This window comes from Rattus norvegicus, chromosome 10, assembly GCF_036323735.1.
Source record: "Rattus norvegicus strain BN/NHsdMcwi chromosome 10, GRCr8, whole genome shotgun sequence".
NCBI classification, from domain to species: Eukaryota; Metazoa; Chordata; class Mammalia; order Rodentia; family Muridae; genus Rattus; species Rattus norvegicus.
Genome location: NC_086028.1, coordinates 63,695,818 through 63,829,399, shown reverse-complemented (window position 1 = coordinate 63,829,399; position 133,582 = coordinate 63,695,818). Strand labels below are relative to the sequence as shown.

Here is a 133,582-nt window from a genome sequence, read left to right as displayed (position 1 = left end):
GGAAGTGGAGGAAGAAGAGGCAGGGACACTCTCTAAAGGAGTCAAAAGAGAGAGCTGCGGGGCCTGGTCCAGAATGTGTAGACCTGAGAGACTGTCTTCCCTCTCTGATCCCTGGCAGGGAATGAGAAAAGTGGCCTGGCTGTTCTGTAGCCCCCTCCATCAGCAAGATTCTAGAATTCTCCTCCTTCCTTAAGGGCACAGCATAGAGTGTTAAGGGTATCAAGACCAGGGACAGACCCACAGAGGGAAGACACACTGTCCCAGGCACCTCCATGTCCCATACATTACATAAGACGCACACACCGGCCTTCGTTCCTTCTTCTCTTTCTTTTTATTTTTTAAAGATTTATTTTATTTATTATATATAAGTACACTGTCGCTGTCTTCAGACACACCAGAAGAGGGCATCGGATCCCATTACAGATGGCTGTGAGCCACCATGTGGTTGCTGGGAATTGAACTCACGACCTCTGGAAGAGCAGTCAGTGCTCTTAACCACTGAGCCATCTCCCCAGCCCCCTTCTTCTCTTCCTTTCCTTTACTTTCATTGGTACTTTATTCTCATGTAGACTAGGATGCCCTTGAACTCACAACAATCTACTTGCCTCAGCCTCTCTAGTATTGGAACTACCGGTGTGTGAACCACCACACCTAGTTGGGGCATCTTTTTTCTTTAACCATACTGTCTTAATTTCTTGTGATGACTGGGATTGAACTGAGGGCCCGATGTACCATAGGCAAGCACTCTACCATTGACTTATATCTCTTGCCCTGTTTTGACAGCTCCTTGAAGGAAGTAGGTCTCTATGTGTGTGGGGTGGGTGCTGGGTGTATAGGATGGTGGACGAAGGGGGTCCAGTTTGCTTGTCTGCCAGCCACGCACAGTGTGTCTGTCTTGCCTCCGGAGCTGCTCAGACTGTTTCCAAAAGCACTCAACTACAGCACACGCTGCACCTCTAGCAGAGAGGTGAGTCAGATCCCTCCCTGCTCTGCTCCTCAGGCTCTCGCCATCCCATTGGGGACATGCCAGGGACGGATGTAACCACTGAAAGTACAGTTTGTGTCAGAGACCAGAGAGCAGCCTGTATGTCCTAAACAGTCTGGTCAAGATGGGCTAGGACTTCGGACAAGGCTTGCAGCCAACGGTGCGCTCTTTGGAGAGGGGAGAGTTTTCATGGTGGAAAGCGGGCTGGTGATCGATTCTAGAAGCTGGGGCCATGTTCGACCCCATGGTAATAAGCAAGGGAGTCTGAGGGGGACTGGGTCTGGAAGGGATATAGCTATGCAAATGGAAGCTTGAGAAAAAGGGAGCTGGAGGGAGGAGGGACCTACTGTGTGCTGGATGCTCTTCCTGCATCTTCCCACACAGTCAGCACATCTTCTCCAGCACTTTTCTCACGTTCCTAGTACGAACGAGGCTTCTGAGCGAGCCATGCACAGAGCCAGGGTCAGAAGTGGGGCCTTCAGTCCCAGATTTTCTAGCTCAGCCTTGAGTACCTGGAATCTGCTCCTGGGCTGAGAAGACTGAAGGCTTTTCGCAGAAGGACTCAGTGGTTGGAAGACGGCCACTCCTCTGGGCAGCTTTCCAGCCTCTGACCTCACGGAGTGCAGCACTTGCCTGCCTTATCTCTTCCTCCACCCAGGGCAATCTGATCAAGGCCTGCTGTATTAGGAGAAAGTCCCTGTGCACTCTGTATAAACCCTCAAGGTTAGAACATGCAACAGGAGGGAAAGCCTCCTCACTGCCACCTCAGGGAAAGCAGACAGGATTCTGCTTACATTGCTAACGACTTGATGATCTCATAGGGAAATAATTGAATTCCCAGAAAGTAGCAAGGCTTCCCCCCACCCCACCCCCTTTGAGGCAGGGTCTCAGTGCAGAGCTCAAGCTGGCTTCAAACTCACAAACTTCCCACCTCGGTTTTCTGAGCTCTGGGATCATAGATGTGCACCAACTTGCCAGCCCAGCATTTGTTTCTTGATTGTGACATTCAAGAGCCCCCTGAGAAAGCATCCACTTAGTGCTGACCTGAGAAACAGTGTCCAGGCCCAAAAGATCCTTTCCACTGCGTGGCTAGTTCTCCTCCCCCCCCCACCCCCCCCCCCCCCCCCCAGCTAGGGACCGAACCCAGGGCCTTGCGCTTCCTAGGCAAGCGCTCTACCACTGAGCTAAATCCCCAACCCCATGAGCTAAATCCCCAACCCCGCGTGGCTAGTTCTTAACAACAGCCTGGTTGGCCATTTTTAGACCTTTTTGTTTTGTTTTGTTTTGTTTTTCTTTTCTTCCTTTGTGCCATGTTGAGGAGACCTCGGGTGTGGCGGGTCTGAGCACCGCCTCTAACCCTCAGATCCTGCCATTAAACACTGTTGGCCTCTTCACTGCTTTACAGTCAGAGCTGAAACCTGGGAAGGTTGTCTTGTCCGGACCACACATGCTAAGCTATTTGGTGCTGGAACTCTGTTTTCCTCTGGGTGAGTGTGGATGTGTGATGAACGGATGAAGTCAGCCTCAGACCCAAACACCGAAAAGCAGCATTAATCCTATGGGTCCCCCCCCCCCCCCGTTCCACAGGCTATCGCTATAGAAAGCTAGGTGAAGTGAGGTTAAAATGAGGCTCGGAGGTTCAAATGAGAAGAGGCCTCAGGAGAGCAGGGCATGTGCATCTAAGGAGACAATCAGCAGAGTGGGAAGTCACCTACAGAAGAGGAGGGAACGCTGGAGTGTTCATGCACACCTGTAATCCCAACACTCAGAAGGCTGGGGCAGGAGGATGGAGAACTGAGGCTAGCCTGGGCTATGTAGTAAGAAGCTGTCAAAGAAAGGAAGAGGGAGAGGACATATTTGTTTGTCTGAGGAGAGGTTAATATCAATGCTATATGAAGAACCCCTACAATCCAGCATGAGCTACAGAAATCTCTACGTAAGTAACTTCTCGAAGGAAGAGACACAAATGTCCAACAGGTTTGAACGTTGCTCAGCATCACTACTGATGGGAGAAATGGAAAGAAAACCACAATGAAATTCTTTCTCCACGTCCACTAGGCTGGCTGCTTTAAGAAAAGAAAAAGTCAGATGATGGGGTTAGGGTTTGCTGCTTTGCCAGAGGACCCAGTTCAGTTCCCAGGACCCAGGTCAGGTAGTTCCTAACTGCCCGTCACTCTAGCAGCAGGGGATCTGCACGCCTGTGGCACACACATGCTCACAAACACACATAGATAAAAACGTTTAGATCTAAACCTAACAAAAATGTTTTTTTTTTAAATAAAAAAAGATGAAATGACAAAGATGCTGTACTGAGAACGTGGAGATTCTGGAATCCGTGTGTCCTGCCGAAAGGTGTGGTGTCAGGGCCACGGAGAAGCACAGTGCTGCACATCCCCCAAAGTAAACAAACAGCCAGATGCTGGCCTACACCTTTAATCCCAGTACCGGGAAGGCAGAGGCAGGAGGATCTTTGTGAGTTTGAGGTCAGCCTGATCTCCATGGGCCAGCCATGGATATACAGTGAGACCCTGTGTCAGATAAATAGCTGAGTGTTTTTGGCACATTCTTTTATTCACAGCACAAGTGGGCAGAGGCAGGTAGATCTCTCTAAGTTCAAGGCCAGCCTGATCTACAGAGTGAGTTTTAGGCTAACCAAGGCTACATAAGGAGACCCTGTCACAAAACAAAAACAACTCAATGTAAAAATGGGAGCTGGGCGTGGTAGTGCACACTTGTAATTGTAGCATTTAGGAGACGGAGGCAGAAGGATTGCTGTAAGTTTGAAGACAGCTTGAAGTACATAGTGAGTTCTAGGCCATCCAGGGCTATCTAGCAAGTCTAAAAGATAAAATAAAAATTCCTAAAATATCCAGCAGCAGCACTGGGTATTCTTATTAATTACATGTATTGGTTATTTTTCTCATTGCTGTGACCAAATACCTAACAAGCATAACTTAAAGGAAGAAAGTTCAGTCTACTGTGATGAGAAAGGCGTGGAGTTAGGCGTGGCTGGCAGCAGTCTGAGTCTACCCGCTCACATCGCAGTAGAAGAGAAAGCCCAGGGCCCTCAGACATATATCTGCATCTCCTAGCTAGGCACCAGATCCGAAGGCTGTGCGATCTCACCAAACAGTCCTCCCAGCTAGAGAAGAACCATCCAAATGCACGAGCCTGTAAGCGGCATTTCACATCCAAAGCATGACGTTCTGCTCCCGGCCCCTACAGGCTCATCCCCACCCCATTCTGCAAAACTCATCCAGTCCGACTTCAAAACGGCCCCACAGTCTCGTTCCCACACTGTTCCAAAGCCTAAAGTTGAAATTCCCTTCTGAGACTCAAAACAGCCTCCTAACTATGAGTCCCTGCAAAATCGAGCAATAAATGATGTACTTTTAAACAGAAGATTTTCAAGTGAGTTACACCTGGGAGCCTTCAATGTATCTTTCCCGTGAGACACATCTCCAGTTATCTCAAGACAGGCTGAGAGGCTTCTCTTTAACATTTCAGCCCCTCGGGGTTGGGGATTTAGCTCAGCGGAAGAGCGCTTGCCTAGCGAGCGCAAGGCCCTGGGTTCGGTCCCCAGCTCCAAAAAAGAAAAAAGAAAAAAGAAAAAAAAACATTTCAGCCCCTCCCATTCCCTGTCTGTAGGAGGCACAGCCTAAAGAGAGCATCGGAGGAACTGGGCTTGTTGACTACATGGACCTGTTTACTTCGAAGGAAGGAAAATGACTGGTGCCTGGTCACCTGGAGGGCTGGAGCGAACACTGTCTAACATCTGGTGTCTATTTACTGTTCTATGGCGGTGCCTTCCTGAACCCCCGATATCCTGAAGTTTAGTTTCAGTGAACAGATCCCAACCTCAGAGCCCAATATCCTGAAGTTTAGTTTCAGTGAACAGATCCCAACCTCCATGTGCTTTTCATCCAGCAGAAGAACCTATCACAAATCCCTCCTCCCTTGGCCCTTACCCAGAGCTCTTCTTATCAGTTAATGCAGCTCCCTCTTGTCAGGCTTGGTGGCACATGCCTTTAATCCCAGCACTTGGGAGGTAGAGGTAGGCGGATCTCTGTGAGTTCAAGGTCAACCCGGTCTGCAGAGCAAAGTTCCAGGACAGTCAGGGCTACATGGAGAAACCTCATTCTTGTTGTAAAGGTTCCAGGTGCTTTCGTACCTTCTTAGGAAGTCTCTGTATAACTATGCCTAAAGATTTATTGTGGCCATTGTTACATGGAGACCATTTGCCCAAAGTTTTATGCTACTTAAATGTGTAAGAGAAATAACCTGAGATCCAACTCTGGAAGTTTTATGGGCTGACATCCTTTACCAAGTGCGGATCATTTTCCTGCAAGGCTTGTGGGGTCCCTGACACCTGCCTACAACCTTAATCAGGTTAATCGGGTTTCTGCTCCTTTTCTAGATTGTTCCCTTTTTATGTCTTTCTGCTTCCTTTTATTTTGCTTTCTTTTTGGAGACAGGGTCTTACTATGTAGCCCTGGCTGGCCTGGAACTCACAGATATCTGCCTACCTCTGCCTCCCAAGTTCAGGGATTAAAGTCAGGCTCTACTATACTTGGCTTCTTTCTGTTTCCTCCCCTGCCTCGTTCTCTCTCCCCTGTAAATCTGGCTAAACACAGAGAGAAATAACCACTCCACAGCCTTAACATTATAACTTCTAAACAGATGAGTCCATTCCTGTTGGATTTACCCTCACTCTGACTTTTCAGGATACAAGCAGAATGTAGATAGATTCTTTGCAAGAATGTAACAGGAATGGACTCTAGTCTGGGTCCTCGTTAGGGTCCTAGATAGAGTTCTCAGTTACCCTTCTAAAACCTTGTGAGCTGATTCTTCACTCTCTGCATTTCTGTCCATATTCTGGTCTTTCAAAGTTCTATCAGAGTTGCCCACTTCAGTCCTCCTTACAGAATCTTGGATCTTCTCCAGACTCCCCCACATTCCTCCCAAGGCTGAGAAACCACAAAATCAGGTTTCTCACACAACAACTCCACTGTTGGTACCAATTTCCTGAATCAGTTCTTTTTCTCAATATTGCTACCAATTACCTGGCAAGGGGCAATTTAAGAGAGGAAGAATTTATTTGGGGTCATAGTTTGAGGGGATGCAGTCCACCATGATGGCGAAGACACGGTGGCAGGTGACAACTCCATGGTTACAGGAGCACGGGTACCTTAGCCCTATTCTGGTGATTGATAGTTCAGGCAGAAGGCCCTGCTTGAGCAACTCTCAAATCCAGTTCAGGCAACTCTATCTCAAAAAATAATTAAAGGGCTTGGGTATAGCTGTTTTACAGTGCTTATCTGGCATGTACAAGGCCTTGGGTTCCATCTCTAGCAATGTAAACCCTCTGGCCTCACCCTGTACCCTTACATCTATCTGCCAGCTGTGCCCCATGTCTAAAAGGTTCTCCAACCTCCCCAAAAAGCACCACCAGCAGGGAAAGAAGTGTTCAAACACATGCATCTGTAGAGGATACTTTGTATTTAAATAGGGTCAGTTCACAGACTAGTATTGAAAGCAGAAAGAGATGCCTGCATGCTTGTAGTGGTAGCCATATCGTTCAAAACAGCCCAGAGCAGGAAACAGCCGAAGCATGCCTTGGCAGACAAATGGACAAGCAGAGTGTGGTGCAGAACTTTAACAGGGCACTCTTTGACCTTCTGAAGGAAAGGCATCCTGGGGCTTGATACAGCATGGAGGAGCCTGGAGACACCATGCTGAAGCTAAGAAGGTGGTCAGTCAGCCAAAGACTGGATGATTGCATTCCTAGGGCGTATCAAGAGCTGCCAGACTCACAGAGACCAAGTGTGGGATGGCAGTTCCCAGGAACTGAGGAGGAAGAAATGAGAGCTGGTTAATAAGTGTAGAGTGTCGTGTCTGCAAGATGGAAACGCTCTGAAGTCAGTTACACAACAGCCTGAGTGCTCAGCACCTCTGCCCCGTACGCAAAACATGGCCCAAGATAACTTACATTATATTATGCTTATTCTATCACAATTTCAAAAACAGCTGGGCAGAGCAGACCTCGTGGAGCAGAACTCTAACTCCAGATATTCAGGAGGCAGAAGCAGGACGACAGCAAGACAATCCTGGGCAACTTCAGGAGACAAAACAAAACAAACAAACAAAAAAAGCCAATGGTCGAGGACTTGCCTAGGATGTGTAAGGCCTCAGGTTGGATACCCTGAAACCCCAACCACCCCAAGAAAGGGCCGTGCACTGGAGGCTTAGAAAAGGAGGAGCAACTGAAGAGAGGGTTCAATCAGTAAACACTTAACCAAACAAGCATGAAGAGCTGAGTTCAGAGCCCCAGCACCCACAGGAAAAGCTAAGTGTGGTGGCTCAGATGTTGTACTCCAAAGGCTGGGAGGCCAGTTTAGCTAAATCAATGGTTTCCAGGAGTAACCAAGCAGACACCTAACATTTACTTCTGGCCCGTACACAAACACATGAAAAGAAGACAGTTCCTGGCAATGTGGGGAGGTAGTTCTTGAAGTGGTTGCATGTAATGAGCTTCGAGTCCCTTTGAGGCATGAACCAAGGCTCTCTGTGTTGCTTCCATAAATTACTTCCTCCCTCTCCATGAGATCTTTCTTCTTTTTTTTCTTTTCTTTTTTTTTTTTTTTTTCTGGAGCTGAGGACCGAACCCAGGGCCTTGCGCTTGCTAGGCAAGCGTTCTACCACTGAGCTAAATCCCCAACCTCTCCATGAGATCTTAATGAAGGCAAAGAACCATTCACTTCTTTTTCCTGTCGTATGACCAACAACTCCCACATACCCTTCCCAAGCTCCAGAATATGCTAGATAAAGAGGGCCTAGTTCTCCATCTTGAACCTTAAGATTTATCTCGTGGGAATGCTCTCTTGCAGCTGTCATACCCACTAGTTCAGCCAACAGCTATCTGCGGGGTACCAGCTCTAGGTGAAGCAAGCTTAGTCCAGTAGAGGATTCTCAGCGTACAAGAGAATTTGCAGTGTGGTGTGGTGCATACCTTAAGAGAGCTGATCAGGGTTGGGGATTTAGCTCAGTGGTAAAGCGCTTGCCTAGGAAGCGCAAGGCCCTGGGTTCGGTCCCCAGCTCCTGAAAAAAAGAACCAAAAAAAAAAAAAAAAAAAAAAAAAAAAAGAACCAAGCAGGGGGGGCCTCACCCAGTCTGCGCTGACAACTCACAAAGCAAGTTCAGTCTTTACCTGAGTCTTGGATGATTAACAAGACTGAACCAGTAAAGTAGGGAGGAGGAGACACAGACAATGTCTCTAAGCCACCCAACAGCATGGGAACTTCCTGGAGACTAGAACATTCAGAGCCCAATGAGGCATCTGAAAACGGAATCTGGTTTATTGAGTGAGAGGCAAGAATGATGAGGACTGAGCCAAGGAGGAAAGCAAGCAATGAGCCCACAGGCCTTTTTAATCACCTCTAAGCACCTTGTCAGGTGTGTGGGTAGTGGTGGAGACGACTGTCTATAAACTAAGTTATGTGGACCCGGTTGGGGGGGTCAGGTGAAGATGAGAGGATGCTCACGGATTCTCCAAGCTGGAAACAGGACACCATGCGTCTGCTTAATCTCCTACCATCTCAGGGGAAGTTGGTCCCTGGGAAGATGCTTTTGATGAGGAAGTGGTTTTCTTAATGACAGCCCACGTGCCTTCCCAGCCTCCCTGATCTGCAGTCTGTTCTTGGCCCTTGAGAGCACCCTTACCTTCTTCTTCAAAGATGTGATGACTTCATCTGCTCTTTTCTCCTCTGGGATGGACGGTTCCATATCTTACAAGTCACTTCAGGTAGTGGTATATCTAGCCTTCCCAACCATTCTTGGGGCTGCACTAGGGTGTCTGAATGCCTTCCTCCTCATCTGTCCAGGTATGAACTTGCCAAGAGTCACCTTTGCCCGTCCCACAAGCCCAGCTTATCAGACATTTGCTTCTGAGGACAAGCTGGGTCATGCAATCTGTGCATGTCTTCTAACCCCCGAGACTTTTAGCTGTCTCTGATGGCCCTCTCCAGGGTGGTCTACAAAGCACAAGGCAGGAGCTTCCTGGTTCTGACTTTCCTCTGAGATAGGACACAAGGTTATCTCAGGCAAGGCCTCAGCAAAGACTGGTAGAGGGCTGGTCTCCGACTTTTACTGCTCAAAGTCTGTCAGAAGTCATACAGAATATTTACAGAAGGAGGGTATGGGGGAAGGGTTGGGAAGATGAACAAGGCCTTGCAGAGTAGGACACTGGCTTGGTTGCTGGGCAGGGAGTAAGTTCTTGCGATGTGTGTGGCAGCTGGAGGTTTCCCACTAACCTTGGAACACTGACTTTGAAATAATTAATCATGGGGTTGGTTGCCTGTATGCTGCTGATTCAATCATTTGTCCAGCACTGAATTTCAGCATCAGGGATGGGACTGGAGAGATGGCTCAGTCACAGAGAGCGATGGTGGCTCTTGCAGAGGACTGGGGTTCAGTTCACAACCATCCATAACTCCAGGTCCAGGGAAACTGATACCCTCATCTGACCTCCACAAGCACCATGAAAACCCTCACACCTATGAAATAAATAAATCTAACATAAATTTGTTTTTAAAAGAACAGCAGCAGCAAAGCTGGGGAGATGGCTTTGTTGATAAACTGCTTGCCACACAACCATGAGGACCTGAGTTCAATCCTGGCACCATGTAAATCATCATCGTCATCACCACCATCACCGTCACTACCACCACCATCATCACCACCACCACCACCACCACCACCATCACCACCACCACCACCATCATCATCACCACCACCACCATCATCACCACCATCATCATCACCACCATCATCATCACCATTGCCATCATCATCATCATCACCACCAACAACAACATTTGAGTTCAACAGGAGGCATCTGTAACCCCAGTGCCAGTGTTGCAGGAAGAATCAGAAGGATCTCGGGACTAGCCAGCCAGCCAGACTAGCCTAATTGTGAGCTCCAGACTGTCTCTACAAACAAGGTGGACAGCTGCTAAGGAATGACAGGTTGATCACATGTTCACTCACATCTACCTTTACATGTACATATGCACCTGCACCCACATGCATGTACACACACACACACACACACACACACACACATGCATGCAAAGCGAAAGAACATGAGGGGAGTAGGAGAAGAAAGGGGGAGAAGGCAGAGGATCAACCAAGGTCCCCAGAGTCCATGGCACAGAAGAGGACTTTTGGCAGAAGCCAAAAAACAGTAGCCAGCTAGTTTGGAAATGCTAAGTTTTGTCCCAGCTTTGTCAGAGTAGTCCAGAGCAATGGAGATTGAACCAAGGGCAGTGTTGGAAATGAACCTGACCTGACTCCGGGGATTCACATGCTATGACACTAGACCAGCGCCCCGCGCCTGTGCTTCATGCTTTAGGGGTGTAGAGGAGAATTAGAATGCGGTTTACAAGCAGTAAATGTCATTCTTGGGGGAAGAGAACCCAGCCTGGTGCTGCAGTGGCTCCTCCAGAGCCCTGGGCCATGGGAGAGGCTTCCTTCTAGAGAAACTAGAATCGGGGTATTGTCCTGCACATCTGAAACTCTTTGTCTCCCATCTTCCTGCCTCTTGCTCACTTCGGTAGCTCCGTGGGAGTAAACAGGGCTGAGGGCTGCCTGTTGTTTGCATAACTTCCCGTCCTGTCTAGCTCTGCAACCTGGACCCATGCACACGGCTGCAATCATTCTGCAAGGCACGTAGGGTCTCTCACACAGACCCTGACTGGATCTGGGAGTGCATGGGTGGCCCAACACCCTGAAATTGTGAATAGCAGCTGTCAATCCTACCCGGTGAGGTGCAGCTTCCAACACGAAGCTTTTCTGCCCTCAGCTCTACACGTCTTTTCAGACTGAGTTCTCTGGCACCCATGGGTCACACTGTGATAATATCAGAGACACCCATCAAACAGTTGCTGCATTCAGTACAGGGCCAGGAAGGACAAGGGCACCTGAGAGACTGTTTCCAACTAGGTACTCCACACCACAATCTGCACCCTGATGCCCCAGCAGCACTCACCCATCAACCTACCCAACCCCGCCTAGGTCCCACTTTGCCCTTCCCTCTATGTCCTATGTATGCCTCGTCTCCCCCGCCCTATGAGTCCGCTCTGCACCCGGGACACACACAGGCTCTCCCCCAAGCTCCAGGCATCCATGTCCGGGTGTCTCCAGGGCTCTCTCCCCAAGCGTCTACCCTGGGTGGGCATCCACATCAGGGCACTCACAGAACATGTTTGAAGTCTACCTGGCTCTGTGTCTTCAGGCCTCAGTTTCCCCACTTATGAAGTGGGACAGTAACACCTCGTGTTTTGTGCAACTGATGAAACAGTATGCCGTCCAGAATGTCGCAATCCACGTACAGCATTTTAACCTCTGTATCCTTAGCACCAAGTGCTGCCCGTGATTGGTGCCAGAGGTTTTGTTGGGTAGATGGCTGGCATGTGGAACGGCTGAGTATGTAAATAGCATATGAAGCAATATTTGCTGTTTTTCCAGGGCAGTCAAGAGGCAGGAACCAGGAAGATTCTGAGAAAAAAAAAATAATAATCTTTATTGTCTACTAACCACACATCAATTCTCAACAGGAAAAGCTTACGGTAGAATGAGGAAGCGGCCAGTGGCTAGGTCCAGTCAGTGGATCAGTCTTAGAGTATGGAGAACTTGTGACTTTGACAGATTCCCTGATACCTAGTAGAAGGGGGCGTGTTTGCTGGTTGGCTGGCCGGATGTCCCCAGGCCTCCCAGTCCTCATCTTGGGCTTTGAAACTGCAGAGGACAGGATGCCTGGGTAGGCAGGGTAGGGGTAACGCCCAGCTCCAAGGGTCATGTGTCAACTGCTCAGCTGAGAACTTGGCTTTGAGGAATTAAAGGCTAGAGGTGGGCTGGCCGGGAAGAGGGCTCAGCCCCTGCTCTGCAGAGCCCGGACTCAGGGCTTTCCAAGCCCAGTTCCCCCAGCAGCCTCTGTGCCCTGAAGTAGTGAAATCCGGGCTGCTCTCCTCCTGTAACCTGAAGCTTTTATTTCTTTACCCTGCCTGGCCTCAGCTAAGTCTTCCTGGTTGTTACTCCTCCTGCCCGTCCCTCCTCCTTACTCCCACCTCCTGATTCCAAAAACACTCTGATTGCCAGGGTGGGTCAATGGTTAACACTCCTCTGGCTCTATATAAGCTGCCCCAGGCCACCTGCTGTGCACTGTACCTGCAGTCTTTTCCGTGCCTCCTGGACGAGGCTGCTCTGGCAGCCTCAGCCCGGACAGGTTGGTCCACACCATGGCCACCTGCTGGCCGGCACTATGGGCTTATCGCTTCTACCTGATTGTGCTCTGTCTGCCCATTTTCCTGTTGCCTCTGCCACTCATTGTCCAAACTAAGGTAAGGACCCGTGGGTCTTACTCCTCTGCATAAGTAACTCGAGAGGTGACAAGGGAGAGACTGTCGGGGTCAAAGAGGGGCCTCCTTAGGTTTTCCCCCAGAAAGTGAGGCCACCACCTCCCGGTTTTTCTGAGAGCCAAGGGTGGCTTCTGCAGGGTGCTCAGCTGTCAAAGTTCCTGTGCAAACCGCTCTAGTACCTTGGAGACTACCGGTTTGTGATCAGAAAGCCATCTGCATAAAGGAAACACAGGAGCCGACAGATGAGCTTATCTGCCTACTGTGTACCCACTCAGCCCTGAACTCAGTGCCAGCCAGGGACAGGAAGGGCCAAGTGGGTATCTAACTTTTGAGAGGACAAGTAGGAGAGAGCTGGCCTCAGGCAGTTGTGCCCTCCCAGGTAATACTAAAATAAATGACTCACCTGCAGTCTCATGGGTGGCCACTGAGGAGGACCCCTTTCTGTGCACACAGCCAGAGCACAAGGTGCCTGCCTCCTTCCCATCTCAAGAGGTTATAACCCTTATTCGTTTGAACTCCCTCCCCCCTTGCCTGTGACGTGCTTCATCTTATGAGATGGGTCCCACTGTCCCATTTTGCAGATGGGGAAAAGGAAGGTAAGTCAGTTATTCAAAGTCCCAAGACAGAATTTGGTTCTGTAGAGCTTTTGGGTTTCTCTGTAAGAAAATTAAATCTGGGTGTGGTGACACATGCCTTTGAAATCAGAACTCTGAGGTGGCCGAGGCAGACAGTTCTTGAGTTCAAGGCCAGCCTAATCTAAAGAGTTCAAGGACAGCCAGGGCTACATAGACCCTGTCTGGAGTGGGACAGACATTAAATATCAAATTTTAAATTAGCCTGGAGGTCTGGGGATGTAGCTCAAGATTAAGGCTTTTGTCTGCCTTGTGCAAGGCCTGGGGTTTGATCCCCAGTATCATCAAAACTAACAAAGACACAGACAAAAAAAAAAATCCCTAAATTTTAGCTGGGCGGTGGTGGTGCACGACTTCAATCCCAAAATTTAGGAGGCAGAGGCAGGTGAATCCCTGTGAATTCAAGGTCAGCCTGGCCTACAGAATGGATTCCAGGATAGCTAAGGATACACAGAGAAACCTTGTCTCAGAAAAAAAAAATCCCTAAGTTTTAATGAAGGTATCCTAGGGCTTTGGGAAAGGAAGCTCCAAGGCGGCCTTATACCTTAACCTCAAAGCCCAGCTTCCTTTGCCAATGGCATGAATTGGAGGGGGCCGAGCTAGAGGTGTGGCCCTGTCTCCAAAACCGACATTGAATCTTGCCCTTAGAGTGTCTCACACCCCTGGGACTGCCCCATGAGCCACTACTTATTGCTACAGATCAGGAAATCAAAGGAGGCCTTTGGTTTGCGTTATCTATGAGGGAGGAGGCCCAGGATATGGCTCCTAACACTTGACCAGTGATAAGGCTGGACTGATTTTTTGAGATGACCTTCTCAGACAAGTGGCGTCTCTAAGCAGGGGACTGCTCAGATTTCAGACAGGCTGGAACATGTGTGACACCACCACCATCCTGGGAGAGGCACACAATAGCTCAGAAAGATTCATTGTTTTGCCTCAGGGATCATGTGGCAGAGGGGAGCTGGGTTGTTGCGAGAATGCTGTACCTATTGGTAGATGTATGGTGTGTGTGGTAAGAGTGTGAAACTCCGGGGTTTGCTCTGCTGTACCTGGCCCTGCCACCTGCTTCTGCTTGCCCTCTGTTGACTCAACTGTCCTGAGAGGCCAGACCCTCCTCAGAACTTTGGGTTCCCATCCCTCACAGAATTCTATTCCTGTATGGTCTATTTCTCCTCCCCTGCTCGACTGCGCCCGTTGACATATAAACCAGATTTTATGCTTCTCATGTCGAACCGTTGCTCTCTGTGCCCGGCTTCCTTTTCTATGCTCATTCCTAGTAGTGAGCCTCAGAGTATGCCTGCATGCACACATATACATGTGCTGACTCTGCTACCCAGATCCCCGCCAGCTTCCAGGGTCCTAACCCAAGGCCCGTCCTCTCCTTCCCCATCCCTGCAGCAGCATTTGTCCCAGACGGTCATCTGACTTTGGTGATACCTTCTCCGTCAGACTCTATAGGTTTCCCAGCACCCCTCTTGTCCTGCCCCTACCTCAAACCCCTCCCAATTTCTGGCCAGGTAATTGTATGTTGTCTCATAATTTGAAAAGCATCCCTCTAGCCGGGTGTGGTATCACCCACCTTTAATCTCAGCATTTGGGAGGCTGAAATAACACGATTAACTCAAAGCCAACCTGGGCTAAGTGGTCAGAGCTTGCCTCAAAAACAAAACAAGAACCTCCCCACCCCCAAGAATCCCTATGCTCACAAGACCTTAGTCTAGGATACTACTACAAACCTCTACAACTGTGTTAGCCAACTGACTCCGGTATTTGGTCCACACAAACATTTCTCTATAAGCAGCCTATAGACTTCTCCCATTCAAATCAAAGCTCAGCCTGGGATTTAGCTCAGTGGTAGAGCGCTTGCCTAGCAAGCGCAAGGCCCTGGGTTTGGTCCCCAGCTCCGAAAAAAAGAAAAGGAAAAAAAAAAAAAAAAAAAAAAGCTCAGCCTGGCATCTCAGAAGATATTCCTCCATTCCTCCCATAGTCTTACTCGTTTCAATGCCTTTCGATGCTAGTCATGACTCAAGGTCATTCTGGATGGTCCACTTTCCCCCAACTACTAACACACCAGCAGTCGCCCCAACACACTCCAAAAAGTTTCTGGATTGTGATCCTGTAGTGCCAGAGAAGTGTTAGCGAAACCCCCAAAACAGACAGGAGCTGATCTGATGCAACTCACAGCAGGGTCTTTATTTGAGCCAGCTCAGGCCCCCAAGCACACTGGCGGGCAACACACAGGATGGTTTTTGTTGGGGCGAGGAACCCCAAATATCTATCTGGGCAAGTCTTTACAGAAAGCAGCAAGCAGGGGAGTTGGGGGGGGGGTGCGGTTGAGTGTGCAAGCATCTGATTGGAAAGCTGCTATGTATGGCTTTAGCATAATTGGCTGGTGCTGGGAATCAAATCATAAACTTAATCTCTATTTCCATCTGAATTGGTGGTCGTTAGTCAGGAGGTGGGCTTGTAACCTAGGGGTGCAGATCTGTTGGGGTAATAACCTGGAGATGCTGGTCTTGTTGGGGGTGAACCTAGAGACTGGAATTAGGTTCGGGTTTTGTTGGTGGGAGTAACTTAGAACTAATGCTACGTACTAGCTTGTTAATTTTACCTGAGTTCAAACTTAGGTCAGGTTCTTTAAAAATGGAGTCTGGGGGGTTGGGGATTTAGCTCAGTGGTAGAGTGCTTGCCTAGCAAGCACAAGGCCCTGGGTTTAGTCCTCAGCTCCAGAACAAAAAAAAAAAAAAAATGGAGTCTGAACTTAAAAGATTTGGCCTAAATATTTGTAAACTCACTTTAAGTTGAGGCTTTTATAAATGGAAAACATGGGCTGGAGAGATGACTCAGTGGTTAAGAGCAATGACTGCTCTTCCAGAGGTTCTGAGTTCAAATCCCAGCAACTACATGGTGGCTCATAACCATCTGTAATAAGATCTGATGCCCTCTTCTGGTGTGTCTGAAGACACCTACAGTGTACTCGTATATAATAAATAAATAAATCTTTAAAAAAAATAAATGGAAAACACACTGTGCATCCACTAATGCCTACCCACTAACCACAGCCTAATGACACAGTTAGGGAAAGCACAGTTTGTTGATCTTCCTTCCCCTGCTCCGGAGCTCTGGCTCCTTACCTCCGCCAGTATCACCAGAGATGTTCTTACCACAAGTTACCAGCCTGGGGGAAGATCCTAAAATCAGCCAGTCACAGTTGGGACTGTCAGAAGCTGGGGACATTTGTGTTCTGAATGGCATCAGTCCCACCTAGGCAGCCTCTCTACCCTGTCTTTTCTCCCCTGTCCCCTGCCTTCCTGACATTCACCCTGCTATCAGGGGCATTCCCAGGACCTCCTTCCAACTCCAATGGCCTTCCTATTTGACTTAGCAATCAGTATGAACTCACAATGCCCTGGCCCGAGGCTCCGGACCGCAGACCAGTTACCCAGACTCTCCCTGCATCCCATCTCTGCTGCCAGTGACTTCCCTCTGCTTCTGTTTGGTGTCTCCTCTCAGGTACATCCTCCTCCTTCTTTGCAACTTCACCTCGACCTATTTCAGAAGCCCCCTCTGTCACACTAGTCACTCTGGCACTTTATTTACAGGGCGGTCCCCGTTTGAAAGAGTGCGTCTGGGGCTGGGAATGTACCCGTGGGTAGAGAGTGTTTGTCTAACATTCATGAAGCCTTGGGTTTAGTCCCCAGCACTGCAGAAACTGAGCATGGTGGCACAGTCCTGTAATCACAGTAGTTGGGATGTGGAGGCAGGAGGACCAGACGTTCAGGGTCATCCTTAGTTATACTGCGAGTTTGGAGCCAGCCTGGCATATGCGAGGCCCTGTAAGCGTGTGTTTGTTTACTTCCTTCCTAGTCTGGGGGGGAGCAGTTTAACTTCCTCTCTACAGACTCCTCTGGCCCCTAACATGGGAAGGAGAGCCCAAGCCAAGGCTCAGACCGCTGTAACGAAACAGCTGACATTTACTAGATAAGTTTTATGTGCTTGACATTGGGCCAAGCACCATGAAGACTTAATTCACTTGTTTCCTACAGAGGCCTCTTTTCGACCATGATGTTTCTGCTGCTGTCTCCATTTCATAGACCAGCAAACTGAAGCCCAGAGGGGTAATGTAACTTGCTTTCAATGCCATCTGGAAAAAGAAGTTGAGACAGCAATCTGGTATTACAGTCTCTGTCTGAAGCTGTCTGGAGAGGACAGGAGGCCTCCATTACAGCCCCCCTCAAACCTCCTCCTCCATCACCACCCAGTCAAGCCCCCCACTTTCCTCTCGCTAATGCTTGTGATCTCCTGGCTCTTTCCCGGGGTCATAGGACAAAATACAGATGTTCTGTGCTCAATGTAGTTAGGATCCAGAGGAGGAGACAGGTGTCTGTGCCACACAGATATAGCAAGAGGGCTGGAGCACTCGGAGCATGCAGTGGCTCCCTCAAGATAGAGTGAATGGCGGGGGGTGGGGGGGGGACCACAGCTGTGAGAGGTGACAGAGGACAGGCAGTGGGAAGGCCTGCAATAACCATTGTATGAAATGCTGTCCCTTTGGGTAGTGTCAGCTGATACAGTACAGTGTGGCACTTGCACAGCCTTGCAGGCACCAAGGCAGAAACTCATTACCCCCATGGGTGAACCTCGCACTCGGTGCTGTATGGCAGGTACCATGTATTGTTCTGGAGAGAGGATGTGGGGGACTTGTCATTCCTGTGGGGGTAACATAGGGACAGGTACAAAAGAGTGTGGTAACATAGGGACAGGTACAAAAGAGTGTACTGCCCAAGCTTTGAAGCAGTACAGCAACTGTTGACATATATGGACTGGGCCGAGGGGTGGGGGTGGGAATTATTTGAGCCTAAGAGGCCTAGGAGTTCAAGGGCATCTTGAGTAATATAGTGAGACCTTGACCAGGAGAGAGAGAGAGAGAGAGAGAGAGAGAGAGAGAGAGAGAGAGAGAGAGAGAGAGAGAAGGTTCTCGGAGAAAGGCATAGCTGTGTTGAAGATTTTGCCAACTGATTGGTTAAAACTTTGTAATTGTGAAGAGTTGGGGTGTTGCAGATCAAGAATTACTGAATTATCTTTAGGTCACTTAATGGTCACCAACTCTGTATCTGAACTAACATCTCTGTGGTGGCTAGGAAAGGTTGATGGAATGCATTGCTAAACTTAGCAATCCTGGTACCTCTACTAAGCCTGGCACTGAGAAAGCTATCAGCTAGCGTCTACGTGAGGCCCAGAGATGAGATCTTCCAGCTTGGCTGCAACCTCTCGCTGCCAGTCCCTAACAGAGCATTCGGGGAATGCTGCCCTTAGGACAGGGCTCAAGTCAGGCCTCCCAGGGAGTGGACAGTTACCCTAAGACCAGAGTGACAGTGAGAGCCAGCTAGACCCAGCTCTGGGTGAAGAACTGTCCAGGCAGAACCTGCAGCAGGTGCAAAGTGCCAACGCAGGGATGAGCTTGGCGAGCTGACAGGGCGAACAGCAGTGCTGCAGTTGGGGCCCTCGAGATTACAGTTCTGTGCCAGTCAAGTTCAGAAAGAAGGGGAGAGGGCAGCCGATGGCAGCCCTGTGAAGCTGGGGGAGTAGTGGGGACTTCGTGGTTCAGGCAAGAAGGGATAACCAACACATTCGGGTCCCTATAACTATGTCAGTCAAAAAAATGCAATAGCTCTTGGAACCTATGAAGATCATCTGCAAAAATCAGTAATGGTGCCATGTTGTCCGGAGAACAGCTGAGATGACCGTGTTTACATTAAGAACAGAGGAGAGCAGAATTCCTTAACAGTTCCATGCATCCTCCAGACAAGCTATTCCTGCCCCAAAGCGGGGGGCATCTATACAAGGGATTTATTTAGACTCTCTGTCTTCTGAGGCTTCCCATCTCTCCGAGAAGACAGAGAATAGAGGATGACTTTTGGAGCCCGGTAGATGACAGGTAGAGGGTTCTCACCCACTCCAGGCCATTGTCACACATCTGCAGACCTTCTGATCACCAAAGGCCACTCTGAGGGGGAGAGACAACCCCAGCACCAGGGTGTCCCATGCCAGGGCTCCACAAACGCCACACACTCGTCCCATCTGCCCCTGGCTTCTGGAGAACACAGAAGGCTCTGGGCCCTATGTGGATACCACAATTGCCCACAGCTCTTCAGATGAGCTGTCGGCCCCACCAGAGCCTTGGATGCATGGATGCTTCTATGAAATTCAGAGCTGTGTCTTGTCACATAGCCCCAAATGGTGAGTGGGGGTCCCCAGCAGAGAGGGGAAGCTGGGATGGACAGAGATAGGTTTCACCTAGAAGCAAGATTTGAGAGAGTCATCCCCCCTCCCCGTCCCCCAAAGCCAGGAGATCCCTTGCAATGGAGACAGAAAGTACCCTCATGTAGATTTTACCTGCTGATTACTAACTCATGACCTGGCCCATCAGCACCCCATAGGAGCACCATGGGAAAGGAAGGTAGAGTCTTTGGTAAACCCTGATTACAATCTGCATGGAGACCCTGGGCTACTGGGAGGATCTAATTCCCAGCAGGCTGTGGGAATGCCAGTTCATGTCACTCAGCCTGACTGAGTCCACTCTTCAGCAGGCCTACCTCCAGGCACAAACTGTGAAGTCAGGAGTCATCCTCAAAGCTACTTGGTGGACTGAGCCGAGGGATGGAGGTGGGAATTATTTGAGCCTAAGAGGCCTAGGAGTTCAAGGGCATCATGGGTAATAAAGTGAGACCTTGACCAGGAGAGAGACAGAGAGAGGGAGAGAGAGAGAGAGAGAGAGAGAGAGAGAGAGAGAGAGAGAGAGAGAGAAGGTTCTCCGAGAAAGGCATAGCTGTGTTGAGGATTTTGCCAACTGATTAGTTAAAACTTTGTAATTGTGAAGAGTTGGGGTGTTGCAGATCAAGAATTACTGAATTATCTTTAGGTCACTTAATGGCCATTTGGTACCCAACTCTGTATCTGAACTAACATCTCTGTGGTGGCTGGGAAAGGTTGATGGAATGCATTGCTAAACTTAGCAATCCTGGTACCTCTACTAAGCCCGGCACTGAGAAAGCTATCAGCTAGCGTCTACGTGAGCCCCAGAGATGAGTTCTTCCAGCTTGGCTGCAACCTCTTGCTGCCAGTCCCTAACAGAGCATTCGGGGAATGTTTTGGTTTCTGACTTTCTTCCATTCTGAGATCAAAACTGTGCCTGTACCAGGTGGTGGTGGCGGCAGTGCATGCCTTTTGTCCCAGTAGTTGGGAGGCAGAAACAGGAGGAACTCAGAGAGTTGGAGGCCAGTCTGGTCTACAGACAACCAGAGCTATACAGAGAAACACTAAAGGAAAAACAGTGTAAATGGTTTCTCCCAAACTGCCTCTGGGTGCTCACACTTGGACCAACTCTTTTTGTGAAAGAGCTTTGTTTTGGAAGGAAGGAGAGAGAAGGAAGCCTGGGCTGACTCTCCCTTGGTCCTTGGAGATAGTACGGAGCCATTCCTATCAGGAACCAAGCACTCCCCCAAATGAGAACAAACAAAGGCATCAGCCGCCATCACTGTGTTTGGCAGAGCCCCAAAGGCAGGTGGAGGCTCAGGAGGCTTTAGAGTGGACAATGACTTCAAGTGTCCCTGACTGGGGGCTGTTAGCATGAGAAGGCTCTAGAAGAGGGCCACTCAGTACTGTCGCCCAGTGGGGATGATATTTGGTTTCTCTGGCTGGTCGTCACTTGGAAGTAGGAGATGGGAAAGCACACACTCCTGCTGAAAGTTAAAGAAGCTGGTGGTGGGGTGGGGCTCAGGCAATTAACATCTGTCTGTTATTCCTGGGAAAGATCACACACACAGACATACTCACACAGACACACACACACCACATACATACATACATACATACATACATACATACATACACACAGACACATACATACACATACATATATATACACAGACACACATACATAAACATAGTGCACACACACACATAGACACACGCACACCACATGCATACACACACACACACACACACACACACACACACACACACACACAGAGTCTCTCTTCATTTAAGTATGGTAGATTTCCTTCTTCAGGGTCCTGTGCTGTTTTACCTTGTATGTTTTAAAGGTTGGGTCTGAGGAAATGAAGCCTTCTTCAGACAGTGAAGGGGTTCCTGATTCCCAACACAGGATAAGAAACCTCCATCAGAGGTCCCTGTACAAATGTACAAATGCTTTCCCATGCCCACCATGATATCACCTACATGGCCTTCCTTCTCTGCACCATCCTAGCTAGTCCCCCACCCCCCATCTCTCTCTCTCTCTCTCTCTCTCTCTCTCTCTCTCTCTCTCTCTGACACACACACTCTCTCTCTGTATCTCTGTCTCTCTAACTCTGTCTCTCTCTCTCTCTCTCCTCTCTCTCTCTCTCTCTGCCACACACTCTCTCTCTCTGCTTCAACCCTTCAAGGGCTTTCCATTTTCATAGGCCTTTCTTCTAGGGAAGGTTCTAGATCTCTCTCAAGGCAGACAAGATCTTTTCAAGCATACATCTCTTCAGGCTCCTGACCTTTCTGCCTCATTTGCACCCCTCTGGATCTACTCTCCGCTGCTGTCCACCAACTGAACTCCTACACATCCCTCAGCTCCCGCTCAGCATCTCCTTCCTGGAAGTCTTCCACAGTCCAGCAGTTGGGGCTCAGGAAGGGCATCTCCTCTAGGGACCTTCACTCTTCGGGCTTTCCTTTGCTGTGGTGCTTGACAAGTTGCCACCTAAATGTCCTAGTTTACTCAAAACCCTGAGAATGTCCCTGCACTCTGGTGGCAGCATCCCCATTTTCTGGGGCTCAAGGGCAGTGGGGATGACCTGCTGTGAGCCTGTCATCCCCGCCCCAGGTTAACCTTCAATAACCAGAAGGAATGACCTAGGGCACCATTGAGATCATGGGCATTTGCTACCACCACAGAGCTGTGTGCTGTACCTCTGACAGGTAAAGGCCAGGACATCTACAGCCCTTGTCTGCCCTGCTTCTCTGGCCTCGTCATTTCTATGTACGTCTCCTATATCTGCCTGGTTCTCCTTAAGGCCAACACTTACTTCTCTCTCTGATGAACCCCACCTACCATCACCAGGTACAGAACCCACTTCCACACATTCACACCTGTTAGCCCACTTCCTCACTCTCCTATCCCCACCAGGAAAAGCGTTTCTTTTCTTCCCATGAAAGAGACACATCTGTGTATGGCTGGGGAAAAAGCCCTTTCACGTATTTTTAGGGTATAAACAAATCCAAGAAAGGTTAAGGGCTTATCCAAGGAGAGCAGTAAGTGGTTTGTCCAAGGATGCAGCAACTGTGCTGGGCCTGGGCGCTCAGGTTCTGAGCAGATGTATTCTTTCCACAGTGAAATAAACAAGACGGCAGTCTGGGACCTGGAGGCTCCCGTAAGGCTCCTTGTCCACTGCTGGCTTTGCAGCCAGCCCACCTAGCCCACAGAGATTCTGGACTCCTTGACAGCGGAGCCACTCACTCTTTCGTTTGTTCGTTCTTTCAGCAGAAGCAGTCTTGGACAGTCTATGGCTTAATCACGTATTTCATAAAACTGAATGCTGCCAGGCCCGGTGGCACACACATGTAATCCCAACCCTTGGGAGGCAGAGATTCCATCATGAGCTGTAGAGCAAGACTGGGGCTCTAAAAGACGGGGGAGGGACTCCCCTGGCCAAAGAATACCTAGCTAAGATCTAGGAATGAGCGGGCATCCACCGGGCAAAATGGGAGGGCAAAGTCCAAAAGGAGGGACTTTGGTGCAAAGGCCTCTGTGGCCAGAGTGAGGACAGAGGACTTAAGGGAATCGTGGGAGAGAATGTCTGGCCAAACTGGAGCAGAGCCGGCAAGAGTAAAGTGTGCAGTACCCGGCACCCAGGTCCAGTATGGGACTCAGAGAACTTGGGCAGATCATGCCCGCCAGCCGAGCCACCAAACAACAAAGAATTAGTTACTAAGACAAGAATAAGTTGCTTTAGTGTTACAATTCGGACCCAGCGTTGGAGCCCTCCCCTCCAGGTCTGAGGAGGGAGGAGGCAGAAAGAGCTCATTATAAAACTCTCTGCTGTTGCCTGAGCTCTGGGTCCACTAATAATCCTGGCACAGGCTCTGCCCTCCCTCCAAATGGAAACTGTGCCCCTAAGATCTGCGCCACCCAGTGGCCCAGGGGAGCTGCCAGAGGTCAGCATGTAAGCCACTGAGGCTGCACGTCAGGGCTGCCAGCCCACGTTCACAGTTCTCAGCTGTGAGCCAATGAGTCCTAGTGAGGCCTGGAATCCCTGAAATCCCCATCCCTAGAGCTGCGGATGCCGACCTGGAATCGGACATTGTATGGTGCAGAAGGGAAAGACTCCCCAGTGGCCTGCCCTCTGGGGAGACTAACCACAGAACCTCACAGAACCCTGGCAACACCCTAGCTCCAAGCTGGACTCTCCCACCTTCAAAAAGTGGGTCAAGGCATTGCCAGGTCTCCTTTACTCCTTCTCAGAATATTACTTGAAAATGCACAAAACAAACAATGAAGACTGGCAAAGGAAAAGAGTTATGAATCATAGTTTCTAGGAAAACCTCACTGCAGTTTAGAAATAATGTGTCTCCTTGCTGGTGTCACTTTCAAACACTATGCTGAGATGGATCCGGAGGTGACAAGCAGAACTGAGGTGGGCAGGTGTCCAGTATCTGATAGCCACAATCCAATGTTTGTAACACAGCCAGGCCCTGTGGCACATGCCTATTGTCCCAGCTACTTGAAAGGCTGAACTGAGAGGGTCATTTGAGTCCCAGAGTTGGAGGTCAGCATGGAAAACTCACTGAAACCCTGTCTCAAAAACAGAATATCTGTAACAAAGTCACCAACCAATCAGGACAATGGGGAGCTGGGAGGACAGCTCAGTGGGTAAAAAGATTGTTGTGTAACGGTGAGTTAGATTCCCAGTGTCTGAGTTTTAAAAACGAGCACAGTCGGCACACACCTGTGATCCCAGCACCTGTGATTCCCAGCACCTGTGATCCCAGCTGTGTGGCACTGGAGCCAAGAGGATTCCTGGAGCTTAGGGGCTGGCCAGACTAGCCTAGTCAGCAAGATTCAGTGAGAGATCCTATCTCAAAAAAATTAAGGTGGAGAGCAACTGAGAAAGATATCCAATGTCAAATACTCTGTGTGTACACACATGCACACATACACACGCACACACACAAGGACATATGAATAAAAAAAGTGACAGCAGCACAGACGAGCCTGAGCTCCATAACCCTATTTTCAAGTTGAAATTAAATTCTAAATTAAAACAGACAACTTTGCCTCACCTACCTCAAACATGCACAAAGCACATCATCTGTCTACATGGGCACACTTATCCAACACAAAGCCTACATTTTCCGTTGTTGGATTTTTTGAGTTATTTTATATGTATGTGCTTATTTATTGTGTGTATGCACATGTGTGTCATCATACACGTGGAGGTCAGAGGACAACTTATGACAATTGGTTCTCTCTGGGCTCTAGGTTTTGCGCTCACATCGCAGCCTTGATGGCAAGTGCCTTTACCCACTGGACCATCTTTCTGGCCCTGCTTCTTTGGTTGGTTGGTTTTGGTTTTGCTTTGAGTAAAACCAGGCTGGCCTGAAACTCCCTGCGTTGCTGAGCATGTCCTTGAAATCCTGACCCTTCTACCTACCTCCCAAGTGCAAGGCTCACACACGAGCATCACGATGCTACACAGAGCCTACTTTATAATCAAGTGTTGAGTGTCGCTTTTTAGTCACTGAATCCAAAGTGAGGGGCGAAGTATGGTGAGGTATGGGAAGCCGTGGAAGGTGTGGTAAAGTATGGTGAGGTATGGCAAATACGTTAAGGTGTGATGAGGTATGGTAAGGTATGGTAATGTATGATTAGCAAGGTATGGTAAGGTATGGTAATGTGTGGTAGGGTATGGTTTCTGGTGAATGCGTCCCAGTGTAAGCATGAAGTACCAGACTCACAGTGAGCCATCTGTGTGGCAGGGCAGTCTGCACTGACTTCCTTCCTGACTGTGCTCACAACCCTCACTAGACACATCTAAAGGGACAGCATGGTTCGTCCATCGGAGTTCACGCTCCAGCCGAGAACCCCTAATCCAGGAAGGACAAGTGAGCAAGATGCACTAGGCTTCTGCAGACTGCTAGGGAGGTAGACTGTGGACCTGGGACTGAAGCCACTAGGGTCAAGGTGGCTAGATGGGACTTTGAGACACATTAGAGGAGTTAAGAGGAACTATTGAGTGGGTGAGGGCGGGAGCCCCATCCTGGGCATACAGGACCTGTAATCTCTCCAGTGATTATCAACATTATATCACCTTGACAGTGTGATAAGGGGACCTCAAAGCCGAAGCCTGGCTGTGGGTGGCACACGCCAGAAGACTGAGGCAGGAGAGTGGCAGGAGCCCCAGAGTTTGCCTCGGCCTCCTAGTCACAGACATGAGCCACCACACTGCGAACGCTGGAGAACAGTCCCGTTGGTAAAGCTCTTGCCCTACAGGCATAAGTGCACAGATCTGATCCCCAGCACTCACATAAAAATCTGAGTATTGGAGTACATGCTAGCAACCTCCGCGGTGGGGAAGTGGACACAGGCAGATCCCTGGGGTTCACTGGGAAGCCAGCCTCACCTGACAGGTAAGCTGCAGGGTAGAGAGAAGATCTGGCTGACAGCTCCTGAGGAACAACACTTGATGCTGACCCTGGCCTGCACACACACACACACACACACACACACACACACACACACACACACACACACACACTCAGAAATAAATAAAACAAAGCCCCTTAACGAATCTGGGCAGTAGGAAGTGGCAGGCCCTGGGGAGATGGTTGCTTGGCTTCCAGTTCTCTCCCTGTCCAGTCCCAGGGAGCCGGAGCCCCTCGAAAAGGGGAAGAATTAAGCAGAGGAGGGAGGTAAAGGCAGGGCTCAGGAGCCATGTGGCCTGGTTTGCCCACTTACTATTTGTGTGACTTTGACATGTTGACCTAATCAATGCGCACCTTTCTCTTCTTATCTGTGAGTGGGGGACAGCAGTTGGGACCTCAAGGAACAACTGAATATGACTGGAAAGCATTCAAAACCCACAGGCCATGGAGCCTGGCAGGGAGACAGCTTGGGATACCTGGCACAGCTGTCTTCTAGAACCACCTGTGCTGACCTCTGACCTCCTATCTCTGGCCATGCAGTTCTAGGGTTTGGGGCACAAGGGTTCAGAGGGGATGGCCTGCCCTTAGTCCTAGGGGTGGGTAAGCAGTTGTCTGTCCTGCCAGGCAAGTACAGAGGAGCAAAATAAAAACTGGCATCAGCAGAAACCAGCTGACTGAGGAAGCAGGAAGACCTCTGGTCAAGGGTCATAGGGGCCCTACCCCTGAGCTAATGAGTTCAGGCCCATGACTGGGGTAGAGGTTCAGTGTTCAATCAATTCTTGACATCACTAAATTAAATGAGAGCTTGCCTGGAGACAACCAAGAGACTCTGTGAAGCTCTAAGAGTGCCTTCTTATTGATTTCCAAGGGCATGCTCTCTGGAGCACAGGGCCTTACGCAATCCTGTCGCTCAACCAAGTGCCTGTCCTAACTCAGCCACTCCCTAGTTCTCCAAAGACCTTGAACAAGCCTCTTGTTCTCTGGGCACTTCCATAAAGTAAGACCACCACACCCACCTTAATGGCACTTAAGTTTTCAACCCAGAAGTCCTAAAAGTTGTTCAATAACAGCTTCCTCTTCCCTGGGACTTCTCCTCCTCATGCTCTTCATCAGAGTACTAAGGCTGCTGGGTATAAAGAGAAAGCAAACATTAAATGGATCAGGGTCCCAGCCCTCAGCCTACAAAAACCCTGCCTGCTGTTCCTTTCTCAGCAAACAGTCTGGGCAGGTGTCCCTACCCAGAGGCCTCCCTCTAGGTAATCATTCCCTGGCTCTGGGAGAGGCCCTGCCAAGAAGGCTGGACCCCTGAGGTCTTAGGCCCATGTCTGGCCTCTGGCTATTCTAGGCTTAAGGTCAGGATCTGTGGGCCTGAAGAAAGAGAATTTCTGGTACCCAAAAGCTGTGCCTCAGAGTAGCCCCAAATCTCTTATGTATTCAAGGCTGGAAGAAGCTCTCACATAGTCTGTAAAAGTGAACTGTGCCTTGGTTTGTGAGTTGAGTGGCCCAAGAAGAACTCCTGGGGGTTCCTTCCCTCAGACAAGATTAGCTTCAAAACTGAGGGCCCAAAACATAGATCCTGGGCTCCAAGGATCCAGATGCCTCCAAGCTGACTCTGTCCGGGGATAGGACTCAGTGGTAGAAGCCTTACCCAGCATGCATAAAGCCCTGAGTTTCACCCCCACTCTAGAACCACTAAATCTGGAGAGGGTGGGACTCCTGAGCAGGGAAGGCCTTCCTGTGGCAACCCTTCTCTCAGCTGCCTCTCCCGGGGCCCCAGAGTCTTCCTGAGCTAAATGGGGCTTGTTACAGTGTCTTGGCCCCACTGGGCAGTGGTGGCGTATGTCTTTAATCTCAGCACTCAGAAGGCAAAGACGGTAGATCTTTGTGAGTTCAAGGCCAGCCTGGTCTCCAGAGTTCCAGGGCAGCTAGGGTTGTTACACAAAGAAACCCTGTCTCAGAGAAAACAAAACCAAAATTTTTTTAAAAAAAAGTCTTGGCTTCAAGGTCAAAGACAAGAGGAGAACATCTTCTTTAGTTTGGGACAGGGTCTCACTGGTGACACATACCATTAATTCATTAATACCAGCATTTAGGAAGCAGAGGCAGCAGAGGACAATCTGGTCTACATAGTAAGCTACAGGTTAGCCAGGGCTCTGTTTCAAAACAAACAACAAAAAGAAATAAATCAAAACTTAAGATAATGTTCCAGGCATAACCCACGCTGTCCTCAAACATGCTATGTGGTCAAGGATGACTTTGAACTCCTGATTAGCCTGCGTCTACCTCCCAAATGCTGGGTTTACAGGCTGCATGGCTTGGGATTGTCTATGAGGCACTGCCCATGCTAGGATCGCTCTACCAAGTGAGCTGGATCCCAGCTCTTTGTTCCTTTCCATCCTGTGATGGGACCTTGGACTTGGATCAAGTGTCCACAAGCTCTCCTCGTGTGGTACAAATGGCCTGGTATCTCTTGAGGCGGAAGGGATTGTAGCTGTGCTGTCCAACTGTTCTGCTTCTCTCCTCCTGCCCACAGGAAGCCTACTGTGCTTACTCCATCATCCTCATGGCACTGCTGTGGTGTACCGAGGCCCTGCCCTTGGCTGTCACTGCCCTCTTCCCCATCGTCCTCTTCCCCTTGATGGGCATCATGGATGCCTCTGAGGTGAGCACTCCCATCCACAGGAGGAAAGACCACAGGGAAAAGGAAATCTTCCTTAGAGTCTTGGAACCAAAGAAGCCTCATCACAAGGTCATGAAAGGAGGCAGAGGGCATGAGAGAGGATCAGCCAGGAGGCAGAGAGTATCCTAGAAATGTGTGGCTGTTGTGAGAGTTCATTCACAGTAGGAGGGAGGAGCCCTGCCAGAGAGGTGCAAGGCCTGCAACAAGAGGAGGCCTACGACAGCCAATGAAGGAACTCACCCAACACCTGGTCCTGGTAGCACCATCCTTAAGGCTGCACCAAGAGGCTGAGATAGGAGGATATTAAGTTCAAGGCCAACCTGGGCTACGTAGGTAGGTCCTGTCAAAAACAAACAAAAAGATCAAATGTCCTATCCATCCATCCATCCATCCATTCTTCCATTCTCTCTCTGTCTCTCTGTGACTCTCTCTCTGTGTCTCTCTGTCTCTCTGTCTCTCTCTCTCTGTGTCTCTCTCTCTGTCTCTCTCTGTCTCTCTGTCTCTCTCTCTCTGTGTCTCTCTCTCTGTCTCTCTCTGTCTCTGTCTCTCTCTGTCTCTCTCTCTGTCTCTCTCTGTCTCTGTCTCTCTCTCTCTGTCTCTCTCTGTCTCTGTCTCTCTCTCTGTCTCTCTCTGTCTCTCTCTCTCTCTCTGTCTCTCTCTGTCTCTCTCTCTGTCTCTGTCTCTCTCTCTGTCTCTCTCTGTCTCTCTCTCTCTGTCTCTCTCTGTCTCTCTCTCTGTCTCCCTCTCTCTCTCTCTCTCTCTCTCTCTCTCTCTCTCTCTCTCTTTCTCCACAGAGCCAAGGTTTGTTCTAAGACACCCTCTGGATTCCCAGGATGCTTCATTCTCTTACATAAGATGTATAGTGTTTTTAAAGTAAGAGGACACATCTTCCCTGTGATATCTAATGTGAATAGTTTCTATAATGTATCAGAAAATAGGGCTGAGGGCTGGAGAGATGGCTCAGTGGTTAAGAGCACCAAAAGCTTTTCCAGAGGTCCTGAGTTCAAATCCCAGCAACCACATGGTGGCTCACAACCATCTGTAATGAGATCTGATGCCCTCTTCTGGTGTGTCTGAAGACAGCTATAGTGTACTTATAAATAAATAAATCTTATAAATAAACAAATAAATCTTTAAAAAACAGAGAGAGAAAGAAAATAGAGCTGGGAAAGAAAATAGGGATTGAACTCAGGAGATAGAGGTGTTTACTGTCAAGCTTAACATCCTGAGTTCAATCCCTGGGATCCACATAGTAGATCTTCGGACCTCCACAGTCAAGCCATGGTACATGTGTACACACACACACACACACACAACACACACACACACAACACATGCACACACTCACACATGTAAATAAGTGTAAGACTTTACATAATGATGTGCAGGAAAGTCTGTACCCTTCAGAATAGATGCAATTTCTACACAAGGTTACCTCATCCATGAATGCAGATGGCTCACACAAAAATCTATCAGAGGGCTGGCTGTGTATTCTTTTAAAAAGATGTATGTGTTTGATGTGTGTGTTTTGCCTGCATGTGTACATGTATGTGCATCACATTTGTGCCTGCTTCCCTCAGAGATCACAAGAGGGCATTGGGTCCCCTTGTGTTAGAGATAGTTGTGAACCATCATGGGGACACTGAGAACCGAACCCGGGCCCTCTGGAAGAGCAGTAAGTGCTCTTAACTGATGAACCATCTCCCCGGCCCGCAGCTACACTTCTAACACAATGGCTCCTTAATTTGAATCACACGAGAACTACCTGCACTGAGGAGCAAACCGGATAAGGTAGACCGACCTGCGCCTGAACTCAGCCAGATCTAAAGGATTTTCCTCTCCATCTCATCTCTCTTCCTCTTCCCTCCTCTTCTTCCTTCTTTCTCTTCCTCCTCCCTTCCTTCTTCCTTCTCTTATTCCTCTTCCTTCTCCTTCATTTTAACACAGCGTCTTACTGTGTAGCCCAGGCTGGCCTAGAATTCACAGCTTTCCTGCTCCTGGGACTTCAACAGAGCTACCAAGCCCAGCTGAACATTTGACTTGTAACCCGTCTCAGGGATGGTGATGATACTGGCCCACGGACGACACATACTTTCTAGAAAGAGCAGAAAATTGGTTATCTCCCAGTTCTCCACTTGAACCACAGCTGGATTCAGGCTAGAGTCTCCCTGCCTTTGAGAGGAGAAAAGGAGTTTGGGAGGAATAGGGAACCTGGCTCCTGTCAGCGGACAGTGGCCCAAAGGCCATTTTCGTTTGGATCTGAGGTCCCAAGGGAATACCAATTTGTAAGGATCTCATGATGGTTCCCATAAGCTCAGTGGTATAGGAAGAGACCCCAGAGTCTCTGATATATCCCTGCTCTCCTCAGGTCTGCATAGAGTACTTCAAGGACACCAACATATTGTTTGTCGGGGGGCTGATGGTGGCCATTGCTGTAGAACACTGGAACCTGCACAAACGCATTGCCCTCCAAGTGCTTCTTATCATCGGAGTGCGGCCTGCCCTGTGAGTCCACACTAGCCAGGGCGGGAGAAACAAACAGGCGTCCCATGTCTGCAAGAAAGCTGGAGTGGCAGTGTGTCTGTTTGTCTGTCTGTTTGGCTCTAGGCTGCTTCTGGGCTTCATGTTGGTCACAGCCTTCCTCTCCATGTGGATTAGCAACACAGCCACCACAGCCATGATGGTACCCATCGGGCATGCAGTCCTGGAACAGCTGCAGGGCTCCAAAAAGGACGTGGAGGGAGGCAATAATAACCCCACCTTTGAGCTCCAGGAAGAATGTCCCCAGAAGGAGGTGACCAAGCTTGGTAAGAGATACAAAACAGGGGGTTGGGGATTTGGCTCGGTGGTAGAGCGCTTGCCTAGGAAGCGCAAGGTCCTGGGTTCGATCCCCAGCCCCGGGGAAAAAAAAAAAAAAAAGAGATACAAAACAGACCCTGTCCTCAGACCCTCCTTGCTTGGGAAAGATCTAACACGACTACAAAAGTAGTCATCTTGGACCCCATGGGGAGAGAGAGAGAGGGAGGAATGGCCAACCTGTCTAGGTCTTCCTGAGGCTTTCCCAGATTTAAAATGCCAGTGGAGGCAACGAACAGGTCTGAAGACCCGGGTTCCATCCCTGGATCCACATGATAGAAAGAGGGAACTGACTCCTGCAAGTTGTCAGTTGTCTTCTGACTTCCATATGTGCACTGGGGTGTGTGTGTGTGTGTGTGTGTGTGTGTGTGTGTGTGTGTGTATGCATGTGTGTAACAATTATTATTAATAATAACAACAATAATTTTGTTTCCAAAATATTAAATGCCAAGAACCATGGGCTAAAGGTGTAGCTCAAGGGTAGGGCAGTTGCCTAGCAGTGGAGCCCCAGTAATACAGCAACAGTAACAATAATAAACACCACTAACAAAGCTAAGAAGCTAAAGTCTGGGGGCTGGAGAGATGGCTCAGCGGTTAAGAGCATCCAACTGCTCTTCCAGAGGTCCTGAGTTCAATTCCCAGCAACCACATGGTGGCTCACAACCATCTGTAAAGAGATCCGATGCCCTCTTCTGGTGTATCTGAAGACAACTACAGTGTACTTATATATAATAAATGAATAAATCTTTAAAAAAAAAAAAAGAAGCTAAAGTCTGGGAAGTGGGAAGTCTTCTGGACTTTATTCCTCCTGCTCGGTCTAGGTAACCCTCCTTGCATCTCTGGGCCTCAGTTTCCCAAGACTTGTTGAACCAGATTAGGTCTGAGAAGCCCAAAGCTCCAGAGAATGCCGCAATCTGGAGACAGCCTCTGCCCAGCTCAAGTTTGCTGACAGGAGATCCTGGAGGCCTCAGAACCCGTCCAAGACTCCTGTAGTTACTCTTGTCCCTGTTCCCACATGCTTGTCCTTGTTCACAGATAATGGACAACCTGTATCTGCTCCTTCAGAGCCAAGAACACAGAAGACCCAAGAGCATCACCGCTTCAGCCAGGGCCTGAGTCTCTGCATCTGCTACTCAGCCAGCATCGGGGGCATTGCCACCCTGACGGGTACCACGCCCAACCTGGTGCTCCAAGGCCAGGTCAACTCGTGAGTGCCGGGGTTGGGGGCAGCATGACAAAGGGGATTTGCACTCTCACTGAGTGACTAATGGGACCAGGCAGTTTCAGGGACACTGTTACACAACAGCCCATGTCACCTTCATCAGGCTCTTCCCCCAAAATGGCAATGTGGTGAACTTTGCTTCGTGGTTTGGTTTCGCCTTCCCCACCATGATCATCTTGCTGCTGCTGGCTTGGCTATGGCTACAGGTCCTCTTCCTGGGTGTCAAGTAAGTGGTGTCTTAGGTAAGAGAAGCCCAGTTTCCTGCCCGTACCCCCAGGAGCCTCTGTTTCATCCAAACGTGGTGGGAGACCATGCTGCGAAAAGCCTTCTCCCTCTTTAGGTGCTTGTCCTCCCACACGAGAGAATAACTGGGTGCAGAATGCTGCCCCTGTTAGCAGATGGGCAAGATGAGTTTGACAGAATGGTGAATTTTGGAATGGAAAATCCTGCTTCCTCCATGTGTGTGTGTGTGTGTGTGTGTGTGTGTGTGTGTGTGTGTGTGTGTGTGTGTGTGTATGAGTGTATGTATGTGTGTGTAAGAGAGAGAATGTGTGTGTTGAGTGTGTATGACAGTGTGTGAGTCTGAGAGTGTGTGTGTGTATGAGTGTATGTATGTGTGTGTGTGTAAGAGAGAGTATGTGTGTGTGTATGTTGAGTGTGTGAGTATGAGAGTATGTGTGTGTGAGTCTGAGTGTGTGTGTGGGTTGAGTGTATGTATGTGTGTGTGTAAGAGTGAGAGTATGTGTGAGTACGTGTATGTGTGTGTTGTGTGTAAGTGTATTATATATGTATGTTTGTTGAGTGTGTGTGAATGGAATATGTGTGGAGTGTGTGTATATGTGTGTGTATGAGTGTACGTATGTGTGTGGGAGAGACAGTATGTGTGTGTGTGTGTGTGTGCGTGTTGAGTGTTTGAGTATGAGAGTATGTGTGTGTGTGAGTCTGAGTGTGTGTGTGTGTGTGTGTGTGTGTTGTGTGTAAAGGCCAGAGGTTGACATTAGCTGTTTTCCTCAATCATTTTCCCCTTATTTTATTATCTTTATTTATTCACTTTACATCCCAATCACTGCCCCCTTTCCCAGTTCCCTCCTCACAAGTCCCTTCCCCATCCCCTCTCCTCTTCTCCTCTGAGAGGGTGGAGGTCCCCCTGGATATCCCCCACCCTGGCACATCAAGTCTCTGCAAGGCTAGGCTCATCCTCTTCCACTGAGGCCAAACAAGGCAGCCGAGTTAGGGGAACATATTCTAAAGACAGGTGACAGGTTTGGAGACAGCCCCTGCTCCAGTTGAAGCACATCTGTGCATATATGTGGAGGCTTCCCCTTATTATTTAAGGCAAGATAATGAATCTGGAAGTCATCCGGGTTACACTGGCTAGCCAGTGAACCCTAGGGAACCTTTAGTCTCTGCATCCCTACAGCCATTTTTTTTTTATGAGTGCTGGGACTGAACTCAGACCTTGATGCTCACATGGCAAGCACCTTACCAACTAAACCATCTCTCCAGTCCTGAAGACCCCAGCCAGGCACCTTCCCATACTGCTCCACCGTCCTTGGATGAGCAGTTGGGGATTCCTCAAGGAGCACAGTTTGTTAGAGAAGCATTTGAGGTGATTCTTCTGTTTGCCTATCCGTGTCCTAGACACTGGGACTCCCAGTCCTTAGGCCAATCCTCATCCTTGCCATGATGATATGGTGGCAGCCGAGAGAAAGGTGAGCACAGGGAGTGGCCATTCCAGAACGTTCCTGGACATGATATCAATCTCACAGGACTGATAGTCAGCCCAGTATAAAAGTGCAGGATGGCATCCAGGCAGGACAGGCAGGCACAAAGCACAGAGGCCAGAAAGGCCTAGGTGTGTCTGGGAAGCCTGCTTCTCAAGAGCTATAGTACAAAGAGGAAGTTGGGAAAGAACCACAGGGAACTTCGTGTGTCGTTTAGAGTTGGACCCTTGACCTTGAGGTGCCAGGGTGAGGAGGTAGATTTCAACCCTGAGTTAATCCTCATTATACTTTGGAGATCAATGTTGAGATTGATGTAGCCGGATGAGGTAATACATAGCTGTCACCTCTGTACCTGGGGAGCTGAGGCAGGAGGACCATGAGTTTGAGACCAACCTGGGTTACACAGCAAGACTGTGTCTTACAAACATAAAATGGAGTAAAGTAGTCACATGTCCTGCTAAGGTTCATCTGAACTGGAGTCTGTAATCTGTTAGTGATGTCTACTGGACACATGGTGGTCTGAGTGTTACTGGGGTCATAGTTATTCATCCATTCTTTCTAGGCAGAGGGGAGCCACCGCAAGTTGTTAAACCGTACTTTGAACAAATCACTCAGGAAGGTACAAGAAGGCTGGGTTAGGGTTTGAAGCTGCAAGGGGGCAGCTGATGAAGTCAGCACACTGTTGGATACTCTGAGGAGTCACAGATGTGTGAAACACGCTCTTTGCCCTGAGAAACTCACAGACCAGCAAGAGATAAGACTTACTCAAGCGTGAAGTAAAATGCCAGTCCGAGTTAAAGAAACAGCAGGAGGAGGCAGCCAAAGCCTTCTAAACGGCTAAGGACTATGAAGGTACTGCCAAGGACGGTAGGGATCCCCAGGGTGGAGCAGGAACTCCTGGAACACTGACGGAAAGGAGACAGCTTCAGGACCTGAAGTCACTTGGGGTCTGGACCACTCATCCTTCTCATCCTGGACAGGAAGGGCTCCTCAGTACAAGACACTCTCTAGAGGAAGGGACACAGTGAGGAAGACAGGAGAATGTAGCTTTCTTGTTGAAGAAAAGCCACAAGCCCAACCCAAGCATGGTGGTACACACCTATTACCACAGTACTCAGGAGGCAGAGGCAGGAGGATCAAAAAATGGAGAACAGCTTAGGCTAAAAACAAAACAAAACAAAGGCTTAGAAATGTAAATCAGTTAGAGGGGAGCTTATCTAGCATGCATGAAACCCTGGGTTCCTCCCCGGTCAGTCCCACATAGTCTGAGCATATTATTGAACGCCTGGCGTTCAAGGTCAGACTGGGTTATACAAGTCCCTGTCTGAGTGGGGGAGCCGGGCCATGATGCCCTTCTGGGTCTTGGACTCTTTCTAAAGCCAGGACATTAGGGCTTGCCCATTCCTGATGCAGACCCTTTATACACTGTCCCCGTCTCTGCCTGCAGCTTCCGGAAGAACTTTGGCTTTGGGGAAGGGGAAGAGGAACGAAAGCAGGCTGCTTTCCAGGTCATCAAGACCCAGTACAGGCTGCTGGGGCCCATGAGTTTTGCAGAGAAGACTGTCACTGTTCTGTTTGTCCTGCTGGTGGTGCTCTGGTTCACGAGAGAGCCGGGCTTCTTCCCAGGCTGGGGTGACACAGTTTTCGCCAATGAAAAAGGGCAAAGGTGAGACCTGCTAGAGCTGGAGGGGAGAATGGCTGAGCCTCTGCACTGGAGAGCAGGAAGAGGAAGGAAGAAAGAGGGAAGGGGTTTGAGGAAGGGACAGGGTGTCTCTTTCAGGGGCAGGCTGATGGGAGGGACCCTTCTCTGTCCCTACTCAGCTTTCCCTCCCACCCTCCCACAGCATGGCGTCAGATGGGACAGTGGCCATCTTCATCAGCCTGGTTATGTTCATCATACCCTCCAAGATCCCAGGACTAATGCAGGACCCAAGTAAGCACCTGGCCTGGGGCTGGGAAGGGTCTCCGGCAGCCCCTGTCAGCAGGTATATAGCCTTCTACCACATTTGACAGAGCTCCTAGAGGAATTGGGGTGACCTGCCGAAGACACAGGGACTCAGGGACAGAGTCGGAATCCTACAGAGAGGGAAGACTGAGGGGGCTCCCTCCTACCTGCCTTAAGATCTGATAGGAACCCACTTAGGAAGGAGGGGAGGGGAGGCCTATTCACTTCTGGTGACCATGTTTGTCTGCTTGGGGAGTAGAAAAACCAGGGAAGCTGAAGGCTCCTCCTGCCATCCTCACCTGGAAGACAGTGAACGATAAGATGCCCTGGAATATCGTGATCTTGCTGGGTGGGGGCTTTGCCCTGGCCAAAGGCAGTGAGGTGAGAGTCTGTCTGAGGGAGACCCTGGGATAGTCCCACACTACGCTTAGGCACCTTCCCCCACCTCCACCCCCGAGATGGGTTCTTGAAGCTCAAAGGAGAGTAGGCTTCTCTCGGCGATCAGTCCCACCCAACACCAGCCGCGAACTTCTGAAGCCAGTGCAATAAACGAGCCTAAGCACCAAGGATAGCATCATCTTAATACAGTGCCAGGGTAAGCCTCCAGGGGGCGCCAGATAACAGCCTTCCGGGGACCGAAGTGTCTTTCTCGACTCTCCGTCCAAAAAGAACTGAAATTCCGGATACTGCAGCCCTGGACCTCCGGGTCCTAGCAGAGCTGAGCCAAGGGTTGATATAGGAGATTCCTGGGTCTGTGATTAGCGCATCGACAGTCTGTGCCAGGCACTTTGCTTGGTGTGGAGGAGACAGGAACACAGTGCCTGGGCACAGTATTAACAGCACGTCCCACAGCCTGGCATGACACTGGGCAGGGCCAGATGGGCAGCTCTTCCTACCCTGGGACTTGTACATTTTCCCAATAGCCTCTTCCCAGCCTGTTCAAGGCCCTGCTCCCCCTCCCTGTCAGGAGCACGGTCCCTTATGCCCTAATGCTCAGCAGGGAGAGGACTCAGGTGAACCAGGGTCTCCAAGGAGTCAAGTAAGGTGATTACACCCACAAATAGCCAGGTCACCCACTAGAACCTCCCCCCTCCTCATTCCACTGGTCTCAAGGAGCAGCAGGGAGCTCCCTTGGTTCTAGCTGGGTACCAACTTCCTTCAGAGCTGTTTGACTTAAAGGCCACAAAGGTATGGGCAGGGACAGGGTTTCCCAGAGTTCCAGCTGAGAACCTGAGGAACCCAGACAGTTCTGTCTTAGATATCTTGCTTCCTTCTGACTTCAGCAATCAGGTCTGTCTGAATGGCTGGGAGACAAACTGACCCCACTGCAGCACATACCGCCATCAGCCACTGCAGTCATCCTCTGCCTTTTGATCGCCATCTTCACTGAGTGTACCAGTAACGTGGCCACCACTACGCTATTTCTACCCATCCTGGCCTCCATGGTGAGCTGACACTGCAGCTTCCTCCAGGCAGCCCTCCTGTTTGCTCTCTGTCCCCACACCCGTCAGAGTGGCTGGTCTAACCCTCTCCATGGAGAGAATCTCCTAAGTGTCCCCCTTCTTCTCCAGATGTTGAACTCTTAGGTCCTAAGGCCTTCTGGCCCCTGAGTCACCTGTCTCAGGTGACATCACTCTCTGAGTATCCCAGTGGGGCTGACTGGAGGCCTCACCCACCTCCCCACCCAATCCCCTGTTCTGGTCATTCCAGAAGTGATGGGGGTAAAATTGCTCCCTGGAGCGTCCCCAGCCCCTTCCTCCTCAGGCGTGTTCCCACAGCCTTTGATGACACCTCCTGAGCCCCTTTGAGATCAGTTTTATGAGCCCCTCCCATCACTGCACCCCAAAGGGCAGGGCAACACATTCATCTTTTCTGAGAGGTCAAGGGGCCCTCTCCAGGTCACCCAGAGCGCTCTGCCCAGAGACTAGGTTCATGACAGAGAGAAGGCACGGTGAGGCAGGCCCCCAAAAGGGAGAGGCAGGAGAGCTGGGGTCTAGCCTTCCCACTGAGCCTGAACTGGGATGAATTATGTGCACCGCCATCCTCCAGGCACAAGCCATCTGTCTTCACCCGCTCTACGTCATGCTCCCCTGCACCCTGGCTGCCTCCCTGGCTTTCATGCTACCTGTGGCCACTCCACCCAACGCCATTGTATTCTCCTTTGGAGGCCTCAAGGTGTCTGATATGGTGAGTGGCAGGGAAGTGGGAATGTCTCTGCCCTCTACCTGCCTGAGAGTCACTGAAGTTCCCAGAGAAGAGCTGGCACGGACGCGTAGGGTGGGGTAGGGGGGGAGCTCTGACATTTTTGTGTTCTACAGCACCAGACCACAAATAAGGGAGGGGACATTTGGATGTCCAGGGTGGGGGGTGCAGCATGCCCATTTAATGTAATGATCTAAGAGAAAACAAGGCCCAGAACCCCCACAGTATATAAGGAACCCCCACTTTCCCTGTTAGGCTCAGTCAAATAAGAGACAAAGGTTAGACTGCAGGTTAGACTGAAGACAGGACTTCCCAAGGAGGGCTTTGCTGATGAGAGGGGTTCTGAGCACCCCTGATAATTGAGGGGTGTGTCTCTGATTCACATTGGGTTGCCTCATCCTAGGCCCGCGCTGGATTCCTGCTCAATATCATCGGAGTGCTGGCTATCACATTATCCATCAACAGCTGGAGTATCCCCATCTTCAAGCTGGACACATTCCCCTCCTGGGCCCACTCCAACACAAGCCAGTGCCTTCTCAATCCGTCTAATTCCACTGTACCAGGAGGCCTCTAGACTACCTACAACCCAGCTCTGCTCAGGAAAACCCGCCGGTGCCACTCCTTAGAGCCAGGAGAGGGCGCCCCAAACGCCAAGTCCCGGGCCAGAGATGGAGAATAGGCCGGCGCACGCGCAATCGTGTACTCGTGTGTCTGCCTAGATCCTGTGTGCTCTCTCTCCAGTGAAGAGGAAGATGCTCACGCCTCCGTGTGGAGTGCGTGGACGCTTGTGTGTGGTATGGCATGAGGACTTCTCAGTAGTTGTATGCATGGTAACAGCACCTGCACTCTGGCTCCCAGCTAGGCCTCCAGATCTCTTTGCACTGTATTTATTAAAACTCTGGGCAGGAGGCCCCTGGGAGCAGGAACTCCAAGGTGCATTAAAGGCTGTTCATTTTCAGTAGAATCCGGGTGTTTCCCGGTGTTCAGGGCCTGGAAGCAGAGGTCGCGCACCCCTGCCAGACCGTTTGGAGTGGGCGCAGCCACCCAGCAAAGTTGCAGTGACTTCACCAGCGGCTAATTGGGAGTTGCCAGTCCCTGCGTGCCTTTGGGAAAACCGGCCTCCCCGTTCCCAGAGCACTCCCTGGACATTTACATAAAACCCTCTGCCCCTGCCAATTCCTCACCGACCCTTCCTCCAGCTGGAAAAACCGGTCCCACCAGATCAGAGGAGACAGGCTGACCCATGCCGGGTGCTCAGAAAGATGGACCCTCATCCAAAATGGCAGCCCGCAGGAAGCTAGATGAAGGTTAGATACTTAAGAACAGGCTCAAACCTGCCATGGCCTTCAGGGTCCAGAGTCAGACAATATATAGCGATCTACCTCCTTACCTGTCCCACCCCACGCTCTCATAGACCCCAGATACTCGTATATCTGGCAAAGGGGGTGTGGTGACACCACATCACTGTCCATTTGAGCATCAATACCTCTCCTTGGCTCCAAGTCCTAATTCTCTCAGTGGGGATGGTGCCATGTAAACCTGGGATTCATTTGAAGTTTCCTAGAGTCTTACCCAGCTCTGTTCTTCGGCAGAGGGGGAAAAGGGAAATATATCAGCTTTGTGTTCAAATGAAAAGGGGTACTGTCTACGAAGACGGAAAATACTTCATTCTTGTCTCCCAGCTGGGATCAGCATCCTTGCGGAGCTGCATATCCTAGGGGAGAGCAGATGGGAAGAGCATGGTTGTCTCTGAGGGACACGGATCCTGACAGGACATGCCAGGCATCCAGGGGGAGTGAGGTGTGTCAGTAGAGTGGCTCTGCCCCCACACTGCCCCCTGCCGCCCTGCTGGCATTCCTTACACATGAAGCACTGCATAAACCACAAGAAAACACCACCCCCCAAGGCCTCGAGGGATAGTCCCCCATAATGCAGTGGGCTCCCAGGAGAGCAATAGGAAAGATCTTCTCTGCTACATGGGTAACTGAAATCCAGCATTGGGGAAGGCTTCAGAGGACACAAGCAACTTGCCTGTTCATTTATTTGTTTGTGGTTTTGAGACCCGGTTTCCGAATGTAGCTGATGTTAGCCTGGAACTCACTACATAGACTAAGCTGACTTTGAGCTCAAGTTAATCCCCCTGCCTCAGCCTCTTGAGTGCCACCAAATCCAGCTGGTACCAAATCAACTCTACCTTGTTATCCCTGCTCAGAGGGGCAGAAGCAGACTGAGGTCACACTGCCTGTCCTGGGGCTGGCAGTCTTACTGATGCTGTCCTTTTTTTAGGGTAGAGGGACAGCAACCAGACTAGGGCCATAGTTGGACCATACAGGTGCTGTCTCCCCCAAGATGGGTTGAGGAGGGCCAGGCTAAAGGCAGCTCTTGTCAACCTAATCACCATCATTAGCATGGTAATAAAGTACAGGGACCTGGCTGGCCTTTGAGGGAGGGGCATGTCAGCCTGGGTCAGGGCCATAACAACAGCCTGACCACTATAGCCCTCAGCAGGTAGGTCAGGCCTGATAGCCAATAGCCAAGGATGCTGGACTCCTCTGCTAGGCTTGCACGCCCAGCACTGCTGCCTTCAGGGGCAAGGTAGCAAGAGGTTTAGGGTGTCTCATGGTAGCTGGAACTCAAGACATGAACTCCCCAGTGCTGTGGGAAACCAAGAGGCTGGAACACTTCACCATGGTCTACCAGATGGAGCTGTGTCCCTAATTTATTCTTGTGACCTGGTATACAGGGAATGTCATATACAACAATGAGTGTACCAGGAGCACACGAGTTCCTTTTTTTCCCCTAGAGGCCAGCAAGTTCTCAAATCCCTTTTCCAAGTTGGCTTGTGGGCCAAGTTTTGTGACCGTGAGGCAGTGTCTTGACCTCTCTGGCCTAAACTGATTTTAGTCTCAGCAAATAGGCCCACATTTCTGAGCCAAGGCTATGCTTCCCCATTCCTGTGCTCTGAGACCCTGGGTGGGGGGAAATCATGTTTTCTACCCCATCCCCACCCACCCTATCCCCACCAACTAGCAACAGTCTACGTGGGCAGCCATGGCAGCCAGACCACAGAGGCAGCAGCTCCCAAACCTCAGAGACACCTGCAAGACAGAAAAGAACTTAATAAGTAGAACAAGTCCAGGTCACCCCATTGTCATGTCCGTCTCCTGAAGCACCCCAGGGCTCAAGGTCAGCCCCACTCAATTAGACCTCCTGGCGGGGGGGGGGGGGGGTCTTTGTCTCCTAGTCTCTGAGGAAGGGAAGGGCTGGCAGAGGATGGAAAGAGCCAGGTCCTTCAGCAGGGCAGCTGCCGAAGGGGTAGCCTGCAGCCTCAGCTGGCTACAAACAGGAGGCTTAGGAGGAGTCAGCCTCCACCTGAAACACAGGTGTGCTACAAAGGAACGGTGGGGGGAGGGGGTAAGACTGTGGCCCCTTGAGGGTGGGGGACCCCTGTTCTCAGAGCCCTGGACTACACTCACCCACATGCCTGTTCTCACAGTCCCTTCACACCCACAGTCACAGAAAGCCACGGTCACAGACATCTGAACATCATGCTCAGACCCATGAGTCCTTACAAGTGTGCAGAGGCTCACACACGGCTCTGGCCAGCCACACCCAGCCACACATAGTAGTTCCATACCCCACCGTAGCTTTGGGTAAGCCCGAGGAGGGAGAAGGTACCTGTTCATTCTGCAGCAGAAAACCCACTGTTCTTAGAGTCAAGTCTCACCTCCTCTGATCCCAGTGAGGAGGGAACAGGACTGGAGTACAGCACCCATCCAAGGCCTGACAACTCTGCCCTGATCCTCCCCCTCAGACCCTCCCCACCAAGCTTGGAAACTCCCTGCACTTCCCAAGGGTCAGCCAACCAGAACAGGGCGGACCTCCCTGGCCAGATCTCCTGAGGCTCTGGTCCAGTTGTTCTATCAGCTAGCCAAGGAGCCACCGCCCCCCAGCACGTCCACCCTGTGACCAGATCCCTCCAGATCCCTGCAGCCAGCCTGCGGTGAGGCCTGCCTTAACATTTCGTGCTGGGGTAGTCTGTAGAGGGCAGTGTGCTGAGGCCTGAAACCAGGACCTCAAGTGCTTTACCAGAGCCCTGCCCCGGGACCCCTCTGCAGACCTTTCTCAGAGTCTTCCAACAATGGAGTGAGACAGTGTCTGCAGTGGCAGGCTCAGTCTTAGGAACTAACTCGCTTTGAAAAGCAGAGTCCAGCCTACAGGAGCAGAGTTGGGCAGATATGTCAGGCATGGTGAACTGTGCCTATTATCCCGGGCAGAGGAATTGCTGCAAATTCAAGGCCTACACAGAGAGTTACCCAGCCAATCAGGGCCATGAACTAACACCTGTCTAAAATGAAAGAGAGAGAGTGGGGGACTGTCTTAGTCAGGGTTTGTATTCCTGCACAAAACACCATGACCAAGAAGCAGGTTGGGGAGGAAAGGGTTTATTCAGCTTACACTTCCATATCACTGTTCATCACCAAAGGAAGTCAGGACAGGAACTCACACAGGGAAGGAACTTGGAGACAGGAACCGATGCAGAGGTCACGGAGGGGTGCTTTTTACTAGATTGCCCCCCATTGACTTGCCCAGCTTGCTTTCTTATAGAACCCAGGACTTCCAGCCCAGGGACGGTACCACCCACAATGAGCACCTCCCCACCTTGATCACTAATTGAGAAAATGCCTTGAAGCTGGATCTCATGGAGGCATTTCCTCAAGGGAGGCTCCTTTCTCTGTGATGACTCCAGCTTGTGTCAAGTTGTCACACAAAACCAGCCAGTACAAGGACCAAGGATGGAAAGAAGGTTCGGTCATTAAAGGAAGGGCTCATCACACAAACATAAGGACCTGAGTTCACGCCTCAGAACCACACAGAAGCCCAAATGCAGCATCTTGTGGCCTGAACCTGGGAACAGGGAGTCTTTCCAGCTAGTCACTACAGTTAAGGCAGCTTTAGATTCAGTAAGAAACTCTGAAAACGAGGAGAGGAGACAAAAAAGAAGACATCATACGCTGATCTCTGGCCTCCATTTACACACTCAACACACCCACACAAACACAAGCACACACCCTCCCTGGTCCCAACCCCTCCCACACACATGTATAACTTGGCCGAAGATGGCCTGTTCTGATTTAAGGCAATGGTGCCCATGCCTGTTCCATGACACAGGGGCTCTAAGCATGGAAACTGCACCTCCGGCTTCGGTCTCCACAGTCTTTCTCTAGACTGGAACCTGGCAGACCCTGCTGCAGGGATTTTCACACCTGCCCAGCACTGGGCAGCGCTTTGGCAAGCAGGCCACAGCTCTAACCCAGGCCTGTTCAAACAGCAGCTGTGGCCACCGGGACCAACGCCAGCACAGTTCTGTCTGCAGGAGGGTAGGAGTGCTTTCTGAGTCAACACCGTAGATGCTAGAATCGAGGTGAGTGTTAGAATGCGGCTTCAAGACCTAGGAGAGGACACTGAGGGCCTGGTTTGATGAGAGGAGTTAACAGTCCAGTCTGTTATCAGGAGGAAGATCTCACTCAGCCTCTTGATCCAAGGGCAGAGGGAGCAGAGGCAGAGACTGCAATCAAGAGGAAGGGGCTTTTCCAACAGAAAAACATTGGAAGGAGTGGAAATCCTAGCTCTTGGGAAGCTGAGACAGGAGGTTGTAGGTTTGAAGGCAGTCTGGAGTATATTGTGAGTCCCAGGGCAATCCAGACTGCATAAGGATAATTTGTCTTTAAAAGACAAAACAAAAAAATAATAATAACTGAAAGAAGCAGAATCAGGTCCAAAGAGATGGCTCAGCCAGTTAAGGCTCTTGTTACCAAGTCTGAAAACCTGGGTCTGATCTGGGACCCACATAGTGGAGTAGAGAACTGACTCCCATAAGTTGTCCTCTGACCTTAATATAGACACTAAGGCATACACAGGCATGCACACATACAAATTTACATATACATATATAATACAAAATGTGTATCATATCTACATATACATATACATATTTGTATGAGTACTTTTAAAGTCTTAAAAGAAAGAATCTCACTGTGGAGACAGCCACAGTCTCCTGGGATTCCACCAGGGCCTTCCCAGAATCCCTGACTGTTGAATCAACTTCCATTCTCTCAATTTTTTTTTTTTTTTTTTTTTTTGGTCTTTTTTTTCGGAGCTGGGGACCGAACCCAGGGCCTTGTGCTTCCTAGGCAAGCGCTCTACCACTGAGCTAAATCCCCAGCCCCCCCATTCTCTCAATTTTTAATGAAGTTAAAAGTCTTTCATTTGTATTTTGGCCATTGGTAGTTTGTTTGTAAATTCATGTTTATTGTCTATTTTTTTTTTCTGAGAGATGGCCTTTAATTTATTTGTAGGAGTTCTTTATATATTATGGATACTAATCCTTGACCTTACATGTTGCAACAGTTCCTTCTAGCTGTAACTTTTGCCTTTTAACTTTGTTTATATTATATTTTGTTCTAAATAAATTTTGAATTTGTACTTAGTAAAATCTGTCAATATATCCCTGAATGCCTTCCTGATTTGACACCATGCTTCAAGGTGTCTTCCCTACATCATATTTTCATAAAATATTTTCTGTATTTTTATATTGATTTGCGTGGTTTATCCACTTTTTCATCTAGGGGTTTAAGAGGTATGCAATTAGTTTGTTCATTTTCTTTGAATCTTACTCTGTAGCCCAGGCCGACTCACTATGTATTTCACTCTGGCCTTGAACTCATGGCAATCCTCCTGCCTCAGCCTCCCGAGTGCTAGGATTCCAGGTGTGTGCCCCACACCTGTCTTCTGTCACTGTTTTGTTTTGTTCTGTGTTCTTGAGACAGGAGTTTATGCACTCACGAGCTCTTGGCCTTCCTGCCTCCACATCCTTTCACTGTGAACATGGAGTGTGAAGTAGGATTTCACTTTCCTAACTATTTCACCTCTGTTGTCTCAAATCCATTTGTAGTAATTTTTGTGTTTTCCCTGCTTCTTTGTGAACTTATTATCAATGCTCAACCCTCAAAAAATCATCAACTTAATCTTGGACTCTTTTCCATTAATGAATTCACTTATTTATTTTGATGCCAAAACTACATTTAGTTTTTTATTGGAGATAGTTTTTTAATCATTTTTATTTATTTTATCTATGCATTTATTACTGAGAGGGCCTGTGTGGCATGACACACACGTGGTGCTCAGAAGGCAACTCTAAGGAATCAGTTTTATCTAACTTTTTGCGGGTCCTGAGGATCAAACTCAGAGAGCAAGCACATTTATCCCATAAGACATCTCGGCAGGCCAGTGGTGTTTTATTTACTTTTGAGTCAAAGTCTTGCTGTGTAGCCCAGGTTAGCCTCAAACTGAAGCTCCTCCTGAGTGCTTGAATTCTCCACCTGCACCACCATGCCCGGCTCCCAGACTCACCTGGTCTCTCCTGTGAGGCCTCTTTGGGAGTCCTGAAGATTGTCAAGGCAAGTTTTAAAAGCTCTAAGTCATTTGGATATATTTACTCTTCCCCTAGACTTTAGACTCAACTTGTCAAGTTCTAAGAACCAAGGATGTTAGGTTTTGAATTTGATGGACATTCTGTTTGGAGATTATCTGGACAAAAACCCACTTTTGTGCAACATTGCGTTTTTAGTTTTCTCGTTCTGTAATAGGACATATCCTTGTATTTCCCTAGGCCTTATTTTTATGTTGGCTGGTAAAAACCTACTGTTTTCCTGATGTGGATTCTTAGTAAACTTACTGGTGGGCTGCAATGTCATTACTGTGGAGGTGTGGGTCTTCTGTGTCTGTTCTCAATTCCTTTTGTTTTTTTTTTTTGTTGTTGTTGTTGTTGTTTTTTGTTTGTTTGTTTTTTTCGGAGCTGGGGACCGAACCCAGGGCCTTGCGCTTGCTAGGCAAGCGCTCTACCACTGAGCTAAATCCCCAACCCCCTGTTCTCAATTCCTAATACGAGGCATGGCTATGACACCAGGGCTGGTCTTGAATCCAATCCTCCAGTTCCCAGACTGGGGTTACAGGTGTGCAGTTCTGCACATGGCTGGTGTTTCCTAGTTCATTTTCACCTGCATAGAAATTATATTTTGACTCTTACTGACCTAACTGCTATTTGGCTACCCAATGAAATTCACTCATCACCTCTAGCAGTCTTTCCTCTGATTCTCTTTGGTTTTTTTTTTTTTCTCTTTCTTTCTTTTGTTTTGTTTCTTTTTGTGTTTTGTTTTTATTTGACTTTGTTTTTCAAGGCAGGGTTTCTCTGACTCTAGGAGTCCTGACTATCCTGGAACTTGCTCAATAGAGCAGGCTGGCCTCAAAGTCTCAGAGATCTGCCTGCCTCTGCCTCCTGAGTGCTGGGATTAAAGGCCACCACCACCCAACTCTCTCCCATCTCTTAAATATCTGCATCATTTGCAAAATGTGTATCCTTCCTTCTTTTGTTTATACCTGATAAATGATTTCTCTGTCACCAGTGAAATAGCCAATTCAAGACAGATTAGATTAGATTAAATGCAAGTTTATTGAGAAGCTGCTTTTGGGAGAGTTCACTGGTCCCAAGAACTGAGGCCAGGGAAGTCACCATGGGAAGGGGGGGGGGTGGGAAAGAGAAAGAGAGAAATGGTGGGAGAAGGAGAAGAACAGAGGGAGAAAGAGCAGAGAGACCAAAATGTCTGGATTATATATGGAGGAGCCTCTGGGGAAAAGGGCACCCAGCCCCTGGGCTGGAAAGTTCAAGGTTGAAGGCAGGGAATGCCACTTAGGTACTGAAGGATGCTGGACCTGACTGTCCTGGAACTTGCTCAATAGAGCAGGCTGCTTTGATATGTGAAATATGCATCTTAGTTTCTTGTCCTGATCCCAAACCCAACAACACCTTCTCCCTATATCCCTTCTTTCCTTTTTCTTGCCCCTGAGACTGGCTGTACTGGAACTCCCTGTAGACCAGGCTAGCCTCACAGAGATCTGCCTGCCTCTGCCTCCTGCGTACTAAAATCAAAGCGTGTGCCACCTTCGCTTGGTATTTCTCCCCCTTATCTTAACAAAACTCTTTTATTATATGTAGTTATTTATTTGGGGGAGGGAAGGAACCTCAAGTCATGACATATGTGTACAGGTCAGAAGACAACTTGCAGGAGCCAGTCAGCTGCCTGCTTTCACAGCGCAGGTCCCAAGGATTACATGCAAGCAGTTTGGTCTTGGCTGCTGGGGCCTTTATGGACTTTTTTGGGTTTCCTGGTTCTCTGTGCCTAAAATACCCATACAGAAATACTTTTTTTTCTTTTCTTTTTTTCGGAGCTGGGGACCGAACCCAGGGCCTTGTGCTTGCTAGGCAAGCACTCTACCACTGAGCTAAATCCCCAAACCCCAGAAATACTTTTGAGTCTAGAAATGACAATCAGCCCTGGATACATCAAACAAAGCAACAATTCCCAAACACACAAGACAGTCTCAGCCATGCCACATCTCTGTGAAACTCCGTTCAGTATTAGTTGTATGGTACTGGAGCTCCCCTTGAAACAATTCCCCTTAAAGGAAAGACCATTCACCACTCCTAGAGAAAGGTGAATTGACTCGGATTCTCTGGCCTAACCCCAGAAGACCTCTTGCCAAGCTGTGTAAGCATGTCTGCATTGTCCCCCACTCCTCCCAGGGCTTCCTATAGGGAAGGGAGATGCATATTTATTGACCATCAGTTCCCACCGAGGGCTGTGCTGGGAACCATGAACGTAAGCATTATTAGCCTTTCCAACAACTCTGTAGACGATTTCCTGAGACGAGGACCTAGGCCAATGTAGAGGATCACACAGCTAACCATTATGTACAAATAGGTCCATTGAGCCAGATGTGGTGGAGCATGTGCCTGTAACTCTACAGCTCAGGAAGCTGAGGCAGGAGGATTGTAGAGAGTTCTAGACTACAGTGTGGGACTCTGTCTTAAGACCAAGACATCTCGCTTCTTCTTCTTCGGGAAAACACCAAATGGCGGATGACGCCGGTGCAGCGGGAGGGCCCGGAGGACCCGGGGGCCCAGGATTAGGAGGCCGCGGCGGCTTCCGCGGAGGATTCGGCAGCGGCCTTAGGGGCCGCGGTCGTGGCCGAGGCCGTGGCCGCGGTCGAGGCCGCGGGGCTCGTGGAGGTAAAGCTGAAGACAAGGAGTGGATCCCCGTCACCAAGCTGGGCCGCCTGGTTAAGGACATGAAGATCAAGTCCTTGGAGGAGATCTACCTGTTCTCCCTGCCCATTAAGGAGTCTGAGATTATTGACTTTTTCCTGGGTGCATCTCTAAAGGATGAAGTTCTGAAAATCATGCCAGTGCAGAAGCAGACTCGGGCTGGCCAGCGGACCAGTCAAGGCCTTTGTCGCTATTGGGGACTACAATGGCCACGTTGGTCTTGGTGTTAAGTGCTCCAAGGAGGTAGCCACTGCCATCCGAGGGGCCATCATCCTGGCCAAGCTTTCGATCGTCCCAGTGCGGAGAGGCTACTGGGGGAACAAGATTGGCAAGCCCCACACTGTGCCATGCAAGGTGACAGGCCGCTGTGGCTCTGTGCTGGTTCGTCTCATCCCTGCCCCCAGAGGCACTGGCATTGTCTCTGCTCCTGTGCCCAAGAAGCTACTGATGATGGCCGGTATAGATGACTGCTACACTTCAGCCAGGGGCTGCACTGCCACCCTGGGCAACTTTGCCAAGGCCACCTTTGATGCCATCTCCAAGACCTACAGCTACCTGACCCCTGACCTCTGGAAAGAGACTGTGTTCACCAAGTCTCCTTATCAGGAATTCACTGACCATCTTGTGAAAACCCACACCAGAGTCTCTGTTCAGAGGACCCAGGCTCCAGCTGTGGCTACCACATAAGGGTTTTTATACAAGAAAAATAAATGAATTAAGTCTAAAAAAAAAAAAAAAAAAGACCAAGACATCTCCAATGTTCTCTGTCTGTCTGTCTGTCTCTCTCTCTCTCTCTGTGTCTCTGTCTCTGTCTCTGTCTCTCTCTGTCTCTGTCTCTCTCTGTCTCTCTGTCTCTGTGTGTGTATGTGTGTGTGTGTGCATGTGTGTGATGGGTACACTCACCTGTGCATTTGTGTGTGAGGGCCAGAGGTCAATGCTATCAGTCTTCCTCATTCAGTCTCCACCTTACTTTTTGAGGAAGGGTATCTCACTGAACCTAGAACTTGGTGTTTTGGCTAAACCGACTGCCTGGGGACCCTCCATTTTCCCCAGGTTATGGGTGTGTCCTGCCAAGCCTGGCTTTTACTTGGGTTCTGGGGATCCAGGCTCGGTCCTTCTGCCTCCATCTCATCCACTGAGCCATCTCTCTGACCCAAAATGTTCTCAAGTGTTTCCAGCCCACTCCATGCTTGTTCTATAAGATCTGACCCACCCTCCAGCCATGACCCTACTGTGCCTTTAGAGGGAGATTCTGTGAATGGAGAAAGTAGGCCTGCCAAACCTTGGGCCAGAGGCTGTGTACCAGCCACTAGACAGTAGTTTTATCATACCAGTCCTTAGCTCCAGGAAGAGGTAAAGGTAGGTGGAGAGGAGGAAGAAGACAGGAGGAGGGAGAGGGAGGGAGGGAGGGAGGGAGGGAGGGAGAAGATGGGCACACGAGACACTAATGGGACAAAAAGTCTGTGGAGGAGCAAGGACAGGCCTCAGGCTTATTCAGGTAAGACTTATGGTGGCCATTTCCTAGACCCACCAGGCACTGCACTCCAACTGTGAACCCTGGGGGGTTGGGACCCAGTAGCCACTCAGATATTTCCACTCTGTGTGGATGACAGAATGAAGCAGCCTCCACCTCCACCCACACCCATCCATGGGGCAGGATGACCGAGAGCAGAGACGCATGGCTATAAACTCAACGACACACAGCAAGGAGACACAGGCCTGAGTACAGGGACAAAAGCCACAGATGCACAGACATTAGGGAAGATGTAGATGCAAACAGACAATCTCTGGGAGGACCTGCAGCAAAGCAGGCATGGCCACAGACATGGGAGGGAAGTCACGTGGATTTGGGGATACACACTACCTCACACAATGTCGGATAATATGACATGCAGATGAGCCAACCCTGTGGACATTTCCCAGAAAGCAATGGGCCCTTGAGGGGTCTCAATCACTGCTGGTCCACACTCTGCCTGAGAGGACTCAGTGCTGCAACCATGTGCTGCTTCCTGGAACCCCCTTACCAGCTCCATGAACACACATGTGGCGGCTGGGTTCTCCTGACACACAGGTGCATGTCCCGACAGGTCTGGGCCCCACCCATGGGGGCTGACATCTCTGTTCTGGGGTGCAGGTGGGGGCCGCAGAGCCACCCCTTCCCCCGCAAGCCACAGGCCGTGCCCCCTGGCAGGGACTGGGGGCCCAGGCTGGCGCAGGAGGGGAGGGCTGGGGGGCCGGGCGCGGCCAGGGCGGGCACAGGAGCCAGTACCTGTCAAACAAGAGCCAAGGAGCAAACTAGCTTCTTAGTCACCTTTCTCTTCTCCCCGTTTTTGGCAGCAACCCCTCAGGGCAAGGGGAAGCTGATATCATAATTATTGGCTCACCCAGCAGCTGCCTCCCCTCACCTGATGTCAGCGCAGACCCAGGACAATCAGGCTGACGGACTGACAGACCGTCGGAGCTCCTGGCCCCCCAGACCCAGGCCCCCACGCCGACCTGCTTCACTGAGCAGGTAAGAGGAGACCTGGCCCAAGTCAGCCGTGGAGGCCAGCAGGGGAGGGGGCTTGGCTTTTTAATGGACTCCAGGAGGCACTGGGTTCTCCTCAGCGTCTCACTGTCTCTCCAGGGAGCCTCAGGATCAGGGTGAGTGCCTGGAGGCTGAGGGGACCCCTCCTCCATGCTCCTCTCCCTTTCCTGGCCCAGGCCTTCCAACTTTGATCCTTCTTGCTGTAATGTAGGACTCTGTCATGCTGTGAGTGGTGGCTCTATGCGGTAGGTCTGTGAGGTGGCTTTGTGTGGTGGCACCCACCCTGGCTTGGGAGGCAATAATTACTCCAGATGGACAGCTAGAGTTCAAAGATAGACAGGCAGAACCCCAGTCAAGGACTGAGTGACTGGGTGGAACGTCGGGTACCCAACTCTGGCAACTTGTCCCATCTCTCTGGAATACCTGGGCTGGGGTCTGTACAACCCAGATTCCGTGGGAGGCTTGACTTGCTGACAGGAGAATAGTGCACCTTGTGCAGAAGCAGACAGGCGGCAACAGGTGCTACAGCTAGGAGCCGGTGCTCAGGTGCTCAGGCGAGGCACACCTCTCTGAGCACCAGAGAATTTTCTCTTCTTTAAGATCTCTGCAGTAGAGAGGAGTGGCCAGAAGACTGGGACAGGCAGAGGGTTCACAGACCCCCCCCACCAACCCCAACCTAGAATTGGAAAATCTAGCAGCCAGAAGCCCCTTTAGCTACTGAGGCTACCTTCTGCTCTGTACCCAACCAGGCAAAATCCTGGAATTTGCTGTGGAGCCCCCGCGCCGCGCCCCCCAGCCTGCCTTCAGTGTCCAAAGACCGAAGAAGCACGTTGGGTTAAGGCTAGAGTAATAAGTGGGCGTGTTCGCCTCTTCGCTCTGTACCTACAAACTCAGGCGACAAGTCTGGGTATGTGCAGCGGCAGGGTACAGCTGCTCGGCAAGAAAGGACCAGATGGAGAAGATGCTTCCCCTCGGGACACCGTACCTCTGTGCCGGGTAGCTCCCACACCAGACAGAGCTTGGTCCTCTCTGTGTTCTAAACTGTTCAGGAGGAAGTTCAATGGTTTCCCTCATAGGTTTTTTGAAATCATAATTGCGGTAGCGTCCCCCGTCTAGCTTCTCCACTTCCTTCTCTTTCTTCTACTGATGAAGCCCATTTCCCTTGCACTGAGTGACAAACATGGGATAGAGGGGGTGGCAATGAACTTTAGCCCTATCCCCACTGGGCTTGGCAAGAGCTTTTTTCACAGAACGGGACAAGATGCTGGTAGTAGAATGGCATTCCTGCCGATGAAGCACGGTGGCACATTGGCTCTCTCTTGTGGCTCTGTGAGGGGCTAAGACGGAGCTGAGCTGGTTCCAGGGGAAGAACAGAGGGTCCAAGTGCGGCCCTCGGTTGAGAATCCTCAGGGGTGAAGATGCCATGGGGAGGGGCACTTGCCCTCCCAGCTCTCCACCCGGCCCCGCCCGGCCCAGGCAGCCTGTGCGGAGCTCAGCTCCCGGCTGCAAGGCCTGCTGAGGCACGCTGCACCCCCAGGCCTCTCGCTTCACTCCGGGCCAAGAACCTGTTCTCCCGGGAATGCTGGGGAGTTCTCAGAGGACTTTAGTTCCCAGGGGTTTAGGGAGCCCAGAAATCCTCTGGACCAGTGAGTGAGACATGGAAAAGCAAGAAAATGGAAAGACTGGGGGTGGGGGTGGGGTGAGGTCACGAGGGCGGGGGTGGGGTGTTGGGGGGGTGAGGTCACGAGGGCCCATTGCTCTCTTCACCTGTGTCTATCCACACACAGATTCCGCACTTCTCCCAAACTGACAGCTTTTATTGCTCTTCATGAGAAAGAAGCCTTGGGACAGTGAAAGACAAAAGAAAAAGCCCCTCACGGCACATGCCTTCTGCCACATGCCATCCTTTGGTCCCCATGGAAAGTCCCTTCTGCCCTCTAAGAAAATGACAGATCATCATCCCACTTGGGCCCAATAGCTCCCAGCCATGGAGTCTTTTCTACTAACCTTTCCTCTTCTAGCTTGCGTTAAGCCTGGTCTTCATGGACCAGCAGAACCCTCTACTACCTGACCTGAATCTGCATACATAGAGCCTGTGTTCCTCAGTACATAAAAACCCCAGACCTTCTCAGCCTGCGGCTCTGTCATTCTCTCCAGCACCATATTCTGTCGAGATCGGGGCCACCTCTTTGTCTATGTTTTGAGACATGATCTCCCTATCTAGCCCACGCTCCTGTGGAACTTTCAGTCTCCTGCTGCCTTGGCTTTCTGAGTGCTGGAACTAAAGGTGTGCAATACCCCACTCACCTTATGGGTCACTTCTGGTTCCCCATACCAAAGGGACAAAGAGGATAAAAGGCAGAGGCCATCATCCCTGTTGAAACCCACCAAGCTTCTACAATAGGAGATGGTGGCTTCAGGGAGAGAGTTCGGCATTTTAAATTTAGTTCTTGCATGCAGCCCATGTAACCCCAGAAGGCAGTTTCCCGGGGAGGGCAGGCCAGCAGTGATCTGGGATGAATTGTCCCATACTCAGCGCAGGGGACTTTCTGAGCTCTGAGATGCTACATCCCAAAAGCTCCCATCAAGTGACCCTCCAGTAAGTTGCATTCCTATCTCTTCCAGCTGGCCTTGGTCCCTGCCACCTTTTGCATCCCAGCCCCAAACCCATTTCCTTTTCCCAGCCCGCCTTATGTATCCCAGGTTTGACCTGAGCAGGAGCTTCTGCTGTGTGGGTCTCCTGTGTCCTGAGACTACAGGTGCAGCCATGACACTTGGCCCTCCCTTATCTCCCAGTTCAACCCTGTTTCCTTTCTACCTTTAATCCCTATCCTCAGTGTTACCAAAGTCTATACAATCCCCTCTCCCTCCTACTTCCTCTCCCTTTTTCTTACTCAGCTCCCAGGCTCCTCCCTCATAGCCCTGTGATCCCATCGGCACCCCCGTAGGATGGGTAGGCAACCCTGTGTACAATCAGGGAATCTAGAGCCTCTCTTAATGTTCCCTAATTTATTCTCCAAACTAAGAATCCCAGATCCATGTCCCAGGGACAAATGGATTATATGAGATCATCCCTAGAGAAGCTCTCAGCCTCCCGATTACCAAATGAGCCTTAAGAAGCTAGATGTTGGCAAACAGTAAAATGGAGTTCAGCTAGAGTATCGTTTGGTGGGAAATCCTGTGCTCTATAGGCCTGAGGTCCCTGATGCTAACCTCAGACCCCAAAATAAAAATGAAACCATCTGGGTGAGTTCAGATACAAGACAAGTGTCTGATGCTGCCCCTGTGTAGCCAGCAAAGGGGGGAGGGCTGGAGGAATGACTGACTGATGCCATCAGACATGGCTAGGCCAAGGCAGGAAGATGGACAGCACCTGAAGTAAGGCCAGCTGGGTTCCTTAGGATTGACTGCCACTGTCACGAGTATCCCCCAGTCTCTACCCCGCCTCCTGTAGCTCTTGCTTAGTCAGCGTAGATTAATGGGACTGGGGAAAGAATTAGCTGAATCGTGATCTCTCGGGGGAACTAGAACCTGCTGTGAGTCACAGGGAAGGAACCTGAGCTCTCAGGGAGATTCTGGAAGCTTCCTGGGTGTGTGTGGGAGGGTAGGGGGTTATTCCTTGAGACCTCTCTGAGATGCTACCTAGAGACTGCTGGGAGGCACAGCCCTGACTCTCTACCCCAAACTTGCAGAATGATAATGTGGTTAGCCAGTTACCAGCATGCTCTCAAAAACCCTCCAAAGGGCCTTCGGCACTCTCCCAGCCTGAAACCACTATTTGTGACAAACTGCAGCCAGCCTAGCACCAACACATAGTCAGTTTACTTGGCACTGTCACACAGTCAGTATGCACGCAGACACCCAGAACAGGGCGTGGCCCTGGAACCAGATTGCCTGCAGACAGATGGAAGTCTCACATACACTTGTAAATTCCACAGCCATGTCCCAGACTGCAGCAGCCTATCAGGTTCAGCTCCATAGGATGTGAACAAGGATGAACATACACACACACACACACACACACACACACACACACACTCCACTGTGATGTGAAGACCAGTTAGCACACTTGTCAGCTCTCGTCTGCACACAGCCAGAAGAACTACATCGATGTTCAGTCAGTGGTAGGATGTACTCCAACCCTGTATCAAAGGGGTCCTAGAGTCTACCCTGGGCACCTACAGATCAAGTGACTTAGAGAAGTGTCTCCTGTAATCCCAGCAGTGAGCAGAATGAGGCAGGAGGATTGCTGAGTTTGAAGCCAACGTGGGTAGTCCAAGCTATATAGTGATTCTGAAATCAGCCTGGAATTCATGGTGAGACTCTGTCTGAAAAAAAAAAAAAAGAAAAACAAACAAACAAATAAAAAGAACAGCCAGGTAGTGGTGGCACAGGCCTTTAATCCCAGAACTCAGGAAGCAGAAGCAGGTGGATCTCTGTGAGTTCAAGACCAGCCTGGGCTAAAGAGTGAGTTCCAGGACAGACAAGGCTACACAGAGAAACCCTGTCTTGAAAAAAAAAAAAAGCACCAAAAAGAAAAAGAAAGAAGGGAAGGAGAAAAGGGAGAGAACCTGAACTTTGATGGGCCTTTCTATGCTTACACACAATACGCTTAGAGTGTGAGGGGTTGGGAGAAGAAATTTGGGGTTATGGAAAAGCCAGAAGGATGGAGAGAGGGAGTGTCAAGAAGAAAAGGTGGAGGGGTTGGGGATTTGGCTCAGTGGCAGAGCGCTTGCCTAGGAAGCGCAAGGCCCTGGGTTCGGTCCCCAGCTCCCAGCTCCGAAAAAAAGAACCAAAAAAAAAAAAAAGAAGAAGAAAAGGTGGAGCCAAGTAGCCAGAGCAGCTCAGGAAGTCCCTCCGAATCTCACTTCTCCAAGGGCATGCTGGGATCGCAGAGCCAGCTCAACATGACAGCACCTGGAGGAAGGAGGGGCATGTACAGCACACACACCTAGGAAATCATCCCTAGCCTGGCATGGCAGTGCAGGCTTCTAACCCCAGCTACTCAGGAGGCTGAGGCAGGCAGAAAGATGTTCAAGGCAGGTCTGGGATACACAGTGAATTCAACGCCTGCTTAAGCAACTTAGTGACTGCAACCTTGTTTCAATATTTTTTTTTTAAAGAAAAGAGCTGGGGGGGGGGGGTTGGGGATTTAGGTCAATGGTAGAGCGCTTGCCTAGAAAGCGCAAGGCCCTGGGTTCAGGCCTCAGCTCCAGAAAAAAAAAAAAAAAAGAAAGAAAAGAAAAAGTGCTGGGTCTAAAGCTCATTGGTAAAGCACTTGCCTTGGCACAGGCAAGACCTGATGTTCAGTCCTAGCCCCACAAAAACAAACAAAGCCATGTGCCTCCTTGGTTGGCTTCAGTTCTCCTCTCTGTCACACAGACAGGCTTTGGATGGGAGCATCTTTCAATATGCGTCCTCCTCCTTGGCTCGTGCTTTAGGACCAGTGACTGCCCTGCCTGCCGTTTGCTTGGACATAGGACAGGAAGTGCACCAGCATGCGTCCATCTTGTGCTGAATCAGGGTTATTAGCAGTGGTGGCAGAATTAATGCCCCTAATAATAGATTGGTGGTAATGAGCAGTACTGGTAATAATATGTACAGAGAGAGGCCTCTGACCAAGGGACAGTGGCATCCTGGGCCACCTGAGGCCCCTACTAAGGTGAGCAGGCAAAAGGTGACTGATATACCCATACTTCTACAGAGAACATAGTAGGTTCTCTGCAGTGCCATGGCTCCCTAGGATCCCAGGGGAGGAGGCAGAATGTTGGCTCCCTCCTTAGAATGCTTTCTTCCTGCTTCTCACCTGCTCCTAGGGACAGGACAGCAGGACAGAATGAAGTTACTACTTCACGGAGGAGGAAGTAAGCTTCATCCTAGTCACTAGCCCATGCTGATGACAGAGCCAGGAGGTCCTCCCACAGTGCCTAAGAGGGAAAGAGGGGTCCTGTAGGAAGCTGGGAGAATCCAAGCTTGGTGAAGCCTTCAGAACAGAATCCAGGTTAGGAGAGGAGATGACAGAAGTTCCCATCATCCCTGCTAGATTTACAGATCAAATCCTCAGCTGCCAGCTACTGACATAGCCAATTGGCCTGGCACCCAATTTTAGGGGTTGCGGGGAGGAGGCTCAGTTCCAAATGATGTCATTGTGGGGTGGGGTTTCTTGGCCTCTAATGGGCACTCAGAAGCCAGAGGCTTCTTCTGCCCTTCAGCCTGTCCTCCTTCACATCTCTTCAGCACATGTGGCTTGCCTCAGGAAGAAAGATGAGGTGATAAACCCTCCTAGCCCTTCAATCCTTTCCCTCGCCTACTTCTCTCGTCTTTGGTCATGGCTAAGCAGACCGAGAGTTCGAGGGAAATTTCCTCTCTGGAAGCCAGTGTCTAAGGCCCCAGATCCCTGTTCGCTGTAAGGTGCATCCAGAGGTGTCCCACCCAGCTCTCCATTTAGATCTTAATATTTCTTTTTAGATGATGACGACTGTCACTATTGTTTCTCAAGACAGGGTCTCTCTCTGTGTAACCCTGGCTGTACTGGAACTCACTCTGTAGACTAGGTTGACCTCAAACTCAGAGCTCCTCCTGAGTGCTGGGATTAAAGGCCTTCACCACTAACCACTGCCTGTCCTTTACCTTTTTTCCTTGTGTGTGTGTGTGTGTGTGTGTGTGTGCACGTGATATGGGGGTCTCACAAATGCAGCCTAGGCTGACCTTAAATTTGTCATCCTCCTGCCTCTGCCTCCCAGATTACACACTATTAGCTCAACTAGGAAAGAGTTCTGTCTCCAAATTCTTTGTCAGGTCTATCCCCACCACTCAGGGCTTCAAAATTCCCCTCGAAAGGTGGAGTTAGGGGCTTTTCCCTTTCTGGCTATCCAAAGGTGTCATGTTCTTGAATATGAGAATGCCTACTAACCTTGAAGGGGAAGCCACCTTGCTCCTAGAAACAAGATCTGGGGGTAGGCTCTTGGTCTTGGAGCATGGGTGCCAGCAGAAGCAGGTAGGCAGAAGGGAGGAAAAGGCAGATCATAAATGACTCCCAAGAAGAAAAGCAAGCATTACTGTGGATGAGGTCTCGGGTGGACACGAGAGGTCCCTAGAGAGAGATCTCTAAGGAGGGAGAGTACAGGAGGGCCAATTTCTTAAGCTAGGTGTCCATAGCAAGGGAGAAGAGAGGCCTAAAACAATTCTAGGAGTAGAGGGTAGCTTTGAGAACCAGCCTTTCTTTTTTTCTTTCAAATCTCTTTCTGACCATTTACAAGACAGGCATCCATAGGTATGTCAAAGACATCCATCCATCCACCTGTCTATCCATGGCCCATCTATCTGTTCATCTGTAAGTCATTCATCTATCTCTTCATCCATCCTCTGTCTGTCTATCCATCTTCCATCCAACCACCCACCCAACTATCCATCCACCTGTCTAGAGAGGTCAGGGCTACTGGGAAGGGCCTGTGGTCCTGTGGCATTTATGGGGCATGTGACTTGCCTGCTTGGCCCGGGGAGGCAGTCCCACCCCTGCCCTGGGGCAGGGGGCCGGTCCTGACATGTGGGCGTATTTATACCTGGATGGAGGCTCCCCTGAAGCTGAAAGCTGGATGACTCCCCAAAGCCGGGATGGTGTCCTCGGCCCAGAGCCCACTGTAAGTGTTTAGACATGGCTTCATTTGGGGTCAGGACTGGGTGGAAGAAGATGGGGAAGGGCTGGGGTGTGGGAATGCTGCCTACAGGTGGCTAAAGACTATGGAAAGAAAAGAATGCTAGGCAGATGTTTGTGAGAAAAGAGGAGGCTGCCAGAATCAGACATTCTCAGCGAAGCTGGGACCTTCTCTGGAGAAGGAATGGGCTCATTTCCCTTAGTTAGTGGGGAGTGGTCCTTGGTACATAAGGCGGGTGAACAAGATTATAAAAATTAAGGACAAAATCTAAGAAAACTTCCAGGCCCACCGGGGCAGAGAAGGTAGCACAAGTGATTTTTCAGGATGCACATTCTGAAGGATGCTTTCTGAGCAGCCTGCTTGAAGAGGCTTGGGGAATGACAGGTTTCTTTATAAAAGGCCCGACCGAGATGGGAATAACCTGGCTGCAGGTGTGAATGGTTGCTTTTCTTACTACAGTATGTGTGTGTATTTGTGTGTGTATTTGTGTGTGTATGTGTGTGTGTGCGCATGTGTGTGTGTATTTGTGTGTGTGTGTATTTGTATTGTGAGTATATGTGTTTATGTGTGTGTATATTTGTGTGTGTATGTGAGTATGTGCGTGTGTGTATTTGTGAGTGTGTCTTTGTATGTGTGTGTGTGTGTGTGTACACATGCATGCATGCCACGGCAAGAGTGTGGAGGTGTGGAGGCCAGGAAAGATTGCTGTAGTTGGTCCTCTCCAGCCACCATGTGGGTCATAGGAATCAAACTCAGGTTGTCAGGGTTGATGTGGGTACCTTTTCCTGTTAAGCCATCTCACCTGCCTGTGGCTGCTTTTCATCCATCACTCGTTACAAACCCAGGCAGCATCCAGAGCCAGAGAGTCTAGAGGGCTGCCTTCAGGATCCCAGATTAATAGGAAGAAACCTGCTAGAAACCCCATCCTCTTGACACCCCTGGACTCCCAGAATCCTGAGAGGTGTGAGCCTCAGGCATAGTCCTCAGGTCTTTCCCTACCACCCCCAACAAGGGTAATTAGGGACCTGCTCCAGGGAACCCCTCCCAGCAGCCAGGCAGGTGGAGCCTCGGGTGGGGCTGCAGGCGAACACTGGGCACAGCCCCACCCCTCGTAAAACATGCTGCCGCAGCCAGCAACAGAAACCATTAAGGTGGAACTGAGCCGGCTCCGCCTGCTCATAAAGGGCGGGCAGGAGGGCGCCGACAGGTGGGGGGTGTTGCAGAACCCCTTCTATTCTAAGTGTCCTTGGTCAGGCAGAAGTGTGTGACTGGCCTCTATGACTCAACTGCCAGTAGGGGATCCATGGACAGACCCTCCCAGGGAAATCTCCACCTTGCTGAGGTGGGGCTGTGTGGTAGAGTGGTTAAGGAGAGATTAGCTTTGAAGCCTGGGTCTGAATGGGGAGCACAGTTTACTAGCTGGGGGACTTGGGCGAGTCAGGTTAATCTCTCTGAGCCTCAGTTTCCTGATCCATAAAAAGGGGTGACAGTGCACTGCCTCCTTCCTGGGACATAACCAGAACCCCTGGTACAGGCCTGGCAAACCACTCCATAGACTACAAACACATCCATGCGGCCAACATCAGCATCTTAAGATTCGAATGATCCCTGGGTTTCGCTTTGCCTCTAGAAGAGCTGAAATGCAGATGAGGAAATGACTTGTCCAAGGTCACAAATCCAGTAAATTAGGTGTCCCCCAGGACCCACCCTTAAACAACCCCCTCTGACTGAGTTCTGAGCAGACAAGAGTCTCTGGAAGGCAGAAGTACCAATGGCTGGGGTAGTGTGGGACTGAGTGTTATAGGAAGGGTACAAGGTGAGGATGCCAGCATCCAGGGACAGGGCAGCCACACAGCAATGGCTGTCACTGACTCATCCTCCCTCCAGCTCTCAGTGATCTGGAGGGGCTTCCTCCCAACCTCCCTCCTTAGGCCAGAGGGTTATTTCTCAATTCCTTCCATTCAGGGCCCATCAGGTCTATTTTTTTTCTGTTCCCAAACTTTCCTTCCTGTCTCTAAGGATCATGCAAGGAAAGTTTACCCAGGATGCCCAGACCTTGAACATGTCTTGTTAAAGTTGTAGCCCTGGATAAGTGTGTCTGGAGCTCTTGAGGCACAAGAGAGGATTTTTCTTTCTTGACCTCCCCTACCCTCACCCCTGTGAGAAACCGAGTGAATGCTATTGCTTCTCCACCTGCAGTATGCTGATAAATTTTCATCAAACATCAGCTATCAAAAGGGGGAATTCTGGTTTGGTTTTATGTTGGTTCGGTTTTTGGATTTCCGAGGCAGGGTCTCACTATTCAGCCCTAGCTGTCCTAGAACTCACTGTGTAGACCAGGTTGGCCTAGAATTCACCAAGATCGACTTGCTTCTGCTTCCCCAGTGCTGGGATCAAAGGTGTATGTCAACACACCAGGCAGCATTCTGGTTTGTAACGTGTGAAATTTTGCATGGGCACCTACATAGCTATGGCCAATTTGTCTTTATTTTGCTGAATGTGGAATTGGAAGTGGTAGATTCAGTTTGCTCCCTAAAGCACTGGCTCCGGTGCGCTATGCTTGCTGTCCTCTGGGACAGGAAGAAGAGATGAATCGAAGATAAAACGTGCTACTCGGACCTCAAGTGCTGCAATGACGCAGGTCTGTGACGATTATGGTCTTACAGTAGAAGGGAACTTGGACCAACATCTTCCTCCATAGTCTCCCATCCATGAAGGAGACATACGGTAGGCAGAAGTCAGTTCTAAGTGGTGGCTTATGTGCTCTGGACCAGCTCCAAGGCTTCTGGATTTGGGGGAGGAGGAGGAGAAGGGAAAGGAGAAGAGAAGTTGTTTTGCTGATACTGGTGCACGTGCCATTCATTGTAAAACCGGAAGAGGTGGGCTCGAGGTTTGACAACAAAAAGCCCCTTCTAAGTGTATAGGCCACCAGCAGGACACTGGGGCCAGCATGGATGCTTCCTGGGGGCTCCGAAGCAGTAGAGACACCCTATCTGTTTCATTCCAGGACGTCCAAGTTTCTGCAGTCACTGGCTCTACTGCAGGGGAATGAACAAAATGGCCTCAGAGGCCTGAGTCAAGAGGAAGTTCAGTCTGTCGGTGGAGGAAGCTGATGTCAGGGAGATGGATGGGGGTTGCAGGGAGGAGGGGGCAGGAAAGGACAAGAAAGGGGAGTTCCCTCCCCCACACCAGAGCTCATGCCTTAAATTAACTCTGTCCCACTGCTAATTATTAATAATAGCTATCATTTATTGAGTATGTACTGTGTGGTAAGCTATTTACAAGCAATATTTCATCCAATCCTCCAAAGAGGTATGTATTATAAGCTCTATTTTACAGAGGAGGAAACTGAGGCCCAGGGAAGGAAGTTAAGCAATGTGTCCAACCAAATTCTCACCCCGATCAAGATCCAGACCCAAATCTGACTCCCAAGTCACCAGTTTTAAGAACTCTACCCATTGCTCCAGGGAAGGGCTGGGCCTAGAACACCTCTCTCTCTCCCCTCTCTGTGCTGAAAGGACCCTCCACAGACACTAATTAGGGGTCCTCTGTTCAGCCCCTGAAGCAGGTGACCCCTTAAGGATGAAGTTGATTGAGGCCTTATGTTTCCCAGACAGTGAGTGTTGCCTTGGGAAAGTCAGTTAATTTCCCTAAGGGACTCATAGAACAGGGCTTCAGCTCTGGGGACCAAGGATGCACCATGGTCACTGAGCTACAAGTCAGTCCTTATAGAACCCACCCAGAAGAAAGCCCAGGTGAGGACCACTCTGGGACATCTGCATCCCCCGTGCAAATCAGGGGGAGGGCTTATGAACCAGCTCAAGTCCTGGAATAAAGAATGTGGGTTTGCAGAGCCAGAGTCTGATAGTCCTGGTCAGGAACAGAAGGCCATTGACATACAGCTCTCTGACTGGGGCTCATACAAATGGTACCATCTAGGGATGTGGGGTTGGGAGTAAGGCAGAGGTGCTTCTGAGCAAGACAGAGCTTCAAGAGGGGAAGGCCTAGTTAGAGCTCAGATTCAAATCCGTAAAGCAGGGCTGGCGTCAGAGTCTTCTGGGGGCATTATAAATGAAGACCAGGCAGGCAGGGAAGGCCAGAAAGAGCAGCTGCCACGTGGGGACAGCATCATCTGCACCTCTCCCCTTAGACTATGAGACCTGAAGCAGCAAGACTCATAGAAACTGCAGAGCCTAGGATTAGGGTCCAGCTACATTTAGCCAACTGAAGCCAGAGGTATGAGGTGTGTTCCTGGCCATTTTCTGGGTATCAGCACCATATCGCTTAATCTTCAAGGGGTTCCAATGAGATAGGTGCACACACCCCACTCCTCAGATGAAGAAAGTGAAATATAGACTTACACAGTGTCAAAGATCACAGAGCCAGAACGTGACAAGGCTTGGAACTAAAGCCAGATCTGCCTCAAGCTCAACCATTACTGCCCTCCGTCCTGGGACTGCAGAGCCTAAGATGGAGAGGAAAAGCCCCCAGCCTCACACCTGGAGGGAGATGGGATTGTATCTGGATGGCGCCAAGTTCACAGGACACCACCTCCTCCGGGAAAGGAAGCTCTGAGCCAGAGTGAGGCATGGCAGGCAGCCCCGAGCTGTCCGGGGAACAGGGGCCAGGGCAGTCAGTCATGCAAAACCAGAGATGGGGTGTCCTCGCCCCTGCCTGATCCCTTGAAGTGTCCAGTTACAGCCAGCTCTACGCTTCCCGGTCACGCCACATTTAGCATTGCTGAGGGTGAGCCTGTGCAGGGATATAGAGAAGGGGTGGTAGGGACTCTTTGAGGGGTGGGAGAGAGCCTCCCCACCCTCAAACCCATATACTTCAGCCACCAGCCGCCTCCCAGCCTAATCCTACATGGGACTCTGGACAAGTTCCCTTCCCTCTTTGACACCATTAGCCTCTCTGGAGGCAGCTAATTCATCAAAGATGTGTCAACTGCTGACTAGGCCAAGCTTAGACAGATGAGGCCTGCCCTCTCTCCCAGATTTCCCAGAACTGCACTGCTGCCCTGCTGGGACTTAAGGGGTCTTGGATAGAAGGCATAAGTGTAAGGGATCAGGCTCTGGTTTTTCTTTCTGTTTGGCTCCCAGAACATTCCACTCAGCTCTGACTCCCATCAAATACAGTAGCGGGGAGATGAGTTAGCCAAAGCTTAGTTTCAGATTCGGACGGTTAAGGATTGGCTGTGAGACTGGGAAAGTCACAGAAACCCTCAGGGCCTCAGTTCCCTCGTTTGAAAGACTGGGTTAATAATGTACCACCCTTGAAGTAAAGCAACGAGCTTGGGCATGGTGGCTCACACTTCTAATGCCAACCCTTGGGAGGCTGAGGTCAACAGTGTGTCAGTAAGGGGCAGACGACTGCCAATAGTTCGGGGTTAGCCTGGCCTACGTAGTGAGTTCCAGGCCAGCACATACTCTATGGTGAGAGCCTGTATTAAAAACAATAGGGGCTACAGATCTGACTCACTCAGTAAAGCAACTGACTATCACGTAGGAAGCCCTAGGTTTGAACTCAAAACCAAGCACAAAGGTGCCTGTTCATAATCCCAGGACCTGAGAGGTGTGGAAAGGAGGAACCTAAGGTCATCTACAGTGTATGGAAAACCATCCGAAACGCTACCCAGTAGTCAGCACAGAGCAGTCCCTCCGTACACAGTGGCTGCTATCAGAGATGAACTCAGAGAAGTGAGTTCAAAGGCTGTTGCTGATCATGGACAAGCCCCAGGGACAATACTCTTAATAAGAGTAAGATCCTATGGGGTTGGGGATTTAGCTCAGTGGTAGAGCGCTTGCCTAGCAAGCACAAGGCCCTGGGTTCGGTCCCCAGCTCCGAAAAAAAAGAAAGAAAGAAAGAAAGAAAGAAAGAAAGAAAGAAAGAAAGAAAGGAAGGAAGAAAGGAAGAAAGGAAGGAAGGAAGGAAAGGAAGGAAGGAAGAAAGAAAGAAAGAAAGAAAGAAAGAAAGAAAGAAAGAAAGAAAAAGGGAAAAGAGAAGGTCCTGGCATGGACCAAGCCCTGGTGTGCTTGCGCTGTACTCTGAGCTCTCTCTCTGCATGATTTCGTTTCACTCTCGGCTCCCTGTGCAAGGTTCCATCACTCATCTTGTTTGCAGATGCTGCTGTGGACGTGCAGAGGGTTCTGCTGACACAGCCTGGGGTGGACAGCCAGCCTCTCCTGGCACTGAGCCCCAAGGCCTTCCAGATGCTCTATGGTGCTGGGGTTCAGAAGGGGTCAGCGCTCAGATCTAGTCCAAGCCCCAGCTTTTCATAGGCAAGCTGAAGAACTCAGAAAGAGGGCAGGGAGGGAAGCCAGGGAGCATCTTGGGGGGCAATGGGTTCGATTCCACACAGAACAGGGAGGGAGGGGGGGAGGAAAAGAGAAGAGTGCTAACACGGATAACATCTTGATAGAGGTAAAAACAACTCTTACCAGATATCCCACGGGCCCTACCAGCAAGGCCCCTTGGTCATCCCACAGGGCTACCCTCTGTATCATTGGAATTGCTGTCACATGAAGCCTAGGCATGATGCATCTCCTGGCTCCTCCTCCTCTCAGGGGCTACCTACCCAGCAACTGATGAGGTCACCTAGCATAGAGATAGGAAACCTAGCAGCCAGGGCTCCCTGGGAAGCAGGGGCTCAATGACTCACTGACTGACCAGGTCACTCGCTGACCAGCAAAGCTTGAGACTCAACAGGACCTCTCCTCCCAGTGTCCTTCCTGGCTAATTTCTCTCTCATGATCCTCCTGTCTCATCCTCTTCAGCATTTGCCTACCAGCATGTAACAATTTCCACCGTGGCTATTTATCGTCTGTCTGTCTGTCCATCTGTCTATCTGTCATCTCTCAGATGGCTAGCGGCAGACAGGGTCCCAGTCTAGGGAAAAGGTAGGAATGGAGGTGGTGGGCCTGGGGTTGGCCACACCTAGACGTTGGTCCTCATTCTCATCGTAGCTGGCTTTCTTCGAGGCCAGGACTGGGTGATGGTGTCGCTACTCCCTCCGCACTCTGACGTCACACTTCCAGGCTCCACCCGACTGGAGGGCGAACCCCAAGGGGACCTCATGCAGGCTCCGGGCCTCCCAGGCTCCCCTGCCCCACAGAACGTAAGTACCTGGAATCAAGGCCTGGAATAGGACAAGCCTGGTACCTCTATGAACATTGAGTAGACAGTCACTGCCCCACACAAGGACCTCTGGGATCTACTTTGTCCCTTACACTGACAAATAAGATGACTCTAGACCCAGAAGGGCTCAGACACACATCTCTGTTCATTCCTTGGTTTGGTGTTTCCTGAGGCAAGATATGGAACCCCGTCAGCCTTGGGGACCCAGGTTTAGGAGAAGTATGCTTGTATCAGATTTGCATCCCAAGAGCAGCTTGTCCTCCCCATCACTTCGGGATTCCTGTGGGTTCAGTCATTCTCTATTCTCTCAGTACAGCATAGGGTCCTGGCAGGGGCCCTGGTCTAACCTCCATTTACAGACTCTCTCTATTCTGTCTGCCCAGAAGCACGCCAACTTCAGCTGCTCATCATTTGTGCCTGATGGCCCTCCAGAGAGGGCCCCCTCGCTGCCCCCCCACAGCCCAAGCGTCGCATCTCCAGGCCCAGAGCAGATCCAGAGCCACTGCACAGCTGGACCTGGCCCAGGCTCCTTCCGCCTTTCTCCCTCAGACAAGTATCCTGGCTTTGGCTTTGAGGAGGGCCCAGCAGGCAGCCCAGGGCGCTTCCTCAGGGGCAACCACATGCCTTTCCACCCTTACAAGGGGCACTTCCATGAAGACATCTTCTCTGAGGCCCAGACGGCCATGGCGCTTGATGGACACTCCTTTAAGACTCAGGGGGCACTGGAAGCCTTTGAGGAGATCCCTGTGGATGTGGGGGATGCTGAGGCCTTTCTGCCTAGCTTCCCAGCAGAGGCTTGGTGCAATGGACTCCCTTACCCCAGCCAGGAACACAACCAAGTTCTGGTGAGTACCAGCGGCCAACGTCCTTCCACCTCCTCTCTCCTGGCTGCCTAGAAAGAATCCTCAAAGTCAGGTGTGGTGGCACATGCCTGCAATCTAGTACTCAGGAGGCCGAGGCAGGAGGACTGCTTGAGACAGAGGCCAGCCTCTGCCTATGTATGGAGACCCTGTCTCAAAATCAGAGCTCCATAGAAGGCAGCAAGCACAGAGCTCCTGGCTCCATGCTGGTCCTCTGGGGAGGGGTATGCTAGTCTGGCAGGCATGGAGGGAGCAGGTGGAGGAAACACATCAGGGAAGGGATCTGGCAGCTTCCCAGAGGCTGCTGAGTCAAGATTCCAGAGGGTGACTTCTCTGTTTATTTAAGTGTCAAGAATGCCAAGCCAGACCAACACACCCCTATGCAAATGTGAGGAGGAAAAAACACATTCCAGAGAGAGAAGGCTCTGGACAGAGTATCAGAACAAAAATCCCACCAAATATGGACTGGGGGACTTCACTGGTAGCTCCAGGCCCCTCCAGGCCCTGCTTTTATTTCTTATTTTCGTGCATGAGACAGGAAATAGCTATGTGGCCTAAGGCCGTCCATGAACTAGAGATTCTTCTGCTTCACTGTCACTGCTGCTGGAATTACAGGTGGGCTCCTGGGCCTACTCTATGGCCAGAGCAGGCTTCTGCGGATTAAGTGCCTTGGGAACACCTCAGAAGGTTGACTAGCACTTCCGCAGCCAGATCTGCAAGCCCTGTGGCCTCGGGCAAGTCGCCTAATCTCTCTGAGCCTCCTCTTGTGGGAAAAGCCATGTTAAAAGTTCCTATCTCAGGACTAAGGCTTGCCCCCTGCTCCCTAACTCTGATCCCAAGGCACCCCAATGTAATCACTCAGCCTGAACTCTGCCACGTCCAGTGTCCACCAGCCTTCTTTACCTCCTGCTTCCAAATAGGCCCATTCCCGTCCTTAGCCACTCCTATCAGGAAGGGAGGGGGGGAAGGAGACAAACGCCCATCAGGTGTGGCTAAGACAGGATCTTCTGCTGTTTCTGGAACTGTGATGCTTTGACTCAAGCTTTAGAATGTGGCAGGAGCCACAGCTTGGCACCCAGCAAGCCAGCAGCTGTCCCCCATTGTTCACTTGTTGTAGATCCTTGTCATTCAGCCAGGAGATTTCCTTCCAGGCTTCCATCAACATTCCATAGTTCCCACTATCTCCATCTTGAGAATCGGGACCTGGCACTCTCTGGCTGAGGCCTCATGACTTACCAGGACATCCGCAACCTGTAACCAGAAATCCACCTGGCCTCATAGAGACAAGTTGTATCCAACTGCCTGGTCCACTCTATGGGTGTCCGATGCCACATAGTTTCCCCTCCTTGGGATCAGCTCTATCATCTGTGAAATGAAGGGGTTGGACTCCATGCCTGTGGCCCTTCCAGGCCCAAGATCCTGCGATTATGCCAATCTCTGAATCGGATGCCCTGGGGCACACCCAGAAAGTGGTCACAGCCAGCTTTCACCCCTCTGGGCCCAAATGCTGGCTTCCCGAAGGCCCGTGGGAATCCTAGTTACAGCAGTCTCATCCTGGCTTGTCTATCTGCCAGGTAGGTCCTAGCTGCACACCCTTGCTGGCTCTACTCAGGGCTCAGCTCTGGGTTAGGCCCTGAGGACTTCACATGGGCCTCTCAGAGATCTGTGGTCCCATTCAAGTCTACATGACCACTGACAAGTCTCCCCCATTTCTCTGCTGGCCTGGCCTGGCCTGTCACCTGCTGTGAGGTGGGATGTTCCTTTGTAGCCCCTCCATTGACTTGCTGATTTCCCTCAGGAAAACCTCTATCCATCTCTTTTCTCTGTTCCTTCCCCAAGAGTTAACCTCAAGAGGGTCAGAGTAAGGATTCTTTTAGTGTGAGGTTCAAGACAAATGAAAGAAGGAAGGGGAGAAAAAATCTTTCTTTTCCAGCAGGGGTCAGAGGTCAAGGTCAAGCCCCAAGCTTTGGACAATGGTCCTGGGATGTACTGCTACCAGCCTCCCTTGCAGCATGTGTACTGTTCTTCTCAGCCCACCTTTCATCAGGTAAGTCTGAGGCAAGTGGCTCTACTTCCTGGAGCTCTCAGGAGGCTATGTGGGTGTTCCTGTGTGCAGGGTTTGTACATACATATGTGCATATATACGGACAGGCAGGTGAAGATACCAGAATCCTAACCTAAGGTTGGGCTAGTGTCTAGTGGGAAGAGAAACCATTTCCCTTTTCTAGGGGTTCTCAGACTTTTCTGAACCCCTGGTGGAGATCAGGGAGTCTCAAACAGCCAAGACAGAGGCAGAGTCGTGGCGTGAACCAAAGAGGGAGGGGAGGAGAAGCATCCTAGACAGAGCGAAGAGGGGAGGGGTGTGTGGTATGACACACTGGCTGAGCAGGGAAGGGAACAAAGGCTCCCATCTAGGTCACACCTTGCTGTGTGACCTTGTCCTCACACTTCTTAGGCCGAGAGTGGCCGGCACAATAGTGAGGCTGGGGTCCTCCCTGTAGCCTTTATCATCCTTGCCCTTCCCCACCCCATGCCCAGTTTAACCTCTCCAGAATGGATGGCACGGTAAATAATTGCCCCACATTGGCAAGGGATGGAGGATTTTTTGAAAAGAGGCAGAAAAGAACACCAGAGCAGCCAGGCAGCTCCCTTGGAGTCACCGGGCAAGACAGAGCAAGTGGCTGCCCAGCGCCCAGCTCCATCCACCTGCAGCCTGGCACTCAGACAGGCCCTGCCTGTGGAGCAGGTTCTACTCCCGCTCTGGCATCGGCCCTGATCCTGGCCAAGCCAGGAGACAGGCTGGTGTGTGTGTGTGTGTGTGTGTGTGTGTGTGTGTGTGTGTGTGTGTGTGTGTGTGTGTTGTTGGGGGGGTCAGGTTGCTTGTTGTAGGTGCAAGTGACAGAGAGGGACAAAGAAACATATGACATTCTCCTAGCTGCAAAGGCCTAAGCTTTTCTGAGGTTTCTGGTCTGACTCAGGGTAGAGGGTGTCCCTAAGGCAGTTCGCCACATCAGGGACCAAGTCACCACAGCATGAAGGTGATCAGACCCTAAGTGCCCTTGCTATGCCCAGCCCTGCTTTGAAGCCCTCTGCAGTCTTCAATGTCCTTGAACAAGATGGCCGCACCCAGGGCTTTATGGAGCCCAGAGAGAGGGTGACTCAGGCACTAAGTGTCTTTCGGTGACCTGGAAAGAACACTTCAGCCTGGAGCAGCTGGGGGAGTCAGAGTCTCCAACCCCCAGCCCCCATAAAACACCATTCCTGGCACCACAGCCACTCCCTTCCCCGTGTAAAACTACCTCCTACCCCCACCTGCCCACCATCATGACCTGCTCTTTCAAAGAGCCACTGAAACTCGTAAAGGTAGCCATGCCTAGAACACACCCAGGCTGGACATCCCACTTCCGGCCCATTGCTCCGAGAGAGGCCCAGGAGAGGAGGCCTGGAGTGCCTGCCTGGAAAGTGTGGAACTGTGAATCCCATCCTATCACCATGGCAACCAGGGTACATCAAAGCCTGAGAGGTAAGAGCTGGAGGAAGACAACTTTGAGACCTTTTGAGGCAAGTCTGAGTTCTGGAGTGTGGATCTCTACCCAAGCCCAAAATGTCTGACCCACTGCCATTGAGAATGGCATAGGGTCCACATGACCAATGAAAGGAGAATCTGACCTCAGCTTCCTCTCTGGGCATGTGTGAATGGGGAGGGGTTCCCCACTTGGGGAGGTATCATGGTGATCACTCTGTCCCTTTTGGCCTTTACAGTACTCCCCGGGTGGAGGCAGCTACCCTGTGCCCTACCTGGGCTCCACTCACTACCCCTATCAGAGGATTGCGCCCCAGGCCAACGCAGACGGTCACCAGCCACTCTTCCCAAAGCCCATCTACTCCTACAGGTACATGTCCTAGCACAACTGGGACAGAACTAAAGCGAAAAGGGCCCTTGGGGAAACTGAGGTATCCTGACCCTCAAGATGCAGCGGTTATCACAGAGGGGTGGGAATCATACCCAGTAACTTCTGATTATGCCTTCGGGGGAAATGATGCTTGCAGGTGGGTAGGTAGTTGCTACATAACCTTTGACCTTTGTTTCATCCCGAGGAGTCTTAACTCTGGTTGGACTCAGTAGATGCTGCTGACTTGGGTGGGTAGGCCTGTGAGGTCCCATCCTGGGGCCCAGTACCTGATACTAGAGTTTAGGTGGGAGATTAAGAGAACTGTTCATTGACTTCCCCCTCTTCCAACATTAAAAACAAAAAAAAACAAAAACAAAAACAAAAAAAAACCTCAACAAACACCTCTGCTACTTCCTAACTGAGAAACTGTTTGGTTGTCTGGAAGGTGAATGGGAAGACAAGGTGGGCTATTTGGAGTTTTATGTTAGAGAATGTGGGCAGAACAGTGCTTGGCGCACAGCAGGAAGCCTTGTTCCCTTCCTACTGTCCTAACAGAAGCATGAGGAACTGAGGTATGGGTGGGCAAGGTCATTTCCGGGCAATGATGTACATGAAGCCTTCATCCTCACAGCTCTGAGGATGCTGGCTACTGTGTTTTTGTCATTTCAAAACCAAGGAAACAGGCTCAGAGAGGTTCAGACAAGCTCACACATCTAGGGGCTAAGTCAGACAGCAATCTGGTTTTCCAGAGTCCACAAAATGCTCATAGAGTTCATTCTCAGCCTCACAGAACCTGTCAGTGAAGGAAAGCTAAAGATGGAGACCTGGTCAGAGGTCCAGGCTCTCAGGATCTCTCTTTTGTAGCATCCTCATCTTCATGGCCCTTAAGAACAGCAAGACCGGAAGCCTTCCAGTCAGTGAAATCTACAATTTCATGACGGAGCACTTCCCTTATTTCAAGGTGAGTCTAGAACCCACCCCCTGATACCAGCCCAGCATGAAAGGAGTAGGGGCTTGGCCCTAAGATGCTTCCCCTGTGTCCATGGTGAAGTACAAAGATCCCAAGAGGGGCTGTATTTTCAAGACTGCACATGGCTCAAAGAGAGAGAATCACCTCACATCTACCAGGCCTCAGGCTCCACCCTGTAACAAATGGAGTTGTGGGGAGGACTGTGAACAGAAAGATCAAGCTGTTTGCCCCAGGTTACACAGCGACTGGGAGGAACTGGAGAAGGGGTTGGGGTCAGTCCTGACAAGCTTTGGGAATCAGCTACCTATTCCCCAATTGAGAGAGGAAGCAAGCAATGGAAGCATTTGCAGCCTCAGTCAGGGTGCTGTGGGGCTGGAGGAATTCCAAGCAGGAGCTGGTCACTAAGGTGACTATCACCTTCCAGAGAGAGATTAACATCTGCCTCCTCTATAGGTGGCATGCCGAGCTTCACTTGTGCCCAAAAGTGGGGCTCACAGTCTTGGGGTGTCCCAAGGATCCAGAGGGTTCTCCCCCAAACCCATGTGCAGTATTAGTTCCTATTCTCCACGGAAGAGATTTCAGGCAACTCCCAGCAATTTCTTCCCAGTGACCCTGAGACAAGAGGACTGAGAGTGACCCTGGGGAAACTGAGGCATGAGACTCCTCAGTATGTACCACCTATAGTGGCATGAAGTAGAGGTCCCACCCAGTAGATTTTCAAATGTTCCTACAAGATTTCTACACAAGAGTGAAGGGTAAGACTAGATCATCCCTGACCCTTGATCTAACTCTGAGGAGTCATGTCTGTCTCTGGGTTGACTTGGCAAAGCTGGTACCTTGGGTGAGCCTGCCAAGGTCAGACTTCCTAGGGACATGACAGGTACCCTTCTATCCCAGTGAGCCAATTTATCCGAGGGTGACTTATCCTTCCAAGATCACACACCAGATGGATCAATTGCTGGGTCAAGAAAACACGTTTGGTTTGCACACAGCCCCTTTATCCTTGACACATGTTCCCCAAGACCCTCTTGCACAGACACTTTTCTCCTGAGGTAGGTGCGGGAGAGACAAGAGCTTCTGTTGGGGAATACAGTCCCCAGGACTTACACCATGGTGGATACTGTCTCATCTGCTAACCAAGCAGGACAGGAGCTGAGGCCCAGGTGATTCAGAGCCAGCTCTGTATGCAGTGGAGGTTTGTCCCCACTGTCTGCACCATCGTCCTGCCTGGGGACAGTTGCTGCCTGCTGTGCAGACAGCTTTGCACCTGCTGTGCTCCCAGCAGACAGGGAGTGAGCAAACACATCTTTCAGCATAGCTTTGGCTGGAATGGAAAAGTCCCCTGACTTGAAGTTATAGGAGGGAAAAACACCATAGTCTGTATGGGCTGCTCCTGAACCCCAGAATCTCCAGGCAGAGATAGACACTCCCCTCCTCCTAAGGCGGCTGCAAAGTCCTCCAAGAACTGAACAGAGAAAGGGAGGTGAGGCCCCTCCCTCTCCTCTGGGCCTTCTTCCCTGCCCACTCCTGGCCTTACCTCCAGCCCCTCCCTGCACCTCATCTTCCTGGCTTAATTATTTTTCCTGGGAGCTGTGTAATCCCTGTTTTATGGGGCTGAAGAGTGAAGAGGTCTGACAGCTTTTTTTGGTTTGGTTGTTTTTCTTAACCAGTTGCATCACCCCTTCATGCTGGAGTTTACATTTGATTTCAGAGAGACTGTGTGAAGATCTGACCGGCCCCATGGGCAAGGCAGGCCCCATGGGATGACCTGGGCAGGGCCCTTAGCTGAGGAACAGGACTGGAGTCCATGCCTGGTTTGGACTTTGTTTCCTTGTGTGATCCAAGGCCAGCTGTTTTCTTCTCTGGGCCTCAGTTTCCCCTCTGTAACATGTCAGTTTGGACCAGTTGGTACATAGATTCCTTCCAAGCCAACAGACTCTCTCCAAACCTCCCTAAAGAGTGAGTTCAAAGACTCTAAACCTCTCAGTCCTCATCCGGAGGTCATTTTTCAGGGCAAGGACAGAGTGGACTCTGAAGTGGACAATACTCATACCCAAAGCAGCTGCTGTGGGCGTCCCATAGTCCCATGAGTCAGGGACTGAGGAAGTGTCCGGCCACTGTGCATAATTGTTAGTGCTGACCATTCCTCTTCCAAACAGGAAGTGGCTGCGGTGGGGGCTGCCCTGGCATCCCGAAGTCACATATTTATGGTACCATAAAAGTTCCCAGTGCCCATTAAGTCTGCTCTTGGGGTGATGGAGCTTTGACTCTTAGTAGAGACAGCTGTGGGAGCTCAGGAAGGTCCAGTAGCTCAAAATCCTCGCTGGTAACCCCTGATGAACCTTGGGGGTCATCAGGACCAGCCCCATGACAGGTTAGCTGTCCCCAAGAAAGGCTCTGGCTGCTGTTGCCAGCAACTCTAGTGAGACTGGCATCAGGACCCAGGGTCCGGTTCTGCTAGGCGTGATTCAGCTTGGCTGCACCCTGGGGCAAGTGAGCTAGGGAGGAGGGAGTGGCCATCTCTCATTAGCCAGAAAGAAGGGCTGAAAGCGAGAGGAGCTGGGAGTAAGGGCCCCAGGAAGTCCCATCAGCTAGAGAGATAGCTCTACCCACAGTCACCCCATGTCAGGCGCAGGGTGGTCACAGAGCCTGCAACCAAGCCAGACGTGGAGGACAAGAGGCCCGTGCCCCTCCACCACCATCCCTGCCACCGCCTCTCACCCAACTGAGTCAGCTTAATGGTTTTTACAACCCTCCTTGGGCACAATTACTGCAGTGGTGGCATGACCAGGCCTCCTAATGGGTGTTTATTCTGTTGGCACGAGCACCCCCTGCCTGAGGGCTGGCCTCCCCACCAGGGCACACCTCCAGGGCACACTCATGCGAACTCACACCCACACACTCAATCATAGATACACACGTACTCTGAGACACTTTCTCACACATAGCCATTTGCACTCAGGAGTTCAGAGACCTGTGATAGGAGATGCCACTCACACCAAGAGATGTCTATGGATTTCGGGCCTCTTCAGCCACATACGACTACCCCTGTCCCTACCAACACCACATTTGCCATCAAACAGAGGCAGCAGGTGTGTGCTGACTCCCACCTACTCACCAACCCTTTCCTGTCTAGCTTGCTCTAGAGGGATGAAGTGGACCCAGAGTGGGGCATTATGCTGTCCTCCCTTTAAAGCTGGCCCCAAAGACTTTAAAATAGTGATCTTCCCCTTTCCACAAGGGAATGCACAGGCCAGGAGGCCCAGTCAACACATCCTGCTTCAATGGGGACTTAGACCAGAGGCCTCAATAGCGTTTACCAATAGCTGCCCCTTAAAGTGGGATCACAAGTTGGACATCGTGATTCCTGCCTTCAATCTCAGCACTCAAGAGACTCTGAGCATCTTACTGTGAGCTTGAGGTCAGCCTGGACGACAAGTGAGGTCCCATCTCCGAAAGGAGTGGTGGTTAACAAGTATTGGAGAGAGCTGGGGGGGGGGGGGTGCACACCTTTAATCCCAGTACTCCGGAGGCAGAGGTAGGGGGATCTCTGAATTTGAGGTCAGTCTGGTACACAAAGCTAGTTCCAGGACAGCCAGGGAAACCCTGTCTTGGAAAACACACACACACACACACACACACACACACACACACACAGAGCATTGGGGCTGTGGTTAAGAGCACTTGGCTGCTCTTGCAGAGGGCTTGAATTCTGTTCCCAGCCCCACATGGTGACTCACAAATGATCTATAACTCCAGGAGATTCAATGTCCTCTCTGACAGACTCCTGTAGGCATGCAGTGCAGACATACACAGAGGCACCCACATGTACACATAAAGTACATAATAAATATGCAAAGGATCACAGTCCTCTGAAGGGTCTAGACTAAGAGCTAGATAGGGTGACAGCAGCTTTGGGATTTTAGCTAAAAACCTAACTTACCATCAAGGATTCTGCCCAATCCTTCCCCACAGCTAAAGGGTTCTAAGCATGTTTTGGGAGCTGAGGACATCAAACCAGAGTGTGTAGAAATTCTATGTCCAGGGTTGGTGACGGAATGTTCTAGAACCTCCCGCCCCCAGACCTAGAACCATTTCTTGCTGCCTGAACCCAACCTGGATTCTTGCCCTGCTCTGGCAGACTGCGCCTGATGGCTGGAAGAATTCTGTTCGCCATAACCTGTCTCTCAACAAGTGCTTTGAGAAGGTAGAGAATAAATCCGGAAGTTCCTCCCGAAAGGGCTGTCTGTGGGCCCTCAATCCTTCCAAAATCGACAAGATGCAGGAAGAGCTGCAGAAGTGGAAGAGGAAAGACCCCATTGCTGTGCGCAAAAGCATGGCCAAACCAGGTGAGGCTGGCAGGCCTGCGTGAGAATGGCCGAGGGACCTGTGGTCCAGAATGGAGAGGAGTGGAGCCTGCGGGAGGGTCCCAGGCTGGGAGGCTGCAGAGGAGGGAGGCCTCATGAAGTTTTCTTTTGGGCCTTTGCAGAAGAGCTGGACAGCCTCATCGGAGACAAAAGGGAGAAACTGGGTTCTCCTCTGCTAGGATGTCCACCACCTGGGCTGGCAGGCCCAGGTCCCATCCGGCCCCTGGCACCTTCAGCTGGTCTTACCCAGCCTCTACACCCAATGCATCCAGCTCCAGGTCCCATGCCTGGCAAGAACCCCCTGCAGGACCTACTGGGTGGCCATGCACCCTCCTGCTACGGGCAGACCTACCCACACCTTTCTCCCAGCCTGGCCCCTTCTGGACACCAGCAGCCATTGTTTTCACAGCCAGATGGGCATCTTGATCTGCAGGCCCAGCCAGGCACCCCCCAGGACTCACCTCTACCTGCCCACACACCACCCAGCCACGGTGCCAAGCTGCTGGCTGAGCCTTCCTCAGCCAGGACCATGCACGATACTCTGCTACCAGACGGAGACCTTGGCACTGACCTGGACGCCATCAACCCCTCTCTCACTGACTTCGACTTCCAGGGTGAGCTGGGAGCAGGGAAAGGAAGGGTGGGTCAGGACTAGAGAAGTGATCTTGGCGGTGTAGCCTAGCCTCTTCGTGTCTCCAGGCTGCCACCTGCTGGCTCCCGAGTTTCTGGTCACCTGAGGCGGATGACTAGGAGTAAGTGTTGAATATGCATTTACTCCCTGATGTCCAGACCATGAGGTAAATGACTTTTTCCCTCGTCTTTCTCCTCCTGGTACTCTGAACATGTCCTGGATGGCTTCATCATCAAACCGCTCATCTCTGACAAAGCTGGGGAAAGCTACAAGTTATCCATGATGTGGTTGATGGTGAGGGACTGGGAGGCTGAACATTCCAAAATCATTTGCGGGGTTGGAGATTTAGCTTAGTGGTAGAGCGCTTGCCTAGCAACCTCAAGGCCCTGGGTTCGGTCCCCAGCTCCGAAAAGAAGAAAGAAAAAAAAAAAGAAAGAAAAAAAAAGAAATGTGCACCAAAATCATTTGCATTTTATCAGAACTCAGCTTTCACTGCAGGAGACAGATCTTCTATGGGATGGAAGACCTCAGAGCTAAGCATATCCTAGAGAGATTTGAGGCTAGAAGCCCAGAAAGGTGATTCTATCCACTCCCCACCATCTTGCTCACTCCATCCACAGGCAGACAAGCCCCACCCTCTTCCCCTCTAAGTCCCACCTCTTCCGGTTTGAACTGTGGCGTGCCAGTAAGCTCTGCCACTGACTGTAGTAGAGGTTTGTTGCTGATCTATACCTTAGACTATTAGAAAATAACTTCACATAGATCTTCATTCCAGACCTGCTGTGGATGCAGAGAACAGGCAGAGGAAGCTTATGGATGTGGGATACTATAAGTTCTATTAGAAGGCTGGAGATGTGGGTAGGGGGTAAAGCATTTGCCTAGCATGTACCAGGCCTTAGTTAGGCTCAGTACCCCAGCATCACAAAACCAAACAAAACCCTCAATTAATACCTACTCAAACTCCTACTGAGTATCAGGCATCTTGCAAACAACTTTATATGTGTTCTCCCCATCTGGACCTAGAGAGCGCTACTACACACAGAGATCCACTCAAGGTCACTGGGCCAGAGAGAAGGAGTTGAACCCAGGTGGCCAAGAGCAGCCAGCGCTGTCAGGTCTCTCTCTCTACCCTGCGGTGATGATGTTCCAGGCAGATACTTCAGTCCCTGCCTGCCACACGGCAGGTCACATGACCCAGAGGGACTCAGCGATAGCAGGGTTTGTTCCTCAGAGTCTAGTGTCCTTTCTGGTTCTATCCCTGTGCCTTGGGTCCTGTGAGAGGGGAGGCCTATGGAGCCAGGCCTGTGTACCTCATCAGTTTCAGTGGTGCACTGTGGGAAGACCGTAGGCAGGAAATCAACCTTCTTTGGAAACTGAGGCAGAAGCCTGAGTGAAACGTTTCAGGGGGCCTCTAGGGTGCCTGATGCAAGTAGGTTTTTGCATCAACCCTTCAGAGTGGCAATTCCTTAATTTTCTTTGGTACTCCTCTCTTCTCAGAAAGGCACAGAGGTTACAGGCAACTATGGCGGTGATTCTCAACCTGTGGGTCGCGACCCCTTTGGAGACTCTAACGATAATTTCATAGGGGTCACCTGCATCTATGACTTTTACACTATGCTACCTCGGAGCTGGACTCTGAGGCCAGAAAAAAAAAATCAGTGATTACTGAGGTTCCAGAGTAGGTGCCAGGTGGGGATTTAGCTCAGTGGTAGAGGGCTTGCCTAGCAAGCGCAAGGCCCTGGGTTCGATCCTCAGCTCCGGAAACAAACAAACAAACAAACAAACAAACAAACAAAAAACAGAGTAGGTGCCAGGGTAGGCTTCCAGTCTGCATCACCAGAATCCTGTTCTCCGAGACTCCTGAGGAGCTTGGGTGGGAGTCAGACTGGGTTTAGCATTCTGCGGCCTGCCAATGATGATGCTTCTTTCCTCTTCCCAACTAGGAAATCTGTGGGAGCAGCTGAAGGATGACAGCTTGGCCCTGGACCCCCTCGTACTGGTGACCTCATCCCCAACGTCATCCTCCATGTTGCCCCCTCCACCAGCGGCCCATTGCTTCCCTCCAGGGCCTTGTCTGGCAGAAACAGGCAATGAGGCAGGTGAACTGGCACCTCCAGGCAGCGGTGGCTCCGGTGCTCTGGGAGACATGCACCTCAGCACCCTCTACTCGGCCTTTGTGGAACTGGAACCCACGCCCTCCTCAGCAGCTGCCAGCACTGCCGTGTACCTCAGTCCCGGCTCGAAGCCAATGGCTCTGGCTTGAGCTGTGCCCAACATCAGCTCAGTGCCTAGCTGGCTGCCCATATAGGGCTCACCTTAAAGGTCAAAGAAGGAAAACACTACTTGTCTCCTATGTCACTCAGCCAACTTATTTGTTAGCCAGAAGCTAGGGGATCCACCTAGGATGCTACCGGGTGACGCGCTCCACACGCGGGCTCCAGCAAGGAAAGTGTCGGAAAAGTGACAGCGCGCCCCCTAGTGCCAGGTCACTCGAACTTCAGCTCTCGAGTGTCACTCAAGCTCAACCCACCTGCTCATTTGATTTCTGGGGCAGCTGAGCGCTAAAAGCTTTAGTTAGCAAAGCTCAGGGCCAGTGTGACAGGTCAAAGATCAACCCCCCCAAACCTCATCATAATCCCCATTTGCTCTACAGGTGTGACCCACTTCAGTCATATTCTCTCCCAGAAATCTCTATTTATTCTCCTATCTTACACCCTTATAGCCTACAGGGTCTCCTCCCACGTGACCTGTGAACCCCTTAGGGAGACAGCTACTTCATAGGACTTATCTATTCATCCTGAGTATATACTCTGGCTGGCCACCTCCAGGGTGACACACAGAAGGGGGCAGCATCTACCCTGGGACCAAACTGAGCCCAAATCCAACACAAAGTGTTTGGAAAGAACTCTTGTCCTCAGAAACTTGAACTTGTCCCCCTCTCTTAGTCTCAGCCACAGGAAAGGCCCCTTCCAAGTGGCCAAGTCTCATTCCTTCTCAAAGAGTGGTTTCCTACACTTCAGACCCCAGCTTACGAGATGCTGTCAACTGTTTCAAGCATCCTGGGTAACTAGAGTTTGTAGCCCGCCACAGGATGTGGTGTGTGTGATTCACACACACACACACACACACACACACACACACACACACACACACACACACACACACCTGCATAGCAGACTTGGGACTCCCAGGGAGCCGGCAGAGCTGTGATTCAAATGCCCACCATGACCCACCAAGTGGGATTCTCAGCCTTCCCTGGGCCTGAGGGCAATAAGTACCTCCATAGGTTGTCCCCAAGCTCACACAAGGGTGGACGGATCCCTCAGTCGTCACCTATCATCATCCCCTGCCTGGAACAATAAAGTAAGTGCCTGATGGTTGCAACTTCTGAGCCTTCACTTTTGGGATCCTCACTCCCCAAGCAGCCCACTGGGTGTCTGGAAGGACTTTAAGGATATGTGTGTGTGTGTGTGTGTGTGTGTGTGTGTGTGCGTGCGTGCGTGTGTGTGTGTGTGTGTGTTGGAAAATATGTGTGCATGTGTGTGTTGGCCCAAAGGAAAGCATCTGATCCCCTGGAGCTGGAGTTACAAGCAGTTGTGAGCTCTGGATGGATGCTGCAAAGCAAACTTGGGATCTCTAGCAGAGCAGCAAGCTCTCTTAACGGCTCGAGCCATCTCTGCTGCCTTAGTAAGGCGTCTAGACCAGTGGTCCTGAACTTGTGGGTCGAGACTCCTTTGGGTCAAATGACCCTTTCACAGGGTCATATATCAGAGACCCTGTATATCAGATATTTACCTCCCAGTCCATAATAATAGCAAAATGATCATTATAGAATAGCCACGAAATTCTACAGTCAGGGGTCAGCAGAACACGAGGAACTATATGGGGGTCACAGTCTTAGGAAGGTTGAGAACCACTGCTCTAGACCAAGATGTATGAGCAGCCAGGCAAGGCCTCTTCTCAAAGGAATGTGAAAAATTAGGAGTCTGGGGTTGCCTGTCCAGAGAAAGGAGCTGACTTGTTTCAATGCCTCTTCTGACACCTGTCAGATGCTGCCATGGCTGACCCTAATTGCACAAGACAGAGTCACTGTTGTGGCTGGAGAGATGGTGGTTAAGAGCACTTGCTGCTCTTCCAGAGGACCTGAGTTCTGCCGTTCCTAGTACCAACCATATCAAGTGCCTTATAACCTCTGTAATCCCACATCCAGGGGATCTGATGCCTCTGGCCTCTGGCCTCTAAGGGCACTGCGCTCACGTGTAGGCATACATATCTATGTTTGGTTTTTTTTTGTTTGTTTGTTTTAAAGAAAAGAAGGGTCACTTCCCTTTCTAAGGGTGTATCTTCTTGTCACTACCTGGGAGAGATGCTAAGCCTGTTTGGGGCTCTGGGTTCCATGGGTGACAAGATGGAGCCTAACCTGGTGCTGCCTGTGCTGTTGGTGGTGGAAGATGAACTCGGGAAGGCCAAGAGTCCCATTACATCCCACCCCATAGGTAGGGGTGACTGCCCCAGAAAGGGGCGGCTCTATAGCTCCTCCTCCAGAAACATGCACATGAGTCTAGATCAGCCACATCCAGGTATTTGACTTGTTAGTCTGGGGGTCAGGCCTGGAAGCCAGCCAATACCTACAGGGCTCTACAAAGAATCCCAGGGCAGAAGCTCACCTCACATTAGTGTCCTCCTAAGTCTCTAAGAGGAGCTGGGGTGGGGTAGGACATGGGAGAAGCATGGTCAGCTGGCACACCCAAGAAAATGAAGTTTGCCTCAGTGGAAGAGGGATACAGTTGTTTGCCAAAACCCAGGGTATGTGGTGCCCAGCTTTGGCCCATGCTGGCTTGCATCTTGACACCCAGGCCCTCAGGCACAGGACAATTGATTCCTAAAACTATTCTGGGACCTACTTCCTTGGTTCTTGACACTTGGGACCTGGGGGCACAAACAAACCTCCCCCTGCCCCTATATACCTTAAACTAGGAGACAAAAAGGTATCACCAGGAGACCTACAATCAAATCTGTCTCGGTGGGCCCATTTGGCACGTCATGTGTGAGCTGGCTGTCTGAGCAAGGACAGTGGGTGGCACGTAGATAGGACTTTGGGTGTAATTGTTCGGGTCCCTTGACACCAGACTGCATATCAGATTTTAAAACTGGAACCAACTCCATTCTGAAAACAAAGCCCACACCCGTGCTCCTATGCTGCTCCCTGCTGGCCGGCACCTGTTAAGTGCATTTCTACTTTCAGGAGGAATTAGATCTTTTGTTTAGGGATTTCACAAAAATTCTCAAACCGCTGGGTCATAGAAGTGCACACATATAATCTAGGCTCTTGGAGTGTGGAGGCAGGGGAATCAGGAGCATGAAGTCAAGCTTCCGCTACATAGCCAGTTCAAGGAGAAAATAATTCAAAGGCCCAGAAGCTTGGAGGAAAAAATTACTGGCCACCAGCTCTATTCAGTCTCAAAGGAATAAGACAAAAAGTAAGGCCTTCCGGCCTACATATATACAGACACATCCATTCACACATAAGCAGTTACACACACACACACTCTCACACACAGACTCACACACACACTCACACACAGACTCACACACACTCTCACACACACACTCTCACACACACTCACACACACACTCACACACACAGATTCACACACACTCTCTCTCTCTCTCACACACACACACACACACACACACACACCCGCATTCGCACCCATATACAGACACAAAGTTACATCATTTCGATCTTTGCCTGAAACTTAGCAAACCTGACAACAAATTACAAGCTTAACTTTTTTTTTTGCCAAAGGAGCCATGCCTGATGAGCTAGTACAGGCTCACCTGACACTCAGAAGGCTGAAGGAGGATGGTCACTTGAACTAGGATTTCAAAGCCACCGTAATGAGATGCTGTCTCTTAAAACAGAGGAGAGCCCACAGCAGTGGCACACGCCTTTAATCCCAGCACTTGGGAGGCAGAGGCAGGTGGATCTCTGAATTTGAGGCCAGCCTGGTCTACAGAAAGAGTAGTTCCAGGGCAGCCAGGGTTACACAGAGAAACCCTGTCTTGAAGGAAAAAACAGAGGAGAAAAAAGAAGCCACAAATATGGTCTTAGGGCGAGCCTGGAAGACAATTACTGAGTTCTTGCCTCAGGCTTGTGAAGACCTGGGTTCCAAGGTCCAGTTCTACAAAAAGAAAAAGAATAAAAAAAGAAACCTATCTCCATAGAATACTGTAAGCATTGCAACACACACGAACACATCATTTTAGAAACAAACATTTGTAGGATTGTAACATATATGTTGGTGAAAAAAAAAACCCACATTGTCCAGAGTCTTTAACAGACTGATAACAAAGGAGCCCACAATATATTTTAAAAAAATAGAGAGGGGTTGGGGATTTAGCTCAGCGGTAGAGCACTTGCCTAACAAGCGCAAGGCCCTGGGTTCGGTCCCCAGCTCCGAAAAAAAGAAGAAAAAAAAATAGAGATGGCTCAGCAGTTAGGAACATTAGTTGCTCTTGCAGAGAATCTGGGGTTAGGTTCCAGCATCTACATGGTAGCTCACAATTGTCTATAACTCCAGTTCCAGGGACCTGGTGCCCTCGTATATACTCATATAATGTAAAATAAAATAAAATTAAAAATATATAGCTATTTTAAATAAGCCAGGCATTGCTTTGCACTCCTTTAATTCCAGCACTCAGGAGGCAGAGGCAGTAGAATCTCGGTGAGTTCAAGGCCTGTTGGGTTTACAGAGCTCTAGGACAGTCAGAGCTATGCAGAGAGTCGTGTGTGTGTATGTGTGTGTGTCTGTGTGTGTGTGTGTCTGTCTGTCTGTCTGTCTCTCCCTCTCTGTCCTCCTTCTGTGTGTGTGTTTAAATAAACAAAGCATAGGAAGTATTAGGGGCTACAGGGTGGGGGTATGGATGGCAACACTTAGGAGAGAGGTTAGGCTAGGGGGAAAGCAGTAGAGCCTTGGGCTTCTGTTCTTCCCCAACTGGATAAGACGTCTCCGTGTTCTAACACCTGGGCTGGCAATCCTAACATATACCCTGAAGGCCAGCCCACGTGGGTGGCCACTGTGAGGTTCCCTGCAGTGTCTGAGTTTCCTACTCTATCCAGTAGTAGAATCCTCACCACATCCCCAAAGACTCAAAACTGAAAAAGATTGGTTCACTTCAGTGAGGTTACCTGAGTCCTCGAGAGACCACGAGAATTGTGCCTTCAAGATGAACAACTCCCCAGTAGCACTAAACACCCCACTTCCTTCCTCTTTCCATGGGATGGTGCCAGGAGCCAAATGGAGCAAGTCACGTCATTGGCAGCTGGACCACTGTCATGTAGACTACAGGAGAAAGCAGCCAAGGCCTGCCTGCCTGCCTGCCTGCCTGCCTGCCTGCCTGCCTGCCTTCCCTCCTTTCCTCCTTCCCTCCTTCCCTTTTTTTTTTTTTTTCCAGCCTTGCCTCCTCCAGGCCCAAGGGATGCAAGGAGCTAACCTGGTACCCAGCTACAGGGATGAAGTTTATAGAATATAGAGCCTCCTTGTGGTCTGTATGTAGAAGTGCAAAAAAAAAAAAAAAAAACCACACATTAGAAGCTCAGCCTGATTTCCTTGCCTCTCTCTCTCTGGGACGCACAGCTCAGGGTGAGGGGTTGGAGGTGTATTGGTGGGGGCGCTTTGGGGAGGCTGGGGGTTGGAGGAGTCCTTTACTGTCAACCATACCAGGTTATACTTGGGTCTTCTTTCTGACCCAAGTGTAAGTCCCACCTCGCTATGACTTTCTGAAGACTTGTAATGCCACAAACTAAAACCATCACAAGAACAAGCCTGTATACCTGTGCAGCCTCATTGACAAAAACCCCTCCACATCAATTACAGTTTGCTTTTGTTGTTGTTTTGTTTTGTTTTGTTTTTGAGACAGAGTCTCTCTATGCAGCTCTGGCTGACCTCCTGGGTGTTGGGATTAAAGGTATATGCCACCATGCCCAGAGTAATTATAAATCCTTGCCACATGCCTTCACCAGTTTTGTGGCCGCTAAGGGTTTTGGGGATCTGCATTCCATGTGCCACACTTCCCTCTGAGAAAACAGCTCAGTGGTGGAGCACTTGCCTAGGATACCCAAGGCTCTGGGTTCAACTCAAAACAGGCAGCTACTCTCTCCATGGTGAGTTCCCCTCCTGCCCTGTTCTCAAATCCTGACCTCCCCCAGTGTCCTAGTTAGAGTGATTAATGCTGTGATAAAACACCATGACCAGTCCCCGTATCAGCAATGAGGTGGTCCTGCAATAAAGGCTGTTGAGAAGAAACAAAACAAAACAAAACAAAACACCATGACCAAAGCAACTTGGGGAGGAGAGGGTTTATCTGAGTCTTACACTTCCTCACTGAACAGGAACTCAGACAGGGCAGAAACAAACATGGAGGCAGGAGCTAATGCAGAGGCTGTGGAGGGGTGCTGCTCCTCACGGCTTGTTCGGCCTTCTTTCTTATAGAACCCAGGACCGTCAACCCAGGCAGGGGCATCACCCACAGTGGTCTGGGCCCTCCCTAATCAGTCACTAGTTAAGAAAATGCCTTACAGCTGGATCTTAGTGAAGCATTTTCTCAGTTGAGATTCCCTCTTTTCAGATGACTCTAGCTTGTGTCAGGTTGACACAATCCTAGCCAGGACCAGGATACCCAAGGTCGGCTCACTTTCATTGAGAGACCTCAGTTAGGGGGTGAGGGGCAGTGGCTTCACTGGTATCCATCCCCCTCCCTGTTGCTGATCTTTTGCTGCTTTGTGGGTTCCTCTTTCACCCTTCTCCACCCCTTTTCTCCCATGCTCTTAATCCCCCAACACTAGATTAGAGAAAAAAGGAATAGAAAAGAGATCCCTGAATAGAGTCAGGGGCTGGAAAGGGGCCGATGCTATTGCTAGACTAATCCTGATGATTAGTCCAGTTCCTTGGGGCAAGTGTGACCCTCGCCTACTGTCAGGATATCTAATTCCGTCTCGTTGTCTCTTCTTTGTGCACAACTACCTAACAAACCACAACCAACGGCAACCATCAACTCACCAACCAATCAAAACCCATCCCACCTCTCAGGGCCCTTAGCATTTATCTACCCTCCGAAGTCTCCAGAATTCCAAAAGTTGCACAATTGAGAAACTATCTGCAGCTGGCAAAACCACACCCCTGTTAGAGCACGAGGCAAATCAGGCGAACCAGTCAGCCGCTGTGGACAATCTGAAGCAGCCCCACGTCCCCACACCTGGGACTAAAATGAAGTCACATTCTTCTCTCTGTTTCTCACTGTTTCTCTCTGTCTCTCTCTGTCTCTCTCTGTGTCTCTCTCTCTCTGTCTCTCTCTCTCTCTCTCTCTCTCTCTCTCTCTGTGTGTGTGTGTGTGTGTGTGTGTGTGTGTGTGTGTTTTTAAAAAATCCAAAATTCGGGGCTGGGGATTTAGCTCAGTGGTAGAGCGCTTACCTAGGAAGCGCAAGGCCCTGGGTTCGGTCCCCAGCTCTGAAAAAAAGAACCAAAAAAAAAAAAAAAATCCAAAATTCTCACTATACTTCCCCTCTCACTGACTCTCCAGTGTCAGCTGAAGACCTTATAATCGGACCTTATAATCACCAGCCTTTATTCCCTTCCTGGTCTCAGGACCCAACTTTCTGTCTCTTGGTCACTGTTTCCAGGACATCTGTACTACCCCACAGTGTATCCCTGAACTCTTGATATCCTGATAACCTTCACCTTTAAGCAACCTGGATCCTCCAGCTCAGTAATGGCTCCCCCATTTCCAGGCCACAGCCAAGCATTAGTCTTGGTCCCCTTCTACTGGTCCCTCATCCAATTATCCACCAGTCTTGAGAATCCACCTCTTTAAAAATCTTAAGCAGGAGAGCTGAGAGGGCTCGGTGGATAAAGTGCCACACAAACATGAAGCCTGGAGTTCAGAGTCCCAGCATCTACATTAAAGCTAAGTGTGGAGGTCAGACTCCCAGTTTGAGGGACATGGAGACAGGTGGTCTCCAAGGCAAGCTGGCTCGCTAGCCTAGTCAAATCCGCAAGCTCTTGGCTCATCCAGAGACCCTCCTTCAGTAAGGAAAGTGGAAAGCAACTGAGGAAGACCCCTGTTGTCAGCCTCTGGCCTCCACACACATGCACATACCCACACATGAACATACACAGGTCCACATACAACACACTTATGCAAACAAAGAAGTTCTCAGTTGAAGAGTCTGGAGACAGCTCAGTCAGTTCAGTGTTTGCCCCTCAAACAAAAGGACCTAAAATTTTTTTTAAAAAAATATTTATTTTATGTGTATGAGTGTTTAGTCTGCATGTGTACCCCAGAGAACATCAGATGCTCTGGAAAGTGTTGACCTTTGTCCTTTACAAACATGCACCCCGCCTACACATGGAGATACAGACACATACATTAGAATTCCCAAAGTTCAGTAGAGATCCTGGCCCTCAGCCAGAGCTCTATGGCATTCTGGGGCTGCTCAGCCTGGGTTAGGCTGGTTTGGTATATGGAAAAGAGAACCTGCAGCATCAGACTGCTAACCCTAAGCTAGCCTCCTCCTCCTTCAGTTCTTGAATTTCCTCCACTAAAAGAGGGACCTGGGAGGGGTGAGAGGCTAACAGAAATATTATGCACAGGACTGGCCAGACTAGAGGGGGCTGCAAGGCAGCTAAGTGCAGGGAGATGGCGCTAGGGCTAGCCAAAGTCCTGCCCTTCTCTGATGAGGGCACTTAGGAGTGGCCTCTGGGGGTCAGAGGAAGTGGAAAACAAAGCCACCTCCCTGTATCTCTTCCTTCCCCATCCTGAGCTGATGGTCTTTGCTCCAGTGTCTGCTGTCAAGTCATTACCTTTATACCAAAGACCCTGGGTCTCCATCACAGGAGGAATCCTAGCTTGAACCACACCCTAAATACTCACTTAGATGTTGAGAATCTGAGGCCAGGGAAGACCCCCTGGCCAGAAGGCACTGGGAAGTGAGGGTTCTTATTCTCTTGATCAGTGTGGTTGGATATAAACACTCCCCTCAAAGGCTTAGGTCCCCAGCTAGTGGCGATATCGAGTGATCGTAAGGGCCTAGATGGGGGAGATGGACCGAATGTTTGCAAGGGGTATCCTGTTCTGACCTTATTCTTGGTATATTGTGCTCTCTCACTCTGTCTGTCTCTCTCTCTCTGCTTCTGCTCCCAGGTGAGCAGTTCTGCCCCAGCCCACTTTTCCCCTACCATGTCGCTCTCCCTCACCAGAGGGTCCCCAGTGACAGGGCCATGTGGCAGCCATGGACTGAAACCTCTGAACTGAAAGTAAATCTTACCTCTTCTAAGTTGATTTTCTCGTGTACTTTTGTCATGATAAAAAGCAACGAACACGAACCCCTCCTACTCCACTCCACCCCTGCCTTTCCCTATAGACACACAGGCTGGCCACACCCAAGAACAGAAAAGGTTTATTGAAAACTATATACAGTTTGTCCAGGTCCTACAGGTTGCAATCTGGACCCACCCCGCTCACACCTCGGGCAGTTTCTTGGCCCCTGATGGAGGAGGCCAGGACTGAGACCAGGGTACCCAATGTGGATCTTTGTCTGTGAACTATAAACACCCTGGAGGTGGTGGGCAAGGGACAGGGAACGGATCCCTAACCTGATCTAGTCACAGTCAAGAAGGGAACACTACTCTGAAACTCAGGCCCAGTGGACCTAGTGAGGCATCCGGAAGTCCTCCTCTTGCAGGAGGCCTTCCTGAACATGGGGACAGTCTCCCGAGCTGTCCCTCCCACAAGCTTCAGAGGCTTGCCTAGGGATGCTGGGGAACCTTCCTCTCAAGACTGACTCAGGGTCCAGAGCCACTGGAACCATCCCCAAATAGAGACAGTGTTGGAGAGGTCACAGCACAGGGTCCAGGCCAGAGCCTCAGGGGCAGTGTTGGAGGTCAGGGGGTCCCGCTGTAGGAATAGTCTGCCTTGTTGTGCATCACCAGCCGATCATCCACGAAGTAGAAGCTGTCAGACTGTGTCTCATACGGATGACGAATCATCTCACTGACTGCAAGAGAGGTCCACCCAGGGCAAAGGTCAGGACCCTGAGCCAGACCCTTTGGGACTTTAGAACTGGGAGAGAGGGAGGCAGGGACAGATGAACCACTTCAGAGAGTTCCTCAGCCTCTTTGAGCCTGTTTCCCTCCTGGTGACACAGGAGTGGCGCCAGGTAAGAAAGTGATGCAGGGTAGGTGCACGGGGACCAGATGCACAGGTACCACCCCCCACCTCCCGACACTGAGCCTGGGTTCTCCACATCTCCACTCACTTAGCTCCTCGGAGAGAGGCGGGAAGTCATAGATGTGCTCACAGGTGTTCTTGCTGCTGGGAATGCAGAAGCCAAAGTGGAAGTCGAAGCTTTTGAGGAGCTGGTTTCGAAAGTAGTGCCTCTCAATCATGCGGAAGTTGTTGACCGGCTTGTCTCCCACTGTGAACTCCACCCTGAGTTAAGAGAAGCGGGCAAAGCTGAGTAGCTTCCACACCAACCATCCAGCCAGCCAGCCAAGGGACTCCAGGCTCCAAGGCTCCAGGCAGACTGCCACCGAGAGGCTCTGGAAGGGGGCTGTTCCCACCCTCACACTCGCCCCCCAGCCCTCACCCCAGCCCAGTGACTCACGTGGCTCCCACCTGCCTTAGGCGGAGGAAGGCAGGTGTGAACTGGTATCGAACAAAGCGCCCTGCATTGGGGTCCAGGTCCCGCCGGTTGATGGGCAACCGTTCTGTAATGTACCCCAGCTGGGCTCAGTGGGCTTCAGGCTGGGGCCTTTGCCTACTCCACCCTCCCCCAAGGACCTCTGTTCAAACGTTTCTAAACTCTTCAGGAGATTCTGGTACACTTTTGTTGAAGAGTGGTACCTACAGGGTTCTAGATCAACAAGTCACCAGTGTTCAGGGGTTCCCAGAGCCATAGGGTGTGCATAGGATTATGGGAGGACTTAGGGGCTGCAGTTCCTAGGGAGGCCAGCAGAGGACAGGCTGACCAGTACTTAAACAGGGCAATGCTCCCAATATGTCCACCCTGAGAAACAGTGGCAGAAAAAAGAAGAGGCCTGTCTGCCCACAGACACCTGAGTGTGCTGAAGTTCAAGTCTGGACTGTGCTCTGTGGCTCAAAGAACCTAGACAGCCCGCTCCACTGTGCTTGCCCACCTTTTCCTCTCAATGGTGCTCCAATCCCACTCACCGGAAACAGGGGGCTTCTTGATTTCAAAAAGAACAGTCCCTGAGTCCATGTCCCGGATCTTGAACCTGACGAAGTCAATCTTGTAGATATTTTCCTCAGGGGAGCACAGGTAGTCTATGGGAGACAGGCAGCTGAGCAAACAGGGACCCCAAAACACCCACTGTGGATTCAGTTTTGGTGGGCCCCTGTCTTGGAGAAGCCCCCACAGTGCAGGGGACAGAATTTTGTTATAGTCAAGGATGAACAGGGACGATCCTAGTGGCCTCAGAGGCAAGGCAAGTCACCTCCACCATACCGACCCTCCCACCCTCTTGGCAATCCTTATTTCAACCTCGGCTTTGCAAGGTTGGCATGCATCCTTCGGACAACTGGACCTCCTGCCTAGTGGAAGCTTCCAGCATGAGGGGGACTTCACTCCAAAGGGAGCATGCAGCTCTCGGGGGAGGAGAGTTACAGTTCTTCCTGGGCGTGCGCCCCACCCTCACCACACACAACCCTGGGGCGTGACATCTAGGTGTCAGGCAAGGCTGATTTGAGGGGAACTTTCCCTTGCATGGGCTGTATCGGGGCAGGCTGGTACCCTTCCCTGCTGCCCCGCCCCGCCCCTCCCCCACTGTAAGCAGCTTACACTAACCCAGCTCTCTTAAGCAGCTTATAGGGCTCTGCGTACTCAGGCAAGGAAGCCCTGGGACACAAGGGGCCTGCGCTGCCCCACAGATCCTCGGCTGATCTCCCGATGGGAGGAAGTCTTAGCAAACAGAGGGAACCCTTAGAGGTCATCTTTCCAGCCCTGGCCCTGAGCCAACCTCAGGAATAAAGTGCTCTCTGGTTTAGAGAAAAGAACACAGAAAGGATGCGGTGGGCACAGCAGGTGCCACAGGGATGAGGCAAGGAGAGTCCTGGGCTCAGAAGGAAGCCAGGAGAGCTAAGCGTTGCCTAAGGGAGTTAGTTCATGGTCTAACCCTTACCACTCTTTTGTCACCGTTTTTTTTTTAAGCCAGGGTTCCATGTCGCCTAGCTAACCTCAAACTCACTACTCGGCAGATGCTGGCCTTGAACTCCCGGTCTTCCTGCTTCATAAAACTTACACCAAGTCCTAGGGGGAGGCCCTGGCAAGAAGTAGGAAGGTACAGAAGAAGGCTGTGGAGGCTTGGGTGCTGCCAGCCTCCACTGTGTACCACATCCTCCCCGCTGACCTTCAGAGGCCCGGAAGTCACCCTCCAGGCCCCTGGGCCACCCCCTATTCCTCTGTGGTTGAAAAAGGAAGTGAATATAAAGCCATTTTCTCTTCCTTAGGCCTGTCTCCTCCTCAAGCCAGGGGGGGAGCCCCCTCCAGGAAGCCCTCCTGACAGCGCCTCTAGCACCTTGGAGCTGAGGTCTGAGATAAAGCTATAAAAAGACGCTGCAGAGCAAAAGGAGAAGAGGGGGCAGAATTGGAAGCAGGATCCTAGTCGTCCAACTCCCAGGAAAAGCTGCCTTTCTCACTGCAGGCCCAGCCTAGGACCCTCTCCTCTCACCCGGAACAACCTCTCACACTCAGTCTCTTACACTGCAAACTCAACTTGTGGGACTCTCTGTCCTTACAAGGAGCGAGGATCAGGGGCTGCCTAGGAAGGCAGCCACTTCCTCTCCTCAGCCAAGAAAAACCAGGCCCAGGACCCAAGGTCAGGCCAGAGTAGTTGAGCAGCGGTGGCTCAGAACCCACCTGGTCTCTTCCTTGAAGCCACAAATAGCTTCCTAAGCTGGATTCAGGGCCTGGTAATCCAGGAACAGCAAACCTCAGACCTATGTGATTAGGGTCACAAGATGGCAGGCAAGGTGGAGGAGAGGCTTGGAACCCTGTTTTCAAATGCTGCACAGCACAGGGCTCTCAAGAGGCACTTGTCTTTGCTCATCCTCTGTAGGCTATGAATTCCCTCCAGGTTGGGAGACACTGTGACTTCACCTGGAAGCTTCCTTCGTTGCAAAATAAGCCTCCAGTTATCCAGGACTGGGACAAGTGAGCCTGCCCTCCACCCACAGGGCTAAGCTAAGCTAAGCTGTAAGGGCTGCTATTACAAAATGCAGCCCACTGGCTTCAACATCAGCCTGGTCGAGGCCCCTCCCTCCCTCCCTCCACTGATGCCTGCTTGGCCAAGGGAGCAAGTGCTCTGGAGGTCTAGCCAAGAATGCTGCTGCCTAGCCCTGGAAGGAGGAGGGAGGCCCCCAGGGACCCAGATGTACAGGCCTGTCATCCTGGTCCCCTCCACAGCTATCTGGGAGCCCTGGCCTCTGTTGCTCCTGGGGCTAGAGAGGGTTTACTTCCACACTAGCACCCATGTCCATCCCATTAGAAAGGGAACACAAACGGAGCCAGAGCAGGTTGCCGGTGACCCATCCATTCCAAGGCAACGTGTCACTGTCTCTTCAAATACCTTCCATTCTTCAAGGCTCAGCCAACCTCTCGCCAGAAGACTCTCTAGTTGTTCACTGTGGTAATGCCTGCCTTTGCCCTGAATGCTCACTTATCTGCCTGCAGGCAGCCACTCTGAACAGTCCTGTGTGGCTTCCAACGCTGCTGATAAAGGAGCTGACAGCATGCATAGCATGCCAAGCATTGTCCAAAATCAGAAGACTGGCTCTATTTTCATAATAACCTTGAGGGAGGTAACATTGTTCGTGTTCCCATTTTACAGATGAAAAGGAAACATGCTCCTGCAAATGAAATTGCATCCCCAAGGTCACACAGCCAATTACAGGGCAAACTCTGGGACTCTGAAAACTCAGCTCTAGTGGAGACTAGGCTTCCCTTGATGAGAGAGCCCCAGAAAAAGAACAAGTCCTGGCTTGGGGGGCACACACTTGTTTCCATGACACGGCCCACAGCTAACATAGGGAAGCACACTCTCTGATCAATAACGTTCCTGGGCAGAGTATGGCCTCAGCCCTCATTGGGGAAACAGGGCAATAACGGTCAGGGAGCCTGTGGGTTTTCCTTGCCTCCACCTAGCCTGAGGTGGCCACTTTAGACAGACTGCAACGAGGCACACTCCTCTGTGCGAGCAGCCTCAAAGGGTTCCGAAGACTCCACAGGGGAAAGGGTTACAGATGCAGCTGCTGCCCCACCTCCACCATGGGAAAAGGGGTGGGCCCCTTGAAAAAGAAGGAGTGGGGTGAAAAGAAGCCACTACAAGGAGAGTAGGGGCGCAAGGGAAAGAGCGTGGAGATTTCAGACTTGGAGGCAGGGAGAGAGAGAGAGAGTAAGGGGACACAGAGGAGGGGCATTGCGTGGGGGAGGGGTGGGGGCCGGACTCTGAGCCTCGTGGGCCCCCTCCCGCGCTCTCCCTCCAGCCCGCGGGTGGCGCTCCCTCGCCGGTGCTCACCGCCGGTGATCCGCTGCAGCCCCAGCACGTCCTCCGGCCCGATGGGCTGCTTGCCCTGCAGCGGCCCCAGTCTGGGCCCCGGGCCTGGCTCCGGCTCCGACTCGGACCCGGACTCGGCTTCCGCCCCAGGCTCCCGCGTGGGCTCCACGCTCCGGTTCGAGGCCCCAGGAACGGGCTCCGCCCCCGGTCCGGTCCCGCCGCCGCCCTTCTTCACCTTCATGGCCTCGCGGGGCCGCAGATCCTCGCCCGCTGCCACCGCCGCCGCTGCTTGCGCCGGCTGGAGCCAGGGGAAGGGGGAGCGTCCGCCGCCCCACCCCCGGCCGGGCCCCAGGTGCCGTCCCGCCTTGGTCACGCCCACAGGAGGCGGGTCACACATGCCCCGCCCACCGTCTGGCTTTTCCAGCGGTGGAGCCAGAATCCTGGGGGTCCTTGTGAACTTTTTGACAATGTAGATACGGAATACCTCTCCTCTTTCTCTCTGGGTTCCAGCCGCAAGGTCTTTCCCTGATAGCGTTACCCTGCCTTCAGCCCAAGTCTTAACCTCCCACCCCCACCCAGTTCTAAAGTACTTCCCCTCAATTTCCAGCTAACCAGCCTGTTTTTGGTTTTCTTGTTTGTTTGTTTGTTTGTTTGTTTGTTTGTTTTGGGGTAATGCATTAAATGAAATTATTTGTTTGTTCCCTGACCCTTCCTACACTCTGTTCCTCATAACACCCAGCACTAGCACACTGCTTCTTGTAGCCAGTCCCCAGTACTTTCCTCCGTTGAACTGAGTTACTATCCCAGGGCTGTCACTGGCTCAAGCTACTCCCCACTAGAACTCTGGCTAAATAGCTGATTCTGGCACCCAATAGGCAGGCACCATAGCCCAGGTGTCGAGCCATCCAGGCTGCTCAGGACAGTGAGGCAGGAAGAACATAGCCAGGTCGGGCATGGGGGACCTGTGAGCTAGAGCAGAACCGTCTGCTTCTCACACAAGGACGAGTCATACATCAACTCATATTCAACCAATGTTTATTGATGGCCTAATGTATATTTCTAAAGAGCCCAATATACAGAACACTTTTACACACTTATTACATTTAATCCAACCCCCTTCTGAGGGTGACATCATAGTGCTTTCTCACAGAGGAAAACCTGAGGCTCAGTGAGGAGCAGCTTATCAAGCACTCTCCAGTCCGTTAAGTGCAGAAGCCGGAATCTGATTCAGGCCTGTTGGGTTCCAAGTCAGAAATGTTTTCTCCTGTTCCACACTACCTCTGAAACGGTAGAGGGGAACCTTAGCCACAGGCAGAAGAAGCAGGTCCTAAGCCACTGCCTCCTAAACCAGGCTGTCCCCAATGGTGACACCAATCAGGAAGCTGAGGAAGGAGGGAGACGGTCTCAGAAGTGGAGAGGATGGGGCTACAATTCAACCCAAGGATTCCCCTAAATTCACCTCTCTGCATAAGTATGCAGTGCTGACAGACTGGAAGGACAAGGTACTCCTGTCCAGAGGTTGGCAGGCAAAGGCTTTGAAGTTCCAGCCAGACATGGAGACCCAGCAGAGCGCTTTCTGAGCAGGCGTGGAGGATCAAGTCAGTGGAGTAGGAAGGTGAGGGAAGATGAGCCCTTGAGGAGTGGCATCCGTAGAGAGCCCATGGGTGACATCCCCAGCGGTTCTCGCCTTGGGTTCTCGCCTTGGCCTCTCGCGTGGCTAGAGAGGAGGGCTCCTTCTGACATGCTGCCTGGATCAATCTATCTTCTCAGGCTTTTTCCAGGATTTGTGAGTTTCCAGAAAGATCTTGACCAGAGACAGGAGGATGGGCACAGCCATCGGCAGGAAAAGGGGGATGTAGATAGCAAACTTCTGGTCGTCGGGGAAATACAAGAGGTGGAGGAGTGAAGGATCAAAAAAGGCACGCTCGGAGGAGGTCACGGCTTCCTGGCTGGCAGCAAAGGCGGATGACAAGTGCCCAAGGGCTAATGCCTCTGCCGCCTTCTGGACTGCAGCCACAGCCCTATATACCTAGGAGGGTGAGGGGTGGGGGTTAGCAATATGTCCTAGGTGGGGGCAGGGGAAGATCCTGGCCTGTAAGTCAGTCCCCTCTGTCTCCCAGGGAAGTTTCCTGGAGTCCACCCAAGGTATGTGGAGGTTAGTTAAAAAAAAAACAAAAAAACAAAAACATGGCTGTTGTTTATTTTCTGAGGGTCAGCTTGAAACTTTCATTTGTCCCCACGTAGACTCCCACTAGGGAGCTGGCACAGCTTCCAGAGGAAGCCTGAGGTATTTATTTAAGGATGACATGCTCCCAAGCACCCTGGCCCATTCCTTCCTGGCCCGTTTACCTCAGAAGCCACATCATCCTTGATGACAATGTTGCTGATCTTGCCCAGAAGCTGGGCCAGGGAGGTGAGGGTAGTGGTGGCTGTGGCCAGGTTCTCCACTGAGCGAGCCCAGAGCAATCGGTCCAGCTCCCAGGTCATGAGTCCTTCACTCTTCGGTCCTGAAAGCAGGCATTTTGGAGGCACCTGGGGCTGAGCAATCCCAAAGAGCAGCCTGAGGAAATGGCACAGGAACACCAAGGTTGCTGTGAACAGGTGTGCCAACGCCAAGACCCAGTCATTCTCAGTTTTACGGAGAACCACTGGGGGGGATGGGGAGGGGGGGAGGGGAGGGGAGGGATGAGCAGCAGCAGCAAACAACCCAGATCTCCAAACCCCGCCTTGACCAAGTCTCTCCCTTCTCCACGCTGGAGTTCCAAGGTCCTCTCTGAAAATGGGGCTGTGGTTGAAGTGTTTCTGGGATCCCCAACTTAGTTTAGCCCCCTCTCTGCACCCTTTCTTTGAGCAAATGGACTCTATGGGACAGGCACAACAGGTTCCCCTTTGACAAGGCTTGTGTGCTTGAAGGTACTGCTAACCATCAGAATACACTCCTATTTAGCCCAGACACCTCCTTAGCACCGTCAACATAGAGTGTCAGGGGCTAGCCCAAAATAAATAGCGGTTATTTTTTCTTTAAAAAAAAAAAAAAAAAAAGCTGGAAGGATGTCTCGGTGGTTAAGAGCACTGGCTGTTCTTCCAACATCCACTTGATGGCTCACAACTATCTGTAACTCTGGTTTCAGGGGATCCAAAGCCCTCTTCTGGTCTCCGTGGGTGGGTACCAGGCATACATGCAGGCAAACCATCCATACACATAAACTGAAAAATAATAAAATTCAAAAATGAAAAATGAAAAAACAAGGCCAGGTGAAGACAGTGTGTGCCTTTAACTCCAGCACTTATGAGGCAGAGTCAGGCAGATCTCTGTGAGTTTGAAGCCAGCCTGGTCTACATAGTAAGTTCTAGGCCAACCAGGGCTACGCAGTGAGACCCTGTCTCAAAAAGAGAAGGAAAATAACAAAACAAAGCCACCACTGTAAGCACAGCTGGAAAGCTGGCTCCTATTTCTCTGAAGACAAGTTTGCAGCTGTTCATGCTCCTTAGGAGAGGACCCCTTAGAAATGGTTCTTGGTCTCACTGGGGACCTAGGCAGCCATAGCACTCCACCAGGTGGGAGTCTATTTTGCCCTGCCACCTCGTCTATGCTCAAAGACTATGGCCACATTGTCTGTAGCCACAGCCTAGGGGATCACACAGGAGTTTACCTCAGCTGAGCCAGGAACACCTCCATCACCTGTGCCATGTCCACCTCAACTCTCACTGGCAGCTCCGAAGCATTATAGATTTTAGGATCAACATTGTATACCTGGAAATGGGGAACAAGGTTACATCAACGCCACACAGAACCCTGCCCATCTCTGTTTAGGACCCAGAGGCCAGAAAAGAAGAGGCAGATATGGCTTCTGGTAGTAAGTCTAGGGGCAGAGGAAACTTGTTTTTCTTTTGAGTTCCCATGTACTTAAGTACTAAAGAAGCTTTAAGTACATTATTCTAACTGCCCCCTCGAACGTCCTATGACATTCCAATCATTCCGTTTTAGAATTCCTATCTGTGGCCCAGAGAGGCTCCCATCATGGAGGACTCCTCCAGGGACTGCTAAGTCCAAAGGGTCACAGTATAAAAAGCACTGACAAAGGTGAGACACAGCTGGGCTGGCAGAGGAGGACAGCACAGCCCTGTCACCTCCTTCCTACATGCTCCTCCCCACAGGGGCACAGATGCACCCTGCCCCGCCCCCACCCGGACAATCTCTATAGACTCTGAGGCCTGCATAGGGTGACTATTACCATAATGCCACCCCAGCGGGGACTGTGGAAGGCATTGGTGGCCACTGGAGCTCCATCCTTGTCCTGAATGTAGAGGGGGGAGTGAGCGAGCTCGGGCACATAGAGTAAAAAATTGAGCACAGGGTACAGGGAGGCAGCACTGGACCCTGTGGTACAAAGAGGGAGTTAGAACACCGAAGCAACTGATTCCTGCACCATAGTCCAGGCTCAGCTGCTCCCTGGCTGGCAGGACTCAGTACAGTTCTTGGCCACACTCCCGCTAGGCTCCTTCCCTCCAGATGAAGGATTATAGTCCTAGCTTCAAGGTTCCCCTAATCCAATGAGCACAACTGTCCATTCAAGCTCTGCCCTTTGGGCTGATGAGATGGCACAGTGGGTAAAGATGCTTGCCAACGAGCCTGATGACCTGAGTCTGCCCGCCATGATCTATACAATGGAAGAGAAGATGGACTCTCGCAAGTGGTACATTGACCTCCACGTGCATAGCACAGCAGGCCCCGCAATGCTCACTGAATGAATGAATGAATGAATGAATGAATGAATGAATACATAAATGTTAAAAGAAAAATTAAGGAGTTGGAGAGATGTCTCAGCAGTTAAGAGCACTGGCTGCTCTTCCAGAGGTCCTGAGTTCAAATCCCAGCAACCACATGGTGGCTCACAATTGTCTGTAACTCCAGTTCCAGGCTATCTTACACCCTCACACAGACATACATACAGGCAGAACATCAATATACGTGAAATAAAAATAAACACATTATTAAAAAAAGAAAAGGAAAATCGAATTCTGCTTTCAGAGGGTGTAGCTGCAGGCCAGTGACACATGCCTGGTGCACACAAGACGCTGCTTTTGATCTCCAGTACCCGGGAAGCAAAATCAGTGGGTTTTGATTTTTTTTTTTTTTAAGCTGGGTGTGGTGGGCACATGACTATAATCCCAGCACAGGGGAGGTAGCACCAGAGGATCAGGCATTCAAGGCCATCCTTGGCTACACAGAAAGCTTGAGGCTAGCCTAGGATTCACGAGATCCTGTCTCAAAAATCCAAAACAAAATAGAGTTCCCACCTTTCTGAGGTGCATGAGATTTGCCGTGAACAACCAAAGGGAGAGATGAAAGGGGAAGAGGGAGAGGGGCAGGGGGAAGGGAGACAGACAGACAGACAGACAGGCCGACAGACACTAAACCTTTCCAAAGCACACAGCCACCTCCAACCCCACGCTGGCCTGACAGAAGGCCTGCTTAGGAACTCACCCAGCCGGGACTCCACTGGGTTGATGACATGGGGGAGGCTGTGCATAGCCAAGGAGTAGCTGGATGAGGCAGGGTCAAAGCGGGGGTTCACTCCCAACATGGCGTAGTAAAGGATCTGCGGAGCAGAGAGGGATAGACTACTCCATACACGGCTCTAGCGTCTACTTCCCCTAAGAGTGGAGGTACCATGTGGAGATACACTCAGGACAAACAAACTATACAAGACAAAGTCGAGGGTCAGACAACGTACAAGCACGAAAGAAAATAACAGATTCAGGGTAAAGCGAACACATTAAATACATACTTAGAAGACTACATTACTTTCCAGGTTTCCAGACAGCCAAAGAGGGGAACGAACAAAGATTTGGTCCACAAGACCCAATCGGGTCGGCTTTTCAAAGACAACCACTGACACTAGCAGGACCTGATCAAAAATCTCCCACGTTTTCCCTACAAGGACTGGGTGTGATACTTAAAGCCAGCAGGGTTCCTATGCTTTATTGTTAAAGTGTTCGCATATTTCAGAAAGCCTTTTTTTTTTTTTTTTAAATAACTTCCTGGGGCTGGAGAGATGGCTCAGCTGTTAAGAGCACTGACTGCTCTTCCAGAGGTCCTGGAACCAACCACACGGTGGCTCACAACCATTTGTAATGAGATCTGATGCCCTTTTCTGGTGTGTCTGAAGACTGCTACAGTGTACTCATATAATAAAAAACAAACAAACTTCCTTAGGGGCAGCTGATGGATTTAACATTTAGGTATAACGGCTGAGTAAATCCTTGGGAAGTAGTATTGTCAAGCCACTCTAGTGAAACTCCCTGAGCTGGACACCAAGGAAAGAAGGTCCTGGAACCTGCCCTCAAGGGATCAATGGACTAATGGACATAAATAGGTGTACACAGCGCTTCCCACAAGCTACACACTTGTACCTGCTCGCACGACACTGCCCTACATATAGCTGTACAAGCAAATCATCACGCTCTGAGAGGAGGGCAGATGCTCATAGAAACACTGAATAGGCATAGACTTTGAAAATGACTCCGTAACGCACTCCTGGTCTTACCTGAGAGTCCACAGAGAAATTGCCTGCAGCGCTGAGGCGGTTCAAGAAAGGCTGCACATAGCGTTGGACACCCTCCTCAATGTCCCAGTGGACATCATGGGACTTGGGGTCTGGGTTGAGTAAACTGAAAGTGATTTCATAGCCTGTGGAAAGAGGAGGATTTCAGAAATGTCGAGGAAAGAGGCAGCCTATACCCCATGTCATCTGGATGGGATAGAGATGCCATTGAGGAGCCAAAGAGAGGACAGAAGTGAGGTAAGAAACACTGCTGAATGCCTTAGGGAAAAAATGGAGCCAGGCAGTGGTGGCACACACCTCTGATCCCAGCATCCGGGAGGCAGGGGCAGGCAGATCTCTGAATATGAGGCCAGCCTGGTCTACAAATAGGTTCTGGGACAGTCACGGAGAAACCCTGTCTCAAAAAAAAAAAAAAAAGAAAGAAAAGAAAGGAGAAAAAAACAAAACAAAACAAAACAAAACGGAGGGAAGAGAGATGGTTCAGAGCTTTAAAGTATTTGTTACTCTTGCAGAAGACCCAGGTTCAGGACCCAGCACCTATATGGTGGCTCACAGCCATCTTAACTCCAGTTCCAGGAGATCTGACGCCCTCTCTGACCTCCAAGCATACACGCTGTACACATACACACTTGCAGACAACACACTCATACACATAAAATAAATCTAAAAAAAAAAAATTGAAAATGGAGAACAAGAAAAGGAATAAGCAGTTTTCATGGATTTCTCCTCCCTTTCTAAAGCAAAGCCCAAAGCCCTACCTAGGCTGGACTTGAGTGGCCGCCTCTTATCAGAGCTCCACTTGTCCTCAGGGAGGTGGTCGGCCAGAGCAGCAGCAAGCACATCCTCTGTCAAAGACATGGCCTGGGCCACGTGGATTATGCGACGGCCAATGATGTTGAAGGCTTCCCGGTGGATCATGCCCCGTACGATGGCCGTCCTCTCGGGCCCGATGTAGCTCATCATGTCCTGTGCAGGGCACAGAGCGGGAATGCTGTGGTTCAGTGAGGAAAGCACACAGGCACTCGCTTCTCCTTTCTTCTTCTTCTTCTTCTTCTTTTTTTTTTTTTTTGAGATAGCCTCTTGATGTAACCCAGGCTAAGATTTTTTTTTTCTTTTTTCTTTTTTTCGGAGCTGGGGACCGAACCCAGGGCCTTGCGATTGCTAGGCAAGCTCTCTACCACTGAGCTAAATCCCCAACCCCCCAGGCTAAGATTTAAGATTCTCCTGCCTCAGCTTTCCAAATGACAGAATTATAAGCATGCACATTACATAAGCCCAGCACTGGCTCCTATCCTAAGGAATTTGGCCTATTGTCATCAGCTGAAAGGTTGCACCACACTCTAGACTTGTACTGAGCTGTTTCTTCTGCTTTTCATTTTCCCCCCAACACAGGGTTTTTCTGTGTAGCCCTAGATTTCCTGGAACTCATTCTGTAGACCAGGCTAGCCTTGAACTCAAGAGATCCACCTGTCTCTGCCTCCTGAGCGCTCAGATTAATGGTGTGCACCACCACCACCCAGTCACACTTCTCTTTCTCTCTCTTTTTTCTCTCGTTCTTTTGTTAATGTTGCTGTGTTTTTAAAGATAAAGTTTGGACTGGAGAGATGGCTCAGCTGTTAAAAGCACTAGCTGCTCTTCCAGAGGACCCAGACTCCATTCCTAGCACATAACTGTCCAGATCCAGGGGACCTGATGTCTCCATCTGCACAGATATGCAGGTCAAACAGAGACTGAAATACAAGAAACAAATAAAGGCTCGTTTCATTTTATTTTTTATGTATGAGTATTTGCTTACATACGGGTATGTGCACCAGGTGGATGCTTGGTGCTCAGAGGGGCCCGAAAAGGCACTGGATCCCTGTAATCGGACTATCGTGAGCCCCATGTGGGCGCTGGGAACTGAAACCCGGTGGACTATCTGCAAGAACAGCGAGGGCTCTCAATACTGAGTCATTTCTCCAGCTCCCTTTTTGCTAGCTTTTTTGAGAAAGGGTCTCATGGAACCCAGGTTGGTCTTGAGCTCTGCAGCTGAGGACAAACTTGAACTCCTGATCCTCTTGCCTCCACTCCCCGCCACCCCCACCCCAACCCCAACCCCCAGTTATAGGCATGTGCCACAATGCCTGCTTTTTTCATGGTGTTTTCTTCATTAATTTGGTATCCCTGAACATTGAGCTTGTATGAGTATTCTCATATATTTCCATTCCTTTCTCCTTCACAGTAGATCCAAGTGCAGGCAACATTTAAATCTTTAGGATTGCATAAAATGCTGAACTAGAAACCAAGAAAGGCAGATCCAACGAACAAATGCAAATGCGGTCTCTGAAAAAGGCCCAGGGCCAGAGGCAAAGGGGCTCATAGCACTGCACCTAAGGATGAAGAGCTGGAGGTAACCCAAATGTCCACCAGAGACGGTGAAATACAAGCGCAGCTACGCACGGCACCTCGAATGGTTCTCTAAAATACTGAGCAAAATCGAAGGAGCAGAACAAAGTATGGTATCATGTATCCATGTCTCAAGTATGTAAGACTGCCTGGGAGGGTGGCACACACCTCAACCCTAGAACTCAGGAGGCAGAGGCAGGAACAGTTCTGTTACATTCAGACCAGCCTGGTCTACACAACCAGTTCCAGGAGAGCCAAAGCTACATCATAGAGAAACCGGTCTCAAGAAAACAGGGGTGGGGGTGGGGGATTGGACTGAAGAGGTCACTCAGTTGGTAGAGTGCTTGCTTATCCTGCAGGAAGACTAGGGTTCAAGCCCTGGCGCTGCATAAAACAGGCGCAGTGGTGCATGCCTGTAAATCCTGCACTTGGGGGGGGGGGGTACCTCGTTGAAGGAGATGGGAAATTCAAGGCCATCCTTGGCTACAAATTGAAGCCAGCCCTGGTTACATGAGACTCTGTCTTTAAAAATCAGTCACTAGCACTTTGACCATGCACTGGTCTTGGGGTTAGAAACACCCGAATCATTGTAAGTGAATAAACCCCCACTGGTAGGTTTATTGTAAAACGTGGAACTTTCTGTAGCAGATGGGAGTTACAGGCAGCACTCCAGAAGGTAGCTTGGGAGAGGATGAGCTGACAGAGAAAGCAAGTCACCAGTGGCTCTGCTCAGCCTACCTGAGGAAGAAGGGAGGAGTGTTCCGAGATCACGTACACAGTCAGGGAGCCCTCTGCTTGCTTCTCCGGCTCAGCTAACAAGGCTTCGGCCTCTGGGGACAACAGTAGTGGTACAGTAGAAGAGACATTATTCCAGCCTTCTGAGGTCCTCAGGGTGCTTGAGCCAACCCTCCCTCACACTCAGCAAAGGCAGCAGCCGGGCTTGAGCAAGCCGGCCCACCTCTCTGACCACAGGAGGACTTGGCTGAACCCTAAGGCATCTATCTCACTCTCAGCTTTCTCAGAGAAGCTCTGGTGGTTAAGACATAGCATGGGAGTCACACTTAGATGTCCCAGTTAGGGCTACACGACTGCTGTGATGAGACACCATGACCAAAGCAATCTGGGGTGAAACGGGCTTATTTCAGCTTACAACTTCTAAGTCCCTGAGGAAAGTCAGGGCAGAAACTCAAGCAGGGCAGGAACCTGGAGGCAGGAGCTGATGCAGAGGCTGTTCTTATAGAACCCAGGACAACCAGCCCAGGATGGCACCACCCACAATAACCGGGCCTCCCATCAATCACTAATAAAAAAAAAAGTCCTTACAGCTCGATCTTTTCCTTTTTTTTTTTTTTTTTTCCCAGAGTTGGGGACCGAACCCAGGGCCTTGCGCTTGCTAGGCAAGCGCTCTACCACTGAGCTAAATCCCCAACCCCTTTACAGCTCGATCTTATGGAGGCATTTTCTCAATTGAACTTTTCTCCTTTCAGATAACTCTAGCTTGTGCCAAGTTGACATAAAACTAGCCAACACAGGAGACCGGAAGGAAAAGAGGACATCTCATCAAAACTGTCATACCATGCACACTGCCCAGTGACAGTGCCTCCTCCTCGTGTTCCAAAGCTCTCCGGTAGGCCTTCTGGAATCGACACTTGATTTTCATTTTGTCTGGAAGGGAAGAACACACGGGGGCATGAGACCTGACGGGCCTGTCCGGTTGAGCACCTCCAGCACCAAGGACAGCGGGATGGCTCTTCAGAGAAAGAGCATTGTACCAGGAAGCGACAGCAGCCACTCCAATCATTTTTGCAAAGATGACCGCAGACACATGACATTTACCTTTCGTCCTAGCTCCTGCCTCTGCCTGTGAGCTCACTGGTCCTTTAGCTAGAAATCCCCAAACCGGGGGAGTTTATATCAGTGTACATTATATCACTCAGGGAGAGGAGAAAAACTATGGTCACTCCAACTGCTGCCCCCAAGCAACCAGTCAATGAACACTGAGAAAAACAGAGCACCAAGTACAACTCAGTAAGTCAGTAATGGAACAAGGTTTCCTGCTGTTTCCTCTATTGGTCAGGGTCCTTAATGGTCCTCTGTGAACCAATGTAGTAAGCAAGGAAAACGAAACCTAAAAAATTCAAAAGCAGGCTGTAGATGATTGGGTGGATTAAGAGTGCGCTGCACAAATCTTTCTTTCTGTCACCGCCATGCCATCCAGACTGAGGAAGACCCGGAAACTCCAGGGTCACGTGAGCCACGGCCATGTGAGCCACGGTCCCATAAGTAAGCACCGCAAGCTCCCAGGAGGCCGCGGGAATGCTGGGGGCGAGCATCACCACAGGATCAACTCTGACAAATGTCACCCAGGTAACTTTGGGAAAGCTGTCATGAGGCATTACCACCTGAAGAGGAACCAGAGCTTCTGCCCAACTGTCAACCTGGATAAACTGGGGACACTGGTCAGCGAGCAGACACGGGTCAATGCTGCAAAAAAACAAAACAGCAGCTGCTCCAGTCATTGATGCTGTCAGACTGGGCTTCTACAGAGTTCTGGGGAAGGGGAAGTTCCCTAAGCAACCTGTCACCGTGAAGGCCAAGTCCTCAGCAGAAGAGCTGAAGAGAAGATTAAGGATGCTGGAGCTGCCTGTGTCCTGGTGACCTGAAGCCACCCAGGAGGTTAATTAAATGCTAACATTTTCCATGAAGAAAAAAGAGTGTGCTGCCCAAGCATGACAATCTGAGCTCGTGTCCCCAGTTTCCACATAAGAGTCAGATGTGGGGTACATGGCTGCAACCTCAGTGCCGGAGGGCTCCCTAGGCGCCATTCTGGCTGATCAGGGGCTACACAGAGAGATATTACCTCAAGAAACAAGCAAACAAAAATAAAGTGACTAAAAGAGAGAAATAAAATGATAAAAGACTGTTGTAAAAGCAGTAGATAGATATAGACATGTGGACAGGGCTGCCCTTTATAAGGCCTGGAGATTTAGGGAGTCTAAGGTAACTCAAGGTTAGTGAGCCAGCCTGTTTTAAAAAGTAAGGCAGAGGGCTGGAGAGATGGCTCAGTGGTTAAGAGCACCGACTGCTCTTCCCGAGGTCCTGAGTTCAAATCCCAGCAACCACATGGTGGCTCACAATCATCTGTAATAAGATCTGATGCCCTTGTCTGGTGTGTCTGAAGGCAGCTACAGTGTACTCATATATAATAAATAAATAAAATATTTAAAAAAAAAAAAAGTAAGGCGGAGGGCTATAGAAACGGCTCAGCGGTTAAGAGCCCCGACTGCTTTCCAGAGGTCCTGAGTTCAGTTCCAGCAACCACATGGTCCTGTGCCCTCTTCTGGTGTGTCTGAAGACAGTGACAATGTACTCATATACATGAAATAAATAAAAAATTCTCAAAAAAAAAAGTAAGGTGGAAAGCAATAGAGGAGGACACCTTGGCTTTGGCCTTGGCTTTCCATTCTCGTATGCACACAAGTGTCCATTCATGCTCGCTCACTCTTACTCTTGCTCTTCCTCCTCTCTCTCCCCTTCTCTCTCTCTCTCTCTCTCTCTCACACACACACACACACACACACACACACACACACACGAGCTAAAAAGTATTTATCTTTCAAGTACTATAATTATTTATCGCATACACACAAAACAAGAACCATGGGCTGGAGAGACGGCTCAGTGGTTAAGAGCACTGGCTGCTCTTCCAGAGGTCCTGAGTTCAATTCCCAGCAACCACATAGCACATACTCCAGCCCCAGAGGATTCGATTCCCTCATCTGGCCTCCACATACACGTGTTACACAGTCAGGCAAACACTCATACAGACACATAAAATAAAAATAAAACCAGGGGTTGGGGATTTAGCTCAGTGGTAGAGCGCTTGCCTAGCAAGCGCAAGGCCCTGGGTTCAGCCCCCAGCTCTGAAAAAAAGAAAAGAAAAAGAAAAAAAAAAAAAAGGAGAGAACCATCTGAAAAACTGCTAAGCCTGGGAACAGTGAAACAGTTAGTTCAGCAAGATGCTCACACACACAGAGCCAAGTACCCACAGCTGCACCAAGTAATTGCGTCTGAGGTCACTCACTGAGCCAGGAACTAAAGCCAGTCACAGCAGCACGTATTTGTAATCCCTGCATTCAAGAGGCTGAGGCAGGAGAATGCACACATGTCGGAAGCCAGCTAGAGATACACAGGAGACACTGTCTCAATAAAGAAACAAGCAGACAAAAAGCGAATAAGAACAAAGAAGTAAAATCATAAAAAAAATTTTATAATTTTTTTTGTAAATGTATCAGCTATTAAGGAATGCTAAGACAGTTTAGATGGCTTTAATATTGCACTTCCTTTTTATTGAGACAGGGTTTCACTATGAGCCCTGTATTAGGCTGGAACTTGTAGACGTACACCAGGTTGACCTGGAACTCCACCATACAGATAGCTAAAGTGATTTAAAGAGTGCGATAGAAAGTAATCATGCTAAACACCAGGGGCTGCTGCTTAAAAAACAAAGGTGCTCGAAGGAGCTCAGGGGAAGCTGTGTCCTGTTAGCAAATGCTGCTGAAAAGCAAGTGAAGGAATTATAAAAGGTCCTTGGTGACTCTCAAATTGTTATTTTAATTCTAGAACCAAAGATCACATTTCATCATCAAAGAAAATACTGATGAAAAAACAAAACTTGAGGGCTGGAGAGATGATGGCTCAGCGGTTAAGAGCACTGGCTGCTCATCCAGAGGTCCCGAATTCAATTCCCAGCAACCACATGCTGGCTCACAACCATCTATAATCAGATCTGGTGCCCCCTTCTGGCCTGCAGTCACATATGCAGGCAGAAAGCTGTATGCTGTATACATAATAAGTAAATAAATGTTTAAAAAAAAAAGTCCAGGACCAAAGAAACCATGTCTGAAAAAACAAAAATATCCAACCTCAAAAATCACATTCCCCAAGCCCTTCTCTACCTTTCTTTCCTCTCCAGCAGTTGAGTATGGAGTCCAGGCTCTCTTGAGACTCCACTACTAAACCAAGCCTCCGGCCTTTCAGTATTTTGCCTGTTTCTTTCTCTCTGATGTGACTATAAACATCTTAAAAACATTACCAATTTTTTTTTTAAAACATTACCAATTTACTATTCACTCTCAAGTTCTAAGTGCCTAACAATAAAGGGTGTGATGCTAAAATGACAAAGATGTGAATGCACGGACTGGAGACATGGCTCAGTAGTTAGGATCACTGACTGCTCTTCCAGAGGTCCTGAGTTCAAATCCCAGCAACCACATGGTGGCTCACAACCATCTGTAATGGGGTCCGATGCCCTCTTCCGGTGTGTCTGAAGACAGCTACAGTGTACTCATATGCAAAATAAATAAATAAATCTTTTAAAGAAAGGGGGGGGGGGGTTGGGGATTTAGCTCAGGGGTAGAGCGCTTGCCTAGCAAGCGAAAGGCCCTAAGTTCGGTTCCCAGCTCCGAAAAAAAAAATGTGAATGTACATCTAGTGTCACTTCAAACTCCCGTTTTCTTTCAGGTACATCCTGGTTTTTCTTTACACTGATTGGTATCAATTGCTACTGATAAGGAAGCATAATTTACCTTATGAATCAAATTACTGTCACAACGGCAGCCACTGTACTTAAGGCTAGCACCCGCCCCCAAAAAAACACACTGTTCACTCCAAAGGAGATCTTTTCTCTTTGGGATTTGTTAGGCGCAGGGGCATAGTTCATTGAGTAAAGACACTTGCTACCAAACCTGATGACCTGAGTTGAATCCCCAAGACCAGGATCCATACGGTGGGAGGAGAAATGACTCTCACAAGTGGTCTTCGGATCTCCACATGGTGCGCCACAGTACAGACACATCCACACATTCATACATGTGCGTGCGCGCGCACATTAAGTAAGCGTAATGAAACATTTTAAAGTAAGTTATGAGACGCCCATGCTCCTTCTATGCAATCTAACTCTGGGTTTTGGGGCTCAGATGGAAAAAGCAGCCCTGACACCTCTCAAGAGAACTCACATTTCAGAGGGATCTCTCGCTCATGCACAACGGTGAAGGGTAGCTTCTCCTGGTCGTCCAGGGGCACAGAGTCTCTCGTAAACACAACTGTGACTGGCACCATGAGCCGGAGCTGCGCGAGGGATGAGAGGCATCGAGGCCTTGAGTAATGTCTGCACCTTACAGGTGGGCTGTTCCCCCCCCCTCCGCCCGGTCCCCCTGCCCAGGTCCTTCCCACCCACTCTCACCTGCAGAGCATTCAGTCCACTGATCTCTGAGTAAGGCAACGGGGCACGGTAGGTCTCCGTCGTCTTCCACCAGAGAGGCAGTCCCAGAAGGATGGCCACCGCGGCGAAGAAAAGCGCTGCACGCTTGCCTCGGACCACCTCTGAGGACACAGAAGGCCGACTAAGGCACGGGAACCGGTTCGATGCCCGCCACACCGAGATCGCAGAGTGCGGGCGACCGGGAACACCGAGCAAGCCGCTCCCGCGTGGCGGGCCCCCAACCCCAGGATGGAAGGAGCTGTCGGGCTTCTCGCGCCCCACCCACACATTCCGCCCGCCAGACCTCCGGGCTGCGCCCTCCACCCGAAATCCACCGCACCTAGGTCTGTGGCCGCAGCTCCCGCGGTCGCCATGCTCCCTTCCGGCTACCCAGGTCACCTATGGGGCGGGGCTTCGTGAGCTTTCTTCAATCGGAAACTCCAGAATGAGGGGGCGGGACCCCGATGCGCGACCGCTGCCAATCCCGAGCGACACTGCTGACGCACGCGAGTGAGCAGGCGGAGCCTGTGAGCGAGTATCCATCCGGCTATACCCTCAAAGTGAGCCTAGCTTTCCGAAAGTGCACCCGGTACTGTTTAGCTCTACAAAGTCAGTTTAGAGAGAAGACAAGACTCACTATGTAACCCAGGCTGGCCCTCGGACTCTGGAAGAGCCCCCTGCCCCAGCATCTCCAGTGTAGGGGGTTACAGGCATGCACCATCACGCTCTGCGGAAGGGGAATATTTACTTGAAATGAAGCCGAGATTATCAAGAACCTGACTTCCGAAAAGCCTTCTAATGTCATTTCTAACATAGGTCAACTCTTCAGAACACCAGCTCTTCAAGGCTTAAAGACAGAACTGAGAACTGACAAAATGGTAACTTTTTAGCATGACTGACTACTATGCGATTAATTTTATTTTAGTGTTGAGATAGATCTCCCTATATGATCCAGAGGGTTAAAGTGATCCGTCCCTAATGCCTAATGCTTGGCCTCCCAAGTAGCCGAGACTATAGGCACAGGTCACCACGTCGAGCTTCTAGGATTTAAAAATCTGTTCCAATTTGAGCGACTTCAGACTCTGTATAGTAATGCCTCTGGTTCAAATCCTAACTGAACAACCTCTCATCCTCTCTTTGTGCCTTCCATGAAAAGGACAACAGTATCTACTTTACAGAGCGTTGTTAATGCACATAATAGTGTTTAGAATAGTGCCTGGCGGAAGCACACAGAAACTGCTGAGTTAGCTGCTTTTGTTATAAGGTCAGGCCACACAGAGCAGAGAGTCAATGATAGTTCCAATTCGCAGCTGTCTACTGTCACCCTACCTCACACTCTAGCCCAGTGGTGATCATTCACCACAAAGCCCTATCAATTCTAACTTTGTCCAGACCCTCAGATGAATCCCTTCTCTACCTGGAAGTGGGTCATAGCCTTTAGCAAACCCCTAGACCCCTACTTAATTCTGCAGCCCCGAGTCTTGGAAGGTTTCCTTATTGGAAAGGGCCTAAGTGCACATTCTTCTGAGATGGGAGAGAACTGGCCCACTCTGATCCCTGCTTGTCCTCTTGATTCCCTTTGAGCCTTGCACAAAATCTGTCTGAGGAGTTTCTCATCGTGCTGGAGCTGCAGTCCAGTGTCAGTCCCTGGAAGACCTGTTACCCCTCACCCCCTTTACAACTTCAGCTTTGGAGATCATCAGGTAGGAGCCTGAGCTGGGCATGGTGAACTGGGTAAAACCTTCCTCCACAAACTTGAAGCCCAGTAAAACCCAGATCTCACCTCACCACCACCACCACCACCACCACCACCACCACCACCACCACCACCGTCAGAGGGCTCTGAGATAGGATCAGCAAGAGATCACACACATGGAGGTAGACTTTGGTGTGTGCAGCAGACAGACAGACAGAATGGCGCATTGTGTTTTGCTCCCGTTTATTCACTATGTACTCAGAGCGTGAGTCTGGGCCAGGGTTCACATCCCGATCCCAAGAGAGAAGGTCAGCAAGCAGAGCCCAAGGACAAACTACACCATCAAGGGACACTGTAAGGACTGGTGGAGACAGGGGAAAGGTTCTGTTCTGACTTCTAAATAGTTTCTCCATCCTCAGACATGGACGGGCCTCTCTACCCTCCCATCCTGTGGTCTCCAGTGCAGCAATGTGAGGCATTGTGGGATGCGAGATGACTTGGTGCTGGATGAAGATATCTCTGTTCAGCACGGCTATTTGGCCCTGGCTGTGACTATAGGCAAAATGGGATGTGCATTGCTAGGCCAAGGGCTACAGGTCGTGTAAGCGTGCCTCAGTAGGCATGGTTGGCCACGTAGAGGGACTGTGCTGCTGCTCCACCATCTCCACTGCCTTCATATTTGCCCTGGGCTGCAAGCCCGTTCATCTGCAAAACGAAATGGGATTAGATGAGCAGACTGGGCCAGACCACAGATGTGGAATACTGCCCAGTCTCGGACCTCTGGTTGGTACACATAATCCCTCCCCAGTCATCACCTCTAGCTCCCTACCTCGGCCCGCTTGATAAACTCCTCAGTAGCAGCCCCAGCATTATCCCTTTGTCCTCTCCAGGCACTGAGTGCAGATGCCTGCAGGGCACGTCCGTAGGAGAAGGTGAGGGCCCAGGGCCGGGGAAGTGAGCATCGGTTGATGGCATTGAGGTTGAGTGATGCCTCCTCTTCACTCTGACCCCCAGACAGGAAAGTCACCCCTGGAGTAGAAGGAGAAGACAGACTGACTGATCATTCTCTGTTTTGTCCAGGATAAAGGATCCCAGTGTCACCGAAGAACCTGAAGTCAGACCTGAAGGGATAGGAGCAATTTAGTACCTGGGACAGCTGGGGGCACAGTTCGACGCAGGGCAGTGACAGTTGCCATGGCGATCTCTTCTGGGCTATATTTGATGGGACAGGCATGGCCAGGGGTCACCATGTTGGGCTTGAGGAGAGTCCCTTCCAGGTATACGTGATGATCACTCAAGGCCTTGTACACAGCAGCCAGGACCTGGGGAGCAAAGGAGGCTTATGTAGGGCTGAGACCACTGCCTACTGCACCGCGCTCCCCAACCAGGGGGAGGTGGGTACAGGAAACCAAGGGCTTCATACAGGCTTATTCTCTCAAGCCTGCTTTGGAATCAGCAAAGATCCTTAAGGGGGAGAGTGCCTGGATCTTAGCAGGGCTGGGGTAGCAGCACCCCTGCTAGGCTGTCCCAGCCATGATTGAGCTCAGCTGCGGCCTTACCTTCTCTGTAACAAACTGGCAACGTTTGAGGTCATGGTCTCCATCAGGCAGGATCTCAGGCTCCACGATGGGCACGATACCATTCTGAAAGCAAGAGCAGGGTTAATTGGAGAGAGGATGGGAGAAAGCTATGAAAGCTCATCTCCACCAGGCCCTGGGGCACTCATCTAAGCACCCAAACCCCAGCACACACCTGCTGGCAGATGCTGGCATAGCGGGCCAGCACATTGGCATTCTCCAGTATGGCCAGTGCCGAGGGTGTGCGATCACTGATTTTCAGCACACAGCGCCATTTGGCAAAATCAGCACCGTCCTTCTTATACTGAGCACAGCGTTCCAAGAGTCCATCCAGCCCTGAAAACACAGTGCCAGCCTCACCACCCTGCCCCTATCTTGCCAGCATCAACATGTCCCACCCCTGTACCCACCCACCATGTACCTTGAGTGGTGGTTTCTCCATCAGTCCCAGCTAGAGGCACTACACCCTTGTCAACCTGCAGGGGCAATTAAGTAGAAGGGCTGGCCTGTCACCTCTCTTATATACATCAGTTTCCATACCTAGCCCCCAGGAATGGCCAGGGACTATGTACCTTGATGCCTACGAGAATGCCCTTCTCCTGGATGGTGCGGACAAAGGGGACACCATTGTCATCTTTCTGGTAGAGTGTCTCGTGGAAGAAGATGACCCCCCCAATGCACTTTTTCACACGGTCATCAGCACTGAACAGGACCTGGCGGTACAGTCGGCGATTCTCCTCAGTGTTCTCTACCCCAATTTGGCTCAGCCTTTTGGCCATGCTGCCTAGAAGCAAGCAAAGGGGAAACAGACTTGTTCTTCGGCTAGAGCTCCCTGGCAACCTCTCCTCAACCCTGACCCTGGGCTCCTACTTACCCACGGACTCATCTGCAGCCAGAATGCCCTTGCCTGGGGCCACAATCCTCAGAGCAATATCCGACAACTCCTTCTTCTGCTCAGCAGAAAGGGCTGGGTATGAGTGGGGCATGGTGACAGTTGTCTGGAACGGAGACAAGACATAAGCGCTAGACTCCAACTACCTTCTACTTCCTCTCCTAACCAAACAGGCTTCCCAGCAAGCAAGGCTGGGAGCAGAATAGCCTTTGGCTTGGGGCCTGGGCATCAAAGTGGTATCAATCTCTTTGACAGCTAACAGAGTTAGGGCCCTAGTTCCCACATCTCCTTTTGTTCCTGGTGGGCACCCTTCCCAGCTCCAGGAGAGATGCAGCATGGGGGATGGGAGGTGGCAGCCCTGAAGCCATAGGTCTTCCTGGAAACTGCTGCCAGGTCAAGATGCCAGCTCTTCTTTCACTGAATCTGGCCCCTTCCTGAGGTAAACAGAAAACCTGTTTGCTTTTTTCCTGCTTTCCCTTTCTTTTCTTCAAAAGGGTCCCTAAGTGGGGGTGGGGGGGAGATCACTTTTTCTGGAGATTTGTGAATGAGACAGTTAGGAGGCAGCATCTTTTCCCAAGTCTAGTGGAAGGCAGGGGACAAGTCAGAGAGGAGCAGTGGTACAGGTGACAGCCCCAGCTGTACTGAAAACCTGACAGTCTATGCTACTGCCTACTCCCCTACCTATGTTGGAGATCGACCCCAGGGGCTGCAAGTGTGGTAGGAAAGAGACTAGCAGTGTTAACAAACATGAGAGGACGGGAAAGGGACATCACCAGATCATCTCTAGTACCCAGAAGCATTCTGTCATATAAGAGGCACAGGAATAGGGAGGCTTGGTCCCCCACAACTCAGACTCCTAGTAGGGATCCAGAGGTGAGGAATTAAGGCTGAGTGAGTGGATTATGGGAAAGAGGGAGAGATGCAGGAAAAGCAGGAAGGAGACCTGGGAGAGATGAGCTAGATAGTGGTGTGATACAGGTTAACCAGTCCTGATGCTCTTCCTAGACCTGGGGACAAGCCTAGAAGGACCAGGAAGGGGCTGAGATTAAAATACCCTAGGTGGGATACACCGACCCCAGTGAAGTTCTGGAGGCAGAGGAAGACTTGGAAATGGAAAGGAGAGCGAGGGGGAAGGAGAGAAGCAGGGTTTTCCTGAGCCACAGAAAGCAGAGGAGCTAGGGTCCTAGGGAGCAGGGCAAGGACAGCAGGGGAAGACAAACGGGGACGGGGCATCTCCGCCTCACCCGGGACCTTACCTATACTCAGTCAGTCAGCGGCCGGAGCCACAGGCACAGCTCACTTTGGTCTGGTTAGCAACAGACAGTAGCTCAGTCCAAGCTGGAGTAAATAAGGCAGCAGCAGATGCCGCAGAGCTACGTGACTCCCTGGGGGCGTGACAGACACCTCCCATCCTGGTCCCGCCCTCTCCCCAGGACTGGTCTAGGGTAAGGCCACGCCTTCAGGGGTGGAGTAGTGAGGTGGAGTGACTTCTCTGCCAGGGTCCCCAAGGTTTGTAAAAGACGATGCCCCTCCCTCATCATGGAACCCTGCCACTAGAACCCTAGAGGAAAGAGATGGACTTGTGTTTGTCTCTACCATAATCAGTCTTTTGCTGTGAAAGGCAAATGCTTTCACATTATGCGGAATGTTGGGGATTAAGCCTGGTTTAGAGGAGAGACATCTAAACATCAGTAGATGGGAGGTAGGACAGAGGCCCACCTAACAGGCTGCCTGCCCCACTTCAAGGCATGGAATAATGGATTTGAGTTTCTATGCTCTGCCCCATATTTACCAGTGCCTGCCCCGGGGGGCGGGGGCGGGTGGGCCGAATGGGGAAAGTAAGTGAATGAAGTCTTTTCTGTTCCCCACAGGCAGTGATCCAGGGAACAGGCAGTCCATTGCCCTTTTTTGGGGGGGAGGGGAGAGTGGAAGCAAGAGAATCAAGCGAAGAAAAGCAGTCAGCCCTGGCTTTAGCTGCCGCAGGAAGTGAAGGCTGCCTAGGCTGGAGGGCTGATCTGCCTCCATGATTTCACCTGCCCACCCCTACTCCCAAAATTAGATTCAGTGGACTGGAAGGACTACATTAAATACACTTTATTTAAATAGCATAAAACATAGTCGGCTCCATGCCAATTGGTTTATTATTGGGATAAGGGATCCTGAAGGAAACCAGAGTGGAGTGGAATTATCTTCCAGGTTTTTTGCTGTGTTGTCCATGTCAGGTTAGTCCCAACCTCCTGGGATTAGGCGGTCCTCAGCTTCGGCCTCTGGAGCAGCTGGGACTACAGGTACACACCACTGCCTTCCAGTATCTTCTTTCTTAGCTCAGAAATTCTAGCAATCCTTGTAGCTCCTTGCAACTCTTCACTACCTCTGGGATAGACAACAGAGTCTGGGAAGAGACAGAAAACAGCTCTGACTCATAAGCCTAAAGCCATAGCCCCTGGGGTGGGATGCTGACGAAGAGAAGACAAAGCCACTGTAAGAAGTCGGCCCCGCTCCCAGCACAGGCTGAGATCCAGAGCTGCACTCCTCAGTATCTCCTGTGCCCAGGCCCCGCTGCCTCCCTCTCTTTTACCCCATAGATATGCTGAATTTTTTTTTTTTTTTTTTGGTTCTTTTTTTCGGAGCTGGGGACCGAACCCAGGGCCTTGCGCTTCCTAGGTAAGTGCTCTACCACTGAGCTAAATCCCCAGCCCCGATATGCTGAATTTTTTACCTCATAGATATGCTGAATTGTGTCATCAAGTTTCTTTAACTCTGTGTCAGAGCGCCGAAGATTCTCCTCCAGGATGTGCCTCTAAAATGCAAACAGGCTTCATAAACCCTACACTTAAAAGAACACAGCTCGAGAGGTCAGAGGTAATGACAGGGTGTTTGATTGTGGTGGAAGGAAACAGAACATACATGGCTCAGATACTTGTCCATCAGCTGTTTCTTCTCATTTTTCACCTCCAGGAACATAGCCCTCAGTTTGTTCACCTATAAATATGTCCACATTAATAGGGGCACAGCCTGAGGTCCCCATTGTGTGCACAGATCCTTTGTTAGCTCTGAGTTACCTCCTGCGAGAGAAACACTTTTTCCTGGATCCAGTTAGTAGCCATCAGCTGACAGCTGGGATCTACCTGGCCTTCCAGGGCTTCCTGGAGCACTTTAGTCTCTGTCTCTGCCCGCCGAAGTAAACGTGTAAGCTGGGTCACCTCCTCCCTGAGGTTCTGGGAACAAGCAGAGGTAACCCAACAGCACTCATGGGTAATGGAGACAACCCAACAATGCTCAGGGGTTCTTTCTCTCCTTCCTCCATCAGGCAGGAGAAGCAGAGACACCACCACCACCACCACCACCATAACATCAAGAGGAACGAACGTACTATGAGCTGGCCACTCGTGTCTATCTGCCCCAGGATCTTTTCGTTCTGCTTCTGTATCACTTCCAGGAGTTCCTTCTCATTCTGAGAAGAAAGGACAGAAGCACTGAGGAAAGGCTTACTTCTTTTCAGCCCTTGCCAGAAGGCAGGACAGAATGCCTGAGCCATGCTCAGCCCTGGGGACTAGTTCATAGCAGTCCACTTCTTACTGAGGACCAAGCCCGGCATGGCACATCTCGGTTTCAGAACTCTGCTTCAGTTCTGGGCTTCTCTCCTGGGTCTGCTTGGAGAAGACAGGTCAACCCAGCACTAATTCTCAGATATGAAATGTCTGACCCCAAAAGGGCAAAACTAGGGCAGTGGTTGGAAACCCCCCACTACCTAGATTCCTAGAAAGGGGGTCCCAATGGGCCAGCAGAGCTGCCCCAGTTCTTCATCGCCCCACTTTAAGGTCCCTCCTTCACCTTGTGGCGCAAGCACAAGGCCTGGTTCAACTTCTCTATGTCTGCTTCCTTTGCCTTTTGGGCTTCCTGATGTTCTTCTTCTTGGGCCTGTAGTCTTGTGTGCAGTTCACAGCTGTGGGGAGGAGGATCTGGCATCATTCCTGTACTCTGCCCTTGGCACGAGGGCTGCTCTCATCACTCCCCATCAACACTGTACACGGCTCACATTTCCCTCTGCAGGACACCAACGGCTTCCTCTTTAGATTCTTGCAGCAGGGCACAGAGGCGTTGAAGCTCCTGTAACACAGCACTCATTTCTGCCAGGCTCTTCTCCAGGGCTGGGGTCTCTGAAAGACAGACAAAGTTCTAGACAGAGGCATAGCCCTTCTGCCTAGGACGGGATACACGACTACTGTTTCCACAACTTTATGTTTCCCACCCACAAGCTTTAACTATCCGGAACATTACAGATCCCAAAAGACAGGAATAAAATGAGCCCAAGTAGAATTGAGGTTTTTAGAGCAAAGCATTTCTGACTGCTTTTGTCTTTGCACATCACTACCAGGTCTTTGAGAAATGAGGGATGGTCCCTGGAGCCCATCCTAACCTGTAGGCCGAAAGGGAGCTGTTGAGGCTACGCGGGTGAAAGCACTCTTAACACTTCCAAGCAATGGCACAGGAGCTGGTTCTGGCACTAAAGCAAAATCAAGTCAGATATATTCAGCCACATATATTCAAGGCCATCCTGAACTACATGAGACCCTACTTCTTAAGTAGAAAACAAAAACAAAAAACCACCACCATAGAAAGGGGGTAGAGAGACACGTCTAGCAGTGTGCATCTGTACTGGCTGAGATCAACAGCAGGGTCACTTTCCCCTCCCTTAGATGCCACGGTCATTAACCTTCATCTACCACTGCTGTCGGGATCTGTTCTGAGACGCTGCTATCACTGGAAGGAGGGTGTTCCTGGGCTGGAGCACAGCCTGTGCTGGGCAGAATGATGTCTGATTCTGCCTAAGGACAAAGAAAGAAATAATAATCAGCTGTTCAGCTGTACTTTAGAATGATTTCTGAGCTCCCAATTGTCCTTCCAGGGTGAGCATCCATGCTCTACCTTACAGTTCTCTCTCCAGCTTCCTATGAATGCCCTTCCCCTGAACATGTTTATGTTTAAGTCTCATCCACTACAACAACAATAATTAAAAAAAAAAAAAGCCCTTAAATGTTTTAAGGAGTATTGTCCTTTCTCTTCTATTCAATGAGGAAGGAGGCAGGCAGGCAGGCAGGCAGGCCTGTAATTCTTACCTCATAGCCCAGGCCTTGGCAGCCAAAGCTCTTGTCAGCAGTACACCACTGACATCCTTACTTGCTTTTTCAAAGCATTCTTTTTAAAAAGTTAAAAGACCACTTTTATTAGTATTTTCTGTGTCTGTGCACATGAGTGAGGACAGATGCCCTGAGGCTGTAATGACAGTCAAATATGAGGCTGGGAACTGAACTCAAGTCCTCTGCAAGAACAGTATGTAGTATGTGCCCTTAAGCACTAAGCCCTCTTTGCAGGCCTGGCATCCTTCCTTTCAAATACAACGGGTTCTTTCCAGCTCTTACTTTCCTGTTTGATACTGATGACCAGGCACTCTGGGAAACTTTTCTTCTGGATCATGACTGTTCCTCACAGACAGGCCTTTGGGAAGTTTCTTTTCTTAACTCACAGGTCTTTCCTTAACTCTTGGACCTCACACACCTGTTTGGGGTTCAGTCCATTTCTCACCCTGTCTCCACCCTGAGCGCTTTGCTTCTAGAACTCTACAAAAACATTCACTTCAGACCATCATTTCCACATGAATGACTCTTCAATCCCTTTCATTCAACTGGACTTTTTCCCAGTCTCCGGGGCCCAAAGAAAAGACTTATAAAAAAAAAAAAAAAAGAATCACAGAATGTTCCACATTAAAAACTACTGTGCTTAAAGCTAAGTTTACCATTTTCACTGTTTCGCTCTCTCAAAAATCTGCTTCCAGTTCAGTATTTACTGTTCTAGATCGTAACAGGCAGCAAATTATAGCTTGCCAATGGCTTTTGCAATGTTTCAGGAAGACGCATTCCCTTCAGTGCTGACATGACAGTGGCTGTTCTTGAGCTGTATGGCAGGGCTAAGGGGCTGAGACAAAGCCATATGTCCCACAAAGCTGAGACAAGTCCACTATGAATGTGCCATTCTCTGAAAAGCACGCCAGGCTATCCTAGATGCCAGTGCCACTTTCCAATGGTCTTACGACCATCAGTCGCTAAGATACTTCTATGTCCTAATTTTCTTCTTTTGATGTGTATCTATGTGGTGGTGTGCACCTATGTATGTGTGTACATACATACTGCACACACACTCATATGCACACATACCTAAAGCAGAATCTTTTTCTTGTTATTATTTGAGGATTTCTTCATGCAGCCCTCCCCTCGCTTCCCTGGAACTCACTTTGTAGACAAGGCTGGACTTACACTCAGAGATCCACATGCCTCTGCTCCCAAGTACTGGTATTAAAGATGTGGGCCCCTACTTGGCTTGATGACAGGAATCTGAATCGTTCTTCTACCCTATTCTTTGAGGCAGGGTAAGAGTTCACAAATATGGCTAGCTAGTCTTGCTAGCCAGCACATAAGTGGGTTCTGGTGAGCCACGCTCCCATCCTCTTGCTTGCATGACAAACATTTTATCCACTGAGCCATCTCTCCAACCCCAAATCCTAAGTATCGGCTGGGCTCATTCCATCCATCCCTTTCTCTGTAACCCTCCTACTCCTAGCATTACTAGTTCAAATCTTCAAAACGTGGCCCATCCATTTCTTCAGACTTTTTCTACTCTATATACAAGACCTTGCTTGTTCTCGCTCTAATCAGATCTCAACTAAGTCTTGCTGAATTAGATACTATAAAAAAAAAGTACACATAACTTTTTGTATAGAATTTTCATGTTACTTCTGTCTGGTGGGCTTTCCTATGTGCCTACCATTCCCTACAAACTTCTAAACCTCAATTGCCAGGGCTAGCCACTTGCTTTGCAAAGACATCCTAATTCTCAAAGACAAAAATGGCCCTCCTTTTAACTTCCCACGGTAGTCCATGGAGATAAATCACAGTGACAATTTTACAACTGTCTTCCCTGCAGTTTCCGTATGGCAGGGCTCTGAGCATTGTCTGTGTTCAGCCCCCATTGGAGAAGAGGATCTTGGTTGTACCTCGATTTGTTGAATAAACTAAATAAATATAATAATTCTAAATGCTGAATAACAACAACTTATTGTCGTTATGTATGTAGTGGAGAAGCCAAAAAAAAGCTAGGCTAACTTTCTTTCTTTAAATACCAATACCCAAAGGAAATTAATACAAGTGTCTAAGAAAAAGCAAGTATCAGGAGCATAGAAAGAAACCATGAAGTCCATGTGACCTCAGGCATTCTCCTGTAAGGTGAACTTTCTTTTTTTTTTTCCCCCCCCGGAGCTGAGGACCGAACCACTGACCTAAATCCCCAACCCCAACTTTCTTTTTTTTAATAGAAAAGAAGAAAGGATTTCTATTGAAAACAGAAGAGATTAGATATGGAAACATCTGGAGGCCAGGTGAGAATGGAAATGAGATATATATCATGACTGGGAGGCAGAGGGTCTAAGTGACAGGTTAAAGAAGTTCTTCAAGGTAACTTAAATCATTGACAGTCACAGAATGAAGCAAGCATAAGAAGTTGGCTAGAGGGGCTGGAGAGATGGTTCAGTGGTTAAGAGCACAGACTACTCTTCCAGAGGTCCTGAGTTGAAATCCTAGCAACCACATGGTGGCTCACAACCATCTGTAATGGGATCCGATGCCCTCTTCCCTCTTCTGGTGTCTCCGAAGATAACTACAGTGTACTTATAATAAATTTAAAAAAAAAATCTTAAAAAAAAAAAAAAGAAGTTGGCTAGAGAGGCTGGAGAGAGTGGAGAGGCTGGAGAGGCTGAGGAGGCTGGGGAGAGTGGAGAGGCTGGAGAGGCTGAGGAAGCTGGGGAGGCTGGAGAGACTGGAGAGAGTGGAGAGGCTGGGGAGGCTGGAGAGACTGGAGAGAGTGGAGAGGCTGGAGAGGCTGGGGAGGCTGGGGAGGCTGGAGAGAGTGGAGAGGCTGGAGAGGCTGGAGAGGCTGGAGAGGCCGAGGAGGCTGGGGAGAGTGGAGAGGCTGGAGAGGCTGGGGAGGTTGGAGAGGCTGGGGAGAGTGGAGAGGCTGGAGAGGCTGAGGAAGCTGGGGAGAGTGGAGAGAGTGGAGAGGCTGGAGAGGCTGGGGAGGCTGGAGAGACTGGAGAGGCTGGAGAGGCTGGGGAGGCTGGAGAGACTGGAGAGGCTGGAGAGAGTGGAGAGGCTGGAGAGGCTGGGGAGAGTGGAGAGGCTGGAGATGCTGAGGAAGCTGGGGAGGCTGGAAAGACTGGAGAGAGTGGAGAGGCTGGGGAGGCTGGGGAGGCTGGAGAGAGTGGAGAGGCTGGAGAGGTTGGAGAGAGTGGAGATGTAGCTCAGCTTCCTGCTCTCCCAGAGGATCCTAGATCATTCAGTTCCTAGCACCCATATGAACATTACAATAGCCAGTAACTGCAGTTCCAGGGGATCCATCGCCCTCTTCTGGCCTCCCTGAGCACCTGTACACATTAGCATACACTCACCTAGACTCACACACATAACCACATAAATAGGTAACAAAATCTTAAAAAAGAAAAGTCTATTCTATATAAGAAAAGATGCAATTGGGGGACTGGGGAATAGAAATAAGAGTCAGTGATAAGAGTGCTTGCCTAGTATATTTGAGGTTGAGTTCAATTCTCAACTAAAATGAAAAAGAAAGAAAAACCCTAATGATATGGGAAGGAAGGGGTTGGGGATTTAGCTCAGTGGTAGAGCGCTTGCCTAGCAAGCGCAAGGCCCTGGGTTCGGTCCCCAGCTCCGAAAAAAAAAAAAAAAAAAAGATATGGGAAGGAAACCAAGTGTCCTCCTACCTTGTTCTCCTCTAGTTTAGCCTCTAAGAAGAGGGTGAGACTCTGTAGCTGCTCCGCCAATAGACACAGCTCTTTAGAATGCTGGTGCGTCTTCTCCAGCGCTTGTTGCTCATGCTTTGCTTCGGTGCTGGCCAGCTCTGCCCTGAATGCAGGACCCCAAAGGTGAGCAAAGATCAGGGACTTACTCTGAACACTTCTCCCCAGAGAGAGACTCTGGCTTCTGGAAGGGTTGATGGAAAAAGCACTGTGGGGAGCAGGGGCAGCACTCTTACCTCAGGCTCTCCACGGTGTCCTTGAGGGTCTCACACTGCAGGCTGCGCTCCCGCAGAACTTCTAGTGTGGCTTTCAACTGACTCTCGATCTGGCCCAGCTCCAGGTGAGCAACTTGACTCTCTTCATCTACAAACTGGAAAGATGGGAGAAGGAAGGAAAGACAGGGAGAAATGAAGGAAGGAAGGAAGAAGGAAAAAAGGAAAGAGGGAGGGAGGAAGGGAAGGAGGGAGAGAGGGAAGGAGGAAGGAAGGAAGGGAACTTTAAACCCTGGGGCAGAGGCTTTCTCCAGTCCAGTCTCAAACTTCACCTCAACCCCAACAGGCAAGAGTCAGTCCTGAGGCGGACCCCTACTCCCACCGCAGCCTACTCCAAGCTGAGCTGCTTACCTCCATGGTCTCCCTCAGGTCCTGTACCTCCTTAGCCAACACAGCCTTCTGCTGCAGCAGTTCTGCTTGTCTGTGTTTCAGTTCCGTTTCTTCCTTTTGCCACCTGCCAAAGCCCATCTCTTAGATCCCACTCAGACCTTTATGCTGGGTCTCCATTGCCCCAATAACCTAATGGAACTCACTGAGCAGCCTGTTCCTTGTTGCTCTGGGTAAGTTGACACAGCAGTTCATCCTTCATGGCCAAGTCTTGGACACAATGGGAATGCTGACTCTGTAGTTCCTTTAGTTCGTTCTCTGTGCTAGCCAGAGTCTGCAGCTGAGCCGAGAGATCTAGATCAAAAGTATCCTAATGACATCATGGTGGTCACTAAGCCAGGACTCAAAATACACACACACACGCACACACACTTTTGTCCCAAATCAAGTGTTTCATAGCACCTCCTTATTCTCCTGCTACACAGCAAGCAGGCCAACAGTCTATACCCCCGCACACATGCACACACCTGCAGTAAGGCGACTATTTTCCAACTTCAGTTGTTCTATTTGGCCTTTACAGTCCTCTAAATGGGCAGAGACTTGTTCCACTTCCTTCACAACCTAGAAAAGAGAGTTTCCTCCCTGCAGTTCCTCCAGAGTCAAGAACCCCAGGACTCATTGCAGCTTTTCCTGTGGATAACAGAGCAAACCTCCAGAACAGCAACACTGCAGAAAATTAAGTTGATCCCCAGGAACAAGTAGAGACAAGACAAATCACCAAAGGGAAGATGCTGAGATCAAAGGAAATAACTGGGCTCCCATAATCTTACAGCTAAGCAAACTGAGAGAAAGCAGACCTAAGCAGCCCCCCACTCCAAGTTACCTGATCCTTTTCCTCAATTGCAGCATCACGTTCCTGAAGGGCTTGCCGGCTCTTGGCTGTGAGTTTCTTGGTGAGTTCTCGAGACCGACTCAGCAAAGCTGCCCATGTCCCATACTACCAAAGTAACTGGGTCAGTAGAGCATACTCAAGGACAACAGACTGCCTCTGAGGGAGTGGTAGCGATGTCCCTAAATACTCACATTCTGTTGGACTGATGTCCAGTCCTGCTGCAAGGCAGAAGTCAGACTCACTGTGTGCTGAGCCAGCTCTTCTTGCTCTGTGTGAAGCCCTATCTGGAAGGAAGAGGTTAAGGAGGCAGCTAAGTGGGAGTATGTGACCATCTTTTCAGAGTCATCATGGGCCCCAAGAACAAAAATGCCCTCAACCTAGCAGTTGAGCTGGGAGTGTGGCACATACTTTTAATCCCAGTGCTCATAAGGCAAAGATAACAGATCTCTATGAGTTCAATGCCAGCCTGGTCTACATAGCAACTTAGATATATATAGTGAGATCCTATGTCAGAAAAGGAAAACACATTTACCAGTTGGGTCTGTGCCTCCTGTAGAAGGCCTCTGAATTCCTGCACAGATGTGATACCCTGTTCCAGTTGGCTGATGCGCTGGCTAGCGTGTGCACGGAAAGCCTCCAGTACTGCCTCTGCCTGTTTACGGAAAAGGTTGCAAGGACGCAGTGTGCACCAGAAGAAATGGCACAGAGGCTATAACCATAGCCATCTCAGTAGTTCTTGCTTCCCAGGGCACCCTGAGTCCCTCCTATAGAACCTTAAAGTGGAGTTCTTTTACAGCCACAGACAGTTGCCGGCCATCTTACCGCATCCTTGCCTTTAAGGGCCATTTCCTCCCTGTGCCGTGCCTCCTCCCATTCTGTTTTGAGGCTCTGGAGCTTTGCCCTCAATTTCTTCAGTACACGAGAACAGGAGGAAACCAGGGTCTCTGCACGCTGAGACTACAAGAGAAGGAGATGCTGTGGCTTGTGCCTTCCTCCTGACCCCCAATCACACTTTTCGATGCTTACCTCCTGACTCACTGTCACTCTGTCATCTTGCACATGTGTCAGGGACAGGTGAAGCAAGGACATCAGGTCTCTAGAGACTAGCCCCCATGAATGCTGTAGAGGGAAAGGCAGCAAGGCTAGACCATGTACTCAGGAAAGGAAATGAAGGGAAAAGTCACTGATCGATGGGGCATCCTGATCCAGGACAAACCAGGATACTGCACTTCTTATCTTTGTAAGGTCCCCGACAGCATTTCAAGTTCAAGCAATCCTTACTATGACATTCCTGGCTTGCAGTAGAGCCTGTCGAATCTCCTTGCTGTCCTGAAGATGTTTAGGTGTCTTAGTGACCTAGCCAAAAAAAAAAAAAACAAAACTTTTTAGATAGATAACATACAGCAGCAGCCTCTAATGCACCTTCATGCCAATGAGCTACAAGAACCATTCCTATGAGATGGAAAAGTTCGCTCACAACCAGATGAAGTCCTGGATACATAGTAAAGTGCTGGCCTTGTAAACATGAGGACCCATGTGTGTTTGGCTACTCGGAACCCATGTAAACAGCTGGGTTCAGGGCTGAAGAGATGGCTCAGTGGTTGGCAGCACTGGTTGCCTTCCACAAGACACAAATTCAGTCCCTTGGACCTAGCACTGAAGTCAGGTGGCTCACAACGCCCTGTAACTCCAGCTCCAGGTGATCAAATGCTCTCTTCTGGCCTCTGCAGCCACCTGTATACATATGGTGTACTGTACACACACTCAATTGGGGGAGGGGAGGGGGATAGGGTTTCTCTGTGTAGCCCTGGCTGTCCTGGAATTTGCTTTGTAAACTAGGCTGGCCTTGAACTCAGATCTGCCTGCCTCTGCCTTCCAAGTGCTGGGATTAAAGACTTAAAAAATAAAAAGTTAGATGCAGCCAGGCATGGTGACGGGACACTACTTTAATCCTCTTCTGGCCTCCATAGGCACACAAGTGATATGCTCATAGACATATACAGGCAAAACCCATAACATTCATTAAATGCATGAATGAATAAATAAATAAATCATTACACCATTACAAGCTTGTGCACACCATGTCAGCTTTTTAACCCATCTCCTGGGAATCAAACTTAGGTCTTCAAGCCTGCTCGCCAAGCACTTTACCAACTGATTCTAACTCCCACCTCCTTCCCTGCCCCTATCCCATCCATCTTCCCTGCTTGCAGTGCTAGAATATGAACTTAGGGCTTCATCCATACTAGGCCCCTAACCACTGAGCGATCTCCAACCCATTTCTAACTTTAGCATTTTAGCTATTTGACTTCATTACGGCAGATAAAAATTTTAGTGAAAAGAAGCTAGACCCAGTAGCATATCCTATAATCCTAACCCTAGGGAGGCTGAGGCAGCATGGTCATGAGTTTGACACCACTTGGTTACAAAGCAACACTGTGTTCAAAAGAGTAACTTCCTTTTCTTTTCTTTCTTTTTTTTTTCTTTTTTGTTTGTTTGTTTGTTTGTTTTGAAACAGGGTTTTCCCGTGTAGATCAGGCTGTCCTGGAACTCTCTCTATAGCCCAGGCTGGCCCCTGCCTCCAATAGGAAGCTTTCACTGCTGCAGGTTACTGCAAGGGTAGCAGTGCTGAGCAGTGGCAGTCACATCATCCTCAGGGTTCCTATGGCAGTGTGTGCAAAGGCACTGAGTACCGCACAAGTTCTGGACAGGGCCACACACACTGCTCAGAGCTGGGCAGTCAGGCAGATGATGAGATTAATGTGAAGAGGCAGCCACGAGACAAGGACACGCATGGTGATGGCAAATGGCTGAAGGAATGTCATTTCCTTTCTCTGGTTCTGCTTCAGTGGCCTCCCAAAGGACCTGGCAGCTTCAGAGAAAAAGGGTAAAAGGAAGAGCTGGGGACATGAAATTAGGCCAAGGACAGGAAAAAAAAGATACAAAGAAGTTTCAAGAGAGAGAGAAACTGGTCAGCTAGAGAAACAAGGAACCCATGGTTTCCAGATGCAAGGGGAAGGTAAAATTACATTGGTAGTGTTTGCAAGTAAAGAGAGGGTTTGGGGCACTGCTCCTTCCAACAGTCACCACAGTCGTTACAGCGACATGCTGAGACTGTCCATCCACTGTTCTTTCCCCAACACTGCTCTCTTTCTTCCTGTGCCTGTGATGCCACAGCGTGAGACCTCTACAACAGTGTTCTTTATCACTATTCTACAACTACAAATAACGAAATAAAAGACAGGCTCTTATCTAGTTCAGGCTGCTGGCCCTTAGCTCATATGTAGCTGAGGTAGGCCTTGAACTCCTCATCTTCCTACTCCTGCCAAGTACTGAGATTACAGGCCCTGCTAGAACACTGGTCCTAAAATTACTTTCCACAAGTTTGACTTCCAGCACCTACATCAGATGCCCCCAACCAACTGTGACTGCTGGTCCAGGGAGTCTGACGCCTCCAAAGGCACTTGTACATGAAAAATAAATCTTAAGGGAAAACAACAAATACATACTAAAATAAATATTTTCCTCTCATACCTCTTATGTAGGATTTTTTGTTCTTGTTTTTTTGCTGGCTAATTGTTTTCTATACCTTTATTATATGTGTCACTGTTGGCACAGGCACAAGTCAGAGGACAACTTGCAGTATTCTTCTCCTCCCACCACGTGCATTCTAGGGACCAAAGTCAAGGCATCAGGCTTGGTTGTGAGCATCATTACCCAACAACCTTTTTCCGGCTTTTAAAAAAAAGGTTTATTTCTATGATTTTTACTTATGTGTATATGTGTGGGTGAGTGCCTCAGGAGGCCAGTGGTACAGAATCTCCATGGAACTAGACTGATAGGTAGTTTTGAGGAGTACCCAGTGTGGATGTGGGGAACTAACTTACTCTTAACCTTTGAGCCATCTCTCCAGCCCCCTTCTCTCTTTTGAGATAGTCTCCTCCTGAAGTTCAGGCTGGCGTTAAACTCATGAAACAGACCAGGCTGGTCTCAAACTTGTGTCTAATCTTGCTCTGCCTCTTGAATGCTTAGATTGTTGATCATCTTGACAGGCTAATACATCTTTTTTTTTCCCCTTTTTTTCGGAGCTGGGGACCGAACCCAGGGCCTTCTGCTTGCTAGGCAAGTGCTCTACCACTGAGCTAAATCCCCAACCCCTAATACATCTTTTTAAACTTCTCAATTTGTTGTTGTTGTTTGAGACAAGGTCTCTGTTTAGTCCTAATCTGTCAGAAGCCATGTAGAAAATGCTCTAGCAAGTGAGTTAGGTGGAGATGGCCCACCATTTTGCATGGCTGTGATAGGGTGTGCTCTGAGAGGCATGGGCCCCAGACTTCACCCCCAGAAATGCTTCTTCCTGCTGATGTGCCTTTCCTGCCATCATTAAATAGCCTAATGATTCTGGGGCATCAGTCAAGGAATTGTACAAATATCCTGCAGATCAATATAAAAACTGCAAATAAGAATTCTGTGTCACAGGCTCTTAAATTGTACTAGGAAGAAAAAATAGGCTTGAAGGAAATAATGATCAAAGAAAAACATTCGTTCTAGGTTAGGCCCAAGGATGAGGCCACATGTGTGCACCATGATAAAGCGAGGCCATATGAAGCTGTTGCTTTGAACTTATAATGAGCTTATAGGATGAAACACTGCTCTGAACTTACTATAAACTTCCTGCTATAACTCCCTTTTGTATAACATTTTATTGTTGAGATATTTTTATAAAGAATTTTAGTCTAAGAAGCTATAAGAAGGCAGGAGTGGGGGAGACTGGAGTGATGACTGAGAACACTGACTGCTCTTCCAGAGGTCCTGAGTTCCTCTTCTGGAGTGTCTGAAGACAGTGACAGTGTAGTGTACTCACACACATTAAATAAATAAATAAATTTTTTTATTTAATGTGTGCGAGTACAAAGTCACTGTCTTCAGACACACCAGAAAAGGGCGTCTGATCTCATTACAGATGGTTGTGAGCCACTACGTGGTTGGTTGCTGGGAATTGAACTCAGGACCTCTGGAAGAGGGATCAGTGCTCTTAACCGCTGAGCCATCTCTCCAGTCCAAAGATTTTCTTTATCCTTGACTGGGTTGTAAATTTTGGGATGGGGCCAGGCAGTGGTGGTACACACCATTAACCCCAGCAGTCACTGGAGGGAGGGGCAGGTGAATCTCTGTGAGTCTGAGGCCAGCCTAGTCTACAGAGTGAGTTTCTTTTTTTTTTTTTTTTTTTTTTTGGTTCTTTTTTTCGGAGCTGGGGACCGAACCCAGGGCCTTGCGCTTCCTAGGTAAGCGCTCTACCACTGAGCTAAATCCCCAGCCCCGCAGAGTGAGTTTCAGGACAGCCAATGATACACAGAAAAACCCTGTCTTGAAAAACCAAAAATAAATAATTAGAACTGGAAGTATACGTAAGCTCTTCCTTAGTCAAGAGGCACTGGGAACTGAGGATGGAGAAAGAGGACAGTCTGGATATACTCAGTTCAGTAAGTGCCAAGGTTTAAGATGTGTCCAGATCTCCGCCTTTTTTTTTTTTTTTTTTTTCTGAAATGGTCTCTCTGTGTAGCCCTGGCTGTCCTGAAACTTACTCTGTAGATCAGGCTGGCCTCAGGAATCCACCTGCCTCTGTCTCCTGAGTGCTGGAATTAAAGGTGTGTATAACCACTGCCCAGCAATCTTTAGCTTTTAAAAAACAAAAACAAAAAACAGACAGGCTAGCCTCAAACTCTCCAGTCCCGACTGGCCTTGAGCTTGAGGTCATCTGACGTCCTGGGGTGGCATACACCGCCATCGCTGGCTCACGTTCTCAGCTTTTATAGATACTCTACGACTGAGCCTGTAGGTAAGGCATATCTTTTCCGGCTGGCAGAGGGTCCCCTGGGACCCTCCGAGTTCTGTGAAAAGCTTCTCACCACAGCTGCAGAGCTGTCGGTCTGTGTGCTGCTGTCTTGAGCTTGCCGGCTCGGGACAGTCAGCTGACTCTTCCAGGCTTGCAGCTGGTGAGAAAGAACTTCCAGCAAGACAAGGGCGTTCAACAGGTTCTCTTCCAAGTCGTGCCGGGACAAGGCTGCCAGATCTGGAGGACGGCAGCTAGCACAGGAAAAGAAGAAAAGATGACAGGGAGGGGTTAAGATTCGAGTGGCAGGTGCAGAATATGAGAGCTCCAGAGGCGCAAGCTTGGAGAGGACACTTACCCCAAGAGGAGGCGCTCTGTCTCTGAAGTACTGTCCTTGGTGCCTACTTCCAGTGGCACTGGAGGAGTAAAGGAAGTTCCCACAGAATAAGTGGAGTGGGGTGTATTGCCAACGGCAGCATCCTGAAGCACAGATTTTGAAAAGGGTAAACTCTGGCGGAGACTTTGTAGCATGACTGACGTGTTCACACCTTTTTCTAGCCAGGCCAATGGGGACATCCAAGTCTCTGACTCCAAGTCAGGAATCCTACTGGCATCTTCTGCTGTTGGGCCTGGAGCCTCCTGGGGTCCCATTTCTACTAGACTTGATGACAGGTATAAGGATGAGACGTCTTCTGCATTTACAGCAAGTGCCTGATCTCCCAATCCAGCCTCCTCAGGGAGTGCGAGAAAACTCTTTTCCACTTCCTGTATAACTCTGTTCTCTGCAGTTTCCTCCCCAGGATCGACATGATCGACAGAGAAATCTTTGGTCAAGACAGTTGAGGGAGAGAGACAAGCCACAGTGAAATCCAAGACATTTTCAGAAGGAACTGAGCCCGCAGGTGCAGCTTCAGTGTTACTGTCTCTTAATGGAGGGTCCTGAGAGATGGGTTGCTCAGGCCTGATAGCAACAGTTTCTGGTAAGCTGTCTTCCACACAAGGTGCCGCCTCCTTTTCCACCAGGTCTTCTAGCCCCAAAGATTCTTTTAGAGAGCTTTTATTTCTCTCTGCTGTGGTATCTAAGTGAGCCTGGAGCATCAGGTCTTGCTGCTGCCCTAAGGAAAAGGGTAAAAGAACCATGGTCTTAACTATACCGTCATCTATTGGTTCTGCCACAAAATCATCCATTGCTTCCACTGCCTTCTCCAGTGTGTTGAAAGGAGAGCTGCTTTCAGGAGTTAGATCTGATTCACGCTGACAAGCTTCTATGTACTCTGAAGGATGGCTGAACTGTTCTGAAAGGAAGTTGTTCTCAGTATTGTCAAAATCCACTGGAGATGTGTTCTCAGTATTGACAAAATCCACTGGAGATGAGTTCTCTGCATTAACAAAATTCACTGGAGATGAGCTGTTGCGCCTTTCCTGCCAAAAGAAACAAAATAGTTGACAAAGGCAGTCCAATTCAGCCCTCAACATATAACAGTGGGTACATTGCAAAATCCAAACTCAGAAAAAACAGTCTTATTATCTCTTCTTTTTTTTTTTTTTTTTTGGTTCTTTTTTTTTCGGAGCTGGGGACCGAACCCAGGGCCTTGCGCTTCCTAGGCAAGCGCTCTACCACTAAGCTAAATTCCCAACCCCTTTATTATCTCTTCTGAAGGAAGAAGTTAACTACCAGTAGGAAAAGGAAGATAGGAAAGCACTTTGGCTCCTACGCATCCCATCCATATAGGAAGGAGGTGCAGCCCACAGTATAAACAGACTAAGCAAATCTATTATGCCAATGGTAGACTTAGCTTGAAAATGACCTGGCCATGCCCTCTTCTAATTTTTTTTTTTCTTTTTTTCGGAGCTGGGGACCGAACCCTGGGCCTTGCGGTTGCTAGGCGCTCTACCACTGAGCCAAATCCCCAACCCCCCTCTTCTAATTTCAACCAACGTCTCAAGAGACATGGTAGGAGAGACCCAATAGAGAATGGGGGATGTTTTCAAGTACTGTCAGAATCTAGAGTTACACAAGGGTAACTCAGGGATTGCTCAGGGATGCCAGCTGGGAGTGGCACATACTTTAATCCCAGCACTCGGCAGAGGCAGGGGCAGAGGGGCAGAGGGGCAGAGGGGCAGAGGGGCAGAGGGGCAGAGGGGCAGAGAGGCAGAGAGGCAGAGAGAGAGGCAGAGAGGCAGAGAGGCAGAGAGGCAGAGAGGCAGAGAGGCAGAGAGGCAGAGGCAGAGGCAGCTCTGAGTTCGAGGCCAGCCTGGCCTACAGAGTGAGTTTCAGAGTAACCAAGTAACCCTGTCTCAAAAAAACAAAACCAACCAAACAAACAAAAATATTGATTTACTAAAGACAGAATAGATAAAGTTAATGAAATAGGATGGGGGTATAGTTTAGTTGTATAGTATCTGTCTAGCAAGCACAAACATCTACGTTCAATAAAATAAAATAAAATAACAAAATCATGGTCAAAGAAATAAAAAGCAAGCTTTCATATTTTGAAAGAATGGTAGGTTTCATGGTTCTCCTTACAAGAAGAGGAAATAGTAGCAATTTCTTCAGGACAATTTCCCAAGTAGTTCTACAAAATGTCTTTAAAGAACCCAGGGGGTTGGGGCTGGGGATTTAGCTCAGTGGTAGAGCGCTTACCTAGGAAGCGCAAGGCCCTGGGTTCGGTCCCCAGCTCCGAAAAAAAGAACCAAAAAAAAAAAAAAAAAAAAAAAGAACCCAGGGGGTCAAACTCCTTTCTTGACAAATTTAACAAAAGCAATTTGTACTTTCTCTCAAGTCCTTCTCTTTGTACTATTTCTCCTAAGTCCTTTGACAAGTAATAAAAAACATTTTTAAAAAACTTAAGTCTAAAAGTAGAAAAGAAGCTGGGTGGTGACAGTGGTGGCTTGCACCTTCGATCTCAGCACTGGAGAGGCAGAGGCAAGCAGATCTCTGAGTTTTAGGCCAGCCAGGTCGACAGAGTGAATTCCAGGACAGCCACAAAGAAATCCTGTCTCCAAAAACCAAAACCACAACAACCGAAAACCTTCTAACTTAAAAAGTACAGATTAATGTAAGCAACTCGGCAAGGTTTAAAGTATTGGATTACAGGAAAATTCTAACGACCCCATAGGATATATGGACACGGTCTCACTCTTGGAGACAGATCTCTCCATAAATGTGGCAGTGTAAGTATTTCTCAGGAATTTGGTAAAGGTCAAAAACTAGATAGGGGGCAAAGAAAACAGCAAAAACCGAACCCAAGCTAAATAGAGATATGGGTTCTCAGTGGATTCGTTTTAACCACCCCAGGGCACCTCTCTGTTGGCCTGAATAGCTGTAAATGGATGTCACGGAAGTAGAAGACTTCATTATCGTTATTAATTATGTTCCAGCCTTGGCCCTCTGTTCCTCTGAGCATCTGAGCCTGGGCAAACAGCCCAGTTGTGAAGCTAAAATCTCACCTTCAGATCCAGCCTGCGCAGGTATGGGGTCAGCGAGGAGAACATAGGACCTTTCCCTGAATCAGCGAGGGCCTCGGGCTGTAGTTTAAGCTCTCGGAGAGGAGTTCTCATAGCTGGTTTCCCCTGAGAAAGAAAGCGAGTGTGAGGAAACCTGGGCTCAGCCTCTGAGAGTGTTTTCCCACGACCCGCTAGGCCGCGGGGTCAACACTGCCTCTCGCTACCCCAGTTCGTTGGGAGCCAGACTTCACCGGCCTCGGCACCGCCCGCACCCCGCCCAGGTAGCGCCCTGTCCGCGAAAATTCTCTCCTCACCGATTGGGGCGAAGGCGACAAGCCGAGATTCAGTGTTTTCACCCTCCACATCTTTAATTAGACCACTTATCTGACCAAGTCGAAAACGCCACATTCACCCGCCGCCTCTATTTGAACCCAATACGCGTTTCCGGATTGGCTGCGGGGCCGCGGTACGTATAGTGGGTGGGACCTGCGTGCGTCACGCCCCCACGGGCGGCTGGGCGCTTAGCCTAACGCCTCCACTTGAGCATCCGGCTGGTGGGTATGTCCTCCAGAGTCATGGACTCTGGGAAGTTGGAGAGTCGAGGAGTCCGGTTTCAGTGGCTCCGTTTCCCCGGTTACCGAATGAGCCGCACTTCACTCGAGGTTGGGCTGCCCAGGAGTAGGTGCCAGTTTCATAAAGGCCTGAGGGAGTTCCTAAATGCCCAACTTCAGCCTTCAGGTAACGCCTCTTCAGAATTTCTGCGCCTGCCTTGTGTTTAACCTCGGAGCCTACTGTAACGGAACGGGATTACTAGAATAATAGCTGACGTGTACTGTACTGTACATTTATGATGATCCCGGCACTGTTTCAAGTGCTTGCTATATGCTATATTATTAACACACACACACACACACACACACACACACACACACACACACACACACGCAGAGTTGCTCTGTGTAGCCCTGGCTGTCCTCAAATTCTAGAGATCCGCCTGCCTCTGCTTCCTGAGTGCAGGTTTTAAAGAAAGGCGTGTGCCACACCACCACTGCCTGGCCCTCAGCCTCTTAAAATTAAATTACAGGCCAATTTAGAAGTGCTAATGTGGGCTAGAGAGATGGCTCAGCGGTTAAGAGCACTGACTGCTCTTCCAGAGGTCCTGAGTTCAATTCCCAGCAACCACATGGTGGCTCACGACCATCTGTAGTGGGATCTGATGCCCTCTTCTGGTGTGTCTGAAGACAGTGACAGTGTACTCATATACATAAATAAATCTTAAAAAAAAAAAAGAAGTGTTGATGAAGAAAAAGAAGCAAACCAAAGAAGAGCTTTAATGTTAGAAACTGTAGGTTAGTCACAGTACGTGCGTTCATCAGGACTGTACTGTTCATTAACTTTCTGCTGGCTACATGTAGCTTTGCATTCTTCAAATGGGAATGTA

At 50.1% G+C, this 133,582-nt stretch overlaps 6 protein-coding genes and 1 pseudogene across 14 annotated transcripts in view; 3 read left to right on the top strand and 4 right to left on the bottom strand.

Moving 5' to 3' along the window:
* Positions 1 to 11,958: 11,958 nt before the first annotated feature.
* On the top strand, positions 11,959 to 39,526 carry Slc13a2 (solute carrier family 13 member 2). Of its 2 annotated transcripts, none has more exons than XM_063269826.1 (12): positions 11,959 to 12,381; positions 28,255 to 28,383; positions 30,770 to 30,906; positions 31,009 to 31,208; positions 32,323 to 32,464; positions 32,583 to 32,705; positions 35,651 to 35,869; positions 36,048 to 36,136; positions 36,408 to 36,529; positions 37,432 to 37,593; positions 38,198 to 38,335; positions 38,754 to 39,314. In XM_063269826.1, exons 1-12 carry the CDS (start codon positions 12,280 to 12,282, stop codon positions 38,922 to 38,924), a joined length of 1,734 nt encoding a protein of 577 aa, XP_063125896.1. In that variant the 5' UTR covers positions 11,959 to 12,279; the 3' UTR covers positions 38,925 to 39,314.
* Positions 39,527 to 48,287: 8,761 nt separating this feature from the next.
* Positions 48,288 to 49,256, top strand: Rps2-ps18 (ribosomal protein S2, pseudogene 18; annotated as a pseudogene).
* A 1,675-nt stretch (positions 49,257 to 50,931) lies between these two features.
* Positions 50,932 to 79,939, top strand: Foxn1 (forkhead box N1). Of its 4 annotated transcripts, none has more exons than XM_063268670.1 (9): positions 50,932 to 51,027; positions 65,683 to 65,814; positions 66,218 to 66,679; positions 68,631 to 68,741; positions 70,457 to 70,587; positions 71,452 to 71,548; positions 75,699 to 75,906; positions 76,047 to 76,538; positions 78,499 to 79,939. In XM_063268670.1, exons 2-9 carry the CDS (start codon positions 65,692 to 65,694, stop codon positions 78,816 to 78,818), a joined length of 1,944 nt encoding a protein of 647 aa, XP_063124740.1. In that variant the 5' UTR covers positions 50,932 to 51,027; positions 65,683 to 65,691; the 3' UTR covers positions 78,819 to 79,939. The 4 variants fall into 4 exon arrangements, with proteins under 4 accessions (XP_063124740.1, XP_063124738.1, NP_001094118.2 ...); XM_063268668.1 differs by having other exon boundaries at positions 50,933 to 51,027; positions 68,628 to 68,741; NM_001100648.2 differs by lacking the exon at positions 50,932 to 51,027 and adding an exon at positions 57,629 to 58,682 and having other exon boundaries at positions 65,663 to 65,814; positions 68,628 to 68,741.
* An 8,056-nt stretch (positions 79,940 to 87,995) lies between these two features.
* Unc119 (unc-119 lipid binding chaperone) lies at positions 87,996 to 93,473 on the bottom strand. 3 transcript variants are annotated; one of them, XM_039085739.2, is made up of 5 exons: positions 92,200 to 93,030; positions 89,786 to 89,899; positions 89,220 to 89,322; positions 88,872 to 89,044; positions 87,996 to 88,610 (listed from the first exon to the last, which is right to left on the bottom strand). In XM_039085739.2, exons 1-5 carry the CDS (start codon positions 92,204 to 92,206, stop codon positions 88,498 to 88,500), a joined length of 510 nt encoding a protein of 169 aa, XP_038941667.1. In that variant the 5' UTR covers positions 92,207 to 93,030; the 3' UTR covers positions 87,996 to 88,497. The 3 variants fall into 3 exon arrangements, with proteins under 3 accessions (XP_038941667.1, NP_058884.1, XP_063124880.1); NM_017188.1 differs by lacking the exon at positions 92,200 to 93,030 and adding an exon at positions 93,148 to 93,401 and having other exon boundaries at positions 88,002 to 88,610; XM_063268810.1 differs by lacking the exons at positions 87,996 to 88,610; positions 89,220 to 89,322; positions 92,200 to 93,030 and adding an exon at positions 93,148 to 93,473 and having other exon boundaries at positions 88,873 to 89,044.
* Positions 93,474 to 94,144: 671 nt separating this feature from the next.
* Pigs (phosphatidylinositol glycan anchor biosynthesis, class S) lies at positions 94,145 to 108,832 on the bottom strand. 2 transcript variants are annotated; one of them, NM_001006602.1, is made up of 12 exons: positions 108,683 to 108,722; positions 108,325 to 108,464; positions 108,098 to 108,209; positions 103,656 to 103,745; positions 102,819 to 102,910; positions 100,454 to 100,661; positions 99,678 to 99,820; positions 98,615 to 98,729; positions 97,362 to 97,507; positions 96,780 to 96,880; positions 95,476 to 95,686; positions 94,145 to 95,155 (listed from the first exon to the last, which is right to left on the bottom strand). In NM_001006602.1, exons 1-12 carry the CDS (start codon positions 108,714 to 108,716, stop codon positions 94,880 to 94,882), a joined length of 1,668 nt encoding a protein of 555 aa, NP_001006602.1. In that variant the 5' UTR covers positions 108,717 to 108,722; the 3' UTR covers positions 94,145 to 94,879. The 2 variants fall into 2 exon arrangements, with proteins under 2 accessions (NP_001006602.1, XP_063125114.1); XM_063269044.1 differs by lacking the exons at positions 94,145 to 95,155; positions 95,476 to 95,686 and adding an exon at positions 95,720 to 96,333 and having other exon boundaries at positions 108,683 to 108,832.
* Positions 108,833 to 110,266: 1,434 nt separating this feature from the next.
* On the bottom strand, positions 110,267 to 113,856 carry Aldoc (aldolase, fructose-bisphosphate C). The gene is made up of 9 exons (NM_012497.1): positions 113,764 to 113,856; positions 112,490 to 112,613; positions 112,188 to 112,399; positions 112,037 to 112,091; positions 111,791 to 111,951; positions 111,598 to 111,681; positions 111,186 to 111,360; positions 110,868 to 111,067; positions 110,267 to 110,743 (listed from the first exon to the last, which is right to left on the bottom strand). The coding sequence occupies exons 2-9, from the start codon at positions 112,599 to 112,601 to the stop codon at positions 110,651 to 110,653; spliced, it is 1,092 nt and encodes a 363-aa protein (NP_036629.1). The 5' UTR covers positions 112,602 to 112,613; positions 113,764 to 113,856; the 3' UTR covers positions 110,267 to 110,650.
* Positions 113,857 to 114,586: 730 nt separating this feature from the next.
* Positions 114,587 to 133,582, bottom strand: part of Spag5 (sperm associated antigen 5) — a 21,514-nt gene continuing 2,518 nt past the window's right edge. Inside the window, 24 exon segments of one of the 2 annotated variants that reach the window (NM_001044224.1) lie at positions 114,587 to 114,899; positions 115,227 to 115,307; positions 115,415 to 115,489; positions 115,570 to 115,725; positions 115,881 to 115,961; positions 116,342 to 116,453; positions 116,547 to 116,667; positions 116,928 to 117,014; positions 117,225 to 117,336; positions 121,335 to 121,476; positions 121,607 to 121,740; positions 121,994 to 122,096; positions 122,176 to 122,323; positions 122,497 to 122,590; positions 122,853 to 122,966; positions 123,053 to 123,145; positions 123,394 to 123,513; positions 123,684 to 123,818; positions 123,888 to 123,980; positions 124,143 to 124,217; positions 128,771 to 128,948; positions 129,053 to 130,116; positions 132,145 to 132,267; positions 132,456 to 132,564. In NM_001044224.1, the coding sequence (NP_001037689.1) occupies positions 114,828 to 114,899; positions 115,227 to 115,307; positions 115,415 to 115,489; positions 115,570 to 115,725; positions 115,881 to 115,961; positions 116,342 to 116,453; positions 116,547 to 116,667; positions 116,928 to 117,014; positions 117,225 to 117,336; positions 121,335 to 121,476; positions 121,607 to 121,740; positions 121,994 to 122,096; positions 122,176 to 122,323; positions 122,497 to 122,590; positions 122,853 to 122,966; positions 123,053 to 123,145; positions 123,394 to 123,513; positions 123,684 to 123,818; positions 123,888 to 123,980; positions 124,143 to 124,217; positions 128,771 to 128,948; positions 129,053 to 130,116; positions 132,145 to 132,267; positions 132,456 to 132,506 (3,564 nt within the window). In that variant the 5' untranslated portion in view covers positions 132,507 to 132,564 and the 3' untranslated portion in view covers positions 114,587 to 114,827. 2 annotated transcript variants of the gene reach the window in all.

Excerpts from the sequence above, each read along its gene's own strand:
- Slc13a2 (XM_063269826.1), top strand. The coding sequence starts at position 12,280 with ATGGCCACCTGCTGGCCGGCACTATGGGCTTATCGCTTCTACCTGATT. Across the intron at positions 30,907-31,008 it reads ATCGGAGTGCGGCCTGCCCT|GCTGCTTCTGGGCTTCATGT; the intron begins GTGAGTCCACAC and ends GTTTGGCTCTAG. Across the intron at positions 36,137-36,407 it reads AGGACTAATGCAGGACCCAA|AAAAACCAGGGAAGCTGAAG; the intron begins GTAAGCACCTGG and ends CTTGGGGAGTAG.
- Foxn1 (XM_063268668.1), top strand. The coding sequence starts at position 65,692 with ATGGTGTCGCTACTCCCTCCGCACTCTGACGTCACACTTCCAGGCTCC. Across the intron at positions 71,549-75,698 it reads AGCACTTCCCTTATTTCAAG|ACTGCGCCTGATGGCTGGAA; the intron begins GTGAGTCTAGAA and ends CTGCTCTGGCAG. Across the intron at positions 76,539-78,498 it reads CACTGACTTCGACTTCCAGG|GAAATCTGTGGGAGCAGCTG; the intron begins GTGAGCTGGGAG and ends CTTCCCAACTAG.
- Unc119 (NM_017188.1), bottom strand. The coding sequence starts at position 93,367 with ATGAAGGTGAAGAAGGGCGGCGGCGGGACCGGACCGGGGGCGGAGCCC. Across the intron at positions 89,900-93,147 it reads GCTGCAGCGGATCACCGGCG|ACTACCTGTGCTCCCCTGAG; the intron begins GTGAGCACCGGC and ends TGTCTCCCATAG. Across the intron at positions 88,611-88,871 it reads GCCTCTCTCCGAGGAGCTAA|TCAGTGAGATGATTCGTCAT; the intron begins GTGAGTGGAGAT and ends CCTCTCTTGCAG.
- Pigs (NM_001006602.1), bottom strand. The coding sequence starts at position 108,716 with ATGGCGACCGCGGGAGCTGCGGCCACAGACCTAG. Across the intron at positions 103,746-108,097 it reads GCGAGAGATCCCTCTGAAAT|ACAAAATGAAAATCAAGTGT; the intron begins GTGAGTTCTCTT and ends CTTCCCTTCCAG. Across the intron at positions 95,156-95,475 it reads AGGATGATGTGGCTTCTGAG|GTATATAGGGCTGTGGCTGC; the intron begins GTAAACGGGCCA and ends TCACCCTCCTAG.
- Aldoc (NM_012497.1), bottom strand. The coding sequence starts at position 112,601 with ATGCCCCACTCATACCCAGCCCTTTCTGCTGAGCAGAAGAAGGAGTTG. Across the intron at positions 112,092-112,187 it reads GCATTCTCGTAGGCATCAAG|GTTGACAAGGGTGTAGTGCC; the intron begins GTACATAGTCCC and ends TTGCCCCTGCAG. Across the intron at positions 110,744-110,867 it reads AGTTTATCAAGCGGGCCGAG|ATGAACGGGCTTGCAGCCCA; the intron begins GTAGGGAGCTAG and ends TTCGTTTTGCAG.